We start from the raw sequence: 144,179 nt of genomic DNA, 5'->3' as shown, positions 1-144,179 counted from the left end.
GTAACACGATGGGCAGTGATTTAGAAACAATTTAAGAAGAACTGTTTTAAACATAAAATTGCAAAGAATTCTGGGTTTCTTTGGCACATGGAAATCATTAAACTATTCAGAAAGTGAGGCTGAAAACCAACACTGAATCACTGGGATATTTGCACCACTGCATTCAAAGCAACATGATTCTATGGAAATGTTCATGGATTTGCAAACTGCACCCAAAAAGACAAAAAGCAAGCAAGCAACAAACAAAAAAAAAAACAGCCAAAACGCTGCCATGTAATGAAAAAATATGAAAATCTAAGACTTCTCTGGGCGAAGTGGAAAATCATTATTTAGTCTAAAGAATTCAATCAGAAATTCCTTTTTGTAAATGTTAGATGCCATGTCCTCGAGGCTAAAGAGGAGAGGGACTGTCCAGCTTGTAATAACCCCCTGGTGGGGGTGAGGCTGACAGTGGGCACTAATGTACACAGCAGGACTGCTGAATAGTAATATTTATAATATGCAAAGGCTTTTTCACCAGAATGCGCTGCCATCCAGACATCTTTGCTTATTTCAGCAAGACAATACCAAACCACAGTATGCAGGCAGCTTCTCAGGAAACAAATAATACTAACCCATAAACACTGTTGGGACTCTTAAACTGCACAGTCAGCGGTGCTTGCATTAATGAATACACATTTAATGTTAAGTGTGAGCCGATGCTGCAGGTTTTAGCCTCAAAATCAAGCCACATATTAATCAGACTGACTGAAAGGCTTTTTTAGAACATCGCCCAACCCTGTTAAACAACGTTTTCTCATCTTTTGTTTACATTGATCAACACACTTTTATTTTCAGTCATGGCCAAATTGGACACAGCATTAACACATTTGTGCCCACGTCCACTTTGGTGTTATCTTCACTTGTCAGCATAAAGAGATCCTCGTGTTTTCTTGACAAATGCATCTCTTAAAATAACGTCCTGCTTAATGAACACACCAGCCTCCTTCATTTCGACTGCAAAACACGAGCTGGGGTCTTTAAGTGAGAGATGCGCTACAGTTTGGCAGCACTTAACACTTGAAGCTTACCCGCAGGTGAGAGCTTGTCAGTATGACTTACCTCTTCCTGAAAACTTCTACCTCCTCCGTGTGATCTCCTGTTCAACCCGAGAGCGCGTGAGATTTTTCTCTCTCTCTCTCTCCAACATCTCTTGTTTTCTCTCTTTTTTTCTCCCCCTCTCCCATTCTCTGCCACTCTCCAGTTTCTTCCTCTCTTTCTTTTCAACACATAGGTGGATTAAGGCAGAGGGGCTTTTGTTTAGATAAAGCAAAGGATTAGGGAGAGATTTGCCCCCATAAAGTTGTGGGCTTGATGGGCCTTTTATCCCTGCATGTCCCTAAAGCTGTGTTGCCTCTGGATTAGGACTATACAATGGGGCCCCTTGTGCAGAGGGATCCGAGCCAGAGAGAGACAGAGAGAGGGAGAGAGCAGAGAAGGCAAGGAAAATAAACGAGACAGAGGGATTGAGACAAGGGAGGAAAAGAGGGCAATAAGAAAGAGAGATGGGGATGGACAGAGGAAAAAAGAGGGGGAATTATCCAGCTTTTAGAGGAAACTGACAGGTTGAAAACTTTTAGAGGAGGGATTTGCCGAGGAGATCCTGAGATCTTGTCACAAATAAAAGGGATTTCAGGAGGATTCAGAGGTGTGGTGCTGACAATAAACCGCAAAATTGTTGCTGTCTCTTTAAATTCATATATCAATTTTTAAAAAAAGATTTATATATATATATATGGAAAGCAGCTCTTACTGTGGAAGTGCTCCTATAATATTGTGTGTAAGAGGTGGCTCCTCCTGGCAAATTGCTTTGTTATTCTTGTCAAAAAAAAGGTCTCCCGCAAGAAGTCGGTTTTAAACTACACATCAAAATGATTAATTGCTCTGGGATGAACAGATGCTGAAATACCCTTGAATGGTGCAGGAGAGGCTGAGGCTTGCTGGATTGCACACCTAATGTATTCATGAAGTTGCAGAAACATCATTAAGAGTATTAATTAGCTGGCAGAAGTGAGCGCATTAAAGATAGTTTTGTTCTTTGTCAAATAAAAAGCTTGATTTGTTAGTTATGCAAATAGGCTAAATATTATGTGATAAAGGTGGAGGGTAAAACCCGAAAAGAAAATCAATAACTCATCCTGAGCCCTCCTGAGTTTTCTTTCGTTTTTTTTCTCCATATAAAAGGAACATTTTCAAATTTGGCGTTGCTCATCGTGTGGAGGTCATTGTTCGCCCACCTCGCTTTCAGCGGTGCATGGCTGGATGCAGGGGTAAGGGGAGCTGTTTTATGGCGTTTAAGCCCCTCAGATGCGCTGGACAGCTCTAGCCGCTCTAAGGAGCTTTAGGTGGAGAGGCGCTGAGAAGAAACTCTTTCTCGCTTTAATTGCTTTAGAGACGGTCCTCACAAAGAGACAGTGGCCAGATTTACCTCCCGTTTAAGTTCTTATTTCCATTGGTTCACAAGTTAATCCTCTTTCTTTCTCAGACCTCGGAGAAAACCGGAGTGATAGGAGCCTACCAAGGAGACACAACCAGAGAGGCACACGAGTATTTATTTTTTATTTATTATTTTTTTCAGGCGAGGGGAAAGAAAAAAAAAAGACTTTGAAGAACACATGAAAAGGTTTTAGGTTGTTATAAAAAAGACTGAAAAAGAAAGATGACATAATAATAATAATAATAACAATAATAATAATAATAATAATAATATAATTTTATTATTTGACAGCCTTACAATTATTAATTTTATAACTTCTGAAACATACCACTATTTCTTTATTGTTAGGCTTTGTTTATACACATCTAACGCCATTTTTGCTTTCAAATAAATAAATAAAAATACGTGTGGACCCTCACCTTTACCCTCTCTCTCTCTCTCTCTCTCTCTCTCTCTCTCTCTCTCTCTCTCTCTCTCACACACACACACACACACACACACACACACACACACACACACACACACACACACACACACACACACACACACACACACGTTTAACTTTCAGATGACCCACGCAAACTTTTTCTGATACAGGCGCGCACACCGCTGGTTGCTCCTGTGAGTGACGCGCTCAGAGGCAGATGTGTTTTCTACGTGCCAGCACGCGTTAACATTAATATTCTTTATTCCGTGAAATCTTTTGTCTACCGTTCAGATTTGTTAGAGTGAAAAACATGGTCAGAGATTATTTTTTTTAAAAAGGAAGAAATAAAAGCGTTATAGGCCAAGCACTTTCCCAAAGAATCTCCCAACAAAATATGCAAGCTTTACATTAAAAGGATACTTTGCGCTGCCCTTAATTCGCTACCTAAACGGTTTTGCTCCGGGAGAAGAAATCTTCTCTGAAAACCCTTCAAGAAGAGAAGGGCATTATTGCCCTAATCCTCTTACCCGCAGTCATTTTAAGACAGGGGTTTTTGGAGGCTGAGATGGCGTCTTGTCTTTCCTATCCCATCCCAAATCCTTCCAGGCCGGGAGAGAGGCTAAAGGCAGCACCCTGGCATCTATTAGCCATCTCTCTAAAGTCTCTCTCTCCTCCACGGCATGGAGAAAAAGCCGAAAAGCAAACAAACTATGGGTCGGATGCTTGTGCTCTCTAAAACTAACGAAAGACAATCGGATTCGTGAACGAAGTGCAGACAATCTGTCTGAAGACAGATTTGAGGAAAAAAAAAAAAAAACTAAATATATTTCTTTTTTTCTCCATAGTTGTGTTTTCTGTATGCCTTATCGTGGGAGAATAGCTTTACTCACCGATTCAAGGTTTAAGCTTAATAAAATAAAAATAAAAAATAAAAAATAATTACTGTGTTAAATTACACCTCATATATTCGCATAGTAATGTAATTCATACCACTCCATCACGATAGTAAAACAACATAGCCTACATTCCCGTAAAGTATCCAATATAAACCTTCACTTGTCACGTTTCAGGTTTGTTTATCAACTCCAGAATAAGAAGGGAAAAAATGTGTCCACAGTCACGGGTGGATTTCAGCGGGCGTAATGTGCTTAAATTGATCATATTTGAAAAATAACTCCAGACGTCAGTGCACCGACACGCCACTAGACCCTCAGCTGTGTCGCTCCCTTAACTGGCAGCACCGAGAGCCAATAGAAAGCTCGTACGACCCCAGCGAGGCTCTACTTAAAATCCCAGCTCGGGGATCTCGCGCTCCAGCAGATGGCGGCTTCCCACTTGTGCGCGAGACGCAGAGAGAGAGAGAGAGATAGAGAGCAAGAGGAGCGCGAGCGGACGGGCTTTGAGCGAAGCAGCACTCGGAGAGGACTTTTTCCATTGAGCTGACTTGTCATCTCACTGGCGGACAAAAAGGACGGTAAAGAGGGCAAAAACACACCCGACAGAGCCGCTAAAAGATCCGAAAAGAAGAGGAAGAGGAAACGAAGGAGCTTGGGTTCTTTCTGTTTGTGGAGGAGGTGACAACGAAGAAAACTACCGGCGCAGGAGGTAAAAAACAAACAAACCTTAAAACAGAAAAAAGTCTTTAACTTTCTCTTATTTATCTAGTCGTGTCTGTCTGTTTAGCTGTGTGTATATATATGAAGAAAAACGGCAGACTCCTACAGAGCAGCAGCGAGTCATATGAAGTTTATAATGTTTGTAAAGTTTGTATGAAACGAACTGCAGGTTATTAGATGCTGTTGTGCTATTAGCTATTTGCAAATTGCATGTTTATTTTTGCACTTGATGAAAATGAAAGCAGAGCTTTGGGTGATTTTTTTAAATTTTGTTTTAGTTATTTATTTTTTGTAATCGTCTGAATGCGAACGAAAATACACCCCATACTATTCACATAAGAAAACAATTAACAGGATAACGTAGAAAAAAATATGCGTACATATTTATTTGTGCGCAAAATTAATATAACCTCAAAATTAAAGGCCTCCTGATTTTTTGACAGCGTCTCACTTATTGTCTTCTTTTACTTTTATGAACTCCACTGTAATTTTTCAAAAACAGTTTCTTAAAAAAACAAAATAACAAAAGTTTCATTTCAGTGTGATTAAAATGGCTTAAAATGTTAATTAAATGCTGACAATTAAATATATATAGACAGTGAAACACCTAAATTTAAATCTGGTCTGAACGTAACAAATATCATTCATAACAGCAGCTCCGGGAAAAATTACAGATGTTCCTCGCCCTCTGACAGTTTTACACTAGTGACACAGCAAAGAGCAGATTGTCAGGTCGACTCAGTCCCCGGAGGGCTGTTAGCAAATAACATTTTTCCTAATTTAGTCGGATCAAAGAGTTGCACTGTACATGCCAATTTACATAATGACGGTTTCATTATTGAAGCACTGAGCAGGGCAGCCAGGAGGGCCCAGCGCCTGGAGCAACGAGAGACTTATGAATGACAATAACACCGCGGACACGGCTCACAGCGACGGGCTATTGTGCAGAATCTGATAGGGACAGGAGATACAGGCTACAACTAGTATTTTAAAGCTGGAAACAACGGGAAGTCGGGTATAAAGTAAAAGTTTACCTGCCCACTAAACACGGGAAAAGCATGCAGACGAGCTCACGCTACGCTTATTTGCAGCTTTGGTGGATTAAAACCAATGACAGATGGGTTTTATTCTATCTCTGCAGGCATGCAGGTTAAAACAAATACAAACATGTACTTTCTGCTCTCACTCCGCTGGATGGTGATTCTTTTTTTATTTATTTATTTTCTTAAATCTTTTGCGACTAGAGGCTTAATTTAATTTAATTTCAGAAGATGTAATGCAGAAAAAGGTAGCTGAGGAGAACCGAAGTCTGCCTGAACGCGCTCGCATGCACGCACGCGCACACGAGGGAGCTCCGCCGCAGAGCTAAGCGCTGGGTCCCACTGTACGTCCGTCCATGTCAGCGGTGATGATAAATGGAGGGCCTCGCAGTCGAAACCTATTTGCACTTCCATTAGACGGGGAGCCAAATGGGGATCAACATGCATATTTTTACCCGCGGAGCAGCCATACATCTCAGCCAAAACGTTGCCCCGGGGCGATGGGATAAGAGGCCGCCAGAGAAGGGAAGGGGAGGTGTGTGTGTGTGTGTGTGAAGGGGAGGGAGGGGGTACCCATTCAACTCAAATACTTGGGGGAGTAAAGTAAATGTTTAGCGAAGCACCTTCTGTCCCCGCGAATTAAACTATTCCCCACTGCCCTCTGATCACATTCATCAGCCGCCGGAGCCACTTAATAGGCTGGGAACGGGCACTGCGGGCGTCGCGCGCACACGCCAGAGCACGCACGCACGCACACGGCACTAAAAAGCCAAGAGAGGAACAGAAAGAAACGCCTTTTACAACGACGGCAACCCGTGTGTGCTAAAACTGGCTCAACATCCTAAATGGTTTACATGTTATTATCAATAATAATAATAATAATAATGAGGAGACACAGAAGTTACCTAACTGAAATGAATCACATGTTTATCATAGTCGCAATCAAATTAACAACAAAGTCATAAATTACTGTTATCCATCACAGCATTGAACAATTTAAACTCTTCACACTAACATGTACTGAGTTACTGGCCCCTTAGTATTACTGCATATTCTGATTTGTTACACGAAGAAGTCAAATTCATCTAGTTAAACAAAGCAGTTAAGAAATTAAATCACGCCCTTAAAGTTTTAATTGATGATATTATTTGAGTTCTCCGTTTAAGCGCAAGAACTTACAGCCACTTACAAAGCTGTCATCCAGCAGGAAGATTTATATCTTCTCCCTGTGGTCCCTCTGTTATAGTTATAATAACTGTTTGGGCCTCGGAGATAGCCCCTTCTGTCAGCCTCCTTGGTGCTAATACATATCTAATCGTGTCCTCAAGCGGTCTCATCTATGAAAATCTCGGTCGTGAAGGAGAACTACAAAATAGAGTTTTTGGAAATTGCTGCCTGGTGGACGATTTCCCTTCGATGAGTTTCCTGCCTTTAAAGCTGCAAGTGTTCAGGCCTGTAAGACTTATTATTAATAGCAGAAGACTACCAGCAAATGACTACCTTTGCTGTTAAATATGGGGACAAAAAAGAAAAATATAGCCTTGAAAATTAACATCACTTGACCGGATTATTCATGACTTAATACTACTACTACTAATTATAATCCTGCTATCTGGCTGCACCTTTTACCACCGACACTCTTAACAATCAGCTTGTATCATGTCCTAACACATTTCATGAGCGCGTTGATCTGTCAAAGCAACGTTTTCAGTGGGGATTTAGGTTCTCTTGAACACACAAACGCCGGGAATAAATTCATGAATAAGGCATCCGTCACGGTTCATTATGGCGAAGAGTGATAATTACCCCAATTAAAAGTCTTTTGTATAATTAATGGATTGAATAGAGCGGTAATTGGATGTTAATGGATAACACTTTAGTCTGACTGAAAACATTAAAATCTATTGGCCCCTGAGTGCGTGGGCCTACTGTCACTTACTAATAAATACGCTGTGTGTGTGTGTCACAGTTCATCTGAACTGGATGTCTCCAAACCATTTGTTCTTCTAATAAAAAAAAGGTTTTAGATCACGTGTTCAACAATGTTGCCTGCCAATCAGCAGTCACGCGCCCTCCCCTAACGCCAGATGCCCATCCTTCTCTTCCCTTCCGCAGGTAGCGACCTCTCACCATGCAGCACTACGGGGTGAACGGCTACTCTCTGCACGCCATGAACTCCCTCAGCGCCATGTACAACCTGCACCAGCAGGCCGCACAACAGGCGCAGCACGCGCCCGACTACCGGCCGTCCGTGCACGCGCTTACGTTGGCTGAGAGACTAGCTGGTAATTGAATGCACGCTCACACACACAAGCAGGAGACAGTGTTTATAGAAACGAGCTTGAATTTGTTTGTTTGTTTTTTGTAAAAAGAAAAAAAAGTATACATAGAGCCAAAATTCGCGTCTGTGATTGTTCTAGAATATTTTTAATTAGGTGTTAATATTCGCTTTCACGATTAATCATCTTACACCGTGAAGGGATATAGCTGGGATCAGACTAAATAAACAAGTGAAATATGTGCTGTGGTAGGCCACAAAGACATTTAGTGACGTATTAGACTTTTTTTTATTATTATTTTTTACAATTAGCCATCACAAAAATCTTTTTTTCCTTTTTGGAAAAGCAAAAGAAGAGAGTGGATAATATTAAAACGTGTCTAAGCCCTCAAGCTTTTTTTTAAGCAATAAGTAAATTAATTAAATTAACAAATAAGCTGCCCCAAGTATGAAAGTGCCACACAAACCCACCCTGTTCAGTGAAATAAAACTTGCCGTGTGTTTTCTCTTCCAACGGCTGCACATTTCAAGACATCATCCTGGAGGCTCGCTACGGCTCTCAGCACCGCAAACAGCGCCGGAGCCGCACGGCCTTCACTGCGCAGCAGCTGGAAGCGCTGGAGAAGACTTTCCAGAAGACCCATTACCCGGATGTGGTGATGAGGGAGCGACTTGCCATGTGCACCAATTTGCCCGAGGCCCGCGTGCAGGTAGGCACGTCCGAAGAAGAAGAATAAAAATATAATATAAAAATATATTATTTTATATTAGTGTTGGGTTTATGACGTTAGAGATAGAGATTTTATAAAAGATGGGAGACAGTTTTAAGTAAAACAAACAAAACTTCTGTCTTCATTTCACAAAAACACAGCTTGAAACACTTCAATAAAAACGTGATTAGCAGTGATAAAAACAGTATCTAAACGATATTTATAAGCAGTGCTATGGCTTTTGTAGATTGTGAAGTTTTGCATTATCATCCACAAAAGATTGTTCATCTGAACAACCTAAAAAAAACAACCTAAAAAAAGTTGTAAAAAAACTGCCAGCTAATAAGTATAACATTTTTGAAGCTTGATTGTGAATTTAAAGCGTGGGCACTTGAGCATATTATATTTTATTTTTTGATTTAAACCCCCCCCCCCCCCCCCCCACCCCCCACCCCCCAACAAGATCAAAATTAAGAACACAACAAATTAATAAAAACAAAAAACTTCTGGAACATAGAGGATCACTTATCGCAATGCACTAAAGTCTCTACCCCAGTTTCCTATTAACGGTCTATAATAATCTTTATCCTCCAGGTTTGGTTCAAAAACCGCAGAGCAAAGTTTCGTAAGAAGCAGCGCAGCCTCCAGAAGGAGCAGCTTCAGAAGCAGAAGGAGGTGTCCGGGGAAGGAGGAAGCGAGAAGGAGGACATGCCTCCCTCCACCACTATCCTTTCTGATACCCAGCTTCCACCTTCATCCTCCTCCTCCTCCTCCTCCCCGGAGACAGAGGGTCCTGTGGTTCGTCCTGTTCCGCTGGACATGGAGCTGAACGTCACGTCAGCAGAACATTCAGGCAGCGAGTCGGCAACAGAGGATAATGCCACCGATAAGGAGGACGAGAGCAAATCCCAGAAAGAGGAAATGAAGTGTGAAAGGGCGGTGACACCTGGGGACGACTCTCCAGCTTGTAAAAGACTCAGCCCTAAACCAGGTAAGAATACTAAGTACAAGTCCTTTTATCCTTGGCAAACTTAATGCATTAAATCAGCTGATTACTAAAGCATATATATAAAACTTTCTTAACCCTCCTTGTCCCTGTACAGATTCCCCCCTGGTCTCTCCGTCAGTGACACCTTCGTCCTCCAGCAGCAGCCTGGCCAGCACCGGTCCTCTCTCTCAGAGCCACTCTTACTCTTCGTCCCCCCTCAGTCTGTTTCGTCTGCAGGAGCAGTTCCGCCAGCACATGGCCGCCACCAACAACCTGGTGCACTACCCCGCTTTTGACCTCGCTGCCCCGTCTTCACTTCCCTACCTGGGAATGAATGTTAACATGCCCCCTGCGCCACTGGGCTCTCTGCCCTGCCAGTCCTACTATCAGTCCCTGTCCCATCACGCACAGCAGGTGTGGAACAGCCCGCTGCTGCAGGCATCAACTGCAGGCGGCCTCACCAGCCACAACAGCAAGACCACCAGCATTGAGAACCTGCGTCTGAGGGCCAAGCAGCACGCCGCCTCGCTGGGACTGGACACAATGTCTAACTGAGAATCAGAAGGGGTGAAAGATGGCGTAAACTAGGCCAGAGCCTGCACATTACCATACCCTACTGCGTGTCCGTGTGGCTGTGATAGCTCTTTAGGAAGCATACAAGGACTCCTCCAGCAGATGGGCACAGAACATACAGAGATGTTCGTAAATAAAACACGCCAAAATGCTTTGGACCTACAGATCTCCATTTAACATCTCTTCAAAACGCACCACATGTCGACCACCTGCTCGACTTCTCATAGCTTCTGTTGCAGCTCAGCGTATCGTTGGAAAAGAGAAAACCCCCAAGATAATGGACAGCACTGCTGTAAGATGCAACACTCCATAAAATGAAAATACTTCCAACAGTCATGCAATGCTGGACCTTCCTAAATAAATGAAAAAGAATCATGAAAAATGGTGTGAACGGCTGGACGCGCTCACTTAAACAAAGCAAAACAAGAAAAATAACAATGCAAATAATGTTTACAAGAACAATGTGAATAAATGAGGCACTTTGGAAGGAATCACTCGTGCAGCAAAGAGACATTTCAGTGAAGCCGTGTGGTTATGTACATACCACGTAAAACACAACAGCACATAAATAAAAATAAACCCGAGTCATGTTGTCCTCAACACCATAATTATAAGTGACTAATTCACTAGTTTAATAGCCACTAATATGCCACTTTGTACAGAGGCTGGCTTGATAATGAGCAAATGATTTCAGTGACTAAATTCTCAGAGGTTTTAATTACATTTTGCCCTGGGCTGAGGGAGCTGGGGCGAGCGCAATTACAAACACGCGTAACACTTAATGCAGCATTTTTAGATTCAAAGAGTCCGTATGCCAAAACTGTTGACTGAGGCAGACGCACGACTTTGCAATGACTTGTTCATCTTCTGTGAATACAGAACGATGGTAAACATATTAGGACTCGGTTAAAGATCGTCTTGACTTGTATTATTCCCGCCTTAATAGTCTCTCGAGGAAACATGCAGCTTTTCATTGAAAGCCACACCGTCAGCACTTGATGAGAATCACACACGTCTCTGATGTTTTCCGTTAATGTGTTTTGGAAGATAATGTCTTCAAATAAAAAAAAAAGCACATTATTTTAATATGTAAAATACAAAAAAAGTCTATCTATTAATGTTTACTGGTAAAGTAATTGTAAAGTTCCTATTATGTTGTATAATTAATAATAATGGACTCTGTCTCAGATAAAATTCCTTGTCAGATTGTAAGATTGTATTTACTGAGCTCACCGACAGCCCTGTCCACCCCCTCCTGTCTTGGTTGTCATTTTAACACTCCTGGATTGAACTGATATTTAAAATTTTAAGTTTTTTTTCCTTCTTCGAGAATTAATTTAAAAGAAGAACCTGAGCACATTTAAATTTTCTGGAGAACTACCACCCTCCGTGTTTTTCAATCAATCCAGGTGTAAAAGCAAAAGAAGGAGAAGACATCTCAGTGAATAATTGACCTGAGTCCTCTGTGTTCTGCTGTCTCAACTCTATTTGAGTTCTGTTGTTGTTTCTAATGCTGTTCCCCGACTGTTTCTGTCAAACTACTTGGTCCGGTGCTAAATAGATATGTAAAGGTGGAGGAGAGCGACCGGACCATCAGCAGTGTTGTTTTCTTTGCTCCTCTCAATAATGTAGACTTGAACTTGTGTTGTTGTAAAATAACTTCAAATAAAAACATTGCCTGAAGATCTTTACAATGAAGACTTCTTGATTTTTGCTGAAGATTTAGACGGGACGGGTGTTCACGGACAAACCTTGAAAAAAAGTCATTAAACAGCATGAAGTTAAAGATATGACGAGCATATGATCAAGCTTTATATTTGTAATATTGTTACACCATTTTTCAGGTAAGCAAAACATAAAACCAACTGACTGAGTGAAGGACCTCAAAGTCCTGCAATTAATATAAGCAAGTACATATTTAATATATCAGTTTAGTCTGAAGACATGGATGATGAGAAGAGAGAACGAGCAAAGCAAAGAAAAGGCACGGGGACGATGAAAGAGCGGAGGGAAGGTCAAATTTAAAGAACACTAAAAATACAAACACAAATACATGAGAATTTGTAACAAGACAAAGGGTACAGGAGCAACGAAAGAAACACGTAATCTGAAATATCTGGGAAATAAAAAAAAAAAAAGCAGCGTGGGGACATACGGCATCCCCAATGAATAAGCAGGCCATTATCCTGAAGAATGACAGCCTGGGGCGGTGATTATGCTGCTATTATATCTTTAACAGCATGGTTTGTCAAAATGCAGACCCCCACCCAACCGTACTCTCTCTCTCTCACACACACACACACACACACACACACACACACACACACACACACACACACACACACACACACACACACACACACACACACACACACACACTCAGGGCAACTGGGCATCTCTGCCACATCCTCTAAAGCACGCCCTTGCTCCTCTCACAGTAAACTTTACATGTATTGTATGTGACATTGTTCTGCTCTTAAATGAATTAGCCTTGAATATACATATGTCCCTCTCAGTGTGTGTGTGTATACGTGTGTGTAAATAACTAATGCACCTCGGCTGCAGTTATGAACGACCGCTTCCCAAAATTTGGACAGACGGGGATAATGATCTCACCAGATTAGCAGCGTTAATGTGGGTGTAACACCTCACCCTAAACCTTGTTGTGTTTTATTACACCACATACACGCGCGTGTCCTCGGCCAAGGGCACGCTGATGTGTGACTGATATGTCTGCATCCAAAGTGAATGTCCTTGTTATCCAGAGGAGGAATCTGTCCAGGTACATGGCAGGATTTCCTCCCATGGGGCTTTGGACCAGAGAACATAACAATAGTCTTGTTCCAAATGTTCACTCCCCCCCCCTTAACACCCATTCCTCCCCCAACACACACACACCCTGGGGGCTGAACAGGGATTGCTTGATTGTACTGCTTCAGGGTCAAGTGTGTTGAGCCCTTGATGCTGGATCAGGCGCTTCCATCTCTAACACTCAGGGCTTCACTGAGGCCATAGCCACTTATTTGTAGGCAGTTAGAGATGCTCATTTACTTTCCTTAAAGCAAGTGATGGCGATGTGTGTCCTGTGTGTGTATCTGTAAAAAAATCCATCCAGTCTTGCAAACTTTTAGTTTGTAAAAAGCATGAAAATATGCTTCTGCTTCTCACACACACACACACACACACACACACACACACACACACACACACACACACACACACACACACACAGCCCCTCGGAGCAAGACCCCCACACAAAAATCACAGTGTACCATTCAATCAGTGCTTTTTCTCCCTCCTCTCCATGGTTCTCTCAAAGGTTTAAACCATGGCGAGAATGAAAACTGCCAGTGTTGGAAATCTCGGCCCATTGAGTAGGTGACAGGGTCTGCCAGAATATGATCCTAATCCTGTTTCCAGCATTCTTTTAGCCCAGTGGCATTGCCATTTCGCAGCATATTCTCTGAGCTGTCAGACCCGGGGAAATCCCTCTAATAGTGCATTGCCCAGATACACATCAAAGCTCTCCTGGAAACCACCAGCACGAACTTAAGGGAGAGGGAAGCACAAGTACAATCAGACTCACAGCTGCCCAGGAAAAAAAAAAGGCTTCGTCATTTAACTCACATTTTCTGCCGAAAAGTGGAAACAATCGTTGCCACTTTCCCTAACACCTTTCACAGACATAAACAGAGGGAAATGGGTTACGTGGACAGAGAAACAAAGAAGAGAGTGATATCAAGAGGCCGACAACAGGTGGCTAAACTGTGTATCCAGGGCCACCCTCCTTTAGTTCCACTTCATCTTCCATTTTCTTCTTGCCCTTTTTCTCTTAAACACTCTGACTGCCATCTCGCCCCTTCCTGGGTAATCTTCTTAAAGAGAAGAAAACCCCAATTCTCTCTCTTCTTAATATGGCTGCAGTCTAAACCTTGGGGTGCATTTCCAATGTGGGCGTCACTAAACCAAACGGGAGCTCTCCCAGCCACTTCACGGAGCATCGAGTCTGTCGACGGATGCTTAGATTACACAGTGAAAACACGTCTAGTATATGAACCTCATTTTATGAAAACCGTTAAATGGTACGGTGTTGGTATGGGCCTGTTGGATCAAACTGTAAGGTCCATGTGAAATATTTAAGTCACAGATTAGTGGCTTGTGATATGGATAAAACCTTTGCATGATAAACTCAACAGGTAACACAGTAGTTATAGTCACTGAAAACAGACCCCTGTACGTGTGTAGAAAATCCACCACAAATTCTTTTTATTATTTATTTTAAAAAGTATCTTTATTTACCACATTGAAAACAAATAAAACAAGTACATTCAGTGTGTATAAAACCTTGTGTCTATTGGTGAGGTTTGCTTCACTGCTGTGGCTGTAGATCTACTGTTCCAGTGTAACCGTTGAGTAATTATAAATTATTCAAAGTGGAAAAGTCTGAAAATTAAAGAAAAAGGCAGGTCAACTGCTCTCAGTCCGTCTCCACCTCTCTCAAGTTTCTAACATTTCCACACAAGCATCAAAAAAACACAACGTGCAAATGATCTTTTGATAAAATGTAAATAGACGACTGGATGCCTGTAAATATGAGCGAGCTGTGGAGCTGAACAGTAAAGAGACGAACAGCTGCACTCTGAAAATGAAGAAGGAAAAACGCACACACACACACACACACACACACACACTCTATAGCATTTCTGTGCACTCTGTGGTTGAGAACAGCAGAGAGCACATCCTGCTGGGCTCAAGTCTACATTAATGTATCTGCAACAAAGACCCCCACTGCTGAGATCTTCTGCCCCGCTGCTAGCTGGGACACGAGTCTGAACTTCACCTCTGGGCTGGAATCTCCACAGCAGGAAGAGCAGCTTAACTACTACAACCTGCAACATTCCTCCATGTGTGTCTTTACCAAACAGACACCTTAAAGTTTACTTTGAACCACTGACGGCACAAACACCGATTTAACTATTAAAACAACCTGCTGTAGATGCTCAGTTTTAACATTCATTCCGAGCTCGTGAGGCACAAGGTGAAAACATCAAACCATTAGTGTTTTTGCAGGTTTATTAACAAAAATTGTACTAGAAAACACAGCGGAAGCATGTGGGTGTGTAGTTAAATCCATAATATTCATCTTTCTAATACACAGCATGTCTCCCTAACACAGGCTTACACATAGGGACACAAACGCACAGCGCTTCATTGGCTAATTCAATAATGAAGCAGGCAGCCAGTCGAGTCTATAGACAGGCAGAATAGAGAGTAACTCATCTCTAACAGTCTGCCGTCTCCTGAGTGTTAAAACATGTAAATTTATGTAGGAGCCCATAGGAAACACATATTTACAATACGTTTAGGTAATCACAAGATATGCGAGGAGGCATTCGAGGCCCTGGGGACGAACGCAGTCAATACAAAAATAGTTTTTATGTGTCATTAATTCCCCCTGCATTCCCCGATACATCCCCCTTTTACCGCAGTAATACAGTAATCACTCACAATCGCACAGAAAATTATCTGCACTCATCTGTGGAATAAAAAAAAGCGGAGGGGCAAAACGGGGCGAGTCGTCCCATTTTAGCTCTCTGCTGCCTCTTTAATGTTCATCTGGGAGCCGCATGGCTGACGTCCATCCCGGCACGGGGATGGGAGTCAGCTCCGGAGCAGCTTAATGACAGTGGGATGTGGATGGTGGACTCGTTAAGAAACACGCACACACAGAGACACACACCTTTTTTCATGCTACATTGCCTGGGCCAGGACAACATAAAGGGTCATCGGCGGTGTGATGGAAAAAAAAGAAAAAGAGACACCTCTGCGCTCACATTAGGCTGTGATAAGAGGAACCATTTCACCTCTGAGTGATGCCGATGCAAAAACGGACTCAATCCAGCTATAGTAATGAAAGCTGCGCAGATTCAGATGTGAGAAGCCAAATGGTCAAAGAAGTCATTACCTGCCTTTTCATTACGCCCTCCTCTCACACAGCCATATATCGCATTATTAGGCAAAGCCATCAAACCTGATGAATAAGCAAAGAACAAGACAAGCCCATTTTCATTGCCGAGCTAAAGAGAGCAGGTAATTCTGATGGAAATTTGTGTTTTTTTCCCCAAACCACAAACATCATCCCTGTGCAGCTGACAAAGTACAGCAAGACAAACACACATAGTGGAATTACAGTAGCATTTCCACATATAAACGCTCAGTGTCCTCTAGTGGACAAGGAAGATACAGGACACTTGTAATCTTGATCTACTGTTGACACCTAGAGGGCAAAAATTAAACAGCAACTCATAAATAGCTATATATGAGTGGAGGAGACCTTTAAAGAAAATGACACATCCTTCCTAATTGTAATCTTAATCCTCTGTCCATTGTTTTCTTGTAGCTATCGCCTGTAACTTACGAGCACCACTTAAATATTAACATTTAATCACACTCAAAATGTGATAAGAACGTAAAGTGCTGACTAACAACTTATTGAATGACTATTTGACTTCTTCTCACACGGCCATATGCATATCCTGGTTGTGTGTCACATCTCTTTAATATGTCACAGTAGAAAAGATCTGTGCAAAGAACACTCTGGTGCACAGTGTGCCCTCGGGTGATTTCTAGTGATAATGTAAATTTAACTTACATTAATTTGAATGGTTTACTGATAAAAACCTAAACATCCACATCGTCAATAAGTTCAGTTTAATTATTCGTTTAACAGCAGTTTAGTGCATCAATCATGATGACCAGCATGAATGATGAGGACACTGAAGGGACGGGTGTCAGTGCAGGCCAGACTTTAGGAAGTACTCCTCACATCCCTTTGAAACTAAAAAGAGGTCATTCATCAGCTCGTGCAGCTAGTTTTAAAGCATAAGGACCCTACTAGAAAGCTGCAAAAAAAAAAAAGTGTTAGGATTTGGATGGGATATTGTGCGCTCAGAGTCACCTGTCCTCGTGTCTGGTGAATTGACTGATCCAATTCTGCACTGAGGAAAAATCTCTTTCCTGTTTGTCTCATGCTTTACCTGCACAATCTAAAACTGATATTATTTACATGTGCTGTGTAGCCTGCAAAGGTGACCCAGTGTTAAGGCTTAGTAATCATATAGGACTGAGAAAACAGAGGAAAAAGGAGAAACGTCTCTGAGAGTCATGGTTGGCTTAGAAGGCTTCAAAAAGCTCCGGAAAACAGTTATGATGAAAGCCCGGGTCCACCAGAAGCAGTTTGCAAATCCAGCTGACTCCAAATCTGGCAGCAGAGTTGCTCAGTATTTGAAAGTCTCAGGCGAACTTGTGCAAGAGTCCACGTCCTACGTCAGCCTCTTTAGCTTGCACATGTAAATGGGTCCAAAGTTAGCTGCTAGGTGCGGGATGACCATCTCGCCCAGGTGGAGGTCCGGAGCGAAGTGAAAGGTGTTCCCGAACATGCGCATCAGGGGCCTCAGATCCACAACCTGAATGTGATCGAGATATGAGGAAATAAAAGAAAAATGGGCAGTTATTCGAGGTCTGATTTCAGTTTCTGTGCGTTTTATATCTCCCACAACTTTGACGTGTTTCTTATTGATACAAAAAAAGTCTCTCACTAACCTGTAGATGGATGCCATCTTTCTCTCGAGCTTGGTAGATAGCCTGTTCAACCACACTGAGGTTCTGGTTCTGTGAGAGCGTGCAGGTGGAGTAGAGGATCTCCCCACCAGGACAAGCAGCCTGGATTCCCGCTCTGCAGGAAACACAGAGGGTTCGATTTACATAACATCTAAATAAAAGTTCTCACTACCAGCTGTTATTTTGCTTAATTGTGCGCATATTTATATGAAACCATGCAAACTTTAACAGCCTCAAAGCCCATTTTGTTCACATTTCCTCCAAACTTACAGCAGCAGCTCCAGCTGTAGCTGCGGGAGCCTGCGTCTCTCCCCAGTCCGATTCTTACTGAATATGTTGTTGTCGTCCTCCATGAGTGAATGTCTGTCTGTGGTGCAGGGAACGTCAACAAGGACCTGAATTTAGAGGGAAAAAAAAAGGAAAGGCTGAACAAAACAAAGTTTTTGAATAAAAACATAACGACAAAGAGCAAAACGTGAAAAGGATGACTGTGACAATGTGGCACTGGCTTACTCTGTCAAAAGTGTTGCTTTCAATTTCCCCCCATTTGGTGCCATCGAAAGAGGTGATGCGCAGGTTCTCATTTGTCAAAAAATGCTTAGGAACATAGCTGTGGAGGACCTTCCTCAGTCGTAGTGTTCGAGACACTGAGCTGTCATTTATGCACAAAAACCCTTTGACGTAAACACAAACAGGTGGACGGTTAACAGCAGAACAGCAAATAGAGCATAGGTGATAAAGACTTTTGGCCCGGCGATTCAAAAAACAAACTGAAAAAGGGTAAAAGTACTTTGACTTACTGATGGCCTGGGTCTGAAGCAAAGCCAGGGTCTTGCCTCCTGGAGCAGCACAGAGGTCAAGCACGCTGTGACCTTCTTGAACATCCAGTGCAAGACAGGGCAGCAGAGATGCTGCGTCCATCAGGTAGTAACCCAACAGGCCGTTCTTGTCTGGCCTGAAGAGGAGAAAAGAGAACTGAGGATCAGACTGCACGCTGCTAGAAGATGCTGTTGTTAGTAGCAGGATAGGAAATATTGCTCACCTTGCAGGCTTGAATCGTGTCACGTCGCCTCTCGGAAACACTAAACACTTGATGTTTGGGCTTAGAGATAGCTGCTCGCCATCAGCGTCAGAGCTCTTCATGGAAACATCACTAGGTTCCTCTGATTTTTCCTCCAAGCAAGAAGGAACTGCAAATTACATGCCAGTCAATAGATGATATACAGTGGGGAAAAAAAGTATTTAGTCAGCCACCGATTGTGCAAGTTCCCCCACTTAAAATGATGGCAGAGGTCAGTAATTTGCACCAGAGGTACACTTCAACTGTGAGAGACAGAATGTGAAAAAAAAAAATCCATGAATTCACATGGTAGGATTTGTAAAGAATTTATTCGTAAATTAGGGTGGAAAATAAGTATTTGGTCACCTCAAACAAGGAAAATCTCTGGCTCTCACAGACCTGTAACGTCTTCTGTAAGAAGCTTTTCTGTCCCCCACTCGTTACCTGTATGAATGGCACCTGTTTGAACTCATCATCTGTATAAAAGACACCTGTCCACAGCCTCAAACAGTCAGACTCCAAACTTCGCCATGGCCAAGACCAAAGAGCTTTCGAAGGACACCAGGAAAAGTATTGTAGACCTGCACCAGACTGGGAAGAGTGAATCTACAATAGGCAAGCAGCTTGGTGTGAAAAAATCAACTGTGGGAGCAATCATCAGAAAATGGAAGACATACAAGACCACTGATAATCTCCCTCGATCTGGGGCTCCACGCAAGATCTCATCCTGTGGGGTCAAAATGATCATGAGAACGGTGAGCAAAGATCCCAGAACCACACGGGGGGACCTGGTGAATGACCTGCAGAGAGCTGGGACCAAAGTAACAAAGGTCACCATCAGTAACACACTACAACGGCAGGGAATCAAATCCCGCAGTGCCAGACGTGTTCCGCTGCTGAAGCCAGTGCATGTCCAGGCCCGTCTGAAGTTTGCCAGAGAGCACATGGATGATACAGCAGAGGATTGGGAGAATGTCATGTGGTCAGATGAAACCAAAGTAGAACTTTTTGGTATAAACTCAACTCGTCGTGTTTGGAGGAAGAAGAATACTGAGTTGCATCCCAAGAACACCATACCTACTGTGAAGCATGGGGGTGGAAACATCATGCTATGGGGCTGTTTTTCTGCCAAGGGGACAGGACGACTGATCCGTGTTAAGGACAGAATGAATGGGGCCATGTATCGTGAGATTTTGAGCCAAAACCTCCTTCCATCAGTGAGAACTTTGAAGATGAAACGAGGCTGGGTCTTCCAACATGACAATGATCCAAAACACACCGCCCGGGCAACAAAGGAGTGGCTCCGTAAGAAGCATTTGAAAGTCCTGGAGTGGCCTAGCCAGTCTCCAGACCTCAACCCCATAGAAAATCTGTGGCGGGAGTTGAAAGTCCGTGTTGCTCGGCGACAGCCCCAAAACATCACTGCTCTCGAGAAGATCTGCATGGAGGAATGGGCCAAAATACCAGCTACTGTGTGTGCAAACCTGGTAAAGACCTATAGTAAACGTTTGACCTCTGTTATTGCCAACAAAGGTTATGTTACAAAGTAATGAGTTGTATTTTTGTTATTGACCAAATACTTATTTTCCACCCTGATTTACAAATAAATTCTTTACAAATCCTACCATGTGGATTCATGGATTTTTTTTTCACATTCTGTCTCTCACAGTTGAAGTGTACCTCTGGTGCAAATTACTGACCTCTGTCATCATTTTAGGTGGGGGAACTTGCACAATCGGTGGCTGACTAAATACTTTTTTGCCCCACTGTAAGTGAGTTTTTAATAGTGTTAATTACTAAGATATTGACTTTTCCCAGTGAAATGTTTTAGTAAATAGTCTATTGAATGAATTTAAATCAAATCATTCACACTCCAGCGCTAGCTTCATAAAATTTTCTGAACTCTTCAGAGCATCAGAGATTGCCACAGCACAGCATTTCCTGCATCAGTAATAAGCAATAACCATAACTGTGACTGAGGCTAGCGCACTTACCGTCTTTCTCTCTTTCACTGATGAAATCTACGCATCCCTGAGCTTTGAGCTCTGTCAGAGCAGCGTTATGGGAGAAATTATTGAGCAGGGCTCCATATTTTCTCTCTGACAGCATGGCGAGTCGCACTGAGGGCCACAGCTGCCCCAGCTGAGTGCTATAGGTGGCGTCAAAGTGATGCACGGCCAATCTGGTGGGTGGGAGCTTGGGACGTGTAGCAGCCTGTCAGAGAGCAAAGGAGGAGGACATTTAATATAAATGTTAATTCATTTTTATCAATGCTCTCTTTGTGCCAATTTCAATATAAAATTTAAATGCCCAGGAGAGTGGAAAGCTGGCTTTAATACGTGTAAAATTAGAGTAGACCTATAATGTACATCTGTGTACAAATATATGTACCTGACCATTTTCAGAGGCAAGTTTTCTTTTTGTAAAGCCACACAACACTGACCTATGAATCATTTCAGAACAAATGATGATGAACCAGGGTTGTGTCTTAACAAACAACTTAACAACTTAACAAAGAACCAGTTTTAAATTGTATCTTTAGGCACTTTGTTACTACCAGGCTGTCACAAAACACATCATCTCTTCCAATTTCTTTAATTGAATGTAAAATGAATGTAAAAAAATGCCAAAGATAAAACAGTTTGATAGACAAAAAACATCATTTTTGGACTGATTTGACCAAAGAAACCAGACGAATCGAGAAAAAAAGGGGCTAAAACCCCCAAACTATCTACAATATGAACAGCATCTGAAAGTCATGTTGGGTGTTGGGGATCTCGTCAAAATGGATGAAACTATAAACACAGAAATGTATGGTCAAATTTCAATCCACTTTGCAACACATCTAGGAAGTGTCTGACTGGCAACAGGATAATACAAGTAAATCTGGATACAAAAACACAAAGTGAAACACTATCAGTCATGGATTGGACCTCCCCAGAGCCCGGATTTCGACGTTCCTGAAACAGTGTGGGGTCATCTTGACAGATAACAAAACAAAAGGCAGCCAACATCCAAAGATGAGCTCTGAATGTCCTTCAAGAAGCCCGAATAACTATTTCTGAAGATTACTTAAAGAAATGACAATAAGCTTGAATAAAGATTAGGATCTCAATCTCACTAATAAGAGAGTTCCTGCTGTGCTGAAGAATAAATGTGGTCAAGGCAAATATTAACTTTCAAGGTATTTAGACCTGTACAACCTCTGTCTTTACCTTATATCAGAATCAGAGTGAGAATACTTCATTAATCCCTAAGGAAATGATGTGGGTTACAGTTGCTCCAAGACAGTAACAGTAACAGACGAAACGATTTAACTAATACAATATGTTACAGAGTTTACCATTTTTTCTCTTTTTCACTGTGTTTAGCAGCCACACGAGATCTAAATGCAAATACTGTCTGGCATTATTAATGTTGAGCACGTACCCATTTCTCTTTCACTCGGTGTCGTCTGGGTGTCAAACATCTTAAATCTTTAACTTTTCTTAACAGCAGGCTGGTGTCCCAGAGCAGCGCCATCTTGCCGTGCCCCTGCTTTTTTTTCGTCCGACTTTGCGCTGACAGTTAAACAATGGTTCCGCACGCATTGAATATTTGAATGGGGTAGGGCCTTATACAAAATGGAGATCTGTTATTGGTTCACATGGACATCAATAATTTCAGTCAACCAATAGGAAACGTTATCCGGTTATCCTTCTAGTAGTTTCCGGCGTGTGACCGACCTCGCGTCCTCGAACAGAAGTAGTGAAACCGAGGAGTTTCAGCTTTCTGAGTTTTATTTTGTAAAATTGTCAGACATAACCATGGTTTTCGAGAAAAAAATGCTCACACACGGGGACCCCGACGATGAGGTACCGAAAAATATCGTATTGTGTCTTTATAGACTGGTCTGTGTATGTGTTTGACGAAGTTACCCAAATCTGCTGCTCAGTTTAGCGGTGTAACCTGCGAGTTTACTGTCAGCTCTTTTAAGACCCTTTAATATAATTATCGCCATTAAACGAGGCTGGCAGCTGACGGTGTTACCCTGAGAGACTGCTTATTTTAACTGTGACTGATTCAGTGCGTTTCATACGGCACAGTTTTATTAGGTGATTACAATATCTGGACATTCTTTAACGTAATTAATAAAAATGTACACAAAACTTAAAAAAAGCCCTATAAATCTGTAAGCTGTGCTGGGTTGTAACTGGATTTTAAAACATTGATATAAATGTCTCTGAATAGGAGGAAGATGCCCCTGCTGAGGAGGAGGAGGAGGAAGAAGAGGAGGAAGAGTTGGTGGTAATTGTTTATTTATTAATACTTATTATAACAACATGTATTCTGGTCACAAACAGCTTTTTATGTAGGACGAAAGGTTGAAAAAACCCTCATACCGGATGGGTTAAAGTCTGACTGATTTATCGGCGGGCCAGTATTATCAGCCGATATTACCTATGTGTCTGTGTATTGGTATCAGCATTTCTATATAACGAATTATATATTTAAAAAAGACAAACAAAAGAAACACCCTTCTTCTATGGTATAAGTGTTGATGAATATTTTGTCCGCCAGAGGGCACTCTGCAGCTTCCCTGCTTGCAAAACTTGTTTGATGCACAACAAACCCAATAACCAGCTGATCTGAACAGTGTAAATAAGTTGATTAAAGAAAACAAAATGCCAGTAATGGATATTGGAGAAATCAGTTTGTTTTCTGTGTTTGAAAGGAAAAGAAATGTATCAAAATACCAGATTTTTACATCACTAGATATAGTATAGGTCTTAAAATATTTACTGGAAGAGCTAGGAATGAGCATAGTGGTGCACAACAAGGTAAGTTTAGTGGCTTAGTGACGGATCTCAAGCTTAACATCAGAGTTTTATATTTTAGGAAATCAGCTCTCTGTGTACCTGGTAACTTACGCTGAAAACATATAACCTAGTCTGGAGGTGATCTTCAGAGTTGTGAGTTAAAATCAGTTGGAAGTATTTTCACTGACTCATGTGCGTGTATTCATTTGGTGATGAAAAACATGTATAAATGTTTTATATTTTGTTTTAATCTGCTATTAAGTCTCTTTTGTACTGCTAGTATTGCACCTACTAGAAAACAGAACGGACAGCAGAATACCTGTTCAATCATTCAAATTAATTTCACTTTGATCTGCTAAAATAATAATGCAGTTTCCACATTAGGCTGTGGGACAGTAACCTTCAATGTTTAAATGGATCCAGTTTAAAATTTCTGAGCGCAGCCATGATGTTAGAGATAAACGGCAGCACTGAGAGCACCCAAGTGTTAAAATAATTAGCTTAAAAGGTTTGTTTTATTGCTCGGTAGAGTAAATCACTTGATTAACATTTTTCTACAGAAATAATAAACAGCACTCCAAAGGGCACTCGTAGGGATCATTTTGAGTAATATGATGCTTCCACAGCATGTCTTTATCCTGTCTTCCTTCTCTCACCCCAACCGGTCGCAGCAGATGGCCGCCCCTCCCTGACCCTGGTTCTGCCGGAGGTTTCTTCCTGTTAAAAGGGAGTTTTTCCTTCCCACTGTTGCTAAAGTGCTTGCTCATAGGGGGTCATATGATTGTTGGGTTTTTCTCTGTATGTATTTATTGTAGGTCTACCTTACAATATGAAGCGCCTTGAAGCAACTGTTGTTGTGATTTGGCGCTATATAAATAAAATTGAATTGAATAAAACGCCCCATTTTGAGCACACAGAAAGCCTGGCTTATTAAACCTCTAACTTCATTATAAAATCACCTTCATGGTTTGAGAGTTGTTTTCCTACCAGAGTTTTTGCCATCATTTTCCTGATGATTAGCATGGCTTCCTTTCTTTTTAGGATCCTCTAGAAGCGATAAGAGCCAAGTGTGAGGAGACTGAACACTGTGTGCACTACAAGGAGCGTCTGGAGCTCTGTGAAACCCGGGTCAGTTCAAGGTCCAACACTGATGAGGAGTGTACAGAAGAACTCTTTGACTTCCTGCATGCGCGGGACCATTGTGTAAGTGTGCGCTAGACAAAGGAAAGATTATTCTCCTAGTGAAGATGCTCATTGTGCCACTTTCTGTCTCTACAGGTCGCACACAAGCTGTTCCACAATGTGAAATGACAACCCGTCCAGTAGACCCGATATAATTTCTGATAATGTAAAATAATCTACAAATGAAGCCTGTTGTTGTTCTCCTGAATTCCCTTTGACTACGTTCCTGACACCTGTTTGTATGCAGTGCATACTAATATAGCTGATAGCAGTATCGACATCAAGAGTCACTAATAACATATTGGAGCATACACTTTAAAAATTTGTGTCAAGAAGGGATTGGCTGTAATGAAAATGTGATGAGGTGGAATGTTGGAGCAAGTATGCTGCTACAGTAATGGAAACCGGCTCAGGTTTGGTCATGACTTCACTCTGCTGACCAGAAAATAAAGGTTGTCTTTGGATTCCACTTAGTCTGAGCTGCTTCTTTTCAGAGCATCTGCGTTCTCGGGAGGACTCCATGACTGATGGTTTAGTTTTATCCAGCCACTAACGCTAAATGGTCTCACTGATGTTTACGATGACACAAAATTGGTCTCTGGCATTTCTATTTAATGGCGCATGCACTGGAACACTTGTCCCACGTTTGCAATTTTTGAAAAGCAGTTGAGGTAAAGTTAATTAGATCAGAGCATTTTTTCTCTCCCCACAGCTTTAACACAGACACGGTTAATTCCCTTACATCATCCCAAACGGGTGGGAGAATGTTAGGAGTGGATGCTGCCACTCGGTGACTAAAGGCAGCTATAGATTTTATTTTCTCCCCGAGACCTCTAAAGCCAAGGAGCGTCATTGTTTGAGTGTTTTTCCTCCCTTAAATATTAAGGACTGATAAAAAACGTCACACAAATAATTTGGCTAAAATTTTATTTGAATACATGTAAAAAAATAATTTAAAAAAATAACCTCTGGGAAAAAAAAAAAAGTATAGTGATGAGCAGATGGTGGCAGTGTGACTCCAAGTAGAGATTGAAGTCTCAAGAAAATAAGGTTAAATGGTGAAATAGCTCAATAGCTCATGCACATAGTGCATATCATTAGAGTGGATTTAGAGCCAGCCTCACCATGCATTTTCTTTATTGTTGCTAACAAAATCATCCATGGAGGCCTGCAGAGAAAAATGAGGACAAAGAAGATCATAAGTACAGCTGGTGAATGAAGTTTTTCATCCACAGCACTCCAGTGTAGTTTGATCCATCTCACCAACTCTAGGGAAAAAGGAGCTTTCCAAAATATTACCTGAGAGATTTGGTCTCATTTTGTTCTGCTTAACATAAACTTAACATTGAACTATATAAAAATGAAAATGAGAAACTGAAAAAAAAAAAAAATGAAAATGTGAGATACGAATAAACATTTTCTACAGGCTGAGGTAATATTTGCCCTCACCTGCATGAGCAACCTTTCCTTCCTCAGTTTTCTGTAGAAGAGGAGGACTTCTGGGTCTGCCCGGACCACGCGGGGGTCAAAGTCCATGACCCTTAGACCCTCGAGGCTCCGAGCCCGAGACAGGGCCACGTAAGCCTGGCCACTCTCAAACACACGAGCCAAAGATATTTCCACACAGTCCAGCGTCATTCCCTTCAAAACAAAAGCATAAAACCATAACATGATAACCATCATTGTTACATAAAAACAACATGTACTGATGGAAGTCCAGTGTTTGAAAAACCCAAAAAGCTGACTACTCGATTCTAGGATTCAACTACAAACCCCAATTAGAAAATTGTTATGTTGCTGCTTAAATTGCAAATAAAAACACAATGTACCATTTAAAGAAAACATTCGCTCATTTTGAATCTAATGGCAGCAACAGCTCTTAAAACAAAAAAGTTGGGACAGGGTGTAGCGTCCACTCTTCTTTTAGCAACAGTCCATAAACATCTAAACACTGAGAAAACCAGCTGCTGGACTTTGGAGAAAATTATTATTATTATTATTGTTCTTTTAAAACCCAATAATGTTTCTGACCTGATGTTCATCCAGCTGTTTCTTTTTAATACCACTTTTCCAGCCTTTGTCGCCCCCATTTTTTGAGACATTTGCCGCCCCCATCAAATTCATCACGAGCTAATATTTTTCAGGACATGGTAAAATGTCTCAGTTTAAACATCTGATGTGTATTTTTGTTTTGTTGTGAATAAAATCATTGCATTTTTAAATTTTACAAGATCCCAGCTTTTTGTTAGCTGGAGGGAAACAAACAAAGGGTAATTGTTTAGTCTACAGTATAAGATTTGTGACAGGCCAGGAGCATCAACTTTCAGATTCACCTGACCAGCGTATACACCTCCAACCTGAAATTATAATTTATTCAGGTCACACTATGAGGACATTGGTATGGAATCTAATTTTTACATCCTTGTGCCCTGACATGTCTGCTGTAGATCACCCCTTTGCACTCATTGGTCATTACCAATTAACCCAATTATCCAGAGATGACCCTTTTACCTTTAGCTAGATTCTCAGATGGAGGTTAGGATATTGAGTGTGTTGGTGCAGCAGAGCGGAAGATTGCCAATTGTTGAGTTACAGCTTGTGGTTAGATTGGGCCTCTATAGCAATTTTCCTTCAAATTGAATTGTTGCACTTAGTTTTCCCTGCCTGTTATACGATCATTATAAGATTTAAAATGGCCAGTGGGACTTTCTATGTGATATTGTTGTTTTTGTGCTTTCTAGGTGGCATTAGAACAGTGAGGAAGGGAGAAAACAAGAGAGAGGAAGAGGACAGACCCTGGTCTGGCCAACTCTTTAACAGAGAGCCAGTCAAGTAAATTTGTGTTAAAATCTCAGAAAATGAAGAGATAATTAAAAATAAATAAATTTAAAAAAAATCAAAAAAATCTTACATTTATAAAGATATTATTCTGGTATATTTTAAGATGTGAAAAGAAAACTAAATTAGTGGTGTGTCCAACAAGCCAAAACAACTTGTTACTTTTACAATATGTTTGCTAATGTCAGCTATAGACAATAAAAAGCCTTTGAAATCAAGCTGAACATTCAGAACATGTTAAACAGAGGAACTCTGTACTTCGCTCATAGTGACAAACAGGAATCTGCGATTAACTGATTTTTAAATTGATCACAATGTGAATTATTTTATTTTATTTTATTTTTTTAAATAAAGTCAGCAATTGTAGCGATTAGGTTATGTAGTTTTTACTGCATAGCCACCACTGTTCCATTTTTGTAACTGGTCCAAACTAATAAAGATAAAAGCAATAAATATATTGGATGGCAAATATTTCCATGTAGTGGAACATAGAGTAAATTAAATATTCATTATATTCCATATATTCCTTTTTCTAATTTTTTATCCCACATTTTTAATTTATTACACTGAACACTGACAAAGTGCAGCTTTTCAAAGTTGGTGACAGAGAGAAAAAGATGTTTAGCAGGTATAATGTTCACCATCTGCAAACCATGTGACTAGATCAAGTTTAAAACAATATTTTTATAGTTACAAAAGGAGAGAAATATGTTTCCAGTAACAAGTGCAAACATGTCCAAAGAGTTTAAGGCAACTAACAGGCTCTGCTTGTACAACATTTCAATACAATCCATTTTATAGCTGTTGCAAGGCGGTGGACCATTGAACATAATTTGGCATGCAAGACAATCCAAATATAAACATACTCAAGCTTTCTTTTTAAAAAGAAAAATACAAAAATGAGCACCATCTGCACCTCTGAAATTGCCTTCTGTCTTCCTCTCACTCTCATGTTAACCAGGAGGCAAAGTGAATAATATGATGCTGGAATTAGACCTAATCATGCCATTTTTTTGTTGTTTGTTTTGTTGCTGTGAGGCAACAGTGCACCACCGTGCTTCACAGTTTTGAACTAATTTTTCATTTTTTAATTTTAACTTTTTAAATAATCATGTAAACAGTTTATCAAAGACAAACGCACATAAAACACTGGTGTCCCATGGCAACACCAAACAACGTGCTCTACAAAGAAAATATAAGGTCATCATCGGGAAGTGAGCACCGAATGTTTACTGACCTGGCTCTTGTGGATGGAGATGGCCCAGGCCAATTTGAGTGGCAGCTGCTGTCGGCTCAGGTGGATCCCACCACCGGACTTAAACACCCAGCGCTCTGGCTTCAGCACCTCTGTGACGCCGCACAGGAAACGCACACGTGGGAGTCCTGTGGAAACAAACAGCATTGGACAAGATGCCAAGGATGTAGACAAGTGTGTTTCCTAAAAAAGTCAAACTAATATGCAATCCTGTCTTGCCATTGCTTCCGTAGGATTTTTAACAAATATATTTTCACAGCTAGGTACGGACCATGTTTTCCAGACTCAAAATCAACCACGACACCTCGTGCTCCATTCACCAGACCTCGAGCAACATCCAAGTTCTTTGTTAGCATGACCTTAAAAATAAAAGCAAGCAGTAAAGCAGGTGTTAAAAAGGGTTTGTGTAAAATAAAATGGTTTCTCTGGGAACACACACACACACACACACACACACACGTACGTGCACACACACCTGAGCTCCCACTTTGAGTTGGATCAGCCTGCCGACAGGACTGTGAGCATCTATAGTGTTGACCAGCACTGGGTCGCTGTCTAGTGCCTCAAACAGACGCGCTGACCCTAAGGAGCAGTGAGAGATTAATTCAACTGAAAACTAGTGGTACTTCTTAAAGGAATGTGTAAACAGACAGTAAATGTGATGGGGGAAATGAAAGGGAAGACCTTAAACATACATATAAAAATCTGTTGCTACTGTCGGCCAAATACACTCCAAAGTTTCCTGAATAGTTGTGTCCATGAAAATACTGGTACACCACTACAGGAAATGACAAAATCAGCACCTTGTTGAGACTGAAAGCACCTGTTTGGGGTTCATCTTGGGTGAAACTGGGCATTTGGGGAGGCAGAAACATGTAAACACAACTTGAATGTATAGAAACAGCAGGAAAAAGAGTCAGAGTTGAGCTTTTCACAAAGTTATGGTTTTTTGTTCAGACGATCACAAATGTCTATGCCAGTTAATGAAACAGTTTGGAAAATAAATAAATAAAACATTTCTCAAATTGCCAGGCAGGACAGACCACACTCTTGAGAGGAAATGGATTATAACAAGGTTGTCCATTTTCAATTGGATCCAAACCAAACAAAGTAACACGTGTTTCTTTTTTTTGTGGGCGGGGCAATCAGAAGAATTCAGACCTGGTAATTGCTGGAGTTTGTTCTCGTTGGTGAGATCCACATCATCTTTGTGTGTGCACAGCCTGGTCGCTAGGATACCGTCCCTTTCAATCTGATGGTTGGCACTTTTGATCAGCTTGGCTGTGACTTCCTCCGTCACCCTGAATTGTGTTAATTGACAAAAAAAAACAAACAAACAAACCACAACCTTCCTTTAAAACTTTTCCTGCCCAATCAGACCAATTCAAAAACCTTAACAGCCTCGAGGACATTTATAACATACGTACATAAGTGGAAACAACATGGTGTAATACAATTTCAGGTGAGATTGCATTAGTTGAACAAAACAAAATGTGATAATGAAACAGGGTTACCTCCCCACCCTCACTGCCTGCAGGAGGGAGATGAAGCTCTGGTCTGTTTGCCTCCGCACTTCCGTTAACTCCATATTGATCTGGATCACCTTACGCCAACTCCTGGCCTGAAGGGTCAGAAAGTGGAAAAGTTCATCTTCCCCAAAAATGCATTAATGCTCTCGAGGAAATACGCAGAACAGAATAGACGTGTTGAAAAATGCAACGACTCAGTGCAGTCTCTCAGCACCAGAAAAGTAAATGCTTAACAATGCATAGAAATCACAGCCTTAACATCTAGTTTACACAAATAAATGCATTAAATATGATATTGTCATCTTTTAAAAATTGCTCTTCTAAGTAAGCCAGTTTCTTTCCAAACTTCTTTTACTTTAAATAATAGGCCTGGAACTAAGGGCCTAATCACTCTGTAATTAAATGGATTTTCACTATTTTATTTGAAATTACAATGCAAGTTTATTTACATACAAATACTAGAATAAGCGCGTAAGGGGGTTAGACTTTTACAGCAACCTGTACTCTAAGAAAATTTAAGTTATGGCAATTTTATGATAATTTTGCAGAAAAAAAACCAACAATATTTCCTTATAGTGCATCACAAATACGCTGTACTTTTCAGGACACGGGCGTAGCATGGAGTGGATCAGTCTCACCTTTTTACATCACATATGTGGACGTGCATAATGGATGTTCTATTATTGAAATGTCCTTTTATTTTAGCAAATTAAATGCAATATGGGCCATTTTCCATTAGCAACTTACAAGAAAAAAAAGTAAATACCATCAAAATTTGCAAGCGTATGTTTCCTTTCACAGTCACTGTTCAAACATAACTTTCAAATCGAGTGTACAGGAAAAGACCGTCTCTTATCCTGTAAAATACCTGGAAGTTGGGCACCATTTAAAATTACTTAAAATGAATAACAGAGTAATATGGGTTTCCTTTTCTATAAAACACCCAAAGTTATGCAACACTTCAAAAGTACTTGCACATTACGTCCAATTATTTAAGCACACTTAAATTTACTTGCATGATAATTAATAATGCTTTTTCCTGACTTGTTACCGCCGTATTCTAGTGTACCTACGTCTTTGTTTTATTTGTAGGTAAATATTTTTACATTGTCATTTAAAATTTTAAAAAGTGGGAAGTTAGACCCTTAGTTACAAGCTGTATTATAAAGCGTTACCTCAACTTCTAAGAGGCTCCACTATGATCTGACCTGAAAACAGAAGCTGGCTTTTTCTTTTCCCTTAGAAACTGGAGGCAGCTGAAGAAAGTCACCACAAACGATCAGCTGGATCCCTCCAAATGGCTCGGTAGACCTCCTCACTGACCTGCAAGATTTCAAAGAGTTTTAGCCAAGCATTTGTCTGTCAGACAAATTTGACTCTAGAATACTTCGACTCAGAGAGGAGTTTGTGGTAGAATCAGTGACACCAGAGTGTCCACGTCCTGTGGCTCCAAACCAAGCTCAAATCAGCACACCACCAGTTTTTATGATGTGTTTGTGCTGACATGCTGTGTTTGTGTGGTGCTGTGTGTTATGAGCAAACATCTCCACTTTAGTCTCATCTGTCCAAAGAACATTGTTTCACAAGCCTTGTGGTTTGTTTAGATAGAACTGCTTTAAATTTCTCTTTTCAGAGATTTTCTTAGTGTATTTAATTCTTGGTCCACATGTGTGCGTTGTTTTAAGGCAATTTTTACAATACTGCAGATCTAATTTAAACTGACTTGTTACTGCCATCAAAATAAAGAAGTAAAATAATATTTAACAAAATAAAAGATCTTCTTGACTTCAGCTCTAACAAAACCAAACTTTAAGCAAACACTTGCTATGGACTATGCTAGTATGTACATTTACATTTTGGAATAAATTAACATTACAAAGTCATTTTCGATCTCAGTCCAGGAGCCCATCTTTGAATCACCATCCTCACCTAGCTACTGCCTCGAGCTTGTCAAAGAACTGAGCCTCCACCATGGAAATCTCATCAATGATAAGGTGTCGACAGCTAGTCCAGTGCTGGAGCACCCCGGGCCTCTGAGCCAGCTCGATGCACTGCTCCACTGGGGCAGAGCCTGAGCCAATACCTGGAAAGAGCAACGATTCAGAGAATGGAAAGAAGATAGCCAGGAAGAACAAAAATGATTAACACCCTTGCAAATACTCAGCTCACATCCTACTGTATATTAAGATTTAATTAAAAAGGTCTGTTAAAAAGTGAAAAGATATCCGAGGAGCCCGCCTCAAAGATTTAAAGATTCATAAAGTGAAACGGGGCATCAAGCAGACATTGAAATGAGTCCAAGGATGTGGTTTTAATTAACTGAGTAAAGAAACAAAGAAGGGGCCAATTATAAGGACAGCTAAAACGATTATCCATATTTATCAGCTATATCCACTAAAACCTGTAATTTTAAGCAGTCTGTACTTATATAAAGTTTTTCTACATTTTCTATCCAATTTGAGCATTCAAAGTGTGTTCTTGCCACACGCACATTAATCTGAGTGCTTTTTTGTTTGCTTAAGGCTAAGCACTTAACCTCACACTCCAATGGAAGCAAATCAAGGTTCAGCATCTTGATGTATTCACAATTTAATACATGCAGGCTGGGGAGCCAAGGATCTTCAGACCTTCTGATTAGAAAAGGAGCTGCTCTAACAGTTGACTCCAAGAAAAGGATCAGCAGAATAATTATGTTTGTGCTTATAACCAATTTTCCCATTTCAGTTTTAGAACAAGCTTTAAAAAAATGATACCTGTAAATTGACCAATTATTTGTGTCATCTTGTTGATGCTGTGGGAAATAAATTGAGCTCCAGATAGTCACAGTGATTATATTAACACACTTCAGATAATTGACTGACCAGCAAAGTTGTGTAACGTTGTTCCTCCGATGTGACACGCAGCCACTCCCGTGCTGGCTGTGGCAAAAGTGCTCTTTGGTGGAAGAGATCCCATGATTCTCTTGAGCAAGAAGGACTTCCCTGTACCTGAAAACACAACCGAGCAATATTTACACCAAGCTGTGTTGATGAAAATGTCACAAGAGGGATTTTATAAGCAAGATGCAGCCTGTAATTTAGCAGAACAGTCAGACAAAACAAGTGTCATCACTGTGAAGCTTTATCTTTGTGCACTTTTTACCTGCACTTCCGGTGAAAAAGACATTCTTGCCACTCAGCACTGCACTGAGAACAGCAGCCTGCTCTTTGTTAAGCTTGCGTGATGGTAAGGAGAGGATTGGCTTCTTACTCGGGTTGGCCTTTACCTGGAACAATGACAATATCTGCTGTCATCTTTGTTTAAGTGTAACCCACAGTGTGAACAGAGAGAATGTGTTCAGGACACCAGTGTCTCCTGTGGGAAACAGTCCTGCAGTTTGCTGTGACGCAACCTGAATGCAAATGGGAGAGAGTGCTGTGTGTACAACTCACTGGGCTGAAGTTACAGTCACTCCTGGAGCGTTTGACCTGCTGTCCTGTACCTGCAGCGGTCATCCTATTACTGCGGTCCGTCAGTCCGTTAGGAGCCACTTTGCTTCTCAGCTCCTTGACTTTCTGGATGTCTTTTTGCTGCAGGGGGCTGATGGCCTCGAAGCTGCGGGGCAGGCCGGCCTTGAGCTTCTCTCGGTTGCTCAGAGGCTTGCTGCCCTGCCAGGCCTGGTGTTTGATGCTCAGGGTTTTGAGAAAGAGGCTAAGCTGGTCAGTTGGACAGTTTGACATGAGGACCTGGATGTTTTCAGGGACCAGTTTCACAGTGCACTTCCCATCTCTGGCAAACTTGGTGAAAAGTTTGAACTCTTTCAGATGGTAGCTTTGGGGCACTTTGCCGTCGTGGACTCGCAGGATGATCTCCTGGTACTCATTCCGGCCCAGAATTACTGAGGCTTTGCGGATGACCTTCCTCCGGGTGGCCTGTCCCGAGCTGTTGAGCTGCTCCACCGTCACAGTGCACTGAAGCTGTGCGCCGTCCTCTCCCGATAACATCACAGCGACTCTGAGCACAAAAACATACTTAACATGAATTAACAGTAAAACTAATAACACTGTAGCTGCCAGAGTGCATGAATCTTACAAAGAGGAAACGCTACTATGGTTTAAGAAAGTCTGAATTCAAAAGCAGCCGTGCTTGTACTACTCAACCTAAACAAACAACAAAGCTAAATATGCGATCCGGGTTTAAAATCAACCTCTTAACACTGTTTTAAAATACATTTGTGCTAACCTTTGTGTGTCAGCTGCTCCTGCACTTCTGAACGCCGATTTTCAAATTGTCGGTGCGTGAGATCAGCCAATAGCAAAGCGATGCTCCCGGCCAATCAGAGAGAGGAGATTTAACATTACAACCAATGGGAGATGACAAATGACGCCCCCTTGCTTCCTGCGACCAATCAGTGAGCCCGTTGTCGTGACGTTGACTTTTGAGTGAAATACACATGGCTATCCGGAAATTACAATGAAGGCAGACAAATCAGTCCGGTGAGATCTCAACAAAGCAGCTATTCTCACTTCAAATTTAACAGAAAACACATTTAACAGATTGTTTGTGAGTCCTTCGGAAGCATTTGTAGTCTACCTTAAGTGCGCATGCGTCAACCAGTTGTTCCTCCTTTTTTTCTTCAACTTTTTTCTTACTTATTTCTTTGTCTTTTACTTTGACAAAGTAAGTCATGGGGTGTTTGTCACATAATGCCCTTAGGAATTATTAATGTATTCTGATCAATTCTGATTGAATATTATCTTCAATGTATAAATTCGTAAATATTTTTGTGATAAGACACGCTACAGTTAGCAAGAAACCACAAAGACAAAGTACTGTGCAAAAGTCCTGAATCACACGTCGTTTCTTAATATTTTTATATTTTATATGTTACTAGGAAATGGGAACTAGGTGCAGAGATTAATGACTGAGTGAAATACACGTGGAAATACAGTATGTGGATATTGGCTGCCTTTTGTTCTGCTCTGTTAATCCTGTATTGCTTCAGTAATGTTGAGGTCTGGGGATGCCATGACTGATAGTGTCAAAGGTGTGTTTTTCTTTTCATGGATGAATCGTTGGCAGTGTGTTTAGGATCACGGTCGTGCTGAAAGATGTAACTCTTGCTAATCACACACTTTCCAGATGATATTACACAGTGGATTAAAATATGGCCATACTTTTTGCGTTTACTATTCCATTGATTTTGACAAGATCATTAACACTGCTGGCTGACATGCAGCCCCAAACGATGACAAAGCCTCCAGTGTCTTTTAAAGATGGATGTAGACACTCTCCTGACCTCCTCTGTCCATACTGACGGTGATTTGTTTCCTCAGTTCTCCTCAACACACTGCACAAGCAACAAAGTGTTTAAAGAAACAATTTAAAACTGTGTTGTTGGTTTTTTTTTTTTTAACTCAGTTGTCTGTAATGTGTAGAGGCAACACTGTTTCTACAAAGCCAGTTGGTAAATCATTACATTAAATTCTTTTAATAATCAGACTTCTTTTTTTTTTTTGGTAAAATAATTCTAAAAAAAGGAAAATAAATGAAACAAACCAGTACTTGAATCTGGAAAAAGAAATGTCCTTCTCTTCTTTTGATTTCTTTTAGTCATTAATAGTATTTCTCTTGACATTATGACTATTGTGGAGGCAGATTTCTTTTCTCATGTATTAATCACATATTTAATCATATCACATTAGTTATAGTAATATCACTTTCTCACTTTACTATAGTAAGAGCACCAGTTTGCAGTGTGCATATAGAATAAATGTGGAGTAATGAGTCCTTGGCAGAGAATGAAGATATTCCCTTTGTGTGTTTAAATCTCAGTTTTACTCTTCAATCTTTTTGCTGCCAGTCTCGTTCTCTGTGCATCTGAGTCGCTTCCTTTGGAAACGGCCTTTTAAGAAATGTGAGTGAAAATGAAAAGTCAAAGCGGGATAGCAGGATGAAGTCCACTTGTGATTCATAAAATGACCTGTCTCCCCAGAGCCAGGACCTCAATGTTAATGAAGCAGTGTGGGATCATCTTGACGGTAAATGGAACAAAGGCAGCCAACATCCAAAGATGAGCATTGAATGTCCTTTGAGAACCCTGCAGAACTATTCCTAAAGACTACTCAGAGAAATTACAATAAAGCTGCCCAAGCAAGTTCAGGCTGTGTTGAAGAATCGTAAAACCCAATCTTTGCCGCTACTACTGTGTTTCCATGTGTGTTTGCACGTCTTTCAATAAATCACTGCACATTTTTCCCATTTTCCTTTGCTTCTGACTTTTAAAGGCTTACTTAAGTGAATAAAAAATGTCTTGCTAAACATTTCACTTACACTTAGCTGTGATCATCCACATTGATGTGATTATGGTGCAAATTTTCTTTTTCTTTTTTTTTTACATTGCTTTATGTGACATCTAACTTTCATTGTCATGTCTTCAATGTTAGTTAACATATCAAAGATTTTATGAAGTATCTCAGTGTCATATTTGCATGAATAAATGGACTCAAACTCAAAACCCTGAAGACCAATGCAAGTTTATTAAAAGAGCTCAAACACAATTAGAGAATGAAATTACAGTGCAGAGGCTGAGCATCGGGACACCAGCGAGAAAGTCTGATTGAGATTTTATTGCTCTTATTTACTCGTGCTTACCTTGTTTACTCTCAGGTGGGTGAGGCAGGGAGCAGTGACAGTGGACGGTAGACATGCAGGGAATTTCCAGGTAAGCGAGACAAACAGCAGCCATCGTAGTTTTTCAGGAAAGTCTTTACTTATTACATGAAACAGCCAAACCTTGAGAACGAGAAGGCAAAGTCAAATTATGGGAAATAGTGGAAGTTTCACCTGGCCCTTTGAATCTCAGTGTAATGAACAGATGTTAAGCAGCGGTGCTAGCTGGAGCTAGAGACAGCAGTAACCTCACATAAGTCCAGGACAAAACCAGAACCCTACCCAAACTCCACCTGAGAGCAAAGAGAGAGAGAGTGGCAAAGAAGGACGAGAAGGGCTTAGCCGAATGATGATATTCAAGACTTGATTTAAAGATGCAGTGTGTCTGCACACTCCCATAAAACTCTGATAACTCAGTTCAGACTCAATGAATTTCAAACAGAATGCCCTGATCTTTCTGTCAGGGAACACTGTGTGCTTTTAAGGCAATATCAGGGCGTCTGATCGCTTTAAGAAGTCAGACACTCAACCTTGACATGTATTTAAATATATGATTAATGTATTATTTAATTACTCGGCAGACAGGTACCATATATTCATCTTACATTGAATCCCTGTCTGTCTGGAACATCTTTAATGTTGTTTTTTAAATATATAAATACTCATTCATTTCACAAAAAAACTAATAATGCAGCCTTTTTTCTGGGGTCACTATTTGCCCTTAACATTTAATCTGTCCGTCAGTTCCATTTCACCCATTTTGTTTCAAACTTTTTGTGGCGTAATAATAAAAATCCAAATTTAATGTTGTGGAGAAAAAAAAGTAAAGCTTCTGGTCCCGACCAGAACACGTTCTTTTGATTTTAGCACTGCTGGGATTATGTCCATTGAAATTGCAACTGTGCTAACCTTGCTGCAGGCAAAATGATAGTCAGCTAGAGTTTCGACCTTAAGCTGTATAACGTCAGAGGAACTTTAGATGCTCTGCAAGCAAAAGCAAACCACATTTAAAGCTCTGAACGTGTTTTACTGTAGAGCTCATTCTTTTGGGTGAGAGTGTTCCTGTTATGAAAAACAGCACGTTGTACATCAGGCTGCGCTCTCTTACAGTTCAGCTGCTTAACATTTAAAATGTAATCAGAGGTGTTGCATTCCCTTCGGACAATGGACTTCACCATCTGCACCGGTGGTACATTTATAGTAAACACTGGCTTCTGATGTTTCTGCAGATACTATGGTGACCATAACACATCACATGGCCCTGTTGAAAAAACAAGTTTTAAGACTTTGTATTCTAGACAAACAGAAAGCCGGCAGCATCAATACTGGTTTCCCAGCATTATGAGGAGATGGAAATATGCATTTCAGAAGAGGCTGTTTAAAAGCTTAAGTGCAGATGCGATCATTTAAATGCATTTTGACCCATTTTCCCTCAGCAGTTGATGCATTAGAACACATTTTCATTAAAGGTGACGGTCTGGGATCGGTCTGCTTTTATATAAAGAGATGGAACCCCAGGACAGTATATGCAATTTTCATCTGACCTTTAACTTTGGCCATTAGGTGGGCAAATGGTAACTGTAGGTGGCTTACATCTCCCACAATCCCATAATTAATTTACTGGTGGCGACCTGTGGGAAATGTGTTTGTATCAGATTATAAACCAAATAAAAGTGATTGATAAGATACATGTGAGATTTTGCACTGACTTGTGGATGCCTGCATTACACTTGACATAATTTTTACATAATATTTAGGCTATTTCTTTCTAGGTTTCTTCTCTTCTTCCTTTTTGCCTTTGTGGCATTTCACCACAGTAGTAGAGAGCAGGCAGAAATAAATCTTACTTGTACGCTGTTAAAATAAAGAGCCCATCCACCCAAACATATGCCTGATGACACTTGATTGCGCCTTTTCACAATCCCACACTAATCACATATAAATAATGTGTAGTTTCTCACCATTGTTGTATGTATTTTTTATGTGGCTCTTTTGTTATGAGACAGAATATTAAAAACAACCTGTACACCAACTGTGACACACAGTGAGCGAAGCTCTCCACGTTATCCGTTTGTTTTCACTTCCACAGACAGAGAATGTCAAAAGGCTCCAGTGAGAGAAAATAACCAATTACTAAAAGCATTTAGGCAAGTTTGTTTAGTGCTTTATTAGGTACACCTTCATCATTAACACAAATATATAATCAGCCAATCACATGAAAGCAACTCATTGTATTTAGGCGTGGTCTAGATCGCCTTCTGAAGTTTACACTGAGCATCAGAATGGGGGAAGAAAGGTAACTTAGGTGACTGTGATATGGTTGTTGGTGCCAGACTGGCTGTGTCAGTCTGACATGGCGGACCGTGTGGAGAGAAGAGAGAGCAGACCCAAGTGCAGGTAGTGAGTAGCTGTGAGTGAGTTTTATTTATAGTGAAAGACAAAATGCAAACAAAAGCGGATCATGGTAGGGACTTAAACTAACAAAACAACATGAGGAATGTAGAAAACATTACCCAAAAAACCCCTGAGCAGCAGGCGTGAGGAGCTTGAGACATAAACACCAAGGAGGCAACAATGAACAGACAATCTGACGGGGGGTAAAGGAGAGCACACACTATATATACACAGAGGATAATGAGGAAACAGCCAACAGGCGGGGAACACAGCTGTAACTGACCAGACAAGACGAGACCAAAGGGAAGCAAAACTGAAAACTTTAACAAAGGACACGGAACTATCAAAGTGAAACAGGAAACACACGAACGCAGAGACAGCGAACATTACGCACAGAGACAAGAGTAACTTAACATGAAACGTGGAACACTGGAAAGGTAAGGTAACAAAACCTAAGGACTAGAACTAAGAATATAACATAAACAGAAAACAATAATGAGAATCAAAACCATGAATAACAATAATCAAGGAATATCAATTAATCCACAACCACAAAACACTGGGTCACAGATCCAGTGCTGTGACAGGCTGGTCTTTGGATTTTGGAGATTGCTCATCTGCTGGGATTTTACCGCAGATGATGGTCTGCGCTAAAATGTCAGAGTTTAAAGGAGAATGACCACCAAATAACCACTTGTTACAACTAAGTTGCGCAGACGAGCATCTCTGAATGTGCATATCAAACCTCGAAGCAGACAGGCTGCAGAGGCAGAGGACCACAATAGGTCCCACTCCTGTCAGCTGAAGAACAGGAAACTATAATTTCACACAGACTCACCAAAATAGAAGACTAGATAAATATAGTCTGGTTTGATGAGTCTCAGTTTTTTCTACAACTTTCAGGTGGTGTGGGGTCAGAATTTGGTGTAAACAACATAAAAGCATTGATCCATCCTGCCTTGTATCAGCGCTTCAGGCTGGTGGTGGTGGAGTAATGACACGGGCAATACTTTCTTGGCACACGTTGGGTCCCTTAGCACCAACTGAACATCGTTTTATTTACCACAGCCTTCCTGAGTATTGCCGCTGATCATGTCCATGCCTTTGTGACCGTGGTGTACCTGATGGCTGCTTCCAGCAGGATAACGCACCATGTCACAAAGCTCAGATCATCTCAAACTGGTTTCTTGAACATGACCATAAGTTCACTGCACTCAAATGGCCTTCACAGTCTCCTAATCTCAATCAAATTTGCTTTGTAAATATCTGAGGAATGTTTCCAGCATCTTGTTGAATTTTAAGGCAGTTCTGAAGGCAAATGAGGGTCTCACAGAAGGGATTTTAGTGGTCCCTGTGAAAGTGTCCGAGGAGAGTATACTGAAAGAAAAACAGATTATCTCTGTATCTTTTGTACACACAGTTTACTGCTTTTTGAAAGTGCATAAAGCTAATGGAGAAAATTCAGTTCAATTGAGTTGTATTTACAGTGGGGCAAAAAAGTATTTAGTCAGCCACCGATTGTGCAAGTTCCCCCACCTAAAATGATGACAGAGGTCAGTAATTTGCACCAGAGGTACACTTCAACTGTGAGAGACAGAATGTGAAAAAAAAATCCATGAATCCACATGGTAGGATTTGTAAAGAATTTATTGGTAAGCCAGGGTGGAAAATAAGTATTTGGTCACCTCAAACAAGGAAAATCTCTGGCTCTCACAGACCTGTAACGTCTTCTGTAAGAAGCTTTTCTGTCCCCCACTCGTTACCTGTATGAATGGCACCTGTTTGAACTCATCATCTGTATAAAAGACACCTGTCCACAGCCACAGTCCACAATCATCAGAAAATGGAAGACATACAAGACCACTGATAATCTCCCTCGATCTGGGGCTCCACGCAAGATCTCATCCCGTGGGGTCAAAATGATCATGAGAACAGTGAGCAAAGATCCCAGAACCACACGGGGGGACCTGGTGAATGACCTGCAGAGAGCTGGGACCAAAGTAACAAAGGTCACCATCAGTAACACACTACAACGGCAGGGAATCAAATCCCGCAGTGCCAGACGTGTTCCGCTGCTGAAGCCAGTGCATGTCCAGGCCCATCTGAAGTTTGCCAGAGAGCACATGGATGATACAGCAGAGGATTGGGAGAATGTCATGTGGTCAGATGAAACCAAAGTAGAACTTTTTGGTATAAACTCAACTCGTCGTGTTTGGAGGAAGAAGAATACTGAGTTGCATCCCAAGAACACCATACCTACTGTGAAGCATGGGGGTGGAAACATCATGCTATGGGGCTGTTTTTCTGCCAAGGGGACAGGACGACTGATCCGTGTTAAGGACAGAATGAATGGGGCCATGTATCGTGAGATTTTGAGCCAAAACCTCCTTCCATCAGTGAGAACTTTGAAGATGAAACGAGGCTGGGTCTTCCAACATGACAATGATCCAAAACACACCGCCCGGGCAACAAAGGAGTGGCTCCGTAAGAAGCATTTGAAAGTCCTGGAGTGGCCTAGCCAGTCTCCAGACCTCAACCCCATAGAAAATCTGTGGCGGGAGTTGAAAGTCCGTGTTGCTCGGCGACAGCCCCAAAACATCACTGCTCTCGAGAAGATCTGCATGGAGGACTGGGCCAAAGTACCAGCTACTGTGTGTGCAAACCTGGTAAAGACCTATAGTAAACGTTTGACCTCTGTTATTGCCAACAAAGGTTATGTTACAAAGTATTGAGTTGTATTTTTGTTATTGACCAAATACTTATTTTCCACCCTGATTTACGAATAAATTCTTTACAAATCCTACCATGTGGATTCATGGATTTTTTTTCACATTCTGTCTCTCACAGTTGAAGTGTACCTCTGGTGCAAATTACTGACCTCTGTCATCATTTTAGGTGGGGGAACTTGCACAATCGGTGGCTGACTAAATACTTTTTTACCTCACTGTATGTAGCGCTGTTTTATTTAACAATGGAGGTTCCTTGACGTGCTTTATATTGTACAATAATACAAAGGAATGAACGTTTGGTGTGTAGCCTGCTTGGTGTTTAAATGGTGCAGATATTTCCTTAAATTAAAGATGAATCCAAACCCCACAGTTGGTTATGGTATTTAATGTCGCTGCATACACTGTAAAAAGAATAACCCTATTCAAATAAAAAAAGATGTCCAGTTGTCACATCCAAAATATTTGGCTTTATAGAATCCAAATTGAGTCACTTGATATGACCTGATACTTTTATGTTGATATAAACAATATTACTAGACTTGACTGAAACTTTAAATTTTGCATTGATCCAAATTGATTTTTTTTACATAGAACCATATTTTAATTATTGAACCAAGCTAATATATTGAAATTTAACCAACCTAATGTATTCACATCGAACCAAATTAACATGAACTAATATGTTTGTGTTGAAGCCAGGTAATTGATTTACATATATTCAAACTATATTTTTTACATTTAATTTTATTTCAGTTCAAACATGCTCTGCATTTCCTATAAAAAACAAGACAGTTGGCCAACCAATTATTTCAAAATTATTTATTGTTCCAAACCATTTGAACTATAATCACAGAATATGATGAGCGTATGTTGAGGCGTATATTACTAATATTATTATATTAGTAATATACAGATTTAGTGCTACAGCAGAAATGATTAGAGAAATGTTTGTTTTATAAAACCTGCAATCTTTTGAAAACCAGTATAAAACCTGCAATCTTTTGAAAACCAGTATAAAATCTGCAACCTGTCTAAAACTGGCATAAAACCATTATAAAAACTCTTTTTAAACCAATTTGCAAGTACTCAAAAATGTTTATATGTGCACTGAGCGTGTACAATGTAAAAAAAAAAAAAATCTACACATGTATCAATGAAATCAACTTAAATCTCCCTTTCAAATGGGTGTTCTTATAAATTTTGAATGTAGAATACCACTGCAGGCCAACCAAGCACACATGCACATGCATGTGCACATACACATGCACACATGCATGCAAACACACTACTGTGCAGTGTTAAGTTCACAATTAAGTTTGCGAATCTTAGAGGTCATCTTGTTAAAGTCAAGCTCCATCATAATCTTTTGAAGAGCCTCAAAGGTGAACCTGAATCCTCGTGGATATTCCATATTAAGAGCATAACAGAGTCCAAAGACCATTGCCACTCCAGCTGCCACAGAAGGCAACTCATTCAGGACTTCCACACCATCAATGATTATCCCGATGTCTCGAGGCTGATGTAGGAGGCTTGAGTTGTCCCTGAAGACGAAGAGTAGCATGGTGGTACTCTGCAGCTCTTCCTCAGCTTCATCTTTCTGGGATATCTTGATGTAAAATATGGAACAAAATGTACAAGTGAAGAACTGAAGTCTGGCACACCTGATAAATCTTTGACCATAATAAACTACTATTTTGATAGTTGTTTGGTCACAGACTATTAGAACAATTATTTGACTAATCAGATTTGTGAATTGCATAATCATTAAATTAAATCAATGGTGGAACATTTTCATAAATGTTCCACAAAGCCCAAGAAAAAAAAAAGAAAACAATACAGAACCCTAAGATATTAACTTGATGAGTTGATTAATCGTTGCTGTCCTACATTAATCACTGCATTTAATAGCAGAGTTGTCAAATTTACATCAAGAGACTGCATCTCATGTAGAGACAGAACAGATATGGACATACCATGTATTCTTTTATCAAGTCCTCAACACATCAGCAAGGTGAATGAGAGGATAATGAGGGAGAGTCTAGATTATTATGAAATGTTTAAAAAGGATGTGCAGTGTAAATGCAAAATGATACCTGTTCAGATTAAATGAAAATGTATGCTTCAGCCATGGAATGGATGGAGCGATCTGTGGTTCTGAAAGCATACAGAAAAAAAAGAATAATGTTACTTCTCTATAAAACACATTACATAGAAAAACCAAGAAATACGTAACATGACATACCAAACAGTCTACAGACCAGCCATTAGCGACTAAGTTTGGCATAGGGTCAATTTTTTGCTGTTAAAATTACAATTTCTTCAGAAAATGCACATTTTTCCGAGCCGCGCCTGAAAGTCAATTGAAGGAATTAGTCTTATGTCATTGATCTTATATGCTGGCGTGTTATTTCTGTCTCTAAATCATGCACATTAATAATTATCTTTTGCGCTCGGTGTACACACACATAACACACAGATATTTATATGAAGAGAGACAAACGTGCGCGCACAAACACAAGCTTGTGTCTAGAAACCGCGAGCTCACCAGAAAAATTCAAACGAAGCGGAGCACGGAGTTATACTATGAATGTTATGAACTATGAACTTATGCTAGCTAGCTGTATCCACCACCGATGCATCGTGGTAACGCTAGCTAGTTAGTATACTGGTAAAAAACGGCTTTTTGCCTAACTTGCATTCCCGACTGTGATGGTCGGTTTCTGGTAACCAGTTCTAACGTTGCGCAGGATAGCTAGCTAGCTTATAGCTAGCAGCTACAATCATGCAAAAATTAGGGGTGGCTGTCGACCCAGCTTAAATGGGGTTATTTTCTGCAATTTTGGCAATACAAATTATAAAAGCTTTTGTAACACACTTGGCTTTACTTACGTTTATTTTCAGATGAAATTAATCAAAGATGTGACACGATGTTTCCAGCAGCCATGCAGAATAAAAATGGGTCCCGGTCTATTTCTGGTGGGCGTGTTCAAGTGCAAATCACTTTGACTCAAATTAAAGATATTATCTGTTCAACATGAAAAGAAATATATGTTTTGAGAGAAATCAAAAACTTTGCGTTGTGTCCTTTGTACAGATATTTAGTTTCATCCAAATCAAAAGTGGTATTTTAAAATGCAAAAAGAAAGGGTTTCACAACAGGGGCGGAGCGTGGGGGTGGCTTACTGGGCTTAAGCCCGGGTTGTTTTGTCAGAAGCCCGGGGTCTTTTGGAGTGTAATTTTTTCATAGTTAGATGCCTGGCTGACAACTGTATAAAACAAAAAGTACACATAATATTCGAAGCACATAGTGCACACTGTGGGAATTTACGACTGTGCGTGAATCCCCCCTGATATTGGTATGATCCGAGCTCAGGCACTAAGCGACTGAGCGAGGGGGCAGGGCAGCTGCTACCTGTCAGTGCGCTGTTGGAGAAACAGAGCCAGCCATACTAAGGAGAGCTTAAGTTTGACCAGGTACCAAAGAAAATCATTCGTACCGTACAAATAATGTAAATATGACGGTGCATCACGAAAGATTGATATCAAACTGATCACTTGACCAATATTACGTTACTTGCTCTTCAAGTGAATCAACAAATGGCGAAATGAAAAGCCGAACAAATGCTATTTTTTTTTAGAGAGTCTTAGCTTACGTGTGTTTATTTCATATTTTCAGTTCTTACCCTCCCCGACTAAATCGGTTTCAGTTATGTACTGAAATATAAGAATGGATGTCAGAAGTAAACAGTTATCAAACACTCAGGTGAAGAAATGACACTCAGACACTTAGAGCAGTTTTAACGTGCACGGGTGAGAGCTCAAGAGAGACTCACACCCCCTGCAGCAGTTCTCTGCTTTGTGTTCCCATACAAGGTCGTTTCTTGGGTGGCGATTTCCTGTAGCTTGACAGATAATATGAAGGCAAACAGTTTCCGTTGTAGAGCAGAGAGCCAGCAATTAAAAAGTGCAGCTGGTTGAGTACAAGTTGAGTACAAACAGAAATATAAACACTCTTAGCTGATTATTATATAAAAGTAAAAGTAAAAATCCTCTGACAATGGACATTAGAGTGTTCTTTCAAAGAGAAAACTCAGGTAAATGTTATTTTATATATTATGCTTTGTATGTTGTTCAGTATATTTCTATGCAAAACAAGAGGGATTTCAGTACACAGCAGGATATTCACATTTGTAACCAGATATTTACACTTTAGGGAGAAAACATAAAACATTTTTACTGTACAACAACAATTTAGAGTAAACTGTTTGTTTTAGATAAATATTGAAATATATTTTGAATTAGTTAAATGTCAGAATAAAGAGAGACAGAGCTTCTATTTTTTATCACTTTCATCAAATTTAGGAGTACATATACACTAAGTTTGTTAATTAATAAGAAAACTCCAGACGATTCCATTCTGAGCTGCAGAAGCTTCTGATAGGTTAGTAGAGTCCATGTGAGTAAATTGGTGGCACAGCTGTGGATGCATATAAGGCAAAACACAGAGCCTGTTTCTGTGACATGGGAAAATCAAGAGATGTCAACCAAAACACCAGGAAAAGAATTGTGGAGCTCCATAAGTGTGGCTCAATTTTGAATACAATTTGGTGCCATTTGCAATTAAGAAATACAGACAGTTTCTCTCTTTACTCTTAAAGTTAACAAATATGTTTTTTATATTTATCAATCTAAAAAAAATAAACATTTAGTCTGATTTGATGTTACAATTAAAAAAGTGTTTGTGTTTTGATCTGAAGAGTTTGTAAATATCTGGTTTCAACTGTCTATTTGATGATTGTCAGCACAAAGAGGGAGAGAGAGGAACAGAGAGGGAGAGAGAGGAGACAGGACAGAACAGAGATGGAACAAGAGCAGGTGAGACACACATGTTAGTCAAATGGTTGTTTACCAAAAGCATCACCGTATCACAGGTCCTCGTGTATCTCGTACCTAGTGTTTCTTTTTAGGTTTGTTATTTTTCAAATTCTATATTTATTAAGTTATGCAGGCTTGTTTGCACAACAAGGCTAAATAATTATATAAACCTTTCTCAATCTAAATAGTGGACTTTGGTAGATTTAAAAAAATAAGTGTAGTGCAGGTCTATGATGATTTTTAGTGCTACTATCATCTAGTTCTGATTCTGTCTTGGTTAAATCCTAAGTAGTGCTGATTTTGAACTGTTGCAGTCCTGTTTTAATTCTGGATCAGTTCTGCGTCTGGTTGAATCGGGGTTTAGTCCTCGTGTCTTGATACAGCCCCGACTTCGTCCTGCCTTGCTGCTTAATTAAAAAACTAGTTTAAGGTGTCCTGCATGTGTGATATATATTTTTCCCTATATGAAGTCATTCTTTTTTGAACAAAACTCAAAACAGAGCCAATTAATCTTTCAGTCATTTCTAAGCCCCCCCCCCCAAAAAAAAAATCCCACATGCATACTACCCTTTAGGGCTAAGCCCCGGGTGTTTCAAATGTCTGGCTCCGCCTCTGTTTCACAATCAAATCAATGGTTTTATTCTGTTTTGAATGGCACTTATTAGATTGAATGAATGACTGCATGTTAGACTTTTTTCAGTGTACATCTCTCCTATTAGCTTTTATTAGGCTTGCACTCATGCCTTTGCCTTTCACCACTTCAAAAGTGCGCCTACTTGAATATTACCTTGATAGGCTCTCTTTGTTTTTGGCCTTCCTCACTACACCGTGAAGAGATGTTGAATAAAAAAAAGCAAAGAAAAGATGGTTTTGTTTTGTGTTTTATTGAAAGCACTTTCCAGAAAGTGTAATTGTTTAGAATGAAGACAGAAGTAGGTAGGTAGGTTTCCATGTGTAATTGATGTGTAAGAATATTGCAGAATCTGCTGTGCTGTGTACTTTGTAAAAACCATGAGGACTGGCTGGCTGGCTGGCTGGAGAAGAAATGATAAATGTCCTTTTTTTTAATCATTCTCTCGGCCGGCCGTTTGGCGTATGATGTGTGGCAGAGCACTCTGGTACAGAGCGCCGCCAGTTCGAACCCCCACGATCTCGCTGCCACGGCCCTAGCTTGGGGGGCGGGGATGCGCATTCGCGTTTCCCCTTTTCCTGCTCCAGCCAAGTCCTCCGCCTGCTCGACATCTCTCCTATTACCTTTTATTACGCTTGCACTCATGCCTTTGCCTTTCACCACTTCAAAACTGCGCCTACTTCAATATTACCTTCATATGCTCTCTTTGCTTTTCGCCTTCCTCACTACACTAAGTACCATTTTTTAACGCTGTGTACTCACTCTTGCTAAGTACATGTGAACAGATCTTGAAGAAAAAAAACAAAACAAAACATACTTTTCTTTTCTCTTTAATTCAAACCACTTTACAGAAAGTACAATTGTTTACAATGAACAAAGAAGTAGGTAGGTTTCCAATGCTTAATTAGTGTGTAAGAATATTGCAGAATCTGCTGTGCTGTGTACTTTGTAAAAACCATGAGGACTGGCTGGCTGGCTGGCTGGAGAAGAAATGATAAATGTCTGTTTTTTTTTAACCATTCTCTCGGCCGGCCGTTTGGCGTATGATGTGTGGCAGAGCACTCTGGTACAGAGCGCCGCCAGTTCGAACCCCCACGATCTCGCTGCCACGGCCCTAGCTTGGGGGGCGGGGATGCGCATTCGCGTTTCCCCTTTTCCTGCTCCAGCCAAGTCCTCCGCCTGCTCGACATCTCTCCTATTACCTTTTATTACGCTTGCACTCATGCCTTTGCCTTTCACCACTTCAAAACTGCGCCTACTTCAATATTACCTTCATATGCTCTCTTTGCTTTTCGCCTTCCTCACTACACTAAGTACCATTTTTTAACGCTGTGTACTCACTCTTGCTAAGTACATGTGAACAGATCTTGAAGAAAAAAAACAAAACAAAACATACTTTTCTTTTCTCTTTAATTCAAACCACTTTACAGAAAGTACAATTGTTTACAATGAACAAAGAAGTAGGTAGGTTTCCAATGCTTAATTAGTGTGTAAGAATATTGCAGAATCTGCTGTGCTGTGTACTTTGTAAAAACCATGAGGACTGGCTGGCTGGCTGGCTGGAGAAGAAATGATAAATGTCCTTTTTTTTTTATCATTCTCTCGGCTGGCCGTTTGGCGTATGATGTGTGGCAGAGCACTCTGGTACAGAGCGCCGCCAGTTCGAACCCCCACGATCTCGCTGCCACGGCCCTAGCTTGGGGGGCGGGGATGCACATTCGCGTTTCCCCTTTTGCCTTTTCCTGCTCCAGCCAAGTCCTCCGCCTGCTCGACATCTCTCCTATTACCTTTTATTACGCTTGCACTCATGCCTTTGCCTTTCACCACTTCAAAACTGCGCCTACTTCAATATTACCTTCATATGCTCTCTTTGCTTTTCGCCTTCCTCACTACACTAAGTACCATTTTTTAACGCTGTGTACTCACTCTTGCTAAGTACATGTGAACAGATCTTGAAGAAAAAAAACAAAACAAAACATACTTTTCTTTTCTCTTTAATTCAAACCACTTTACAGAAAGTACAATTGTTTACAATGAACAAAGAAGTAGGTAGGTTTCCAATGCTTAATTAGTGTGTAAGAATATTGCAGAATCTGCTGTGCTGTGTACTTTGTAAAAACCATGAGAAGGGCTGGCTGGCTGGCTGGCTGGCTGGAGAAGAAATGATAAATGTCCTTTTTTTTTAACCATTCTCTCGGCCTGGCTTGGGGGGCGGGGAGACGTGCACTCGCCTTTCCTTTTTGCTTTTTCCTGCTCTTGCCAAGTCCTCTGCCGGCTCTGACTGTGCAATTTATCCCGGGAGAAGTGTAATGAGAGCAATAAAGTCCTACATCCCATTAATGCCTATCAGAGGATAAGGTCTTCTCATAGTGGTTCATTATTTCAGAGCTGGAAAGGATAGGTTATTATGCAGCCTGGTATACGTGAGTATATAAATGCAGACTGTGACACTGAATCTGGTATAATAATAATGGGTGCCTTGATAACTTGGGTTGTATAGACGTGGTCGCGGTACCGATTTCCTCTGGTTTATTTAAGAAAAGAAAAGTAGCAGGTTTTATGCTGCATTTATTTGAATTTGGCAAAAGGGGGGTTGGTACAAACTAAACTAAAGTGATAACAAATTATTGTTAAATGTAAATATGATAAATGGAGACCATTGTGAGTTATGCCAGTAATGGAATTAATATTTCTCACGAACACTAGGGCACCAAAAATTGGAAAACAATTCAAAAATAATTTTTTGTGTGAAAGAGATAAACAGAGAAAGTTAGTTGAAAAGCAACTGAAGCAGAAATATTAAAATATCCTACTGCTGTCAGTCAGTGTTGAAATCAGAAAGTAAAGTCTTGTTGCACCACTTTTCTAAAAAGTCTGTCATGATATCTGTGCTTGAGCCAGCTGGCCTTTCATCCTAACATCTCACTTATTATATAAGAGTCACACTTCTTCTAATTTCCTTGTTGGAAAGTTAGTTGATATGCAGCATAGATGGTGTACGCATAAACTTGGTTTCTGGGGAGTGGTCCTCATTCCAGTCAAAAAGGATGATAAAGAAGGGTATGCTTCAGGGATGGCCTACCTTGTGAGTGACATGTTGATACCCTTTGAGTTTGCAGTTGGACGAGGCTTCAACTCAAGGGTCACATCACAGCTATGTCAATCTTTTAAGAACCAGGCAAACGTAAAAGCAGCTGTTGAACAGGCGCTTTTACTCAGCTTTTCTTAGCTTAACTACAAACATGATTATGTAAATTATTGCTCAAGGTGGTCATGAACAAATGACCACAAATGTTGGTCCCAAACAACACCATTCACGTTCGTATCATATGATTTGATTTGATATCTGTGGCCAATTTGGATTCACCAATTAACCTAACCCCACCAACTGAATGTGGCAGGAAAAGGGGGGAACACACAGACTCAACACAGAAAGGCTCTGGCCAGCTGGTGGAGTTGAACTCAAGACCTTCTTGCTGTGAGGCAACACTGCTAATCACCCCAAGTTAGAAACCACTGGGAAAAAATTAATCTAATGCAAGGAAGCTCCACCCTCCCCTATATGGTCTGAGTAGATGCTTAAGTCCATTTAAAGCAATTCCAGCCTCTTTTGTTTAAAGCAAACAAATAGCAGACAGGTAACTCAAGAAAAGAGAAAAAAAAAGTAAGGCGAGTTATAAATCATTGACAGAACAATGCAAACTAAATGTGCGCACCAACATTTACAACACAGTGTAATGTCATATTCTATACTAAAACAAACTAATCACCTTAATTAGTTTGTGAAGTTTGCGGACGACACTACAGTGGTGGGTCTTATCACCAACGGTGATGAGACGGCTTACAGGGAGGAGGTCAGCGCCCTGACCCACTGGTGTCAAGACAACCATCTCACCCTCAACGTCGCAAAGACAAAGGAGTTGATAGTGGACTTCCGGAGGTGCAGAGAAGTACACACCCCCATCACCATCAACGGCGCTGCTGTGGAGAGAGTGAGCAGCTTCCGGTTCCTTGGCGTACACCTGGCTGAGGATCTTACGTGGTCAGTACACACAAACAAAACAGTGAAGAAGGCGCAGCAGCGCCTCTTCTTTCTCAGGAGACTGAAAAGATTCGGCATGAGCCCCCGCATCCTCAGGACCTTCTATCGCTGTGCCATTGAGAGCATCCTCACTGGATGCATCACCACCTGGTATGGCAACAGCACCGCCTACAACTGCAAAGCTCTCCAGCGAGTAGTGCGGTGCTCTGAACGGATAATTGGAGGTGAGCTTCCCTCCCTCCAAGACATCTACAGGAAGCGGTGCCTGAGGAAAGCGGGGAGGATCATCAAGGACTCCAGTCACCCCAGCCATAAACTGTTCAGACTGCTTCCATCAGGAAGGAGGTTCTGCAGCATCCGGTCCCGTACCAGCAGACTGAGAGACAGCTTCTTCCATCAGGCCATCAGACTGCTGAACACGTCATAGACACCTCAGCTTCACTACTGGAACTTCAACATTATGCACTCCACACTGTATATAAATGCCACTTGTTTTGCACATATTCAACTCTGTATATTTTATATATTTTATTATTATTATTATTATTATTATTTTATTTTATTTTTTTACTATTTAATTTGTAAAAATGTGTATACACACACACACACACACACACACACACACACACACACACACACACACACACACACACACACACACACACACACACACACACACACGTAGGAAAATATTTAGTATACACATCCAGAAATGCATACACTATTATATATTGTACATATATTTATTAGTTTCAGGTTGGCCATTCTTGTATTTTGCTCGTTTGTGTTGTTGTGTTTGCACATCTCTGTTGCTTGTGGGGCTCGCACACAAGAATTTCACTCGCATGTGCTGTGCCAGTGTGCCTGCACATGTGATGTGACAATAAAAAGTGATTTGATTTGATTTGAATTAAAGTAACGGTTTACGCTGTAACTTTGGCAAATGCAAAACCTAAATATGAAAAATTAGGTGGGACAGTAAAACCTAAACTCTGGATCCGTCACATACTGAATGCTGTGCCTTCATAAACTGATAAGGTCATCAGACTTTCGCCTGCAGACCTCACTGTGTGTGCGGCGACTTTAAATGTTCAGACAGAGATACAGTCAGGAGGGAGGGAGCGAGAAAGAGATCTCGCAGACTTAATTAAGTTAAAGAAATAATCTCCATGACTCCATCTTCAAACATGTTTGAAAAAAACAGAAAAAAACATGCACTGCAGCAAAATTGATGTTTTAACACAGTTTTTAAAAAAATATATTGATCACCTATTTGATAAAGTGTTTAAAAACCGCTCTGAGCTAACCATCACCATGGAAACATAACACATAGGAGATAATGGCTGTTCATTAAATCTGGCCATTTGGGTTTACTGAGCTGAACAAAGATTTGTGGGGCCCCGAGTTTATAGAAGGTTAAAAAAATCAATTTTAATCGCCATATTAAAAAGGCAGACCTACATATTTTTCCACTGTTCATGCATAATGTTATGAATAAATTGCAGAAACAACTCACTTGTCTTGTTCTGTACATTTGAGACTGATGGTGGTGACATCACATGTTCAGCAGTCAGTGAAGTGCCACAGGTGCTGGCAGAGATTTGACAGTCTGTCAGGGTTAATGAGACCCCCACGTTTGCAGGCTTTTATCTACAAGAGAGGCAGAAAACTAAATGATGAACAATTGTGAGACGTCTGAAAGCAATGTGGGAAAAACATTACCAAGCTGTTGTCTCTGCTTTCACTCTCTGTGGTTTGTGTGGTTTTCACAGTTAACGTATTCTAATTAGTGGAGTTTGGCAGCTTTTGTGGTAAAGATCATGACACTGCATGGCGGTGATGACAATTAAGCTAGTCATTTCTATCAATTAATCAGTTCGCCTCTGGCACCACATCTTTGCCTCTCTGTGGTTACTGACTCACTTGTTTCAACAGATGGATTAAACAGCTGTTAATTGCCTGTGAAAGTTCATGTTCACTCTTTGCTGTTGGGAAGATTTCATGATGTGGCCATAACTGAAACAATAACGCTAAACTGTTCTGCTAAATATTTTTACAGGAGCAAAGATGTTTAGGTTGCCTGAATCAAGTCAGATTGAATTTACATGATTTCCTATGGTGATATTAAAAGCAAGTTATATTTGGGATGAAAAATTAAATGTCAGTCTGCTGAATATGATCAAAATTGACTGTGATGATGCTTATATCCATCCATCCATCCATTTTCTGCCAATTATTCTTGGTCGCAGTACATCCACCCGTTCCCAGCTCCTTTCACCATGGGCATTTCCAGATTGGATCAGAGTCCAGTCCCTCTCCGGGAGGATGGTTCCAGAACTCAAGCCATGTATTGAAATTAACCTGACGATATCTGGCTCGTTTCTGTCACCTCACACACTAACTCAGGCTCCTTCCCCACCATAGAAGTGGTGTTCCTTATTCCATGAGCTCCTTTACACCTGCCTGACAAACATTGCACCAGACCCATACGGCGTCTCCTGCAGGTGGTGAACCCACAAGAGGCCCATGTTGCCCCTTCAGGCTGATCACGACCAGGCCCCATGAGCTAAGCCCTGGTATTTGTAACTCATTCTTTGTCTGGCCCCTCACCCAGCACAAGTTTGCCTTTGGACCCTACAAGGATCAAAAGACCCTGAAAGAAGAAGCTGATGTTGTCTCCCAGCAGTCACAGTGGAATCATTAAAAATAAAATTTAATGTGACGCTCATAAAATAAATAAAGGCATTTATTCAGAAATGTGGTGGGTGTGAGTGATCAGCTGTTCTACCAGTTGATTTTCACCAAAGTTGTTCTCAAACTGTGGAGAAAAAGAACTACCAGCACATACTGCAGAATTTGAATTACTGGCATCTGCACTCCAAGGTTCAAAGCAGTTGCCATAAAACATTTTTAAAATTACCTTGGATTGAAAACTGTTGGCTTGTAATATGAATTACATGACTTAAATGTTCCCATTTCGTTTGTTTTGCTGCACACCTGCAAACGTCAAAACTACTTCCCCTCATTGCATCTGTTTTTGGTGATCTAATCCTAAAGAGATGATCCTTGCAACATTACCAATGCCAGTAGACATCTGACACAAACCCAAGCCTGCATTGCACATCCAGTAATCCAGAATACATCTATAACACAAGACTGCAGGTCTACCTCGACACAGATGGTCTCTGATGCAGCTTTGGCAGTACACACATGCTTATTTTGAAGAAACCCTTAAAGTAGCTTAAACCAATCACCCTGCTGGATGCACCCAGTTCCCAGGGCGTTATGTCTATTAACAATAATAATTCTCTGTGACAGCTGACTTCCTCCTGCAGTGCCATGCTTCTTTTCTTAACACCTTATCACTTTCTCTAGATCCACAAAGACACAGTGAAGCGACTTCTGATCTTCTCCAAGCTTCTCCATCAACACTCTCAAAGCAAACACCACATCTGTAGTGCTCTTTCTCAGCATGGAAGCCATATTGCTGCTCACTGTTCATCACCGCTCTCCTTGACACAGCTTCAACAATTCTTTCTCATATCTTCCTGGTATGACTCATCAGCTTTATCCTTCTGTAGTTGCTACAGGTGGCAACATCAACCCTGTTCTTGAAAATCTGTATCAGTGCACTTCTTCTCCATTCCTCAGGTATCCTCACACTCTCCAGAATTGTGTTAAACAATATAAACAATCGTTCACTGCCTTATCTCCTAAACATTTTTGTACCTCCACAGGTATGTCATCAGGACTAACTGCTTTTCTACTCTTCATCCTCTTCTTAGTTGCCCTCACCTTCTCCTCACTAATCCTCTGCACTTCCTGATTAAATAACTGTCCTTCCCACATCCATCCGCCTCCCTCTCTCAGTCTCTCTTATTTTTCTTCATTCATCTTCATGTCATCTGTTTTTAGAATTAGTAATTCAGGTACTTCCTTAGTGTTTACTCTCTTATCCACTTAATGGAAACTGGAATTATTGTGCTGTGTTATGTACATTTTGGGAAATACACTTATTTGTTTTCATAGATAAGAAGATCAATACAACTCTGTCTGCAAATGAAATTAAGCTGAAGGCAGTCAGGTTGAAGTCATGGAAGCCATGAATCTCTTAGCTCATGAGACTGATTTCTTTTATGATGTTTCTGTGGCTTGGAATGCCATTTAAATGATATAAAAATAAAGTAATGGAGGCTATAGCGAATCTAGGCTGAGATGACGGTGTCGGTGCTCAAACTCAGGAAGCTAGACCACCTTAATTCTTTTAGAACCCTCTTCTGCATTCATATTGATCGTTCCTTCTGGAAACTCAAAGATGAAAGAAGACGTGGCAGGCCTAGAAACTATCAAAACTATCTACACTCGTTGGAAGTCATGTCCTTAAGAAATAGTAAGCAGTACATCAAACCCTGACACAGGACACAGGCACCACAGACCCTTCAGTTTATCAATCTAGTATTCACTGAAGCCTAATCAGAAATGGTCTCATTGGAAAGGTAGCTGTCAATCAGGAAACCATTCTTAAGTAAGGGAAACAGAGAGAAAAGGCTGAAGTGTACTAAATTACACAAGAACTGGACTAAAAATCAGTGGCAACAGGTCTGATGGAGTGATAAATTCAAATTTGAAAATTCTGGTTAAAATTCTGGACAGAGGAGGTCAACAGAGAGGCACAGCAGTGAGCTGTACCTCTCTGTCTGGACTCTACACGTGCCCCAGTGGGTGTTTTTATTAAAATTATGCAAAGTAATGCTTGCTCAGTTGCTAACATGTCTCATATAAGTCTCATACCCTGGTTACATAATCAACCTCTGAATTTCCTGTAAAAAGTAAAGCGTCTTTGGAAGTCCACTGGTTTTGTTGACCATTGTGAATTCTTCAAAGAGCTCCTTTGCTCTTAAAATGAGGCAGTCAAAAAGGCTAGATCCTTATATTTCTATAATCTTATGAACTGTCATAAGATTAATCCCAGGGTATTATTTGATACTATAAACCACATTGTTTCTCTTCAACATCAGCATGCCGCGCTACTTTCTGATGACGACTGTGACACATTTCTCAATCACTGTGTAAATAAGGCGATGAACCTGAGATCGAAAATCTCCTCAAGTCGCTCACCTTATTAAGATGGTCCTCAGTGCACTGAGTCATTTATTTCTTCTTCACCAATTTCACTTAATGACTTAACTTCAGTAATATTGAAGTGCTCCTTAGACAAATTACCTTCTTCTATCCTATCTGGGAGTTTCGTCAGCATTGGTCCTTTATTGCTGTCTATCATTAACATCTCACTGAGGCAATGTTGTTTTCCATCCTATTTTAAACATGCTGAGGTAACTCCCCTACTAAAGAAAACTAATCTTAAACCCAGCGCAAGTAATAATTATCACCCTATTTAAAAATTGCTAGTAAATTATTAGAAAAAAAATGGTAGAAAATCACTTCAGATCTTTATTATGGAAATGACTGATTTTTTACCCCTTTCAGTCTGACTTTCAAAAGCAGCACTCCACTGAGACCACTCTTGAAGGTCTATAATGATCTGTTAATGGCTTTTCATGCAGGAGATTGTTCTGTAATTATTTTACTTGATCTTAGTGCAGCTTTTGATACCACTGACCATAAAACCTTACTTAATAGGCATAAGGTTTTGACTGTTTTTTTCTGTCTCTGCGTCAGACTAGTTTTCTTTTTACTTATCTGATAGGATCTTCTCACTAACCTATGGGGTTCCACAAGGTTCAATCTTGGGGCCATTATTACTTTCTTTCTACATGCTTCCTTTAGCTGACATTATTTTTTTTTTTAAAAAACATTTCTTATATTTTTTAGGCTGATGACTTTCAGCTGTATATGTCTTTTCAACCCAGTATCACAGAAAAATGTGTAATAGACACGCCAATCTACCATGTACATTTCACGCTTTTTGCCTCTCCATAAGTCTTCGATAAAGTTTCCCAGCATTATCAATTGCCTTGGTTCTCTGTCACTGAATGTAAAGCCTTATGCAATAAATATTGGTGTCATTGTCACGGGTTGCTCTGAGGATCCACTCGCAGGACTCCGGAGTGTGTTGTAACAGAGACAGTTTATTCACAAATATCTTCACCAAGTGTATTTACAGGCAGTGCGAGGACAGTGCTATATACAAGATGTGCGAGGACGGGTTCCAGGGTTCCAGGGAAAACAAGGGGATCACACACACGCTCACGCCAACCTCTCTCCGCTAGTGACCAGCCACCTCATACACGCTCCACACGGGGAAACACGGGGACGGGTCCGGGGAATCTAGAACAGAGAGACAAGTGTTACTTTCTGAGTCGGAAGTGTGGGAAACTAGGGCTCGACGTGTACTGACAGGAGTCTTCACAACAATCCAGCGTTGAACAGCTGATCTCCTCCTTCTGATATACCAGCTGGTCTGATGAGGCCCAGGTGTGCATGATCCGGGAGGGCGTGGGCCGAGGGCGTGAACCCGCCATGAGTTCCGCCCCGGCAAAACAGGGGAGGGGGAGAGAGATTGCTGATCAGTGCCTTGCCGACCCCGCAGGTCGTGACAGTCATTCTTGACTCTGAAATCAAATTAGTTAGTTATGCCCTATTAAATGTGTCTATTAAACATTAAAGACTTTTAACTTTCTTTAATTTTTAATTTTCTGTTGCCTTGACAACTGTAATTTTCTTTATGTATGAAGCTGCCACTCAGCCTTGTACCAATACGAGATGCCACATCTTCCCTGTAGATTCTTTTTTTTTTTTATTTTAAGTAAAGAATTATTTAAACATTCTTTCATTTGTTTTATAAGTAATATAGGTGCAGAAACCCTCTCATATAACCTGGTGCCTGTCCGTGAAAAGCTCTCCAAGTCAGTAAAAGAATCATGCGCTCTGAAATAAACCAGAAGCCAATGTAGCTGCATCAAGATTGGAGTTACATGTCAAAACTGGGAGGATTTTGCAGGAGCATTTTAAACAACCTGCAACCGTTCTAGGGAGGTTTTGCTAAGATGTATATAGTGCATTGCAGTAATTCAATTGTGACGAAACAAAAGCATGAATAATAATTTCCAGTTCAGAATGTGACAAAATGGAGTTTAATGGAGCAATATTTCTTAGATGATGAAAACAGGAATGAACAACAGACATTGACATGTGCATCCAAAGTAAAACCAGAATCAAAGGTTATACCATGGTGTCTAACAGAGGTTTGTGCCAAAAACAAGATGTCCAAGTGTCTTCTTTATCCCAGACATGCATTTTTCTGGTGTAATGACAATTATTTCAGTCCTTCATTGCTGGCACCAGATTATTTTTCTCAAAATCTGACCTCAAAACTAATTCCAGACCCCTTACATCTGACTACTCACTGCTCTCCACTGCTTTGAGAGATAGGGATCAGAGGACAGGCACAACGGCAGGCTATAAGAGAATTAGCTAACACTGCTGAGAGGACCAGTCACTGGCTATGGTTAAAAAGGGCTGACATCCCTTGGGCAGCTAAGGCAGTCAGCTAACCAGGAGAGAAAATAAAATATTCTGCTCTTCTCCCCTCTGCTCTTCTCCCCTTCTCTGGGAGGCAGTTGGGAGGTGGAGCGTACAGCCCGATCCGGCGGGAAGGTGTGGGAAGCCAGAGCTGGCCCCTTCCGGCTCTGTTTTCTGCTCTCTCCTATCTTGTCCCGTTTGTCTTACTTCTCTTTATCACCTTTTCTATCCCTCTGAAGAAGTGAGGTTCCATAAATGCTAAAGACGTTGCAGTTGCAGTGAATAGATAGGAGAAAATAAACTGTAGAAAACTAAACAGAAGAAAGAATAAGAGAAATACGAATTTAACATAAACCAGTGACACACTCCAGGGCCTGATCAACCCCGGCAGGGCCTCCTTGGATGAGGGTGTCTAGTGATAATGGCTGAAACACCCGATGAATCCAAGGTCCACCACTGACGATGTGTCCCAAATCTTAATATGATAATCTAGATGAGATCTAGATTGAGGCAATGGTACCACTGCGCCACCCAATATCAAGATATGTTATCTAGATGAATAATGGCATGTTCCTGTTACGAAATGTTCCTCTCACATCTTTCCAGTGGAGTGTTTTGTATGGCCACAAACACACACACACATTCACCTTAACACAGACACACAATTCAAAGTTCAAATTTTATAGCCTGCAACTGTTGACTGTGTGGTTTCAGTTCTGACATCCCACACACTGTCCACGCAACTTCACTAAATGTAACATGTTTGTGTATTTCTGTGTGTGTGTGTGTGGGTGCGCGTGTGTGTGTCAGCATTGTCTTTGCATTACATAGCTCTCCTATTTCAGGAATTAATGTTGGTATCCCGGATCATCAGATCATCTTTTTTCTTTCCACACAGTGAGAGCTGACGTGACTGTTTCATGTTGTTATCACTGCTATCACAGTGATATGAAATTAATACTGGGCCATCATGAGGCAAGTTTTATTAAGTTTTCTCCTTCAGCTCATCAAAATTTTGTCTATAATAAGATATGCATTGTGTGAAAGTGATACTTATAATGACATTGACACTAAATGGTTCAGCGCTGTAGATCGCAGGGATAATATTTAATATTATTTGAATACTTTTACTGAAGATAAGACAAGGAGATTTATTTCCTAATAACCTTAATGATTACTGCTCTAACGAGGCCTCAGTGCTCAGTGGATGGTCTTCACTGTGAATAGAAATATGAACTGATTTAAACTTCATTGTCCTGAGCAATTTGCTTGGTTCCTATTCAAAATCCTCATTTATTAATCTTGTTTTGCAATAATTCAGAAAAAGGAACAAGGATGCCAAACAATATTTTTACTGGAGAATTTTATGAGAGACAAAAAAAAAAAAAGAAAAAAAAAAAAGAGGACATTCTTCCGTAGCTCATAAACTGAAGAGCAAGGTTTGGTAATTTACATGAAAAATGTAATCGATACACACTGAATTTCACGAGATAGCACTACATCTTCAAGAGGAATTAAAAATACACTTAACACATTATAGCAATACATTTTGTGGCAAAATCTTATAGAGCAGGTGATATTGCTTTTTTCTACCTGCAAATGTGACAGTGAAGGTTTAGATAATTTACAAAGTCATAAACAGACAGTTACCCTATAACAATTACGTGACAAGTTACTGGAATCGTTTAGCATACAGATGAAGAACAAAACTAGTGGGAGAACTTTGTTGATGATGGATGGAGTGCAGCAGAGGGAGCTGTTCCAGAGCTGAGCCCACTGGAGAATATTAAAGAGGAGACCAGACGCAAAGACGCTAAGCTGGGCTGGAAGCTGTTAGCACTACTGAAGCAGTATAACCTGATGTTGAGTGAACGACTCTTAAATATGCAGCTGGCTGATAAGCCGAGGGAGAGCAGGTGTGCTAGCCAGAGATCCAGTCGAAGCCGGTTGCATGACCTCATAGCTGTAGTAAGATTTACCTGCTCACACACCAGACCTCAGGGAAGAGAGACAAAGGAACTGTTGGAGGATAAGTGAGGAAAAGTCAAAGAAAAGGGGAGAAAAACAAAGGAAAGGCAGAAGTATCAGGGCACGAGGGACCATGATGGCTATGTTTTGGGTATGATGGTACATGCACACACTGAAAACAATAGTAGTAACACCCCTGAAGCTGTTAAAGAACTGCAGTGGATGAACATTTCAGTGTGGCTTTGCTCACAGTGAAGCTGCACAAACACGAGCTGAACAAAACCAGGATATTAATAAGACTAAAGGCCATCTGACGCATTGTGTAAATTAGAGAACTTTGGAGTTACCAGGCGGTGTGGTTTATAACCCGGGAGACAAAATTATGCAGCCTTTCATCGTGCTCTTGGCAGCAGTCCCTTTCTCCTGGATAGAGCTCTGCACACACAGATGACATGTTGGCAGTCAAAACGTATCGAAAAATCGTTAATGGGTACTGCGTAGGTGTAGGTTTGTGCTATTCTTGGTTTCACATTGGTCATAAGTATTTAAAAAAAACAAAAAAAACAAAAAACTTTCACTGCAGCCATTTTTTCTTTCACAATTATTCCTCTTTGCGGTGAACTCACTGCAGTTTCCTTCGGCAGTCACACAAACTTTGTCACTCAGTCAACATTTGACCCCTGAAAAGCATAATTTCCACTGCTCTTTGGTGGACTTAATGCAAGTGAATCTTCCCACAATCGTTTGCTTTTAACAGCCAGAGAGTTACAGAAAGGGTGGTGTTTGCTTATTCTGAATACAGTACGACATTGTGAAAGCAAGTATGTCACAAAACGGCTGTGTGCAAGCAGGAGAACGCAAACTCACCAAAATGGGAACTTGACTCAAAAATGCAGCTTTATTTGCTGAGCAGAAGTAAAGGTGATACAAAACAATGCAAATTCAACTGGGGGAAACTAATACACCAGGAGACACGGGAGAACCACACACAGCTATGAGGGAGGACACGACACTGACAGAAAGAAACACAGGGCTTAAATACACTGAGGGATAACAAGGGTAATGAGACACAGAAGGAGAGCACAGCTGGGAGTAATTAGACTGAACGAGACAAGGGAAGCAAGACTAGAAACACTGACATGGGACAAAGATCTTCAAAGTAAAACAGGAAACACACTGACTGAACTCAAGACATGTAAACCTAACAGACTGCGGAGACAGAACATAAGGACCTGAAACATGGGACAGAAAGGCACACTAGACACAACACGGAACAAAGGGAAGCCATCACACAAAACCTAAGAACTAAACCCTTGACAACCATAACTAAAACCTAGGGAAATGACAATAATCAAAACAGTACAACCAAGGAACATAAACCATAATATAAAAATACAAGAACTCAAAATACTGGTTCATAAAGACCCAGAACCGTGACAAAGTACATGAATGCAGCATCCTCTGTTTCTGAGTAAGATCAACTCCTTGCGTGTTCAGTCTATTTACAACACACTTAAAGGTGTTTTCACATCTTTCAGCTGGTAAAATTAGCTTTAGTCATCGTTTTCATAAGGCAAAGCTAGCATCCCTTTAAAAGTCAAAGTCAATAACAGATGCAAACTTGGTAACCTACCTAGTTAGCATTTACTGTTCAGCTACTTTTATAAATTATAGTCCAAAAATAGTTTTATTGTAACAACTGTTACAACTGACTTAACCTCAACTCAATGACACCTTGCAGTCATTGAGTTGATAATGAACTCCTCTGTATCCCAGAGTATTCTAGAGTCAAATGTGAGGCCACCTGTCTGACAGCTAGAGCTTGACCCAGACTAGGTTATGCAAAAGGACACTGATCCCAAGCACACCTATAAATCTACAACAAAATGTCTGAAAAAGAAAAGAATCAAGATGTTCCAGTGTCAACATCAGACGTAAGACCTTAAGAGAGCCTCAGTGAACTGCAGCAATGCTGTAAAGTAGCAGTATGCTTCGTCAATATGCTAGCGGAGGAGATTATCCCCACTGCGAGAGTCACCACATTCCCAAACCAGAAACCGTGGATGGACAGATCGATCCGCACTGCAGTAAACGCCAGGACCGCCTCCTACAACGCGGGTCTCGCCACTGGCAATATGAGCGCCTACAAAGCGGCCTCATACGGCGCGCGGTGAGAGATGCCAAACGCCGGTACCGGGAACGTGTGGAGTCCCGCTTCCACCAGGGCGACACACGGAGTATGTGGCACGGACTACGCACCATTACGGACTACAAAGCCAGGGACACTGCGCCGATCAACGCCGACTCTGCATTCACCAACGAGCTGAATCGGTTCTACGCCCGTTTCGAGGTTAGCCAGGCGGCTAATGCTATCTACTGCCTGACTACCGAGGACAGTGACGTCATCAGCTAGAGACCGGTGACCAGCATCGCGGAGCATGACGTCCGAGCGGCACTGAGGAGAGTGAACACAAGGAAAGCGGCGGGGCCAGACGGCATCACCGGCCGTCTGCTGCGCTGCTGTGCTGACCAGCTAGCAGGTGTGTTCACTTACATCTTCAACGAGTCCCTGGCGAAGTCTGTGGTCCCCACATGCTTCAAAAGATCCACCATCATCCCTGTGCCCAAGAACAGCAAACCCTCATCCCTGAACGATTACCGGCCAGTTGCACTGGCCTCGGTAGTAATGAAGGTGTTTGAGAGGCTGCTGAAGAACATCATCTCCTCCTCCATCCCAGACACCACAGATCCGCTGCAGTTCGCCTACAGATCCAACAGATCCACAGAGGATGCCATCGCCCACGTCCTACACACCACTCTCAGCCACGTGGACAAGAAACAGGGTAACTATGTGCGAATGCTGTTTGTTGATTACAGTTCAGCGTTTAACACAATAGTGCCCTGCAGACTGTTCACAAAGCTCAGGGATCTGGGACTTAACAGCCGTCTGTGTGCATGGGTGTTGGACTTCCTCACTGGCAGAACTCAGGTGGTGAGGGTGGGCAGGTGCTTCTCCAACAGCATCACCATCAACACAGGAGCACCTCAGGGATGTGTCCTCTCGCCACTGCTCTACTCCCTCTACACTTCAGACTGTGTGGCCACCCATGGCTCCAACACCATTGTGAAGTTTGCTGACGACACAGTGGTGTTGGGTGCTATCTCCAACAACGATGAGACGGCCTACATGGATGAAGTGAAGAATCTGGCATCGTGGTGCCAGGACAACCACCTCCAGCTGAACGTCAGCAAGACCAAGGAGCTGGTGGTGGACTTCAGAAGGGGTCAGCACAGAGACTACAAGCCCATTATCATCAATGGAGCTCCAGTGGAGAGGGTGCAGTCCTTCAAGTATCTTGGTGTCCACATCTCCTCAGACCTGACATGGGCTGCCCACATTCAGGTCCACACCAAAAAGGCTAGGCAGCGCCTGTATCACCTACGACAACTGAGGAAGTTCAGGGTCTCTCCAAAGATCCTCAGGATTTTCTATACAGGCGCTGTGGAGAGCATCCTCACACAGAACATGACATCGTGGTTTGGGAACAGCTGTGTGAAGGACCAAAAAGCTCTCCAGAGAGTGATCCATACAGCAGAACGCTGCTGCAGGATTGCTCTCCCCCCGCTTCAGGACACCTACACCAGGAGATGCCGGACTAGAGCAGCGCAGATACTGAAGGACCCGTCCCATCCTGGCAACAAACTGTTCCAACTTCTTCAAATGTGGTAGAAGGTTCCGCATCTTCCGGGCAAGGACAGAGAGACTCAAGAGGAGCTTCTATCCCCAAGCCATCCGTGCCCTAAACACACACACCCGCCCTCTCACATCATCTATAATTGACTGAGACAGGACTCTCTTCCAGACACTCTAAACCAAGGCACAATGTACATTTCAATTCCTTTAATTTTAAATATGTTTATATTGTCTATCCTGTAAAATAGTCAGATGTCTATTCATATTAATGTACAGAATTCACCTGCTTGCTGCCACTACTGCACATTCACCCAGTGTATATGTATATATATATATATATATATGTGTGTGTGTGTATATATATGTGTGTGTATATATATGTGTGTGTGTGTATATATATATATATGTATATGTTCTTCCTCTACACCCCCCCAACTTTTGCACATGTCGAGGAGCGTGTCAGGCTACATTTCACTGTGTGTTATACTTGTATAACTATGCATGTGACAAATAAAGAACCTTGAACCTTGAACCTTGAAGAAGACTGGGCAGCAAGGTGAGAAAATTATTACCTCAAGTTATTGATGAGGAACATGGAATACATTGTTTTTCCACTGAGTCCTGTGAAAACTTTCCTTTTAACATGACTGTATGTGGTCATCTTTTCTCATTTTATAGTCCATTACTATAGTTTTCCTTTGGTGATACATAGTTCCCTGAAATCTTGCATGCCAGTGACGAGGTCTACTGAGCCATTTGAAGGTATCCAGCTTCCTTCAGCTGGCTCCAGTTTCCAAGGGAAAGGAAAAAGCCAGCTTCTGCTTTCTGGTCAGACCATCATGGAACTGCTTAGTAGTTTATGGAACCGGCTTACAATTTCAATATTAAATGCATTTCGTTATGTAAGTGAAATTAAAACTGGATGGAAAATCTGTTATTTCTATGTGCTTTAAACTGGTTACTTTTTCCGATGTACTATATGCTGAGAGTCTGGTCCACATATTAGTCATTACTACACCTTGCTTTTTTTCAAAACTGTCTATTCGGTTCACAAGTCAGGTTCTGTTCTGCGTATTTCCTTGAGAGCATTAATGGATGTTTGGCCAATTTATCCACTTTCTGACCCTTCAGGCCAGGAGTTGGCGTAAGGTGATCCAGATCAATATGGAGTTAACGGAAGTGCGGAGGCAAACAGACCAGAGCTTCATCTCCCTCCTGCAGGCAGTAAGGGTGGGGAGGTAACCCTGTTTCATTATCACATTTTGTTTTGTTCAAATAATGTAATTGCACCTGAAATGGTATTACATTACGTATACTAAGTGGTTTCTACTTATGTACATATGTTATAAATGTCCTTGTAGCTGTTAGGAGCACTGCAGGTCTGTTTTCTTCCAAACAGCTTTGGGATTGCTCTGATTGGCCAGGAAACCTGTTAAAGGAAGTCAGTTAACACAATTCAGGGTGACACTCTGTGTCATGGTCCACTCAGGGTTCAGACCTCAACCTGATTTAAATTCTGTGGTGGGACATTAAGAGAACAACCTAATCATAGTGCAAGGTCCAAGTCTTGATTACATATGGGGAAGGTTGCATCAGGAAGGCCATCTGAAATTCTGCGGTAAGTGGATGAAGTGGTAGGGAGTGTTCCCACGGAGGAGGAGAATAATATTAGGCAGTATCAAATGTCTGTTTTCATGAACTGGCAGATCAAGAAGAAGAAGCAAGAGAAAACACATGCAAGGTTATGCAGAGTTCAGGGAGCAGTTGAGACAGACTCTGGGTGGTAGGGAAGAGTTACCAGATGACTGGGAAAGTACCAAAAGGTGTTTGGTATGTCTACTGGACAGAGGAAAGAGGGCAAGGAGACTTTAGGTCGGAATGAGCAAGTACAGGAAACGAAGAGGTTAGCAAAGAAAAAGTGGGATAGTCAGAATGATGAAGAAAGTAGACAGGAGTGCTGGGAAGCTAGGTCTACATCAAAGAGAGAGGTGGCAAGACTAAAGGAAAAGTCTTACAGTAAATTGTGAGGTTGGACTGTAAGGAAGGAGTAAAGGGTTGATTATATCAATTGGCTAGAGAGAGACTGGAAAGGATGTGCAGCAGATTAGGGTGATTAAGGATGGAGATGGAAATGTGCTAATGAGTGGAGGGAGTGTGTTGAAGATGGAAGGACGACTTCGAGGTGGGATTAAATCAGAGATCTGCTTTCAGTCCCTTCTTGTTTCCAAAGTTGATAGATAGCCAGACGGATGAGGTCAGGCAGGAGTCTTTGTGGACAATGATGTTGCAGATGACTTTGTGATCTGTAGTGAGAGTAGCAGGTGGAAGCGAGCCTGGAGAGATGGAGGTGTGCTCTAAAGAGAAGAGGAATGAAAGTCAGTAAAAGCAAAATAGAATATACGAGTGTGAATGAGAGGGAGACGGGTGAAAAGGTGACTAAGTAAGTACCAAAAGGTGTCAACCGTTCAAAGCAACAGACAAGGCACAAGAGAGGTGAAAAAAGATAACAGCAAAGTTAACATTTACAAGATGGTAGTGAGACTTGCTGTGATTATAAGGTTATATTGCTTTAATAGTCTAACAGCCTCCAGCTTCAGTTTATCTTCTTTGGAGCTCCTCTCCTAATATTCTCCTTGCTGGTCTCCAGTGCCCTCTAACAGTCCCCTCTGGTGCACTCCATCCATCATCAGCACAGTTCTCTGTTACACATTCCCACTAGTTCTGTTTTCCCTCTCTATGCTAAACAATTCCAATAATTTGTCACTTAAATGTGTAATATGTATAGTGTATTTTTATTTCCTCTTGAATAACAGTAAATAGTGTTATGTTATGAAATTCATTGTGTATCAGTGAATTTTCATGTCACTAATCAAACCCTGCTCCTCAGTTTACAAGCTAGGGAACTTCACCTGTGAAAATAATGACTGCAATCCTTTTTCTTTTTTCTGAACTACTGCAAAACAAGATTCACAGACGAGGATTTTGAAGAGAAACCAAACAAAACGCAGAGCCGGAAGCCAGAACAGAGACTTCTTTTGTGTTCACAGTGAAGACTATTCACTGAGCACTGAGGCATCGTTAGTGTAGTAATAATCAGTTTTTATGATTTTGTATTTTCCTTTTCTTTTAAATTTTAGTTTGAGGTTTTTATTGCTCATATTTCAGTGTAGTTTCAGTTTTTCATCTTTTGAAACCAGTTGATTCCCAGTCTTGACATTTAAAGTGTGCGTGTGTGTGTGTTTGTGTGTGTGTGTACTATGTTTACATATCTTTGTGGGGACCAACTGCCCTTGTGGGGACAAAATGCCCGTCCCAATGAGTTTGAAGGCATTTTTGAGACTCAAAATGCAGTTTTAGCGTCAGGGTTACAATTAGGTTATGGTTAGGTTTAGGCTAAGGGTTAGGGTTGGGCATTCATTTTTGATAGTTAGGGTAAGGGTAAGTGGTTAGGGAAAGTATTATGCCAATTAGACGTCCCGACTAAGATATGAAAACATGACTGTGTGTGTGTGTCCTCGCAGTGATGAGAGAATTTGTTTTTCCCGTGTTGTAAGTTTTAAATCATAAGCTACACAGAGGACAGTAAACTGAACGGAAAGGACAAAGAGGACAGATTCTTAACGGGAACATTATTCATTTAGATTCATTTAGATAATTTTTGAAATTTTGTGGAGGATTAGAAATAGGTGCATCAGAAGGAGCTCAGGTTGAGTGGTTTGGAGACAAAGTTAGAAAGACATCACTGAGATGGTTTGGACGTGTGCAGAGGATGGACAGTGGATGGACCAAAAATGTTAAATATGGAGCTGCCAGGCATGAGTAAAAGAGGAAGACATCATGGCTGTAGTGAAGAAGGACACTTAGAGGGTAACAGAGTAGAATGCTGTATGAATAAAGATGGTCTGCTGTTGCGACCCCCAAAGGAAGCAGTGAAAAGAAGAAAAACAAGAAGATCTATCCTGTGTGCAAATCAGAACATCTAATTTCACAGCAGTGTTTCAAACTCAGCAGGTGCAGGCGACATCAGAAATAACAATAAGCTGAAGTTAAACACTCCCATTGCTGTACATGCACATTCACACAAACACATACCCACAAGGGTGTGTTGATTCCACACAACTGCAATCCCACACAAAAATGAAAATGCAAATCACACCTACCTGCAACCATACACCATAAACATTACACGCTCTGTTATTTAGACGCTTGGCACACGTCTTGTTATTAGTGAGCAGTATGCTCATGTTGGTGGTAGTATTAGTGCTAGCTCACATGATGAAAATGTGTAATATTCTGCTGCCACCTGACGCATGAGACCAAGACACAGTATGGAAGACCATTAATGCTGACAGCTGCATTGTCATCATCTCCACTGAGAGGGGTGTAAAAAGAGAGAGGGGGTCTTCTACATTAGGACCATAATAATGAATTTTCTTCAGGCGCAAACAGTGCAAACACACAAGGGGGACAACCACTAGAATTTATAGGGAAATGTTAATCTTGTTATTCATTATATATTTTAGTTTTTAGTGTAAAAAGCTACCTAACTCTTAAACCCTTTTAAAATATCAGCCCTCCTACACACACACACACACACACACACACACACACACACACACACACACATATCATATTATAATATATATATATATATATCTCGCCACCAACACCTCTAACAGATCTCAGGATCTCAAGCAGATTTGGAGCATATTCAGATGAATTTCCCACTTGACTGTGCTATGATCTCCAGGCTCCTCAAATATGAAAACAGCTCACAGATGGAAATGTGTCGGACACACAAACACTGTATACACATAAACAAACTTGACTGAGGCACATATGTAGCAGGGCATGTGTGGGATGTTAGTGCTGAAAAATATGAAACACTGACATTGAGCTTTGGTTTGTTCGTACGTGTGTGTGTGAGTGTGCATTTGCAAATGCTCGAAGGACAGATGTGTATGGCCTTCGGAGTTTACCACAACAGCAGTGTACAAGAAAACAACACTGTAGCTTTATAAGACGCATATTATTTTTGGCCATTAATTAGAATCCACTGGTAATGCAGAAATGAAAAAGACAGTTTTAAGACAGTTTTAAAAATAGTTTGCTCCAGAGGTTAAAGGCATTGCCAGAAAAACAAATAAGACTTAATTGGCGTACAGGGACAAAGAAAGAGCTCCAAATAGGGGAAGCTTAGGTTTACAGACATTAAATGAGCCTTAGCCTCCCTGGTGGAAGCATCGTGGCAGGCTGCAGCAGAGCAATGTAAAGAGTTTTGATTGAATATCAGTTGTGGGAAAAGAAAAATAAGATGAAGGCACATGATGACATAACGGCAGCACAATACCACTGGCAGCGCTGAACTGGGAGACATCACCATCCAGTTATAGCAGTGGAGTGCACGTCACGAACGCGGTGACATCACCACTTTAATTCTATCACTTTTCCCAGAAAGGAGACATGTCGTCAGAGTGGGGTTAAGTTAAGGGGGCGTCTTTATTTCTTTTTCTGTGCACACTTTGTTCTTTGGGGGTTTCTACACAAATAAAGCACTTTTTGCTTTTGCCACATTAAGTTTTTCTTGTTCATTCGAGGCAAATTTCACCTGAGGGGGAAAGAAAATAGAGAACCTAATAGGAACTATTAAACCTCCAGGGCATCCACGTACATCACGGTGAAAAGTCTGTCCTACATTTCTTTTAAAGGGAATACTGAAATAACGTATAAACAAGATTAAATCTCATCTATGACTAACTGCAGGTCTGCCTTATAAAAGCAACAATGATGAGAAGCGCTGGCATTCTGTGGGTGGGTTTGTCTTAGTCCTTTTACACAAAGATAAAGCAACAAAGGAGACAGAATGTAGAGACTTGATAACTCTTTTGTGTCTTGCATGCACATACGTTGACAAATAAACTGAATCGCTGTGGCTTCCATAACTTGTGTGCAAGGTGCAACTCTTTGTCCTACCACCTGTACATGATGGGAAGTTTGTAGGAATTTTGCCAAATGACCTTTGCTGAAGCACCCCCAAAATGAATCAAAGTATCCCCAAATATTTCTTACTTTTTTTGACAACATTTGCTGTTTGTGTGACACACTACTAAAAATATAAAAACCATACAGTACTTTGTTGAGACGCAATATTTTAAGAACAAAAGTATAGATACCATAGATGTTCCAGCTCGCCTCCCCCCTGCTCTGGCTCTAGCTCCCTTTCTGCCAGAGCGATGGTGCCTGAGACGCAGCGGAGCGGAGGGGTGAGTGCCTGGCTTAAAACAGGACATGTTAGCTTACCCTTCAGTTACTGTTAGTTAGGTAGGAGTCACACCATGTTTCTTTTTAGCTGAAAAACATTACACCCAGGTAACCTGCAGTGTTGAAAACGTGTTTTCCGACGATGTTTGCTACCCTACAATCCGTCCTAGTCTGTAGTAAAATTTGCGACATCACACCGTCCTGTTGCTCCCATTGAAATACATACAGCCTATTTAAAATCTAAAACTTAAAATTGCCCATAGCCTGCTGTTGTTACCACTGTCCTGTTTGAAATGGAATGAGAGAAACTATTTATTTTGTCATATGTGCATGTGCCGATATTAAACCCAAGTATAAACCAGCGTTTCCTGGTTTTAGTCAGGAATTGCTAATTGGGATTCAGGCGTGTGAGGAAGAGAGCCAGAGATTAATAATAACTAATGATTAAATACAGAACGGTCTATAAACACACAGTGAATGAACAAAAGGAGAGTCGAGAAGAAACACTCAATGCATCATGGGAAACCCCCAGCAGCCTTGACCTACTGCAGGATCCTAAGAGAAGATTAAGGGTCACCTGATCCAGTCCTAGCCAAATGCTTTATCAAAAAGGAAAGTTTAAAGCCTAATATTAAAAGTAGGGAGGGTGTCTCGGCACACTCTGAATGGTGTTAATTTGAAACTGTCTAATAATTAGACTAATTTTAGTGATATTGCACAAATGCAAGAAAGCATTCCTATATAATTGTTTAAAATGCACATTGAAGGAAAGATCCTGGTCAAAATTAATGACTCCAAGATTTCTCACAGTGTAATTGGAGGCCAAGGAAATGCCATCCAGAGGAGGGATCTGGTTAGACACCATCTAATGCTTTGCATTGCACTTGGTGAAGCAATCTGCATGCCTGGGTGCTTGATATCATACATCTGTGGCCATGAAAGTGATTAGAAAATGTGAATTCAATAATTTGGATGAGCGAGTGGTTACTTTTGCTAATATAGTGTAACGTTAGAACTGAAAACAGGACACAACAGCTAGTCCACCAATTTGTAAAAGCTTACCAGATGAACTCATGTGCTCAGCTGAAGTTGCTTTACACGTTCCCCTGTGAACAGGTGATATCACATTATCTTGCCAGCAGTTAAGCCAGTATGACAACGTTCATTTTGTTTGCAAAGGCATCACATGCTGATCAATAGCCAGCTTCTATATTGATCCTGTGTTGAAGACAGAAACAACTCCTGGGATTTTTTTAAAAATGTAACAACCATTGAGAATCTTCTAAAGCTGCTCTGTGTTATTTCACAGTGAGAACTGAAGTGCCCTCTAAAAGTCATTAACACCATTTAACCAACTGTTGTTTGCCACACCTGTAATGGCCAACCTTCCTTTACAGCCAGCGTAATGAATTTGCTCAACAGGATCTCAGCATCCTTCAGTACTGCTTATGACCTCCAAGGACAATTGATTAGTGGGTCTGAGAAGTGATCAGTGTTGGTCAAGTTACTTGAAAAAAGTAATCAGTAACTAATTACTGATTACTTCCCCCAAAAAATAATCCCGTTACTTTACTGATTACTTATTTTCAAAAGTAATTAATTACTTAGTTACTTAGTTACTTTTTAAAAACACGATTTACAACCTGAAGAGGTGATAAAGCGATAGATCTTTCAGCCCAATTCTACTTTTTCTGCATAATCCATCATACAAAATGTAATCAAATGGAAAAGTCTCTTTTTTTTACTTGTTTTATCAGTTTTAATCTTTTAACTTTATGCATCAAGCAAAAATTTAATTATATGCAACATTCTCTGACTTGAATAAATTAGTTTAACATTTAAACCTATTTTCTGCACATTCCAGCACATAAAATAAAATATTTTTTGTGTTTACACTCAGTCTTTCAAATAGATGCAAGTAAAACACAGCAGAAAATAAATAAAGTCAAAGACTCAGCGGTCCTTTTGCTCTATTTTCACCTGTAAAGCAGGACTGCGGTAGGCGGAGGTTTACCCTGGTGCAGGTGTGCCGCAGCGGTCAGTGGAAGAATCCGCAGTTTCTCTGTGAGTTTCCCATTATGTCATTGCACTTGGTGCTTGTTTAGGGGTTTTTTTTCGCTGTAAAAAGAAGTTTTCTTCCCACGCACAACGGAGGCTAATGTTTTTGTCACTTTTTATGGAATCAAACTCAAAGTAAGGTCAGTACTTCCATGCTCATACTCTCTCCCACAATCGATATGTGATCCATTGTTGATCTGCACACAGCTGTTGTCACGAACGTCGCACTCGCTTACGTCACTGTCGTGAGACATTCTGGCAAAAAAATCACGGTTGCAGTAACGCAGCGTTCCTACGGGAAAGTAACGGTAATCTAATTACCGTTTTTGCAATAGTAATCCCTTACTTTACTCGTTACTTGAAAAAAGTAATGAGATTACTGCCCATCTCTGGAAGTGATTAAAGCCCTGTAGTTTGAATAGGGATCGTCCGTCATGTATTGGGTGAGAATAAGACACACAGACAAAAGCGTTAAACCCATGTGTGCTCAGTCGAAGGGAGAAAGAGTATACTATTGTGTGAGCATCAGAGCTGCTGATCTCTGAAGGCGTTTGGTTATTACAACAGAAAGGGACGCTTCAAACCCACAATCGAACACACACCCAGGAGGCATCTGTCCCTGACGGCGGGACAGGAATCCACTTACACCGACAGAGACGGAGAGACTCTGCAACAGCGCACCGTCAGACAAATCTTACTCCTATTGTGTATGATGAATTCTTTCATTTCCACCGATTAGATTATCCTGCTGTTTCCGCTCTGTGTGTTTATGTATGTTTGTACGTGTGTATAAAGCTGCATTGTGTGGAAAATCAAACATTAAAATCGATTTTAATATTGAGATATATGTATCTGAGTACTTCCGTTGTTTTCAGGGATAACATTGTGCTTTCCATTTCACATTAGTAAATAATTCTACTTCAGACTTTATATAAAAATGTCAGAAATGATTAGCAGCATATAAGTTTGACAATCAGCAGGGAAACATCAACAACGCTCTCCACCGTTATCAGTGTTTACCATTAGAACTAAAGCAAAGACTTCAGCAGAACGACTTGTCACTGTGTGGTTAGTTTGTGAATCACCACCTCGATAAGACGATAAGAGATTCGTTCTTGACAATTGCAGCAAACGTCCACTGTTTTTTGAGCTCCATTTAGTTTGCTCTAACAGTCTGTGCGTAATTAACTCCCAATTAGCAAGGGAGCGGCTCCTCATCACTGAGCCTGTGGGCTTACGTCGTGCAGTCTGACTCCTAGACTGCTCTGGTTCAATCCAAACGCTTTGAAAAAAAATATGAACGGATTAAAGACTAAACAACATTTAGAGAAGTAGTAAATTATTCATTATGATGACTTCTGAAATTATAATTTCACCCACAGGCTAATTCCTCTCGACATTTAGTCGATCTTAGTGGAATGACTAATCCGATGTATGGAGGTATGTATGAACGTATAGGAGAGAGAAAGGAGGCGATCGAGCTTGCGACGAGGCTGATAGCAGTCTCACAGCTCACTGAACGTCAACTTCAAATTCAGTTTTAATACACACTCCCCCATCTTTGTTTGCCGCAAGTCAGATATTTATCTGAATAAGTAAATAGATTCATAAATAAATGAATTTAGTTAACCAAGTGCAACTTCCTGTAAATGAAACTGGGTGAGGTTTGATAAATTGGTGGGCAACCGTGTACTGTGTTGACTCGTGGATGATCTGATATCCTCGTGTTGGTGTTGTTCCCAGACCATCATGAAAATGTTGTTCCAGGTTCAACATTGCAAGTGACCAATCACATTGTTGTGACGTTATTCTTGATGTTTAGACTGTGCATCTTGGGGTGCCGGTATGGTGCCAAAAAAAGTGATTGTAAACTGTTATAAATGACCTTTTGGCCTCTAATGTGTCAAATATGTGCCAAACATATCTCTCATGAATGGCATCCAATCATTTTCAGCCCGAAAGAACGTTCCACTTTTTGTGGCTTTTATATATCCATTATTTGTGCAGGTAAAAAGTCTCATTGCCATTAAAAGTGTCTTTTTTCAAAAGCCGCACCAAACACAACATCACTTTTATATAAAGATATTTTAAGTAGCCAGAAAGGACTGGATTGATCATTATAGAATACAGAGTAGGCAAAATGACGCAGAGTCATGAAGATTTTTGCAAAACAGTCTTGACTTACAAACAAAAGCAAAAGTGTAAGACATAAAAATCACAGACAATCATTTCTTGGAACAACACCTGAAACGTCTCGTGCATTGGATGATTTTTTTTAAACTGAATGAAGCGTGTGCTACAAAAGACCCAAGGACTCTAAACAAGGAATTCAAAAAGAACCCCTCATTATGCAAACTCTTAACACGGTTCGCTTATCTGTTAGGGCTGATTCACTTGACAAGCATCACCGTCATCACAAGAATATCTCTATTTTTGTTTCTGATTTCCCATTATGTCATATTTCGGTGTTGAGCTCAACCTCACTCAGACTGTTTTGCCTCGGATAGGGCCACATTCATGCGACAATACACCACAGATTAACATTAGTGGCTGTAGAGCCATCAATTTAGCTAACAGCAACATGGACAGCTTGTTCCCTCGAGTCCTCTTCAACAGAGACATGTGCACCTCCATGCTCGTTTGATTGATTGCCCTTTTCGCTGGAATGTGTGGATTTCATTTGATAGCACCGTGCTCGATTTTGACATCAGATTACACAAAAAAAAAAAAAAGATATGAAAGAGGTGGGTGTATTTTTATAGTTTGTGAAGGAATGGTAGCTGTCTTCAAACTACAAAAAACAAAACAAAATAGCAACAAGCAAACAAAATCCGTTTCTCTTTGGAAGGTCATCGATTGCATCTCAATCGGACAGCCACCAATAACCAATAGCCTGCTGAAGGTTGACTTTGGTGGGGAGTGGTGCCAGTTGCTGGGGAGGCGCTGACCTTGGTGCTGAAGTTTAGTTTTTGCTGATCTCCACCTTTATATGTGGACCATATAAAGAGGATACTGTTGCAAACTGCACGTCAGTGAGCCGTAATCCAGAGCATTCTCACATGATGTGAATCTCAGAAAGCCTCCTTATGAAATCGGTGAGAATCAGTGAGAGCTTGTATTTTTATTATGAAAATTTGTGATCATTATTTAAAAATTTCAGGTAAAATAAGTTATTAAAAACAGATTAACCTTTTGCTCTACGTGGCTGTAGAGATATATAAATGTAGCCTATTTAATGCGGTTATTATGGCGTACACTTTGTAAGTCCGTCCAAAAATTAGACAAAAGGAGTTTAATCACTAAACGATACCAGCTATTGTCATTTGCCTGGCGGCTTTAGTGAGCTGAGACTAATGGAGTTTTACTTGCGGGGTTAATAAGGCCATCGGGGAAAAGACGCATGATTGTACTTTGAGACATGAGATCCTCGGAAACCTGCGCGCTTCCAGCCCGCACGTCACTGTCCTGACATCAGCACAGAGCTTAAATACCAGCAAATCCGAGTGGTGTAAAACAAAAACAGGCACACCTGTTGTGGTTATGCGGGGATCCGAACACAGTGCTGGAACACAACATACGTTTCACTGCTGTGTGCTTTATGCGTTTATGAGCACAAGATTCCACGCAATGTGATTTTTTTTTCCTCTTCATTTTTTTGGAGAAGCATTTTGTTTTTTTCAGAGCGACTTTTCTGAAGGTCACTGAAAGTCCTTCGTGCTTTAATCTTCGTGCATTGTTACTGCTTTTTTGTTTTGTTTAATAATGATCAACCACACTGCCGCGTTTGAAGAACTGGACACAAACGTTTCTGAGCCGTCACAGCTTCTCTCGCTTAACCAGAGCGCTTTCCCTGCGCTTCGGCTCGAGTACAAGTCTCTGATCACTTCAGCCACCATGTTCGCCGTGGGCGTCCTAGGAAACCTCATCGCCATAGTGGTGCTGTGTGTCTCCAAAAAAGAACAGAAGGAAACCACTTTCTACACGCTGGTCTGCGGTATGGCCATCACGGACCTGTTGGGGACGTGCTTCACGAGCCCGGTGGTAATCGCCACGTACGTGTCTAGCCGGTGGCCAGGGGGAGCGCTGCTCTGCCACTTCTTTTCCTTTTCCATGCTTTTCTTCGGCTCCGCCGGCATGTCTATATTGTGCGCTATGGCTGTGGAGCGATACTTGGCCATAAATCACGCGTACTTTTACTCCCAGCACATAGACCGAACCATGGCGCGGTTTGCGCTCCTGGTCACCTACCTGGCGAACATCGTGCTGTGTATTATGCCCAGTTTTGGATTCGGACAGCACGTAAGCCAAATCCCCGGGACTTGGTGCTTTCTCGACTGGAGAGCAATGGATCCGCTGGGAGCTTGCTACTCGTTTCTGTACGGCGGCGTGATGATTATGTTGATCGCAGTGACTGTTTTGTGTAACTTGGCGGTGTGCAGGACGTTGGTGGGCATGAACCAGAGGACAGGAATAGTCAGGACTGAGCTGTGTGAGCAGGGGTGCTCCCGTCGACGCTTCCCTCGGCTGCCTTCGGTCACTTCTGCGGCAGAGATCCAAATGTTCTGGCTTATGATCTTGATGACCATCGTATTCCTGGTCTGCTCTATCCCATTAGTGGTAAGGGCAACAGACTATTTGTTTCTATTTGTTCTCTTATGTCTGCACCCAGTGCACATTCAGTTACTGGTCTTAGCTTTATTTGATATCATAACTCAGATATCTTCTGTCATGCTTTTGTCTCACAGGTGCGAATCTTTGTTAACCAACTATATGGCCCATCTTACATTTCTGCTGGGATGAAGCCCGACTATCGCAGCGACCTGTTGGCAGTCCGCTTCGCCTCGTTCAATCCCATATTAGACCCCTGGGTGTACATATTGTGTCGCAAAAACCTGCTATTGAAGGGCTGCGAGAAGCTAAAGAGAACAGTTAACAGGGTCAGGGATGGAGGCGGCGACAACATCGGCTGGGCAGAGGGTCAAAACTCTCCACAGTCTTTAAACAGCAACGATACCAGTTACGCTTCCATACGCACATCCAGCTACAGAAACGACCGGGACCATCACGGACTCATCCAGAATAAATCTTTTACAGACTTTGCCCTGAGACAAGCGTGGGAGTACGACACGGCCCGTGTCAGCTTTCACCCGTTCAGCGTCGAATCGACCGCGACCCTTGGCTGTGATGACGAGGTGGAGGGTAACTCCAAACAGGAGGCAGCCAAGGCATCTCCAGGGCGCAGCGTAACGCCGCTGCTTCCTGCGCACATAAGGAGAATGGACATCGTTACCTGCACGTTCAGCACACCGAGCTCCTGTGAGTCTGCGAAGTGTCTCTGAGTGAAGTTCACGAACTCCCGACAGCAGTTTTCAAGCACCTCGGCCAAACCGGGGAAGATCTCCGAACTGTGACTTAATCACGTTTGATCGGTTTAAACCGCCAAGTGTCACATCGTGTAAAATAATATCCAGTAACAACTGCAGCAGTAATCAGCACGTCACCATTAACAGCAGGTAACAGTTTTCATATGATTTAACGTGAGCTGAAAACTAGCAAAGTGCTTCAGGTTTGATCCACGTGATCCAGCGCAGCAGTTCAACAGTAGATTGTGAACTGAAGAACCACGTCAGTTCCAAAGAATCACAGAGACCAAACATTTACTTCTTCATGCTGCTTAACCTTAGAAAAAAAGTTTAGCCAGAACAGTATGTGGTAGATTTTTTTTACCGTAATAAAAGAAATTTCCAAACTTGGAAATTTAAATATTCATACCCCGTGGGTACAAATAAAGTGCGTGTCATTGTCATTTCATGGGTTTAAAACTCTTTAAATATGCGACGCCCTTACATGTGTTGTTGCACTACATTTCTTTTACGGGGGGCGGTGTAATTTATTTAGTTATTTATTTTTTCTACATGCTGCCAACTCGCTCAGTGCCATGTAACAGTGCTTCATGATGCAGGTATGGAGGACCACGAATGTCTTTCGTGTTTTAATAACTGCTGTTGTAAAAAGCAAATGTGATCAAATCTTATTTTAAAATAAAGAAGAAGAAAAAAACACTGTTCCCCTCACCTGTGTGAGCTCAGGTGCTTACTGGATGTGTTATTTGGTCTGTGCAGATAAATAAAGGCAGCGAAATCACCGGTTTTGCCTGTTCTGCTCAATAAAGAACAATAAGTTTTTAAAGCAGACATCACCAGCTGGCAGCAGACAGGTGGCAGGACAGCAAGTTCCTCTCGCGTCAAAACGAGCATTGCAGTTCGCTTTAGATTCTAGTCCAGCAGGTGGCGCTACAGGATAATTCATCGGCAAATTAAGTTGTGGTGTTAGTTCACACCAGTAACTGTTGCACAGATAACTGGACAGAATAGTCTGAATAATAGGTGTACTAACATGATGTATATTATAAAAAAAACTTTATTCCCTTAGAGGATAATAACATACAAAAATAAAGGAAGCTTTATAATCATCATAATAATAATAATAATAATAATAAGGACAGAGCGACATAGTGAGAGTATGAATGAGAACTAAAAATCACCTTCAAGGTCTTGTCGTCTAGATTAGGGATGCACGAGTTCTAAAATTCTGGGTCGGTAACAATTTAACTGATAGCTGGTAAAAAAAAAAAATCAAACAAAGTTATTGCATTGTAAAACATAACTTTCAGTTCATATCTTAGAGCATTTAGTCAGCACAAAATTGCTGGGACTGATAGGACACAAAACATGGCCACTGGTAAGTATGTTACTTGGTCAAAGGCTGATGTCAGTCATCAAGGCTGGGGTTATTCTGAAGACACATCGAGAAACTGTCTGAAGTTGAGTGTTTGGCTCACTGGGATTAGTTGTTCATACAATAACCTCAGTATTTAGTGTTTAAAACAGAGCATCCACCAATGTAACAGCAAAGGAAAACCATAATTGATCCTCTTCACTACACACTGTACATACAATGCAGTATGTATTAAAGTTTAAATGACTATTTCCAGCACAAAGGTGACCACAAACACAGATATCTCACCAGACTCAATTATGTTAGATGCTCTCAAAGTAAACAAAATTCAATATTTATCAGTTCTTCCACATTGTTTCAATGTTGGTCCATTTTTGCCCAATATCCGTTAGTCTGGGATGAAAAGTAAATAAGAATTTGACCTCTTGGATATTGTTTTGCTCAATAGAAAAAAATATCAATAACCAGATTTTAGAAATCCAATCTACTTCTGCCTAGAAGAAACTGTTTAGCCAAAGTTTGACTTTCTGTGCTGGGTAAGTGTGAAAATCAGCATCTGGAAAAGAAAAAAAATGTACTGTATGCGAGCACAAGTAACTGTCGACATGAAAAGTGAATCTTGGCAATAAATAGATATTATCTACAATAGAGTTCATAAAAACAGCTCTCATATGAAGCCATAATAAATAAATAATAATTTATCCAAAATAAATATACTTTACTTTTATACAGTAATACATGAAGATGCATGGCATCCATCTGGCTGAGTTCACCTGAACATAGAGAAGACACAATGTAATGTCCCTGTCTGTGTGCGGGAAGAGAACGAATCTTGTGGAAACACCTGTTCTCACCGAGCATGAATGGTCTGAATGGAAACAAAGCGTCCTTTAACTGTAAATTTTCTTTACATCGCTTGAGCTTCAGCCTTCAGGTCTCGCCCAAATGAAATCAAACACATGAAGAAGGTCTCTGTGTATAATAACCAGGCTTTAGTATCCTGCATTAATTACCGGTTATTCAGTTAAAAAGAATTCACCCTTTAATGAGGGAACAGTATCCAGACTGGGCTTCCCTAATGACCTCCCCCTCAGTCTCTTGATTTTGACCTTGGCCCTTAATGTCCAGCTGCGGCCAGCCCACTTCCTTCTCAGCAGGAAATGTATCAGGGAGGCAAACAAGTGGCCTCTTTTTCTTCTTCTTTTCTGTTTCTGTGTGAGACAGTGCCCCCATATGGCCAAATCCTAAACACGGGGCCTCACACACACACAGACACACACACACTATCCAGCCAGAGGCTCTTCAGCTTTATCCATCCTGGGCACTTATCTGTTTGTACTCATCATTCAGCCCATGCACATGCAGCTGGCGGCAGAGAGCGATTGGATGGTTCTCCACGTGGTCTTGGCATCCATGAACGATACTGGCTCGTAGCGGTCGGGGCGGCAGCAGGGGTGGCTGCTGACCTTGCGGGCGGTGCGTCGAGGCAGCGAGCCATTCTCCAGCAGTGCTTTCAGTGCTAGGTCATAGTTTGTTCTTTCGGCCTGGCAGGAGCCTACACAGAACTTAAAAAGGACGATTTCATCCGAATCAAATCCCAGTCCTAGATCCCGAACCCTCATCTCTTTCTTCTCCACACGGCAGTGCCTGCTGCTCTGCTTCGGGTGTCCGTTTCTCCCCTTACCCTTTCTGTTCCTTGTTTCTGTCTCTTCTTGCTTTTCTTTCTTCTTCTTCTTTTTCTTCGATGATCCCTTGGGCTGAGGTTCTGTGGGATCAGAGGAGCGTGGTGATCGTCCTACCCAGCGACTGCTGGGATGGTCATCCACCTCATCCATTACAAAAGGGTCTGAAAGAGAAGGAAAGAAAGGAAATGGTAGGCTGGGAGTGAACACCAGTTTACAGAATTATGAGCAGTGGGGTATATTTCTTAAGTAATCTACAATCTCACGTCTGCATTTTAATATAAAATGACTTCACGTGTAAGTGTATTGTAAGGCCTGAGACACAAAGCAGGCTCAGACTTCTCTCAACCATCTTTCCATTCTAGTACTGCTCAGTAAAGCTTATGTGCTATGACTTATATAGTAAATGGACTGCACATGTATATATAGAGAGAGCTTTTTAGCGTTATCAGTCACTCAAAAACACTTTCCAAAGAGCTTCAGTACCATAAAGAGGGTGCCAAGTAGAGTAAGGGTCACTGTCTTCTTTCTGTTCCTTATCCTCCACCATTTCAGGCAGCGTCACAGGAAGCTGTCTCTCCTCCTGGTTTCCCAGCAGGCCCACAGTGTGGCCTGAGTCTGATCCCACACCAGCACCACCTTTCATATGAGCTCCTTCCACCAGAGGCAGCAAAGCAATGAGCACCCACAGCAGCACCTAAGAAGACAGAGTATGTCAGCTGGTTCTTATTTGATATATATTCTCTTTCAAACACATAAAAAGATTTCCCTAAAATGTGTTATGTATAGTTAATAAAGTCCTCCGCTCTGGTCAGCTGGTTGTTGTGTTTGCAGGGAAAATGTGCCCTCTGGTGGACAAACTATGCAAGGTGAACCCTCATAACATGGTTGAAGGTTCTTCTTCCAGCTGTTATTTACAGTTTAATTTTCATTTGTCAGTCAATATAAATACCGATACCAATAGATTGATAATAATATCAACTTACAGACAATTCGGCTCTAATTGTCAGTACCCTCAGTACCTCTGAAAGTAAACGTCCCACACATTCTCCATAGGGATTTTGAGCCAGAATGTTGAGACTATCCAAAGCAGACCGAAACAATGACTGTGCTCCTGTAAACCACGAATCTGTTTTATCAACCTTATTTCAACAAAAAACATTTTTAATGGTGATGGCGTGGAAAAGAACTACTCCATCCACAATCATAAAAGTGACATCTCTGCTTGTGGAAGCCGCTGTTACCGTGGAAATGTTTAAACCAGGTGTGGAGAACTCCTGCGGGTTTTAGATCTCACCCTGGGTCAACACACCTGAATCAAACGACTAGTTCATTACCAGGCCTCTGGAGAACTTCAAGAAATGTTGAAGAGGTAATGAAGCCATTTAAATCAGCTGTGTTGGATCAAGGACACATCTAAAACCTGCAGGACACTGGCCATTGAGAGCTGGAGTTTCCCCACCCCTGGTTTAAACCGTGTCAACATCAGGTCACGCAAAACTTCAGAAACAGCGTGAGTGGTGATTTTTTTTTAAAAAGGATCAAAACACTGTATAATTTAGATGTGTAGGCTGTACACCATCTATCTTAACCAAATCCCACAGCTTTTCCATTAACATTGAAAATTCTCCTACCCTTCCCTCCCCTCAGGTTAAGAGTTTGGGTGTCATACTTGATAATACGCTTTCATTCCAGTCTCACATTAATTACATAACCCGGTCTGCTTACTTCCACTTACATAATATTAACCGACTCCGTCCCTTCCTCACTTCCCATGCTGCTACCATCCTTTTCCATAGTCTTATTACGTCCCGTATTGATTACTGTAATTTCCGTCCTATTTGGTCTCCCTAAAAGGTCCCTTCATAAACTCCAACTTCTTCAAAATTCTGCAGCTCGGGTCATAACTAGCTCATATTACTCCAGTTCTTCAGCAGCTTCACTGGTTGCCTGTAGAAGCCAGGATAAATTTTAAAATCTTACTTCTTACATACAAGTGTATCCATAAATCTGCTCCTTCATATTTGTGTGACCTGCTCCATATCACCACTGCTTCCCGCCTTCTCAGATCATCATCTGCTATTCATCTTACTGTTCCACCCTCACACCTTATCACTATGGGGAACAGAGCCTTCAGTCGCTCTGCTCCTCGGCTCTGGAGCTCTCTTCCTCCTGCACTAAGAAATATTGAGCTGGTTGGCATGCATCCATCCATCCATCCATCCATCCATCCATCCATCCATCCATCCATCCATCTATCTATCTATCTATCTATCTATCTATCTATCTATCTATCTATCTATCTATCTATCTATCTATCTATCTATCTATCTATCTATCTATCTATCTATCTATCTATCTATCTATCTATCTATCTATCTATCTATAACAGTTCTTTAATGTAGATTGTATAAGACATATTAAGACATATTAAGGTAAGTAGAGTAGTTCTAAGGTTTCTAAGGCAGCGAGTTTTCAGAGAAGTGTAATTACAAACAAATATCAGTTAACACCAGAGGAATAATTTGCCTAACCACAAAACTCAGCTGACGGGGAGCTTTACAGATATAAAACTGATAAAGATAATAAGATTCTACTCAGAAGAGCTTCTAAAACACACAGGTTTTTAATAAGCCCCTCAAAAGAGCTGCAGCGGCAGCTTTGTCTCAAGCCTGTTTCATCTTCAGTGATATTTAAGTCAAATAACTGTGCTTTATTTCCGCCTTGGATCAAGCTCCGTCCGCCGGCTTATCATTTAGCACCGAAAGCTTCGGTGCTGACAGGGCTTCATGAAAAGCTCATTTCTGAGTCTGGTGGGGATGGATTTCATTAACAATTTATACACACACATAACTCTTCCTCTGGTTTATAGTGGTCTGCACAGTCAAACTGAAAACTTATAAGGTGAGCTTATATGTACAGAGGAGGATTTCATTTAAGTGAGTTTGAAAAAGATGGAGAACAGAAAGGAGGTGAAGAGAAAAACAGGCAGAAGTTGGAGGAGAGGTAAGTATGAGTGTGCTTGCTGCAGACAAACCTTGCCCTTTGCAGAAGTAACGTCTTGTCTATCCGCCCTCCGAATCCTCCATCTGGTCCCACCTGGAAAGAAAGAGAGGGACAGAGGAATTTAAGAACAAGAACAAGGCTTCAACTTTCCTCCTCCTAGAACTCCTTTGAAAAGGATAACATAAACTAAAGGGACAACATGCGGGCGATATGGTGTGTATACATTCACAATTGTCCAGATACTGTAAAAGAAAACAGGCCCATGGGCCCCTGAGCAAGCCGACATGTCACATAAATCACGTCCTCAGTACATGAGGACAATGTTTTGGTTGCTGCTTCAGTAAGAGACTAGTGTATGCTGCCAGTTACTGTGGCTAGTGTTGGCTTGTCTGTTCATACATCCATGCAAACAACCCCAGTCCGGCAACAAAAGCCAGTATCTGCAATTTACTTGTCAAAGGCATTCTTTAGGGTTATTCCTGTGGCAGAGGTACAAGCAGGGGGAACCAGGCATGGCAAGAGCACTTCACGGAGGTCCCAGACAAAAACCACAGAGATGCAGGACAGGTGATAAGAAGTGTCACGGATGCAGATGTTTATATATAGTACGTGCTGTGTGGAGGATTGTGCTGGCTGCGGAGCGCCTGCAACATGAGGTCATCAGGTTAAACTGTGGCCTCCCAAAAGGGGAACTCAAAGAAGATCAGACTATCACAAAGTTGTAGGTGTTTCTTCTTTATATTGCTTTAGTACTTAAGAAAAACATCTTTAAAATGCTCAACAAAGGCAGCCGGACACCAAAACAGTGGCTCACACTGCTTGGAAGCTTTAAAGGTAACCAGTTCACAGGTTAAGTGAATAATTTGATTAGCTGGTGTTTGGACTGGGAACATGCATGTATGAACTATAATATATATATATATATATATATATATATATATATATATATATATATATATATATATATATATATATATATATACACACACCTCAGCTGCCACTCTGAAAGTCCAGTGGAGCATCTTGGAATCAATTTCTTTGTCCAAATATTAGACCAGAACCCAAATATATCGTGAGCGTTGATTGAGATTGAGTGTTCATCCTTGATCTCAGAAACAGCCATCAACAACACTGTGTAATCACAAGGTCCATTAGTAGCCATTCTGGAGCGTTTGATCATATTACAGGATCTTCGTCAGCAGGTGCCCATTTATCAAGGAATTGTTTATGTTCAAATTTCAGGAACATTTTGTCCACATTAGATAAATGATGATGAATGGAAAAACAAGGAACTATATTAACCTCCTAAGACCCGAACTCTTCCACGACATGAATTTTTAATTTCTCTTTGATATTTGGGCTTATTGGGACCTGATGAATGTAAAAACAAAGAATTACCAGATTTTTTTTAACCTTATTTTTGTTTTTAAGAAAAATAAGCGCCACATATGAGGATATTTGTTTAAAATTTTGATAGAACAGTAGCAGTATAATGTCCTCGTGAGTGGATATCAGGCCCATGTAGAGACAAATTGAGTATTTTAGTCTAAATAACCCAAAATGTGATGTCCACAGGTCCTAGGAGGTTAATTAGCATAAAAAAATGCAGGTATGATTGATTTTTGATTACATTTCAATTAATATTGAGGTTGGATCGAGATTTCTGTATATTCCAAGGCTAGTGTTAAAAACATGAGGTAATTGGGGTTAGAAATGTGATGTAATCTGGGTTAAAAACATGAGGTAATCAATGTTAAAAAATATGATGTAATCAAGGTTAAAACATGAGGTAATTAAGGTTAAAAGCATGAGATAATCAGGTGATGCTTAGTCTACAAGATGCCAAATCAGGGATTTTTATTTAAAAGCCTAAAGACCAAACTTTCACTTTTCACTTTCATTTAGTCTTTGCCTTCTTTGTCTCTTTTGTATTTCTGCTTAAATTCATTTTTTCGCTTTGTGACTATTTGTAAATGAAATTTCCCCGCTTGCCTGCTAATAAATGAATTACTTCAGCGATGTATGCTTGACTTGTTTAAATGTGACACGAACATGTTTTTTTCTGAAACAGCACTCTGCCCACAATTACCTCCAACATCTTTGAAACCACATCTATCATCTCTGAGAGGCTTTGTGTAACTTTGGCACTGAACTACATACAGCAACACTGCACGCCCACTGTAGCGTATTCCAGCGTGTACCGTTCACGTCTCTATAGATCTCGCCGATATGCAGCGCACCATGTTTATTTAACAGTCACAAAGAAGTTCTGTCTGTGCAGTGAGATGGAAGACTGACAAAAGGTTATGGATCACAGGTCCTGATAAGACCTGTTGGTGCATTTATGCAATCCTGCTTGTTCCAGCTGTGGTGATCCAGTCCAGGCAAAGTGAGGTTACACACACTGAGGGTTGGGCGAGGGAACAAGAGGACATTGAGAGACAAACTGATCGTAACTCAGCCAGAAAAACAGACGCCGCCGCTGCGACATAAAGCCAAAGCGTTCCAACTCCTGGGCTCTGTATCTCCGACTGTCTCTGAGCTGATTTAGAAACTAACAGCAGTGTGAAGTGGGACACGGGGCTGCAGATCCTCACCGAGTCTCTGGAGAGGTGCCATTCTCAACCCCTAATGCCACAGCTGGGAGTGTTTAGCCCTTTTTAGATCAATGAGCTGGGAGTCTACATGGGCCTGTCTGCTGGTTCATTTCACGCCGGCTCTGTGGAGCTGTTTACAGCCCGACGCCTCCAGGCTTTTCAGAGATGGGTGGAGGAGTTGAGGGGTGGAGAGAGGGGGAAATAAAAAAGAGCACACCACTGAAGGTCCTGAAGAGCTGCAGACTGACACAAGCTTGCTGATATATACAGTATATGTGTGTGTGTGTTTAGACAGCTAAGCTGTTTCTTCCTTGTTTGGCTGATTAAAGGCTTTGGTTTGTCCATCAGCCTGCATGTCTGCAGCAAAGAGTTCTTGTCACCTTCCATTTACGTTGTTGCTCCTCGGCGGTGCGGTTGTTGTTCACAGTTAGTTAAGTGGGCAACCTCTCCAAAAGCGAGAGCAACCCATGAAGACAGAGCCAGTTAATACTCGCGGAGCTTACAGGACTGGAGTGCATAGCTACTCCAAATGGTGTTTAAGTGCTTGCACAGGGTGGATGCGGACTGTGTTCTGGGAATATTTATTTAAGATATAAGAAAAGACACCAGCTTCTAGAAAAGAGGACCCAAGTGTAAAACTAACATCAGTTAACTGGACAGAATGCATGCTGAACTGAAGCGGGGAATAATTTGGGATAATTTGGGCCTTCATCTTACGAGCATCAAAACATACAAACCACAAAAGTGATGCAACACAGAAACATGCTTTTCTATTATATAAGAGTGCAATATGGGATTCATTTAGGGGAACACAGCATCTAAATTTTGTTTTTAAAAAAAGCAACTGTATAAGCTTAGTCAGTAAAATGTCTCTCTTTAGATTTCACTTTTCTGTCTGAAAGATAAAAGTTAATATAATATATATTATAAGATAATAAAACCCAAAGAATCATTTAGGCCCTCCTTCATCCTCATTTAAACATATTGTGCAGAATCTGCTGTTCTACTTGCTGAGTCATAATCGGCCTCATTAGTGACATACCTCACACATCTGTCACACATTTGTCTCAAACACTCTTTTTTCCCTGAACTTTTCTGCAGCTATACTGTACATTTGTAAGGCCGTATAAATATTACATTGATTTCCCGTCTATTACTCACCAAGATGTTTTTCTGATCAGTGATCTGTGGGTTCACTGTATACTATTACAGACCTGAGCGTTACTCACAGAGCCTCCATAAACCTCTCACTATTGTGAAGAAAGAAAAAAGCTCCAAGCTCTCTGGTGTTTAGTCTCCCCACAAAACCCAAACGCCGATAATAACTTCCTATTAGAGTCGCTCTCTCTTCTGCTGTGTGAACGCCGGTAAAATGTTCTGACCTCCAGCTTTAACCTGTCACTACCACGGTGCCTGATTGCAGGAGCGAGGAGAAAAACAAGAGTACAGTAAATCACCGCTGGCTCAATAAAAGACACCTGTAAGAGGAGAAAGAGGCTGAACACCAGGAGAGCCGCCTGATCACTACCAGACACCAAGAAATCTGGGGAGGTCCCCTCGAAAAGGTAGCATAATATCAGCTTGTGCCCCAAAGCTCCACAGATATATGCATCTAACCAGCGTGAACTTTACTTTAATCTTGCTTGTAACATGCTGTTGACAGGATTTTCAGGGTTTTTTTTTTCATTAATCTGCACAAAACAAAACACTCCAGGGCGTTAAACAGTAAAAACTTGTGTCTTCTGGGACAAATTTGTAATTTGGGGCTACGGCTTAAACTCAGACATTAACGTGCCATTCTCCTGACTCTCACCCTCTACCCTTTGTTTCTCATTTTCACCCTTCTTATTAAAAGTTCACGCACATTAAATGTATTTTGCTCTTGATAAGTGTCCTTTCTTCCCCTTTACGACTAAACCAATTTCACTCTTCAGCGGTTAACGACAGCATGTTTAAACTATGTGAGGGGGCCATGAAGTCAAAAGGAGAAAAGGCTAGGAGGAGGAGGAAGAGGAGGAGGAGCGATAAGGAGAATAAGATAATAATGAACAAACGAGTAAGGAGAATTAAAAATAGACAATGGGTTACTTTCCAGGGGAAAGAAAAATGAGAAAAAGATAATTGAACCACTGAATGGGAGAGGTCTGAAAGCAAAGATAAGCGCGAACACAAGGAAGGCAAGGGAATGACAAAATGAGAGTGCAGAAAGGGAGCGCAGACTGAAGCCCGGTCAGCCTGTAATCCCATAATCCCTGGCAGGCAGGCAGGATGTAATTGCTCGTTAGTGCCAGTTTCCACTCCTTGGCCTGTCACTGCTGGAAAACCACAGAACGGCGCTAAAATGAGAAACAGATAGCAGGTCCCATGCCTCGGTTCAGATAGGTCCCCCCGAAACACACACATGTGTGCACGTACAGTCTCTCCGCCTGTTGGTCTTTTCTTGTAATCCTTTCCCTGCCACAGAAACACGAACTATTTTTGTTAAATTTTCACAGTTCCCACACACGCACACATACTTGAGGCCACACAGAGGAGGCCGGGATAATCAGAGGTGTGGACACCGCAGTGCCTGGAAGAGGATGGTGAGGAGTGAATCCGTATGACCTCACCACATGTCTTCATCTTTATAACTGAGCGACAACATCTGAGCCCGTAGGTGTCTGACAGTCTTTCACACAGGTAACAGCTTTCAGATATGGGCGGCACAGTGGTTTAGCACCGCCACTTCACAGCTAGAAGATCCTGGGTTTGAATCTGCAGGTTGGAGTTTGTATGTTCTCCCTGTGCCTGCTTCCTCCAGCATCTTTTGGGTTAATTTATGATTCTAAATTGGCTGCATGTGTGACTGCGAGTGTGAATGTTTGTCTCTCCGTGGTAGCCCTTCAGCAGACGGGCAACCTGTACCAGGGTGTACTCTGCATTACATAGGTTCCAGCTCTCTGCAACCCTGAGCTGGACAAACAGAAGAAAATGGACGGTTTAGAGTCTATTGTTATTTAATGAAATGATTTGATATACTTAAAAAGAGTAGCCTTTGGTGTATGTATGATTTCTGCAGCCCCAGCGACCAATCGGCTGCTATAGACAGTTTCTAATTTCAGTCCACCAGTAATTTTCTTTGATAGTTGATAGGCCTGCTTCCTACATTCATCACGTGGACAGAAGTCTTATCACATTATGTGTAAACAGGCAGCTGTTTGCTTACATATTTGCCACATGAACTTAAGAGATACTGCTAGAATGAGCTTTAATCTGGATCGAAAAGTAAAGAACGGAAAAGAAAATGCTTTACTCGAGCAGTTAAACACCACAACCTGGACCTCATTAGACATACCTATTGGAGTTAAACTTATTGGCTGCCTAATAGTAAACCTGAGTGATAAGTGATTTACTTCACTGACCCTGCAGCTTTCTCTGAGGCGAGGAAACTCCAGAGGAAAAAAAAGTGTTTAATGGTTTCTTGGTGGGATAAGTGGGATGAAGCACTTTTCATGGGGAGCAATGTGTTTGAAGTGGAACAGTTCTAGATTAACGCCCTCACACATTTAGGGTCAGGTTGCCAGAAAGAGTTATGGCAGACTGTCAAAGTGCTGGGATCATTGGGTCACAACAAGCACGGTAAAATGCATTTTTCTGCGGGTCATAAAAGTGTCATCCATGACCAGCGCGCTCACCTTGAGCGGCAGCCCTGATGGCTTTATTGCAACTGAGTTAGAGAGAGAGAGAGAGAACGCTGTCGTCGTTTGAATGGCCAAAGCCACCTGACTCCACGAATGGAAACATGTTCTCAATGAAGCAGAAAGCTGAGGCTGTAACAGAGCCAACGGAGAGGAAATTATCAGACGTATTGTATGACTAAGCAAGTAAAAATGTAAAGTGACCACATTGCAGCGGTGTGAAATTTCAGAAATGCAAATCAGACTCTTCCATTTGTTTTTACATGTCTTGCATGCCTTATATGGACCTTACTAATTACACCTTCTTTGAGAAATTCGTCATACAATGGGCGTTTGATGTTTCTGTTGATTGTATGTTTGCATAAATCTGTCAGTTACATTTCATTATGAGGGAAAAAAGCACATTGATTTTTTAAACTGGTTTAAAGCCTCCAAGAGCCAGAAGTATAGTAATACCTACTGAGGTGTTAGGAAAAAAAACAACAACAAAAAAAAAACCCCAATAATTTTATTATGTATCATCAGTGTTTGCAGATATCTGTATGTGCTGCAAAAAGGCTCTGAGATATGAGGTTTTGATCCATTATCATCTGCTGCTGCACATGTCCCAGTCTATGAATTATGGCGAATGTTGTCACATCCTACACTACTCAATATTTTTGTAGTGAAAAGGGATCAGACGTCAGCATGTGATGTGTAAAGGGTTCATTCGCAGTGACAAACCTTCAGAAAATGATCTGAAGGCTCGATAGTTCAGCTAAGCAACAGAGAGGTTATTTTAGCTTTTTTAAGCTAACTGCACTCAATAAAGCTTTTCATTTGCAAGTGGCGGGAACATGTCCAGCATTCACTCTTACTTTAGTTCAGTTTTGTTCTCATCATCTGAAGGAAATGTCTGCTACTTTAGAAGAAACTGTTTCAATGAATTCACCCTCTAGTTGCTAACTTTGCAGGACACAAACACAACTGAATCAATGCTAATGTTTCTCCAAATCTGTTGAGTATCGGGGCAACTGCTTTGTCGTTCACACAACTGGTTTCCCAGTCAGCCCAAAATAATCAATAATAGAGTAATTCAAAATCTATGTGATTTTTTCTGATAGCTTGTGTTTGACACTGCTTGTATCTGTTGCTAAATTTTAGATGTTAAAGTGGCGAATACCTTGCTAAAATTAGCAGGAGAGCTAGAAAAACACAAGCTTTCAGTAGGTTTCCGGTATAATGAGCATATAAACCTTCTAGATTTTTCCACATCAGCTGGAATTTAGTACCACCGCCTCTAGACAAGATTAAGTGTGCAGGGTCACTGGAAAGTTTAGCTATAGTGTAGTTATCGCTAATTATCCACACAGAATCCCACAATGCATCAGACCTGTAAGCGTCTCGTGACCCGATCAGGTAAATTAGACGGGACACCACCTTTCTCTGCGCACCGCCTGCTTTCCCATGAGTTAAAGACAGCAACAGCTGATGCGACACATCTGTGTCCTCACCGTCTCGCTTCCCTTCACTTTGCTTCTCACTAAAGCTGCTTCCCAGTGTCCCTGACCCTAATAACCCAAATTCCTGCCTGATTAAGTTGGTTTTAAAAGGAAGCCACACAGAGAGCCGTTGGTTGAGCCTCACCTTAAATGGGAACACATTTTAGCTATGCTGGAGTGATGATCGGAGGATAGGATTTCACTTTCCGGTGTTTGTGAGGACGGCAGCGCTTAAAAGGCCGCAGAAAGGACAGCGGGGGAGAACACAGAGGGATGGACAGGAATAGATAGAAAACACACATGCACACGCACACATGCATTTGTCATAAACTCCCCCCCCCCCGCCAAAACACTGTAAAGCTTATATTTCCAGGAAAAACTGGCAGTGCAAATCACACACAAATGCACACACCCACACTGAAATTTCTTCTCCCATAATCCCCCCCCCCCCCCCCTCCTGCACCCTTGCAACCTTTTCTTGTTCCAATCTCATGTTGTTATTTCTTCAAATTAAGCCCACACTGTGCCTGAGAATAGCTCTCAGAGAAGTGGTTATAAGTGACACACACTCCCTCTCTTTCTCTCTCTCTCTCTCTCTCTCTCTCACACATACACACGCATGTGCGCGCGCACACACACACGCACACACACACACGCAGGTCATTATTAGTGTGACTTGGGTCTGGTTGAACCAGCGCTCTCCAAAGTGTTTCCGTGTCACCCTCTCCCACCCCAGACAGGCTGGCTCTAATGACCTGGCCTGATAGTTCAAAGCGGCCCTCAGACGCTATGATTAATGAATCTGACCTGCTAATTTCAGAAGAATACAGCTTATTGTATCAAAAAGCGCTCTCAGAGACACAAACATGGCGCTGGGCTAGTTAACATTCTTCAGTATTCAGAGAAAAAGTTGTTTTAAGAGGAAGATTTTACGATAAGCACAAAGGTTAAGCTTTATGTTTCATCAGCGGCTCCAAACATATTAACTTTTGCTTTGTTCTAAATAATTTAAAGTGTTTGAACTTAAAAAAAAAGCCAAAGTGCTCGACAACAAGAAAACAATCCAAGATCACAGAAAGGAGTAATTCCCCCTGTGTAGTTACACGAGATTGTCCAGCGCTACAAAAGCAGGGACACAGAAAACAGAAGTAGCATGGGAAGCATTTGTCTGAAGGAATACATCTAACAAATTGAAATTCCTTTATGTCAGATCATGCCTCCTTCAATTTGCCCTGAAGGAATCACTGTGGTTCGCTGCGTACTCTAAGCACTTCCAGATTGAAGTTGCCCTGTGGCACCTCACGTTGCATAATCAATCTCTCTCCCTGCGCTCTCTCCATTAGTGCTGGGACAAAACAGCCAGAGTAACGTTACACACACCGAAGCAGAGGCGCAGACGAAGACAAGCCTCCCTGCGCAGAGCACGCATCCATCTTTTACTGACGGGTGTCCATTAATCTGGAAAGATTGTGGTCTGGTGTATTGCTTGAATGTTGCACTGCATCAGTATTGCTGTGAAATGAATCATATGCTTTAATCTGAAGTCAGTCAGATTAATGTGCTCAGTGAACAATGAGTAGGTTTCACTGTTTGTGATGGAAATCAGCTTTTCTATTCTTAAAAGCACAAGGCTTTATCTGCTTTTTAATCTCTCGTGTTGTCAATATGACTAATCCAGGAAATATACAGCCACACATTATCAGACGATTAGGCATAAAAGGTATTTGGTCACACTTTAATTACTTTGCGATCACGTTTCTTTTTAAATTCCCACGACAGACGTACAACGTGAGTTCTTATTTGGAGACACTTTTTAACCTTCGACTTGAAGGCATACAAAAAATTCGGATCATCTGATAGGTCAGTGGCTTGGTGAGTAAACTTTACTGATTAATTATTAATATTATCATTCTGTTAATTTTCACCAATTCGATCATTAATTTGATAACAAACAGTGTTACGTCATCCTCATGATGCCATTCTGAAGGTTAAACAAGAGTTCAGTTTTCTATCAGTCGTTCTAATCTGAGCAGCTCGATTTAAAGCACACATGCTGTAATGAAAGATTTATTTTCAAACAAAATGAACCTATGAGAAGCAGGATGTTCAGAATAACCTCTGTGCTCTGATGGATGCTGTTCTAATGATCAATATTTAGTAAATATTATTTATTTGTACTGAATTGTCGAGTTCTCATCTGCTTTAAAGTTAACAGGTTTTGCCTGGTGAGACAGATGTGTGATGTTAAAATTGTCAATATGATCAGTTTATAAGATTTATGGTTACTTTGTTTAAAGTCCCCCCGTAAAACAACTCTGCTCCAAACTTTGTGGGACTTTTTGTTTTTGTTTTAAACCTCCAGAAGTGACTGAATGTTCCCCCTACCTTCTGCTGTTTTCCTCACTTCATTCCACTTGATTGTCAGCAGAAGCAGAGGTTATGTTTTTTTTGGCAAATCTGAGAGATGCAATCTTGCTTTAAAGGAAAAAAAAAGATATGAGTGTTTTTATCCTCAATATGTCCCAGAATATTAAATTAAACACACCGCGTAATAACTGAGGTATCAGGCCCTGCGGATGAAGGCTTAGTGAGTAATAAAACCAGAGGGGAAGACAAATAGTGTCACAGCGGATCCAAGTCTATCAACGAGGATGCTCCTCTGCGACCCCGGCTGGCGTCAGATTAAGAAAGAGTTAACACCGTAACACCAACAAACGGCACGCTAACTCTTGCAAAGCCACATGCCAGTTAAAACAAGCCAGACCACACATCAGCAGGCTGCTGGAAAAGAGAGCATGCCGGCCGGCTGTACCTGACCCTCAGCGGGGCCACTGACCCCCATGACCTTTGACTGGAGGAAGTGAAAGCTGTGGCAGCGTGACGGGCGAGTGTGAGATGCCTGAAGCCGAGGCCATACCCTCAGGTTCCTCCTGAGAACAAACTGGAGATTTTGAAACAATCCAGAGTAAAGTAAAAACAAGGCCGCTTCAATGGCATGACAAGTTTTCACAGCCTTTACAGAAATTCAGCGGGCGACGCCTGCTGGGGACGTGCGACAAGTCTCAGGTGATGCCAAAGCGCCTGGACACACAGAGATTCATTGAGAATAATCGAGAAAACACTGCTGACTCTCTCAGTGGCTCTGAACATCAGAGGCCTGCCTCCCTCCAAATGGGCCTCATGTGTGAGTGTGTGTGAGAGAGACATTGTATGTATATGACTGTGTGAGTCACAGGGTCATTGAGTCAGAGTGTAAGCATGAAAGTTCATGTACAAATGTGTGAGTCAGTTAGCCATAATCACGTTTTTGAGCAGACAAATCTTGACATTTCAGGAGGGAAATCACCGGATGCTGAAAGTCTGAATGCAAGGAACGAGAAGAATACAGATTAAAGTTGAAATAGATCCCGAAACAGTAACAGAGCGGTAAAGCCAGAGTGATCAACACAAAATACCCTGAATGTCACAACACCTGAAGCTTAAAGACTTCATCTGGCCATGATCCCCTCAAAGCCTCTGGAAAGGAGGAGAACACACGCAGCTGTAAGTCTCTCTCTCTCTGTTTCTCTCTCTGTATGTGTGTAATCGGCACTTTGATATTTAGATTTGCAGCCCACCACAGAAGGGATCACACTGGAGGACTTCTGACTGCCACTGTCCTCTCTTTGAGAATACACACACACCTATAAAACCACAGTACCTTTGATTTATATTTTTCCGCAGTTCCGAGGCCCCCCTTCCCCTTCTGGCACCTTGTAAACACTTCTGACTATAACTCATATAACTTAACTTTATAAACACCACAGGAACAAACACATCCACTACCCTCCTACGAGACTGCGTTTCATTAATGCCCTCCCAATAAACAGTGAATGAAGCCCAGCTCTGAATCCAGGTCACAGTGATCCTAAGAGTCAGAGGAGTCCAAAGCAGCTGGCAGGTGCGTGCGGGGAGGTTTGAGAGCGGCTGAAGTGAAAGCAAATCAAACATCAAACGATCATTTCAGTGTTGTCACAGCAAACACGAAGACAAGAGGCCCCGGTCTGCTTTTACAGCAAGCATAAAGATATTAGCACCATCACTCTAAACCGCTGTGACAAAGTCTTAAATCACTTCTCGAGCAACTTTGCACGGACCCTGAATGGCGCCTTACCAGCTGTCCTGCGCGCGTCCTGCTCCGCACCGCAGAGGACAGGGAAGCCGCTTCTTCTTCTTCTCCTTCTTCCGCGCTGGGTGCAGCAGCTCATGTTTTTGGCAATCCATACGCTACGATGCGTCATGTTTTGTAACGTGCTGTCACGGCTTGCAAATGTTCAGAGCAGACCGTCTGCTCCGGTGCTGAAGCAGACATAAAGAATCCATCTAAAAACGTCTCAGCTTCAAGGCAAGAAGCGCCTCCTCCTCCTTTATGTGGGGCCAAAAATGCTTTTTTTTCTATGGCCGGAGTCCTTCTTGTAGAGCCTCAGCACCCTGAACAAGAACAGAGACAGTGGATGGTAAATACACAGTAATAACCAGTGAGTTAAGTTAGTTCATTGTGTTTTATATGGCTCTCAAGTCTGACTGAACTATGAATTAAATATAACCAAAGGATGGGGCAGTTTCCCATCTTTTTGTTACCATTATTTTGTTACTCTGTATTATTTGTGATGAAAAAAAATCAACATTTTTTAAACTTCAAGATATTTGTTTCTACAAGCCCTCTCAAAAATATCTGAAGCTGTCTAAAGGAAACGATATTCTGGTCTGAAATACGAGACCGAATGACTTGTCAAGAAAGACATTTTGCAGGCGGTTACATCTACCCAGGACGAAGAAAATAAAACTCTACAGCTAACTGGTGTTGGCAGGTTACTGCCTATATAAAATCTAATTAGCGGGGAGTTTGTTTGCGGTGACACAAACAATTCAACACGGAGAAAGAGAAAGCGAGGAGAGTCGGTCAAACAGTCAGAAGTGCAAGAAATGTTTGCCCTCAATCTGCTTCTTGTACTACGTCTCCGCTGACACGTCAAACCAGCGTTTAATGAAAAGAAGCCAGTTTTTCCAGGCATGACTCTCCGCTTCTTACCTCTAGTAACCTGTTCGGTCTTGTCTCCAAACAGCTCTTATGGTTAATGACTAAATAAGTTTTCAAAGCACGATTTGCGTCTCTTTTACGACAAAACGTCCGGGAATAGACTGTGCGGTCACGGTTTGGTTAAAAAAAATCACATGGAAAGCCCTTTTGTCTTCTTTTTGTGGATCTGTTGGCTTGATTGATTTGATTTGATTTGAAATTTGAAGTTAAAACGGAGAAAACCTCTCCTCTGTCGGTCAAAATAAAAAGAAAAAAGTCCATGCGTCACGCATTTACGCAGCGTCTCCAAAAAGCGCATATCTTGTTTTTTCTCTTGGTAAAAGCTATTCTACTCTGGACTCAGGTATCCATTTATCAGAGCTGTGTCCTCTCCACAAATGTACTACGCGGCTACTTTACAATGTCTACAATAGGCTGCTGGACTGGAGGCTATGCGTAAAAACAGCGCGCCGCTCCCCCTGTCAGAGACTTTGTGAAACTGGAGCGCAGTGGCGGCTGCACAAAGTGCTCTGAGTTTTGTTCCTCATCTGCATGGCTCAGATGTCTTTTTGTTCCTGCGCTGGGAGCAGGGAGGGAGGGAGGGAGAGTGGGGGAGACTGTCATATGGGATGGACACGGAGCGTTTCTAGAAAACTGTTCCAGTGGAAGATTCTTGGCCTTCATTGTTTACACACCGGGACTGATAAATGTCGAGAATTTCAGTATATCCCACGTGAATGCGCACACTGAGACATGCATAGGTGAGTTGTGATCCATTTGGGACCCCAAATGACGGTCGGCCCGAAAGACTTTGGCCCTGCACTATTTCTGCATCCCTTGTTGGGTCCTTTCCCTGACCCTTTGTGCCTCTGTAGTCTTCTGTCATCTTTCCATGCACACATGCACCCACGGGACGTCATTATGTACACACACTCACTCATGCCCTCAGATGTTAAATGTCCTACCCTGGCCTGGGCTTGTTATTTGAAGGATGGGCATGTGACAGTCCCCAGACCCCTGATCACTGCAATCCAAATCAAGCACCTTTCCCACTCCTTCTCCATCCTATAGGGTTTATCCCATTCTTCTCTGTTACCCCACTCCACCCACCCACCCACATTCACACGAAAAGGCCCTCAAGCAGAGGCACTCCCTGCAGGGCAAACACTGAGGCCCGCTGAGCACAAAGACTGGGTAAATAGCTGTCCTCTGCAGGCCCACTCTGCTGAGGCAGAGACAAATGCAGGGAGGTTCCCTGGTCTATGCCAAAGTACTATTAATAGTAGCAACCAACAAGGCAACAAAGCGCACAGCTGAGGTGCCTGACATGCAGGAATGTACCATCAGATAAGAAAGATGAGCTCAGCAACAACAGGAGAAAAGGTAGACCCGCCAGGATCATAAAATTCTGGAATATTTGGGACTTACTGATGAATCAAAGATGTCAAAACAAGCGTTTAGAGATGTCAAAACTGAACTTTGTTTGATTCCTTCAATATGCCTGAAGCAGTTTTCACACATATCATCTCTATCTGCCAAATTATGTAAGTTTCCCTCCTTGGTAGAGCCAGGCACCACTTCAAATGAGGCCGCAAGCAGGTGGCAGTTTGAGCAGAGGGCACGACAAATCCAAGTGTGTCTAACGAGTGTGTCCACATCATCCATCATTGTGAGCTATGGCGATGAACTTGTTCAGTATTGTTAAAGGGAATTACAGCATGACACTGTTTGTACACCTACAGTTAAACCCCATGCAAGCAAAACACACACATTTCCAGGCCATACAAACACAAACACACACGCAGGCACTGAATTACTGCAAAAAGTGATTGCATGTATTTGAACTACCGCAAATGGCTTGTTGACCTATAATTTCAAGCCATTTTGAGCAAGAAAGATCATTCCGATTACAAGGTAACAGCTGGAATAAATATTTGGCGACATCAATTTCATATACCCTTTATTTATGCAGGTAAAATAAGTGTCATTGACATTAAAATGTCTTTTTTTAAGAGAGATCTGGCCGAGAGGGAAGCAGAAATTGCAACTAACAGTTCTATCGAGGTATTGGACTGGATTGATTGTAATGTAGGTTATAGAGATACTTGCAAAACAGGTCATTTCTTTATTTTATATATAATCCCTTCTTAATTCCTGTTGACTGCAGTCTACTTAGCAATATAAGCAAAGGTATTACACATAGAAAACACAGAGAAGCATTGGAAATCACTTTTTGGGAGACAGAGGGGAGAGAGAAGAGTGCTGTCATGTGAAGGAGACTCGGAGTATATTTTTGTATTCTCTCCAACGTTTCTCTGGTCTCTTCTGGAGGCACAGGTCACTGCCCCTGTCGCCCATTTGTCCTTTCTTTATCCAAAAGGTGACTCTCTTTTCTTGGGCTTCTTCCCACATTTAAATTTGTTTTCACTTTTCAAGTGGGAACTCCTCTCTTCCAATACTCTGATTTTAAAGCCCCCAGGCCACACCTGTGAGAGAGAGAGAGAGCACAATGAAGCTGGGAGAGCAGCAAAACAGCAGATTGCACAGCACCCCGTTTCCACATTAGCTCAACAAGTGTACACACGGCGCTGATAAATCTCCAGTAATTACCGCCTCATCCCAGCATTTCAAAGCTGCATTCCTGCAGGCGTCCACCAGATTTGTTGTATCATTGTTCATACAAACAAATCATAAAGCAAAGCGTCGGCATGTGGCTTGATTGGGGCTGCTATCAAATCAATCAATAGTCAAACGTCTATGCACACAAGGTCTTGTTTATTGCTTTGGATAATCAAGAATCGGGCCAGGAAATACTACTAATAATATATATTTATTTTCCTCTGAGAATAAAATATCCATTAAAATATATACATATACATCTTTCCATCCATAATCCAATACGTATCAACTTTCAGCTGATCTAGAATGAGCCACAGCAGAGGACAAGTTCAGATGCCGACGGGAAAGGAAGACACATCCATCTGCATTACAGGAGCATGACAGGCCCTGTAGGTGTGTCCGATCCACAGACAAAGGTAAACGACACTGTGTGGGAATGTTCATCTCAGCTGACCCGGCATTAGCTAAACAGAGCAGGGGAAGAGAGAAACGGGTGTCTGAATGGGTGTTTTCACCCTCTCCAACTTTCTTTTTACGAGGAGTTTGAATTTCAGGCTCAGAGGTCGTGGCCTCTCTGTTCCAAGCCTTCAGAGAGGAGGTGGGGCCAGGGGGAACCTGTCGCTCAGAATAAAAAGTCCGTCGGCTGAAGAGGTGCAGGCCTGCTCATACCCTGTCTACCGGACCAGCGAAAGCAGCCGCCTCCAGCCAGCCGGGCCGGCCAGCTGCCTCGGGGAGATCCCAGGTGGCAAATATTCCCCTTGCTGCAGGGAGGGAGAGAGCACTCGACCCCACCCTTGTGGACGTCTGGAAATTTGTCGAGTCAGGGTAGCTCGAGTTCTGCGGTTGCGGTGACCAGTGAGACGTGACTTGTGTGTGTGTGTGTGTGTGTGTGTAAGGGGGGGCAAGTTTCTGGCACCCCATTAACAGCAGGATGGGATGGGACGCTGTGGAGGCGCTTTAAGGGCCCTCGGCGTCTTGTCTTCCTTCACCTCACAGCTGTGGTTTATGATCACGTTTGTAGGGAAGTGAAAGTTTGTGTGCGGCAGCTGAATAGTACCGTGTATTCATTGTGTGTCTCAAATGAGTCCCTCGTGACTTCCAGTGAAATTTGATCCCTGTTAGCAACGAGCAGGTGAAGAGGGAGAAGTGAACAGTGCAGCAGAGCACAACATGGGAAACGAGTAACAGAGGGAGCGAGATAAACACACAAGAGAAAAAGGAGTGAATTAGAGAGGAAGCCTGGTCGCTGGAGGATTGAAAAATGATTTCCCCTGGCTCTGCAGGTTGGAGATACAGAGCACAGATCAGCGGAGGAAATCCCCTTCTCCGCACTGCTCCATCCCATCCCTCCTTCATCTCCACTGGGTTTCCTGCACTCTGTATCCCCTGAAACGGGAGGAGGCAGACGGTGTTCCAACCTGCTGCACATTTCATGAGGACTGCTCCACTATCAGCATGCCAGACTAAGACACCGAGGGCCACGCCGCAGACATATTTGAGCCCAGAGCTGGCACTTTGTGATAAAAGCTAGATTAAAAGCAGAAGGTGGACCAACCACATCAAATTAATTTCCTGCACAAACAATCAGTTTGGACACTCATGCATGTCTCCAATAAGGTCATTTACAATAAAATGAAAAGACCACACGCACAAAGTTCCATTACAAACCTTTTTATTAGGTAACAGAAAGCCTTTTGTAACTGTGTGTGTGTGTGTGCGCGCGCGCGCGCGCGTGTGTAAAAAAAAGAATTAACACGTTCAATCACTTTGACCTCCTGTTAATGCTTCAAAATTAAAGATTTATAAATACCACGAACAACAAAAGCAAATACATTCTGCTTTATTTTGAACAGATTAGAAGAAAAGAAAAAAGGCAATTTGGACGTAACACATGTGAACTTATCCAGCATTCGTTTAAAAATTAAAATTAAAAACCTAAAAAGTAAGACAGAAATGGGCTCCTTTCCAATTAAGGATCTGCTTAGACTCGTAGCTTTGAAGACTATACTAGTAGTTTTCTGTGTTTTAGGGTTCAAACAGCAAATATTTGATTTTTTTTTTTTAAATCATAGTTTTCAAATGATTTAATGTAAGTAGCCATCTTGTTTATTAAAGTACAATATATACATCATTTCCCCCTAAAACACAAAACACAAAACAGTATAGGGCTTCAACTTGACCTTGGATTGTATACAATGTACATACAGTACATACATGAAGTGGACCGGTCCCAAACCCCAGGAATGAGACCTGTCCTGACCCGGAGCTGGAGCTGCGCCTACATACCGGAATCAGCTGCCTTTGTTCTCTTTCACAGCAGTCACACTCCTCGCTACAGCTTCCAGGTGATGAGGTGTAAGGCACTGACAGTGCCTCATGATAGTGCAATGCTCAGATGTTCCCTGTACCTTTTGCTCTCAGACAAAGGCCCAAACGGGGCCCAGTTTTCCAAAAAAGAAAAAAGTATCCATTTTCAAACCCAGGAGAACCATTCCGAAAGGAACTGTGCATGGCGTGACGATGCACGACCCTGGCAGCGTGTGGAAACTAATGAGCATGAAGGAAACAAAAATAGCAATGCATCACGCGCGTGTGTGTATGTGTATACAATCTACACTTCCAATAGAAGAGTTAAAAAGACAGAAAACTGGAGAAAACCCTATTCACAAAAAAAGTAAAATAAACCCTGCTTTGGTAAAGCAGTTTTTAAAATGCACCATCACTATATAAAGCTGATTATCGCATTCATATAATATGATGAACATATGCATCTTCTCGCTCTCCCTCACTGTTTGAAGGAGATTGCGCGCGCGTGTGTGTGTGTGTGTGTGTGTGTGTGTGTGAGAGAGATCACGAATATGTTCAATGTTAAAATACAGAGAAGCCTGCAACAGGATCTCCATGTGAGAAGTGCAAAGGCCTCAGCAGCACATTAATTTCAAACTGAAGGTGGCATTTATCACCTGTGGAACTTTTTTTCCTTTCTTTCTTAACGCCCGCTGTCACAGAAGGTCACATGTGTTGTGTTAACAAACGCTGCATAAAACAAAGAAAATGAAGAGGTGCAGACATTTAACACCCATCCAGTTTAAAGCAGATTCAGTCGCACGGTTACTTCTGCCACAAGCCTAGATGATGCTGCAGTCTCTGGGGAAGCACATGGTGCTGAAGTTTAAAGCACAAATGCAAACTTTTGTTTAGAACAGAAAGCAGGCCTGCCTGTGACCAAAACACTGGGACTTTGGAACAAAATAAATAAACAAAAAACAATAATATATATTCCACAATCTAAGAGTTCACCATTTAGTGAAGAACAAAACCTCTGCAGCAACAGGAGAATGGAAAAGGGATGCCATAAAACACCCTGGATCACTTTATGTCTCATGAACAAAGATAGGATTAAGTAAGAGGAGACTGCAGTGTCTTACTTTCTCGCTTACAGGTGGTCAACTTTAAAAACTACAAAAGATAGCATCTTTATTGAAAAAAAGAAGATGTAGAGTTTTGAAATACCTCACATAAACTTCAATTTTAAATACCTCAAAGAGCTTCAGTCTTCATTAATATTTAGCTTTTTGGTGGCTTCTTACCTGATGCAAACAGCATGAGGAGCCGCAAGCTTATATTAGTGTGTCAAAGCAACACCAGTCTTTGTGACAGGTGGGGGGTGTCAGGGATCATCTGGTGGAGCACGTGTTAGTTTTTAAGTCAGGACAGAATGGGGGGAAAAAAATGAATGAATGAAGTAGTGACAGACGAGGATCAGGGCAGCTGCTGCAGCGCTTTAAAAAGCACAGTAAAAATTATTTTTGATATTTACAATGAGGAACAAGAATACATTCAGGCAGCAGAAGGAGAGGGGGGTGGCCTCTTCTCTCTACGAGGTACATTTGGCACTGCTAATATTCAACCATCCCCACACATTCTAATAGTCCTTCTCCATCCCTTTGTCTTCTGTCTCTTCACCAGACTGACCGGAACATCAAGCTAAACTCTGACTTCTGTGGGTCATAAAGTGTCACCTCTGCTCTTACTGTTCATTCATGTAATACTCGGGGCTTTGAAGTGGTAAACACTGCAGTGTGGGGCCGGCGGAGCGTTCCTGCGAATGTCTTTTGAAAAGACGCAAAACTATGCAGATCCAGTGCTCCCCCCATGCTCGTTTCCCCCCGCTTCAATCAGCAAGAGTCTTTGGTTCAGAAGGCACGTGTGTGCGCGCGTCTCTCCACAGAATCCCTCCTGTATTTTATTCTTTTTTAAATATCCTTTGATATAAAAACCCCGGCAGTGTGCAGGCCACCCGGACTCGAGGTTTTTTTTTTTCCTTCTTCAAAAAGTCAATCCATTTCCCAGCTTCCTGCTAGTAGTCTTTTGGGAATGGCGGAGGGAGACTGTGGGCGGGTGTAAACTTAGATACCATTGGTCAGATCTTTGATGACGTTTGCCTTCACCAGCTTACGAAGGAACTCCTTTTCCTTGGATATGTTGTGTGTCCATGACTGCAGGATAATCAAAGGAAAGGACATGTTCAGAAAGATACAACATCACAGATGAAACACGAGGATAAGTGGTGGGAGGAGGCATATTAAACAGCACATTTTCCAACAGTGCCAGACAAAACTGTATGTTAAGTTTAGGGTTACTATATCCCCAGTGTCTATACATGTGGGTGTTCAAGTGTACAACAATGGAGCATGTGTTAAGCCATGGTGGTCAGTCTTCTGTCCTGCTGTGCTATAAGAATTCAGTCCAGTGGGATAGTTAGGGATAAAAGGAGAGGGAATATATAGAGAAAGGAGGCACAGGGTGGAGGAAGAGACCTATGAGAGAGAATGAAAAAAAAGTGGAGAGCTTCAAGACTCTCTTATAAGGTCTGGCTGTGTGTCTGTCTGGGTCAAGCCTCCTACAATTACATGATGGGAAACGCCACAGCCTGAAAGAACAATAACCTGCAGTTTTCGCAGAAGTCAACAGCAAAATTACAATGACATTTAAAATACAATAACAACAATAACAACCTGCTGGCAACCACTGGTTGGGAGAGAAAAGCGTGTATTCCGCGACCAGTTGGCAAATATTTACTTAAGGTTACGTGCAATCGCTATCATTAAAAAGGTCCACCATGAAAAGCTCCTTCCAGCTGCTTTGGTCGCTAGCAGATTTGGTTGCCAGTAATTTGTGAATATTTGCACACAAGTTGGCGTTTTTCATGTAAACTACTCAGAGGTAGCGAAACTGAAAAGTGCACCTTGTGGGGTCGTCATCTAATATGGAATCCAGCATGTAAGCACTCGAGACAGTTTGCTCTATTTGCTTTTAGCTTCCACTCTGGCTGGTTTTATGGTGTTTCATTAGCTTTAATGACGATCCGCTGTGGTGACCCCTATAGGAAGCAGCTAAAAGACGAGGAGGAGCAGGGTAGAAAAAAACCCCAATGCCTTCCCAGCTTCACTAAAAGTCTGTCCGTATCCACTTTGCACACATGACACGGGACAGACAGGGCAACATATGCATTGGTTGCAATCATGTCTTTGGGTAACTTCCAAATAATAACTGTAAGACTTTATTCCTCTTCGACTTCTTTCTTTAGTGAAACTCCACATGACAAAAATGTTAAAGTTGCGACCATAAAATCAAAACTGGAAGATGAGCAGAAAGATGCCAATGGCTCCACAGCCTCAGGTCATCATTCTCTGTGGGTTTTCACAGTCATTTCATCAACTATTGATCCGATCAGTTTAAATTAGATCATTTCCAAGCACAGCTTTGAGATGACAAAAATGAGGATGCATAGATAGACATGTATTGTGGATTTTAATCCTCCACCCAGACAGTTAAAGAACAGGCCTAAGTTCTAAAGTTCCAGAAAAATCAAAACCTCAGGCGCTGGTTAAGCTTTCCAAACAACAGAGATAAAAAAAAATGAAAGGCTAAAAACATTAACATTAATTAGCCATGTATGGCTGATGATGACAATGCTGATGAAGATGATGACAATAAATGCCAAAGGTTTACTGGGAGTTTAGACAAAGGTTATCATCATACTGAGCTCATGGTTTACACATGTCAGCGCAGGGGTGACATCTCTGATTCAGCTCGGTTTCAGTGTAAACACAGAGATCCAGACGTGATGGAGCAGAGAGAGCTCCGTCATGAGGACGTTTAGAAAACGATCGTTTAAGTGACTGATGAAAAACCGTTCCCACTTCAATCTAAAAATTTAGTTCGACGATTTTCATTTTTCATCTTTCATGAATTTATGTTTTAATTTATCAGGAAGTTTCACCAATCTTTCATTTTGTTTATGGTTTAATATACGTACGGGTTTGTTTCCCTTTTTTTTCCCCCAGACATTTTCTCTGGTTTCCACTAATCTGTGCTCTTAATCTTTCATGAAAGCAGCTCTGACTTAATTTTCCAAGTCAAATGGGACGTAAAGTTACAGACAGGTGACAAATTAAGAGAATTGCCTGAGCTCTTAAACCTCAGTATCGAGGTGGCCGTTACTCTCTTGTGGCCATGTGGCTGGCATGCTTTTCCTCTTTGAAGCATCACTCCACAACAAGCTGTTTAGTGATTGCTTTCATCTTACAATGTAGCATTTCCTGATTCTGATGGGCGTAGTCTACATCCATCTGAAGGGCACGAGGGGTCACTGAATGGTTTAAAAAGTATTGAAATACTGTGTATTGCATACTATGGCATTTACACATCTTAACTATAGAAGATATTGGATCAGTGAAGGGATATTTTTTGGAAAGTTAATCCTTTCACAAAACATCCAGAGACTTTGAGCTGATGGCGCAGTTATCAGACAAAATGTTCCTGACACCTCTGCAGCTTTAACAGTCCCTTGTAATCTTAAATATTTGTAGAACAACCATTAGCTAACTGCAAAGAGCTGTTTAGCACTCCGGAGCACCTCCAAGCATTTTTTCTTCCCATAAGCTCATAACGGTTATAATTTTGGCTTTAAAGAAGAAAAAAAATGGGAGAAGTTGAACCCCAAAAGAATTCTTGGACTAATATTACCATAAGTCCAAACAGTGACTGCTTTGTAGTGAATGTATTTTGGCTGTAGGCCAGTTCACGTCCCCCTCGCACTCCTTCACAGGAGTGGTGGTCCCTCCTAATCAAAGTCTACAGTTGTTACTTTGGTTATTCTACTGTGGCCAAAGGGTAAGGAGCAGCTAGAATATATTGTTCTCATTAGGAATGAGCCCACGTCGTTCCGCATTTCATTTAAAGAAATCTTAAAGAGTGCCTCCAATGCTGGATTACCCTGTAGTGAAATAAGTGCTGATGTGCGAACGCTCACCTCTTTAATGGCGGACATCTTGACAGACTCGTAGTAGTGCAGAGGTGCGTAGGGCTTGTTCATGTCGTAACCAAAACCAGCCACCGCCACCTCGTCGCAGTTGTGCAGTGCCATTGTTATAGCAACAGTCCCCAAAGTTGGAATGTTCTGTGGCAGAAACACAGGTGTGGGCAACACACACACACACACACACACACACACACACACACACACACACACAGGTATGACAAAAGAAAATCTACCCAATTATTATTATAATTTTCTCATTGCATCTGACACAGATGTATTCTACCACTCTCGATCTGCTTCCCTCCCTCCGTCTTCGGTACTTCTGTCTTTGTTCTACTTCACTGCTGCTAACTGACTCTGAACACTTGGTGATTAACTATTACCTTTGAGATGTGATGCCTGTAAACCCCTGCTACGACACGCTGAGCTACAGGGTTGAAGCTGTGCTTCCTAACCGCCCTGGGGTGCCAGAGATCTGGGATTTGGGGGGGTAGGTAAAAGGGCCTCTGTGTGTTTGATTGTGTGTGAGGATGTTGCAGAACAACAGAGGGTGTGTGTGTGTGTGTGTGTGTGTGTGGGGGGGGGGGGGGGGGGGGGGGAATGCAGGGTGCAGAAGAAAGCAGAGGGAGGGAGGCCCTATTTAAATCATTACCCTGATTTGCAGCCCTCAGGGTAGGTGGAGCTGAACCAGCAGCTGGCCAACCCCCCACTGCATGTTCTAATAAGAGATTATTTTACACACATGCAGCCACACACACTCAACATAAACACCAGTATAACAAATAGTCCTCCTCATTAATTTCCATGTACATAAACATACACTGTGATGGTCAGAGGAGAAACGGTAAAGTGTTTCTAGGGAAAGAATGTGCCAAATCATACAACTCTGCAGCCAGACAGCCCTGCAAACACCCAGACACAAACACAAACGTGCACACAGATCATCATGCACTCGCTCTCTTACGCACAAACACACACATATATAATGTGATGCCCACATGTTCAACACATGTTGCAGAGCTGAGTTCATGCAGGGGTGTTCTTGGTGGCCCCCAGAGGGTGGTGTTAGGGTGATACACTCCTCATGTCCCCTCCAATTCCCCCTATCCCCCCTTTACTTGCCAAGTGTACACAGACACATACACACACACACTATATACACTTGCACACCAGTATTTAATTTCAAACAGTCTGATGTTTAGTTTGTAATTTTTCTGCTCTGCAATCGATTTGATAGCCACCAATTTAAATTTCATCACTTTACTTCTTAAACAAAATATTCTCTGGTTAAAGGGATGACACGGCAGAGGGATCCACCCTGGCGCCGGGTTACAGCGAGTATTCACTAGTTTTTAATGTACCGAAGTAAAATGCAGTGAAAGATCGGAACGCTTTAGATCCGTGGCTCCCTAATCGCAGCTCCTGTTCCAAGAATGAACTCTGCTCATAACTTACAGCAAAATAAGCCCCTAAATGGCTCCAGAATCAGCAGATTATATAACATGTGTATATTTTCTTCAATTAGTTACTTAAAAAAGAAAAAGGAAAAAGACTCTTGTGTAAGCAGGGCGCAGACGAGTGGGACTGTAATTATTCTGCATTTCATTTGGAAACACAGTCCAATCCCCTCCCCATTCTTTCTGGATATCGAGCTCTCATTCTCTTACAAAAACAGATGAACGTCTCATCTATGCATACAAAGTCGATATCTGATGTAGCCTACGTAACTGGCCGACGCCGTTGCCAGCATTTATCCTTGTCTGGACTGCACAGTTACATTTCAAGGGGGGTGCACATCAGGTTACACCACTGGACACAGTGCAGGTTTTTTTTTGTTTGTTTGTTTGTTTGTTTTTTAAGAAGGGTGTGCAGTTACAACATACCTACAGTGAAGGTTTAAAACAAAAGTAAAGTTCCACTGTTACTTACTCCTTTGCCCATTAGGCCATTGTTGAATGGCAGGCCAATGAACTGGAAGGCAGCCTCCTGGATGAAGTAGGGGTTGAGGATTCTCATCTCTGTCGGCTCCCGAGGCACAGACTGAGCCACAGACTTCCAAAAGCCATCTGTGCCCCTCTGAAAAGTAAAAAGATGGAGGACAGCAGAAAAAGGTCAGTTTGTGTATGGTAAAGAATTTATTTTACACTGTCAGATTAGAGACATGTCACAGAGGCACAAATGGGGAAAAAACAAAAACTAAAGGTTTCAATTGATGGCATTGGTGATAGGCAACTAAAATTTACCAACCAAACATCAACAAAAGATTATCCTCCTTAAACAAAGAAGCAAACCAGAAGCCAGGCTCCGTCTACCACTGATTGGGGAAATTACTTCTGGACCTTTAATGAATGAAGGGGAGGTTGGGGGTTGCTGTTTGCAGGACACCAGCAATTTTGACCCATCAGAAGGAAAGTCTAGCAGTTTGTGAGAGATGCAGTTGCCCTAGAGTGGTAACGAGAGGCTGCACTAAAGTCCTCATCAAAGTTTTAGAAGATTTAGATAAGACAATAGTGCGACACACAGTTGAACCTTTAAGGCTTTAGTGCCATTTTCCTTCTGAGAAAGAATACTTCATAATCTAAGTGAACACCAAATAAGGAGAATGATTATAGGTGCTGATAATAGTGCTGCCGTGTTAATATGCACCGACTCTGGAGCAAAACTGCTCCATTACCGTGCGGAGACTTTCTGTTTCCTACAATTTTCTCAGGCTTCTGGAAATATCAATATTAGTGAAATAATTGATTTTGACAAAAAATCTTTTGTAGACCCACTTTTGTCTGAAGTCAGACACCCTGCTGGGAACCTATCCATACTCAACATCTCTGGGTAAATATTGCATTAGAAAGAAAATCACAAAATCACACCTTGACCCGAGGGTGTTCCGAGAGACCTCGGGTCTTTTTACACAAGGCAATCTTCATCAGTCGCAAGCACAACCCGTCAGACATGCTAGTAACACCACCTGAATAAAATTATGCAACTCTAATGAAAGGCACTTGCCCAACTTGGTCCTTCCAGAACAGCCGACTGATATTAATAAACTGAGACAGACAAAAAGCTCCCCCTTGGAGAAGTTTATACATAATGCAAGTGAATCCTGAGTCCTAGCTTCCTTTACTGCATTCAATTCAAATGTTACACTAAATTAACAAGTAACAAATTAACAGTGTGTGATTGACTTGTCTCCTCAGATCCATGAAGCCAATGTGAATCACCTGTTCAAACAGTCAAACACTCGCCTGGCTGCCTTTGATACAGCAATGTGTGTGTGTGTGTGTGTTGGCAGAGGCAGTAGCAACAAGTCTGATGGCTTTGTGGGTTCAACAGTGGCGGCTCTTTTTGAACGCAGGCCCAGCTCTGTGCCCTCGGCAAGCCGCGACAGGAACAGCAGCTCATCTCTCCTGTCAACACAGCTTGTGTTTGCCAGAAATCTATTTAGCCGAGCTGTTTGGATGTGTGCAGGTCTGTGTATGCTGAATAAAGAGTGATGCATTTTTTTCTTTATTCTAGGAAGGAGAGCAGCTAATAACACACACACACACACACACACACACACACACGTCACAGGGTGGGGATCTCTTTGAAGATCAGACAAGTACAGGTGGTTTTGAGAAATGTATGAGCAATTAGTATGTAAGGATTTGGGATTGTTAGGAAGGATGGGAACGGTGGGTATGTTTATGAGTTCAGGAATGTGGGAAGCTGCTCACAACCCTGTTTTCCAAAACGCTGTAACACTTTGTAACATGTAAACAAAAAACAGACAGCAATGATTTACTTGATCCCAAACTTTGAGAAGGAAAGATATGGTGGATTTCAAAATGCTGTGAAAACTTGGTGAGCAAATGGTTTAGAAAAAAAAAAAAACAACAAAACAAAACATAAAACTACAAATGTTTTAGTGATCATAAAAAATATTCAGAGAATTCAGTGGCATTCCTGTGCACAAGAACAAGACTGAAAACAAGTCATGAATGGCTGTGATGTTCAGCCTCGGGCTGCACTGCATTAAAACCAGACAGTTCTGTACAGAGTCAACGCACAGGCTCAGGAACACATCACAGGAGCAGGAAATAAATGTTAAAATACCAAAAGAAAATTATTAATTCCACAGACTTCCTTGTACCTGAGAGATAATTTAAGGTGAATTAAGGGGAAGTGGAAAACTGATCTATTTTTATGGCCAACTTGCGCTTCTACAGAGGCACATTTAGGGCTTGAACATTATATACAGTTTACCAAACCACATCCTGCATGTACTACATTAATATGGCTTTGTAGCAAAATAATCTTGGTGCTTAACTAGCTAGCGTGCAGTAAACACCTGCCACCCACTGGAAACATTTGGTACATTACAAATGAAACATATGCGAGAAGGACGACAAACCGCTGAGCAGAATGAGAAAGAACTTCACTTTCAAACAATAAGCCCTGTTTTGGATGTGTCATTGAAGGTTAAACACACAGCAAAGAACAATGAACATCAAAATGACATAAGATAGGTATCCAGTAAATAAAGAGTAAAAGAAACTGCTTTAAAGCAGCACTGAAAAGGCTGCACTTCCAGCGATGAGTAGCGTACAATCTGTACTTAAAGCTCCTACAAATAGCCTTAAGGGAACAGGATGTGACTCCCACTGTGGACTAACTGCTAACCTCTGTGTGAGCACGCATTTGTTTCTCAAAACAAAGCGCTGTAACTTTGCCCTAGACACGATAGGAAGCTACGGAAAGAGTCTTTCACACCACTTGCTAATGACGGACGCACACATGCTCAAAGGTGAACACACGTGTACTGCATTGGCTGGCTGGGCTGTCACTGAGCTGTGTTCAAAGAGGAAATGACTGTTTCCGTTCTCCTGTGACAGCTTTATGGTTAAATTGGTTTAGATTATTAGATTTAAGTGTGTGCACAAGGCAGTGCGCTCCAATAAAGCACCTGTTAAAACAAACCTGAACTGGGTGAGTTAATTATTTGCAATGCAAGGAGATAGATCCTAGAGGGGGTCAACATTACTTAGTTACAAAAACTTAAAAATCAGCTTAGTGCCAGTCAACCGTGTTGAGGAAAAGATGATACAACTCCTTGCCGTCTTGTCAGAAGGTGGATCTCAAAGCATAACGAGCCTGAACTGAGCGCAGATGAGCAGAAATGATGAGTTCACAGATTCAACAATTCTCCAAATAACAGGAACAGCAAGCTTATACTTGCTTATACAGCTACATCAAAGCACAGCATACAGCTCGGGCTGGCTTAACCTCAAACTCTGAATTACACACATTTGTCCACTACAGCCAACATTCATGGCATTTCTTGAGAGCTAATTATAAACATTGTTTACCACACAGTGCAGAGAGCTGGAAATGCAGTTCTAAATGTATGCACTGTGTGAGACAATCCCCAGCACTATATCAATGCAGTGATGTTGCGATAATATCTGTGCAATACTGATTTTTCTGTGCTGAGGATGAAGAGGATGTACCAACAGAGCAGTAAGGCTGTTGAGATTAGAAAAGGACTATTATTGATTCCTCGGAAACCACAAACAAAAGCATGTACGATTAAAGTAGATGGCAGAGTACAGGTAACTTGTCAGCTTGAGCTGAAGCCTTACAAAGGCTAAGTGTATTTGTTTTGTGATTTCAAAGCTGCTGGAAAAAATCACAATTACATAAACCATTAAAGAAGAAGAAAAAAAAAAAAAAGGGATCTTGAATCAGAGGATTAAAGCGTGCCACAGGATGAGGAGAAGTCCTACTGTAAGCCTAAAGATGGAAAGGATCAAACAAATGGAAAAAGTGAAGCAAAAAGGAATGGTACAAGGAAAAAGGTCGTTAACAACAGAGCTAAAAATCTCGAAAAAGGTAACTAAGATCATGTGCTGGTGAGATACCTAAATTAGACTGTCCATAAACATAATGGTATGTATCCTGTGTCCTTGCATAAAAAGGCTCAAATAAGCAACAGCTTTGGTTTAGAGCCTTGCATTGAGAGTTTTTAGCGTGCTTTGGTTTCATTGTGGTTTCCAGCCCAAACCAAAACTGAACTCACCTTAAAACTAAAGTGGTCCGCTGTGTTAAGTGAAACAGCCAGCTCAGTCTATAGCTTCTGGGGGTCCGAGCAAAAAGTGCAGACACACGGAACAACAATGAAATATGGGGGATAAAGGGAAAAAGGTTTCACATTTGCAGGATTACTACAAGTGGCTTTAAATGCCTTCAGCGTAAACCATCTGCCACAAGCAGTGAAACCAAACAATCTCGTCACCAGAAGCGGTTTTCAGTTTTAGCTTACATGTGACTACTCTTCAGATTGATCTCAGAGTATTGCTTCAATAGCAACGAATGGCCTTACTTCCCTGATTGACAACCGTAACACTTTTTGGAGTTTTTCAATCCTGTAAACTTACCGAGCGAGAATGTGGTTGCGTTTGATGTTTGTGCCGTGGAGCTGCACGGCTCAGACGAGGTGGACCGAATTTCCGGAGGGCCGACTTAAAGCAATTTTGAAAACGAAACGGCAGCCCCAAACTGCGAACAATCACAATTACAGCTGCCTGGAGGTCATTAGCACTGTGTACATGTCAGGTCTCTGAGTTTACAAGTGGTAGTGTCTTACCACTTAAGTGCTCCTCTGAAGAGGAGCCATTTGTGCAAGAATGTCTGAATGGAGGGAGGTAGCAGTAAAACTTGGAGGTGCGCAGCAGGGGATTACAGTTACTAAAGGTCCACTTATAATATTCCCCCTCTTTGTTTTTAGGAGGGAATCTGAAGCGGTCCCCGATTTGTGTTTTTTGTTTTCTTGACACATACCACAACCTCTCCTCCCATTGAGGTCACAGTGATTGATCGATTCCTGGTCTCTCTGAGGTTATTCGGTATGGGAAGCACAAATCTTCAAACTTCCACGATTGCAAAGATGAAAATCGTGCCAATGCTTCACCGCTTCACAACACTACAACCTTTAAAACCAGCAGGTGCAGCAAAGTCTCTGGGAAATAACAGGTGACGTGTTGAAAGATCACAAGCAGTGTCACAAGGATCTGCTTGTATCTCATTATATATATAAAAAAAACAACAACAACAACAACAACAACAAATGAATAAAAAAACTAAACAAAAACACAACAACACAAACATTGGTTCTTTTGGTGACCTTTTGACAATTAATAGGTCGCCTTAAACTCTCATAAATACATCATTAATCAACATCCACTCTATTGGAACACAGCACCAAAGGAACCCAGTGTACAGGTCCCAGTGTAAATCACAGCAGGCTATGTAGGTGAAGCACTTCTGAAACACAACACTCGTGGCAATCAGTGACATCCGGACACCACGTTAGTCACTTGGTTCACGTTCAGAATCCATGTTTACAAGTATGTAAATGTTTATGAATGCATGTATGCATGCAACTGGGGGATTCTCCACAGATGTTTGGGCTTAAAAGAAGAGCCATATACCTTCCTGCAGTTCATCCACAGTGAAAGGGTTGCAATAAACTTTTTTGGGATAAAATGACAAGTATGTAAACCCAAAAATCTGGGCACCACACGGGGTGACACAGCTCACTGGCTCACACCAGTATTCCAGCCATCGGGAATTTACATTTAAATTTCTCAATAATGTGGAGACCCTTGCCATTCTAGAGACTCGATATTTTAGCTACACTCGATTTTTTTGGCATTACCAAAAGACAGAAATATTGGCTACACTATAGTATTTTGTTACTTTGGAATAAGAACCCCTGGCGGCATTTCTATTAAAGGAGAAGTACTTTCTTCGACAAATTGTCTGCATCCATCATTTATCTCTCTGCCCTGCAGCCAGCAGCGAAAGCTCCTGTAAACAAACAGGAGAGATAGAACACCGACACTCCACCTTCAAACCCCGTGTTTACCACCGGCTGTATATCTTTCACTGGATCTGTTTAAAAATATCCCCACATATACAAACACATGCAGGCTGTGTGTGCATGAACTGTGAGTGCACACTGTGCATGAAGGAGAAAAAAAAAATTTGCAAATTAGACCCAGGAGAGAAAAAAAAACTATATCAGCAATCGTGGAAATCGCGTTTGAGCACATGTGTAAACAGCATGTAATGTGGCAATCAACCAGCCTGTTGCCGTTGTGGGGTCCAATTTTAAGGCAGAGTGAGAAAGTTAGCTTGTAATCAGGTAGACAATGAGGGATAAGGGAAATTGGAAGCTTTGTGATGCTTTGGGACTGTGTATGTATTAAAAAGGACAGGCACAATTAGGAAGAAGGATTAGATGTGATCACGACTGGATTTCTTTGCGTGAGTCTGCGTGTTTGTGGAAGTGTCCGAAACTCTAAATAACAGATTGGGAAACTGTCTTGCTAATTTGTATTCTGGCCAGCTTTCCAAGACTGCACTCTAGGCTCATGAAAATCTGCAATAAATGAAGGATAGTCCGGCACATTTACCACCGGCTAGATGAGTCATTCGGAACTGCGCAAGTGTGTACCACCCACTAACCTTTCAGGGAAAAAAAAAAAAATTACACTTGCTTTCATAACCACAGAAGGCAAGTAAAAAAGGTTTTTCATCCCTTCCAGCTCCAAGTATGCAGGTTACACAAAGAAATTCCCGGCTGTGAAAGTTCCCGAAGGACAACTGTCCAGAGTTACATTATGTTACCCTCTAGCACGAACAAAATGGATCGAGTAAAGGGGTGCAGGGGGGGGGGGGGCTTGCTGCTACATGATGAGGATTTCCTGCAAATAGTTCTTTACCAAAAGTATGATTGTTTTATTCCATTAAATACCTGTTTGTGTGGTAAGAAGTAAAGGAAAATAGTTTTAAAATAATGAGCACGCATATATTTAAAAAAAATTCATTATTACAATTATTTTTTTTAGGAACGTTTTTCCTGAGATCACGGGAGGTGAAATCAAACGTGCAGATAAAAACATCTTGGTGTTTACTCTGCATTTTTCCTGCTGCTAGTGAATGAGATACAATGAAGACAGGATATCAGTCTTTTGACGGGTTTCTTTCATGTTGCTGCCAAGGCAGAAAATCCAACAGCAAACAGATATTGCTCTCCTAGTAACACAAGCAGCTTCATGCTTCACTAAAGGTATATGCTGCATCTTCTTACCAAATAGTTTAATGTGAGCAAACAAATTAAATGCCTGTGTGATGCATTTTTAAATAAGCACATAAAAGCTCGCTGCAGACAGTTCATTTATCATTTAAACCAACGTGACGTGCTACTTATTATACACAACTTTCGAAACTAGTGTCAAATTAAAGCATTCCCTAAACACATCGGCTTACAGTCATAACAACACCTACCACCACTGAGACTTTACCGGGGAGCAACGGTCAGCACTAATGAGGAAGGCAGCCCATTTAACATCTGGACCAAAGCAGTTTAAACCGACAGATTGCACAACTGACCGACTCTGCTATTCTAGGACTGTAGACTCTTAGCAACAAGCCTGAACAGTTAGAGGGGCTTTTTTTTTGGATTGTAATTCTATAAACCACCTCACTACACTGATATCCATTAATGGATTACTTTTACACTGAAAGAGTTTCAAGGGCACAAGCTGCCAAAATAAAAATGGAGCAAACTGTTTAGAATAGCAGTACAGATGAATTGCATTCGATTTCCTGCCATATAAATAGCGTGTCCCATTATGTTCCTGTTTTCTGGAGGTCAAACATGGGTGTCTGCACATGTGTCAGTTTTATTCTGCCATGCTGTCATCGAGCCTCAAAACAGAAGACACTGATGATATTTCTGTTTCCTGATAATTAACGCATGAGTTGCATTCCTCCTTCCTCAGCAGATCAAAGAGGACTGAGTCAGACGCCGGGGGCCAGATCAATTATCCAGGCAGCCATTTTCACTGTCCTCTCCATCTGACACGCCACAAAAATCTGGGCACTATCAAAGGCTGACGACGCCATAAGTCAGCCAAGAAAGCAGTTTTATTTTATTTTACCGTCAACTTCCACTACTCACTCTTTCCTCAGCTGTTAACCCTTTACTCCATTTGACATTATCCTTTCCACCTATCCATTTTCTTTTGTCCTTTAACCAAAATTCACACTACTACTTTGTTTCAGTTTGTTATGCCATACCCTAACTGTATTGTCCATTCCCACCCACCCACCCACCCTTATTCTGTTTTTTCCCCACTTGTGACTTTCTATTTTGACAAAAGCCACCTTGTAAAAATTCCAGCTGGGATACGGTCTCTGAAATTCACTCGGCTGTGTCAGAAAATAAAGCAGGTTTCCCAAATCCTGTGTTTTCTGATGAGACTTTTTTTCCAAAACAAAACAAAACAACAAAAATAAATGATTATTCTGCCTGCTTAAAAATACACTCCCTACTCTGATTTTTAATAAAATTACAAATGTGAGTTTTACAACACCAACATTAACAACAACAAAAAACCAAAACCCACACAAACAAACATCTGCTTTAAATTCAACACACCTCCCCACGCAGGAGACCTCTGTGTGCACCTTTGCACCACTTCCTGTGTTCACAGTTTGATTGCTCACTGGAAATCCAAATATGACCACCTGCATGTGCTCTTTTTAGATTTCACCACAGACAAACATCAACTTCTGTGTCAAACTGATGCAGCTTTCATGTCGAGGATGATCACTGGAGCCAGACACTAAAGCTACGACCTGAACACCAAACTGTAGTTTAGAGAAAGCACACAGAGTCCAAACCCAAAGGTCAGTAGTGTGACCAGAAGCATGCTAACCACTCACACCTCTGTATGTCTGTCCTTTCTCACAAATCCATTTAAATTTTACTTATTCAGCGCCAAAATCTCAACAACAGTTGCCTCAAGACGCTTTGTATTGTAAGGTAAAGACCCTACAATAAAAGAGAATAGAACCCCCAAAGTGAGACCAGGCAGGGAGACACGATAAAAGGCACACTGTGGAAGAAAGCCATGGATTAATAATAACTAATGACTATTTTCAAAGTGGTGTATAAGCACCACTTTGGAAATTCCAAGTGGAAGTGTTGCTGTTTTGGCAACTGAAATTTCAGTGTGCATGCAAGTGGCCAGGGAGCGATTCAAACCTAGGAAGAGTGCTCGAAGTGATGCAACGGTGCACAGAATGGCCTTAAAGGGGAAATCGTCCAAATTTAAAATCAAGTCAAGTTATTGCCCTTTATGGGTGAATTTGTGACCTCCACTCACAGAAGGAGGGAGGACTGGTTTTGCTTAACACTGCATATGTTGAGCTTTATAGAAGCACTCAGCAATAATGTAAATCCATAAAGATATAAAACATGCTACAACTTAAAAAAAAAAAAAAAAAAAAAAGGGGGGGGGGGGGGAAGGGGGAAAAAAAAAAAAAGGAAAAGAAAGGGAGGCTCTAGTATGTTCCCTTAAATACTTTGAGGCAGGCCCTTTGACCTTAAGCTAAGTGGATTCAAAATAATCCCAGTCAAAGATATATTATAGACTGCTCAACAAGAACAGAATGAAAGTGCCAAGAGAGCTTTTTTCTAACAAAAGGACAAAACGAGAAGAGGAGGTATTAAAAGACTGCCATGTTCGGTAATACTTTCATAGATAACGTAGACACAATTGGGCCATTCAGTCTGACCCTGTGAGATTAATAGGGCAACTCATAACCTGTCAATTAACTGTGCCAATACTAATATTCCATGGGACATGTGATAGGCTTGTTACATGGCAAAGCAAAGGGAAAAAATAAGGTCATTTTTCCTTGAATGTCCTTTCCACATTAAGCATTTAAATCAAATTCAAATTTTATTTGTCACGTACACAGTCATACACAGTACGATATGTAGTGAAATGCTTGGACAACTGCTCGTGACCTAAAGAAAACAAAAAAGGAAAGGCTATGAATAAGATAGGAAATAAATATGAAAAATTAAAAAGGGTAAATTTAACTAGGAAGGAATAAAATATAAATTAAGGTTAAAAATGAAATAACTGTACAACACAAATTAGAATGAAGGGTAAATTTAACTGGGAAGAATAAGATAAAATATATAAATTAAAGTTGAAAATAAAATAACTGTACAACAAAATACACAATACACAATATAGAACTATATAAGAATGTATGAAGAAATCTAAATCTAAATAAATATATACACAATAACAGCAGCTGTACAAGTATTAACCGACAATGAAGAATATATCATTCATCTAAAACATTCCTAATATTAATTTAGTATATGGCATAGTTCTGTGTATTCTTATTTATTCTTTTACAAAGTGGTTTAGATTTCCACAGAAGGTAATCAGGAGGATGTGATTATAGATTATACTGCTCTGATATAGATGTTCAAAGGAGGACAAAATTGTTGCGCAATAATTCAGCTGAGTGCTGATCAAACCAACAAATACAGAGTGAGGAATGTAAGTTCATACATTCTTATATAGTTCTATATTGTGTATTTGGTTGTACAGTTATTTTATTTTCAACTTTAATTTATATATTTTATCTTATTCTTTCCCAGTTAAATTTACCCTTCATTCTAATTTTTGTTGTACAGTTATTTCATTTTTAACCTTAATTTATATTTTATTCCTTCCTAGTTAAATTTACCCTTTTTAATTTTTCATATTTATTTCCTATCTTATTCATAGCCTTTTCCTTTTTTGTTTTCTTTAGGTCACGAGCAGTTGTCCAAGCATTTCACTACATATCGTACTGTGTATGACTGTGTACGTGACAAATAAAAATTTGAATTTGAATGTAAGTGAATGCAAGCATAAGCAGGAATCTTGTTCTATGAAAACTGCTTGCATTTTGGATCCATTTATATTTTAATACTCAAGTAGTTCAAATATCTTCCAGGTTTTGTGTTTGTAAGTTCAAGATTTCAACCTTCATTCATTGGAAGAAAAAACAAAAACAAACAAACAAAAAAAAAAAAACACCAAAAAACAAAACAACCCACCCCCCTTCAAATATGTCCTTACCATTTTCTCCTTGTAGACCATTTGTCTGAGCCACTTGAAATCAAGTGGTTTGAAAGCAGATAGAACAAAAAGTGAGTCTTGTTCGTAGTTTTCTGGGTTCTGGATCGCACCCTCTGGATATGTAATCCTTATGGTGGTTTTGGTTCCTACATCTTTTCCATAACCTTTTACTAGAGCTTCATTCAACCTGTCAACGCAAGAAAGACAACAAAGGGTGGAATCAGGAATTTAAGAAAAGCATAGTGAAAAGCACAGGATTATTATTTTCGATATTTAGATAAAACAGCACGTCTGCAAACAGAAAGACAAAGCAAAACCTCCACATGAAGGTTCAGCTGAAGCATAAGCTGGGTCTATGCATAAAGACTGGCCAGAGGAAAACCCAGCTTGCAACCTCATCACAAGAGCTAACATCTGACAACATCTGGGTAAGCCACAGTCATTCTGGAAATGAGTGGAATGTTAAGTGAGCTCTCAGACACAGTCACTAAAGGTAACAGTACATCCAGTTTTATTTTGGAGTTTCCCGTTTTCATCTTTAGCTCGTTTAGTTGAATAGTGGGCTGCTGTGCTCGCCTGTGGGCTGATGAGAGTTCACAGTCCGCTCCACTCCAGGGAATGCCCGTCTGCCTGCAGTGAGCTCTGATGTCAGGTGGAGGCAGTGTATAAAGTATGCATAACAAAAGGTCATAACAAAGTATGTTACTGAGTCCCCCCCAAATAACAAAAAACAGAGCAGAGACTTCTCGATATTCCACAATACCGATTCCCAGCTCACTGAAGCAACCATGCATTCCTATTTGGTCACGTGTTGATGATGCAGAAGACATTTTCTTCCCCTCAACTAAAAATTCAAGCTGTCCAAGCCCCCCCCCCCCAAAAAAAACTTCACACTATTTAACTTATACAGAACACTGCTGTTATACAGAATCCCTTTTATTTTGGTATCTTACCTGACCACCACATCGTATTCGTCTATTCGGGACCCCAGAGACTTGTTGGATAAGATCCCACCATTACCCACGACGATGCATCGTTTACAGCTGAGACTGGAAGGCAGGACAGCCAGACATTAGTCATATTAAGAAGAAACAAGGAAGCAAAAAGAGACTTCATGTTGACGCTGACGAGTAGGGTGCAGGTACCTGTCAAGCTCCTCTCCCAGCCCGTAATTTTTTGTTATAGTCAAAATGCTGTCTATTATTCTCTCTGCAGAGAAAGAAGAAAACAAAACAGGATTTTAAAGACAGGACAGAACCTCCATACTACAATAAATCCCCATTAAAAATTCATCCACAAGTACATTAAATGCAAAATGTGGGTGAAATTCATTGCCAAGCTTAGAATTTTTACCTCGGCAGTGAATGATGCTCCAAGTATCAAACATTAAAATACTCCATCTACTAATCTGGCACTAGAAATGGAGCTCTGTCATCAGAGTCAGTCACTTTAAGCGCTCAGAACGTCCCTTTAGCTCCAAAGACGAGTTGATGTTCTCAAATAATGAAAATGACATATTTGAAAAGCTCAAACTGGGGGAAATCACACTTTTAAAGGCCAAACAGACTGCCAAAGATTTCAACATACCACCCGAGATATAACAATCTAGGTGGTCTTCAAACAGGAAGAGAGAACACCACCCTCCGTTTATTCACTCATAGATAAGGAGTGACCAGTGAACCTCAGGAATAGTGGTGATGGGGATTACAGGAGGGGAAGCTGTTGTATTCTGGAGAGGAGTGAATCTGAGAGAAACACCCATACGGAGTTAAGGATGGTATGCGTGTGTATGTAAAAACTCTGCCATAAAAGCACTCAGAGTGGAATGCTGTTTTCAAACAATCACATTCTCCTGGTTAAGTGGCCGGTGTTGTACTAGTCTCCTTGCATGGCTAGCACCCCTCTGATCACAGGTTGAGAAACGGCGATGTTTAGCCATAGCGTGCATTCCTGCCATGTTCTACGGACTATTGTGCTGGAGCTATGACTCCAGCATTAGATCTTGCATGCATTTCTTCCTCCTGACCATTTTTAGACCTCTTATATTTATAACTCATCTTCTTCAACATCCCAAATGTGCAGATTCCATTAGAGTTGCACCTATTTTTGTTCCATCTTACATTTGCAGGAATTTGTAACTACGTGGATTTAACAGCTGTGATTTAAAAAAAATAAATAAATAAAATCCTCAATTTGCATCTTCATCATTTAAATTTTTTTTAAAAGACACACAAAAAGTCTGGCATTATTTTATAGCATTCTATTTCATTTATTATATTCATAATGCAGCACACAGTCTGCCTTTACTCTCACTCTTGTTGTTTCTCTTGGCCTCTTTTTGCAGACTGAGCGTTTAGACTGGGGCCTCAAACCAGGTTGTAAGACATATTATAGTCCATCCACCCTGTCTAACAATCCTAATGATTAACCTAGTGAAGAGAGGCGAGCAGAGCCACAGCTTATTGTTTGGATGTGGTGTCAATGTCTGGCGTCAAGTATCACCCTGAGCAGCATAAACACAAGGCCGAGGACCACACCTGGATCCGAGCGGGTGAAAAGTGAAAAATCACAATGGGTAGTGTGCTCTTTCAGAGGACAACATGGAAGCTAATTGCTCTAAGTACCTGCGGTAAACCCTTTCAGCAAAGCATGTCTTGTGGTAGTGCCAAAAGACAAATTGCTGCAAGTGCAGACATTAGTCCAATGTGGAACTCTTGAAATGTTAAAAATCTTTACTGGCAACACCGGCGAATAGCAGAAGCATCACATAACACATAAACACAGACACTTTGCTGGAAAGAGTGGAGACTAAACACTACAACAAATCCTGTGATGAAAGAAAGATGATTGCAAAAAACAAAAAGGCCAAAAATTTATCTGCAGTACAAAGATAAAGTATCACTATCCTTGATAAATTAGTTAACAACTGTGAAAAAAAAGAAGAAAAAAAAAAAAAACTGCTAATGACTGCAAATGTGAGATGTGTTCAAGTCTTTGGCAGCAGCTCACAGTCTGGCTGCCTTAATTGTGCTTCCTCCTAACTAAGTGTAAAGTTGCATAACGGTCGGTGTGATTTCATTTGGTGGACATGCTGAGAATGAAAACAGCATCAATAGTGCAGGGACATCACTCCTTTACTTGTAAAACTGTGGAGCTGCCTGATGAGGACACAGTTTTCAAATAGTCTGCTGTAGCTTTCTAACCCTGGATCAGTATTTGCAAAGATAGATTAGCTTCTCTGATCAAAAAGTTCATCCCTACACACATACACAAAAAAAAAAGTTAATGCCCCAAACTAAATATAACAGCTGGAAACAAGCATGGATACGTACAGAAGCAACTAACAACAAATCACATCCTTTCCTCCCAACAGGTTCTCCAAAAATAGCACTGCAAAGAATTTATAAACTTATGGTTCAACACCCTCACACCACAAAATTCCTCCAGTCTGTTAACAGTTTAAAAAGAAGTCCACTTTAGACTGCAGGAATAAGATATTTAAAAAGATTTTCATTTAAAATTTAAATTAATCCTGAATTTTGAGCGATCACTGGCAGTGTAGCTTTATTCCCCCCGGAAACCAAATCAGGGCAGCTTAACGTTTACTTTTCCTTCTTCAGGCTATAGCTGATGTGTCCCAAAGATACTTCTTGGCAGAATAAAAAGTAAAAATAAAACTCCCACCCACCAGCGCTACTCCGTGGTCTCAATTTGGAATCCTTTGTGGAGTTCTATTCAAGATCCACACGTATCATCTCTCCACATGAATACCACTAAAAGGGAAACCCCACTGCCATCACAGTCCGTGGAGAAAACAGAAACCAGGTGTAACACTCACACAGGGAGCGCTCTATTGATAGCCGTGGCTGTGTGTGTACATGAGTACACGTTTAATTGACGGTGGAGAACTTGCCAGAGCACAAAGGTAACATTCCCTTTACCTTCTGCTTGTAAGTATTGGAAAATGTGACAGAGCATGCCAGTGAAGACAGATTAATGTTATCTCTTAGGTTCCCATGGTACTGTGTACTTGTTCGATATCTGAAGTGCTGGAGTGTGTTAAGGTCAGTTAACAAGTGCAAACACTGTGTGCGGACATGCTAACGTTGGAGTGTTAGAAGACATCAAATTTTCTGGTCCCAAGATAGAGTTCATCCAGCAAATAAATGTAAATCACTTGAAAGGTTACGACAAACACAGAAGTCTGCGGAGGTTGGACTGACTGCCTGAGAATACTTAAAAAAGTTAATTAATTAAAAAAAATCTATCCTATACTTATGAATGTTATACCGTGAGAGCATTACCAGTATTACCATGTTGTGCTTCGCTGGCTGTGAAGGCAGTAAAGCAAGTATTCTTTAATTTCAGGGTATAGGTACTAGACTTTCCCAGCTGTCAGGGGGCAAAAAGTGGGGTACATCCTGGACAGGTTGCCAGTCCATTTCAGGGCAAAAACCTAGGGATAGCAACCATTCAGTCACATTTACACCTACAGACAATTTAGAATCACCAGGTAAATAACCAAGTCTGTGGACTGTTAGCTAGAGTGCTGGGAGAGAACCCATGTAGGTAGAGTCAAATTTTGGATTTGATTGGCAATTCCATAACTACAGCTTGGTGAGTGCAGTTTTGACACACTCTCCACCTCCGGCAATGGCTCAGAAGGTAGAGTTGGCCATCTGTCAGTCGGAAGGTTGTTGGTTTCCTTCACTCCAGTCTGCATGTCAAAGTATCCTTGGGCATTATGTTAAAGTTGTCCTGATGCATCCATCAGAGAGACAGGTCGGCATAGAAAAAAAAAAAACTGCCTGTGATTGGGTGAAAGAGGCTTGTAGTAAAAGACTTTCGAGTGCTTCGAATAGAAAAGCACTTTATACGTGCCAGTCTATTTATAGGGGCTTGGTCTCAAATTAACTGTCCATCTACATCTGCAAGTTAGAAGACTTGCTTCCAAAAAGACTTTAATCACTCAAAGTGATTAAAGTGACCAGTTACATATTTTTTCACCTTCAAGAGAAAGAAGACTGTTGTTGGAGATTAGCTTTAACTAAACAAAGGTTGATATGAGACCAATTAGCATCAGAGCTAAAAGCATGACCTGGGAGCCCCAAATAATTTCTGTCAGTTTCTTGTGTCTATTGTAAATGAACTTCTGCAACCCTTTTGGGAATTTGTAAACACTCTGTGCTTGCATTATTATTTGGAGACTATAATTATTAATAATTATCCATTTTTCAAAAATAATATGCAACAAACAAACATGCAAAGGAAAAATACATTATTTCCATATTATATATATTATGTCCAAAATACAAACTTTGCAACAAATGGCAAAAAGAAATTCTTTAAGTCACAGAGGAAATAATGAGCCTTATTTTTCTTAGATCTCAGATTTTCTCAACAACTCATACAAAACAAACCAAGTGGAAATTCAGTCTGAACTGTTAAAATAACTTCTAAGGATACATTTTGAAATTGTTGGTTGGTATGTACTGACTGTAGCCAAGTACAAACAGTATGAGGAGCCAAGTGATAAAACCCCGATAAATAAAGAATGCCATTGCTTCTACTGAACAAAATAAAATATTGGCAAGCTAGAATATGATGTTGATTAATACTGAAAACACGCAAAGCTTGTTGGCTCATATCTGAGATACCAGGCACTACAGGCACAAAACTGCACTACATCAGGCATCAATCTCCCACACAACCTCTAAACGTAACAGTGGCAAACGAACACATGCTCAGTCTTACTTTAAATGAGCACTCCACCAATCTTTATGGCTTAAGCTTGGTGTCTAATTTAAAGAGGGGGGGGGAAACATGTGAAAATAGCTGTCCTGTGTGGCTTTGCCCCCCCACACACACACACACACACAAAACAAAGAAATAGAAAATTACACCAAAACTTGTAGAGCTAGAAATGAAGATATTTAGAAGACAATGGTCTAATGAAGGACTGACATGCATCAGGGAAAACATGAGAGAAGCATGAACCACACACACAAAAAAAAAGTCGGGATCTCGAAGCTTCTTTCTGTTTTTATGGGCAACTCCTTCTAAAACCCCAGAACATATAATTACTATAATCCACAATAAACATACAAACTAGTGGAGGGTGAACTGTGATGAATGGCTTTACCTTGCGTTTTAAAGCCGAATGGAGGTAAGTAGTTGTTGACTTTTGATAGCCGTTTGAAGTTTCGATCAAGAAACATTGGCGCCAATTTCGTAAACCTGTAAGAGAGATGAAACAAAAGTGGAGATGGTTCTCATTAGCCGAGATACAGAAGATAAAAACACCAATGCTGTAATATCCAGTATTCTTAGTATAACAGCTCCTGTTACAAACTTTCAACAATTACTTATTGTGTGCTGAATCTATCCCGGCAGGTTCTCGTAATCCTCACTACACTTGGGATAATAAAGTTTATGTTACCAAGGAGGTGATAACTGAATTTTTATGTCCCATCATCATTAAACCTAGCATCCCCACACCCTGTAAAAGCTTCCTAAAATGAGCAAAGCCTCCACACACCTTAGCACAACAGCTCAAATCTAAGCAGGTGATAGAAATTAAGAGGTTGCAGTGCATAACCCGTCAACATAACCTCTCCTCCAGGGCCTAAATCACATCTGACACATGAGGTTGTCTGAAACAACACTCATGTCACAATGTTTTTTTCCTCTAACGATCTGAAGCAAGACTGAATTAGAGTGGAGGATGTTGTTCTCAATGAAGAGACACGATAAAACTTCAGGGGTTGATAAAAAAGTTTTTTACCCACGACAGAATACACAGTTGAAATGGCTAGAACAAAATGTCAGTCCCATTAGAAAACAAATTAGGCCTGATAGTCAAAAACACCCCAGTGGCCAATGTTTTTAATGGCCCACGACCCGCTACTTCCGCCATCGCCTCTTCCTTATCCTGTGTGGCTATAGAAGTGTGCGTGTGTGTCTCTCTTTGATTAACTGCAGCTCCGATATCAAAAAGGAGTCATTTCCTCTTAGTAACGCCTGTGACCCTAGCGCTGGGTTATGAGCCACTTCTGCAAGTGTAGCTTCGGGATGGATGTGTGTTTTTATAACCCTCTGTCAAGCTCGAGGGATGCGAGGCAAGAGGGAAAAAGGAGCAAGGAGCCGTTCGTGTCGTTTCTCCTCTGATGTTTACATGGATGGAGCTCTATGGATGTGCTGTTCTTTAACAAGCTGCCTAACATTTTGTGTCTAACTTAAAAGCATCGTGACACCCCTACAGAAAAGACAAAGTTAAGGAGATTTATCAAACTGGTGTACATCTTTAGTTAATTTCTAAAGAAATACAGAGATTACATTACAGAGTGCTTATTGCACCCCTTCCCTAGAACTAGACCACCAGCAATATAAGTGTTGCATTTTGCTGATGCACCTGTCCAATAAACACACAGAGCTGTAAATTATTCCTCCTGCAGCCGACAAACAGCATTCAAACTATGGAAGCACGAAAAGACTCACAAGCTCGATTACACCTCTGTTTCTCAGCAGGACCCTTGAATACTTGTTCCCATAACATAACACTGCCACTGGTTGACAAGAAATATGTGAGACACAATGACCAAACATGGCTGACATTATTGGGAGACCTTCCGGTTAAGCTTCAGCCTCTTCCAAGCACGGTAATCATTCTTTGAAATCCTCATTATTCTCCAGCGAGCGACTAGAGGTAGTTATGTATGGCTCTCTCTCCACCTTGACTCACCTCGCCTGACAGGGGCATGCACACTCAGAGACTTGTGTCCAGGCAAAACAAATGGAGATTCATTAAACCTGGGCCTTCTGAGGCCACATGGGGCTATAAATAACACGGGACCATTACAAGTCAGTGAGCCCTGACCAACAGTCAGTCACTGACATCCTGACCAAGCAGAGAGACAGGGGGCTGCTTGTTGTTAAATAAGTAGTGAGGGCTCCCAAAAACAGCCAACAGGCAGGGATGCATTGTGCTCATTTCCTTTGCTGGGTCCATCTCTCACAGGCAATATTTTCATAACCGTGCCACTTCGAGTTCACTGCCAACACTTGATTTAGGGCTCTAATACAAACAGTTTTGGGGGAAAGGAGAGGGTGAGGGGAGGGGCGTAAAATAAATTGGAGACTGCAGGGCAAGGAGCTTCAGAAGAAGACAAACATGGAGGAAGCAGATGATGATTAGATGGAGAGCCATAGGACCTCACTGCTAGAGGTTAAGTAGGTTTTCTTTAACTGTCGAACTGTCGTCCACACCAATTCACACAAACTGTTAACGAGAATATTTTAATGGTAAATGTACAAAGCAGGCAGAAATAAAGAACGCTAACAGATAAGATGTTAAACAGCCGACTTCCCTTCCACACAGGAGACAAATCACGACCAAACACACACACACACAGCACAACTGTGTACATTTGGCTGTACACTTACACTTATTTATACAAATGAGCATACAGACAAACTTATACTAAGTGCAGCATTAATTGTGCTTATTGACCTGTGAGAGACTGGGTTGAAGGTGGTAGTAATCAGTGGGCTCCCAGGGGTTTTCTGTGTTGAACAGAACTTTGATCCGACACGTGCGGCTGATGAGAGGAAGTCATTACCAGGGAGGACATTGCTAAATCATAGCCTCTCATATAGGTAGAGGGCAGTGGCACAAAGTGCTTTGTCCATCTTATTTTTTTTTAAAAAGTTGCACTTTATAGTCCACAGGGCAGCTGATAGTGTTATTTAGAGCATTTGGAGCCACTGTAGGTCATATACCTTTAATAGACTCCATTAAATACTACTACTTTTAATTTAAAGTTTAAAACTTGGTGCTTCAGGCGATACATAAAGGAGGTTCAATATATTCCTTTGCCCAATAGCTAGGTCAAGTAGTTACTTTAGTGTCACAGCCTATTATTTAGCAACATGAAAACTACCCTTGCGCAAGAACGCTAAAAGGACAATGTCCAATAGACTGAGCTGAAACGGACGACAAAGTGGAGACAGTGAAAAATCAAAAGAACCAATGACATCAGGAGGACTGTTGGGGATTGTATAGACTGTGTAGGCTGGGTATTAGAGACCCCTTGATGAGTCAAGGCAGGAAGCTGGTTGGTGGCGTTCGCAGAACGCCTCTAAGGCTCTTTAACACGATAGGGAAGTGATGTGAGACCTTCTACTCAGGCGACAAAAGTTCTTTTGTGTAATGGGGGATCACAAGGACACAGTTGAGGTTTTGTGGTGGGGAGAAGATGATAGAAACATGATTGAAACTGGGGGAGACTGGATAGGAATGTAGGGGCTTCTCTGTTACTGACTCAAAACCCTTAAGGCCTAGTTGGTTTGAGGAGTGACATCATGCAAGTTTGCATGCTTGAGTAAAAGCTTTTCTCTTGCTGACATCCAGTTAACATTATCTATGCGTAAAGATCTTGATTTTGCATTAAAAGTTAGTTCTTCACATGCAAAAAAAAAGTCCAAAAGAAATGTCTCACTTAGGATAGATGGTGGCCATCTTAGCTGCTGCATATCCTGGCTTGCACACTCCTTCGCTGAGGTTGCCATACTTGTATTCTAACTCCTGCGATCTGTACATTAAAAAGAAGAAAGCGAGAGCTTAATTAGACACATCGTGATAACTGATTGCCAATTAAAATGACAAATTCAAAGCTTCAAAAACTTTGTTTGACAAACAATCTGCAGGAGAGATGGGGCTGTGGAATTAGCTGGGAACTCAGCAACAAGTCAGCATATCACCTGTGTGTGTGGCAAGACGAAGCAGAGAAGCCTTGTTTAAATAATCATGCTGGCAGTGGTAAAGCTTGAACCTCCCGATTACTACCAGGATCATTAATAATGTGATGTATGCCATGATTCTACTTCAAATAAACAACGGGAAAAGAGAGGGGGGCCCGTGTCTTTGCACTATGTGAGGTCCAAAAATCAAAGTTGGCTGGAGAAACTGTTTGACTGGGGCCTTCTTGCACATAATCTGAAGCTCATCTATGCTAACAGACTTTATTTCAATCCTCTTCAATCACTTGCAGTAGAGTGGAATTAAAATCTCTGGGGTATTTCCATCAGTTTGCCTACCCCGCATTAAGATATGACCCGAGTCACAAAACTAATTCTGAGCTACAAGATGAATTGCAATAAAATAAAGAAAGCGGCTGCATTACATGAAGTGATCCCGTGTGAATTCCACTTTAAAGCATGTGCTGACATTATGGTTGCAGTGGATGTGGACTGTGATGGCAGCATCTCATTCATTCCTGTGCGGTAACGTAGGGCCAGAGAAAAGGACCTTGCCATGGTGGTTTAGAGCCAATGTGTCAAACCAATTCAGGGAATTATACACACATCAACAAACACAGTGACACAATGACAGCTGCATAATGATCTATTGTAACATGTTCTTACTCTGACAAACCACAGCCAGTCTAAACACAAAACACTAACTGACCTACATCTCAAGTCACACTTGTTTCAAAAGTTATTACTCAGACCACCTATCGTATCTGTGCTCGTGTCACCATCTGTGTTTCCTACACTGTGTGTTTATTTAAAAAGAGGAGGGGGGAGGGGGAAAGAAATAAGGCTAGATTAATTAGCCAAACGTTTACATTTTCATGTTTCGTGTTTTCCCATTGATCAAGCCTGACTGCAGTATTCTGTGATAACAGATGTAAAACACGGCTGAATTAATGGAGTCAAAGTCTAAAAGGGAATTCGGTTTTGGGAATCCATCATGTGTAATGTGGCAAACGATGATGGAGAATAGCTAAATGTGTTATAATAGATGACATAAGTGTTTACTAGAAAGAGATGTACTCACAATTTTGTGTCCAGCTGTAGCAGAAAGCCCTGCTTATCATACACTGGGGACAGAGATGGAAAAAGAAATGGAAATTATCCATCACCACAAGAGCCCACAAACCACTTTGATTTAAGAAAAAAAAAAACAAAAAACAAAAACAGAACAACAACAAAGGTATGGCATCTTAATGCAGTCATCCAGCTATTCAACTAACAGCTCAGCAGCTGTAGTTGTAAACAACCTGTGTGGCTTTCACGGGGGAAACAATATGGCAGATGTAAACATAAGCATTAGGATCAAGGACTTGTGACAAACAAGCAAGGTTAGGGAGAAGCCAGCCAAAACAATCTGTTGAGTTTAAAATAAAAGTTAGAAAAACAAGTCAGAGATCACCTATGGACAACCAAAGGGACAGCCAGTAGGTGCCTAGTGAAGCGTTGAGGTAGAAAAGAGAGAGAGAGCACAGAAAACCAGGAGGAACATATTTAAGGTGAAATGGGAGCTTTGTTTCCATTGCAGGCCGACTCTTTGCAATAAAGCTGATTGGGTCTGCAAAATACTTGCTATGATCATTTCTGGCCAAAAACATAAATAAATAAAAATCTGTAACTACATTAGCATGGAGGAAATTAGGAATAGTGCAGCATTACACCTGCAGTTGTGGATCTTGTCAAAGAGAAGCTGGAGAATAAAAGAAAATAAAGATAAAGAAAAAGGGTAATGGGAATGTCTGACAGTTTGAAAGGGAAGGATCCAAGCACTGCCTAGGAGGAAGGGAACTTAGCCTTAGCAGCCAAGATGGGTGACACATCTGTAGAATAGCAGCCAGAGGGCAGAGTCAAAGCAACTTAGTGGTTTATCTTAACCTGCAGTAAGTAAATCTTACGTCTTCTAACCCTTTACACCAAAATTCCTTTACACCACCAAAATTCATGCAGACCGTTTCACTGCTGTTTGTTACCAAACTGAGACAACAGAGGGCAGTGTTGTATTGTCCTTCATAAGAGAATGATGGCTGAGCACATGTTCATTTCCCCTGCAGTTGTTATGAGTGTTTCATCAATTTAGCAAAGATACTTCTAAAATCAAAGTACTTTTTTTGTCAGGAATAGATCAGACTGGAAAAAGCAAACAAAGCTCTCTGACTTCTTTGAAAATGCCACGTGTTTCCCAACCTAACAGGGCTGTTGGTTCCCAGGGTTTTCTTTAAAATGGTGTCTGGGACAACAATGATGGGTAAAAGTTTGGGCTGGGGGGGCTGCAGCTGTACCTGAGCCTACTATTTGTCCCACGTTGTTGTCCATTTCCAACTCTGAAACAGAAAAGGGTCAGTTAGCACCTTTTGAAGTCATTCTGTCATGGCAGCATTGGACTTGAAAATAAAGCCAAGTAGAAATGTCAGAAGTTACGGAGTAAGAAAGAGGAGGGGTTAGTGGCTTTAATCCCAGTGGGCTGAATTATGACTGTGAATTCCAATCTTTATTCAAAAGACAGAAAGCCCAGTGAAGTAGAAAATTAAAAGCAAGACTCCATTGTGGTTATATGACCGTTTGGACACTGGAACATTGAGAGTATGATGAATGAATAAGCACAAACGGTTTAAAACCGTTTTGAGACATAAAAAAGGGTTATGGAAAGCGATGTGAAGTTAGCAGATATTTATATTTAAACCCCTCAACAACTCAACCATTAAGAACAAAAAAAAAGAGAAATAGAAAAAAAATGCTTCATAACTGTAACCCAGTATATGTGGGCAGAGTCCCAGTGCCTCTACCTGTAATTCTTTTCACTTCAGCACCTTTAGTCTGGGCTCTACTGTGGGCTCTAGTCTGGGCTAGAGTCGGCTCTTCTGCATCTTTGTCTGTAAACAAAAGGGGTTAAACTGAAATAAGATCATGAGGATAAAGCTGTGAAGGCAACTATTAACCAAACAACCAATATACAAGGTCCTAAATATATATTAATAAATGCTTTTACTTCAGCAGAAAAGACAACAGTGGCCACAAACAAGAACAGATGCGCACAAACAAGAGGCAGCGACAGAAATGAAAGGAAACGGAAATATAACCCGGTCCTTCAGTAGTGGCTTACACGGAATATAGATAAGAATATAAATAGGTTTTAAGGAAGTTTACTTTAAAGACGGGGCTTGCAATATTGATAAGCCTGCAGTGAAGATCACTTTGACTTTAATATACTTTCACATTTCTTCCTCTTACAGAAAAGTGATTTCAATCTGTTTGGCAGATCAGATAAAGTCTGAGGACCTTTAACAAGGTTTTCAACCAAACAGAAGTAAACTGCTGCGCAGAAATGTTTTCTTTTACGAAACAGGCTGTATGCAAAACCGAGCTGCTGCCTTTCACGACTGTTCAGACTCGCCAATTAGTGAATTTCAGGCTCTGTTCCGGCTGAAACTGTATAGGTGTATCACTATAGCGCTGAGACAAGAGAAGTTGATCTCTGAGGCTGAAAATCAAGCTGGGGATATTTAGAGCATGCTCTTTGAGCTGCTGTTGAGCTCAATGTTAATGAAGCACTGAGAGTGACAGAGAGAATCCCATTTTAAAATAAATATACTGGACTGCCTTTTGCCATCTGAACTGCCACGTTCACCTCTCTTCTCCATTCTGATGCTCAGTTTGAATTCTTCTTGACCACATCTACTACATGTGTAGTGATTAATTTTATATTGAACAGGTGAGTGCATGGGTTTACAGATTTGTGAGCAAAGTTTAAAGAAATTCTTATGAATGCCTCGGACAAACAGGGTTAAATTCAAGACAACATTTTCAATTCATCTAATGGAGTTTAGGCTTTAAGTAATCTGGATTAAAAGCTGTGGCATGTTGGCTACCGCAATTACAGAGAAACTGTTAGCAGCTCAGTTGGTGCTGTACACATTCTTTTCTCACCCTACAGACGTTAATTTCAAGTGTGATTTAGCACCCTAAAGTAGTGTTTTTGTTACTAGCAAGGAACCCAATAATAAGTGACCCTGCTGTTGGTAAGCTTGAAAACAAAGTTGGCTGTAAGTAGATTATCCATAAAATTGAGATAAGTTTAGCATGAACACTCTTAGAGGGACAGTCTCTTTTGAATTCCTGTTAGAAAACAGGTGGACAACTGAGTGTAAAATGTCATGCTGACCCTCTGCAGTCTGCATACTGACTACGTTGGGGAATGGATGGGCGCTTACTCCCATCTATATAGTAACAGCTTCTTTGTTTTCTCAAGTGCATTTAAGACTACTCAGCCACTGCTATTGAGAAATAAATGTTAGGAAATGTCAGTGAACGTGTCCACCATCTCATTCATTACAGACTACATGACAGGTGGCGATGTGCGAGACTGGTTTGGTGGTGTGCAGTATAGGATTTCCACAGGGGACTGATGTCTCTGTTCAGACGGTCAGTACAATGCCTGCCGATGGTATCCACAGAAATGCACTGTGGAGTGGTTGGAACTTGGATGTGTTAGTGATAGCCGTGCTCTTCCTTCTGAAGTCTACAGACCTGTGTCTATCCCGGGACAGGATGGGTAAAAAAAATACCTGAGCAAATGAACATTTTCTAGCACTCAGCTGTGGTGAGTGCAGTGTACTTTGCGGTAGTCTGTAAGGGGAGCGGCATCAGAGCTGATGGCTTAAGCAGACTACACAAAGTGATTAGCACAGCTGGCTCTGTGATTGGCTGCAAACTGGACACTTTGGAGGCTGTGGTGAAGAAGGGGTATTTGAATAACCCGTTATCCATCAGGGATAATCTGGGTACCCTCTGTGCCATTTTCTGGACAGGCAGCAATGTACCTCCTCTAAGAGACTAAATCAACCCCACTGCTGCAAGAACAGATACAAGAATTCAAACAGAGGACACAAACTTTTGGATTTCCACAGAGCGCCACAATTACAAGCATAACAAGGTGATAAAGCTATGGTTACTGGCTCTGCTGCAGACCTAACCTGCTCTGATGAAGGTGACGCTCAAGTAAACAGATCCACGTGTACAAAACTACCACCTAATGAACTATTTTGTGAACATAAGTATTACTTGCAAGCCATCATTAACCTTTGTGCAGTTATTGAGTATTACAAATTTATGGGAGCAGCTTTATTATTTTACTTTGTAATCGCTAGATGTGCTATCAAATGCCATTTTACTGTTTTATAACCTTTAATACAAATTCCCAAGATAGAACACGCAAGCCTTGCGCTTCTCTGACATATGCAAAACAAAGAGTTTAGAAATAGGCCTGCTGTTTGATATGGGGTTTTTTTTTAAGTTCTTTACCTTGTCTGGAATTGGAACTGAAAAAAAAAAAAATACAGCTAAAATGCTTGCAAATTATTATGTAACAGAACACATAGGTATAAATAGCAGTTAGACCTCACTATCTCTTGCCATTAGGGCTGTGACACTGACAGTCTTAACAGAAAACCTTTTCATTTCCTTCCTGGTTTCAGATAGACCTCAGCGCTTTTCCAGTCTTACTGATCACACAAAGCACACAACATATATTCATACAGTCCTTTTTAATATGTTTATTAAGCCTTTAATGTTTCTGTATTCTTCTAATATACGAATAACATTTCTAATATTTCTCAGATTGTATTTGTGTCCTGGTTTGTCAAATATGCTGCTCTCTTTGCCAATCCACCCTTCTGCTTGTGGTTGCCTATATGCTTTTTTTTATATTTTTGCATGCATAACTAGGTAGAACAGCTCTGTGCTGACTTACTAAGTTAAATACACCATTATGTGACCACTTAGGGATCGTGCATGCTTGGATAAGTGAAACCAGACAAGGAAAATCTTTCCCTGCTTTATGAACCTCAATTACCAGTACAGGCTCCACCTCAGCTGAAGAAGCGTGTTAAAATACCGACTAGAAACCATCTCACAATAGAAGCACATGAGCTGACATAAAAAGAAATTGAATACAATGATCATACACCCATGTTCAAAACCAGCCTTCACTTTGATTTCAAATTCCCACGGTCAAAACACCAGAGGCAAACTGGTAAACGAACAGATTCTTAATAAATGTAAACAAATGTAACCAATAAAAATTTCCCAGTATTTCCCAGCTGAAATCCCAAAAAGAGTGCACAGCAATGCCACAAATCAGTGAATGCATGACACTGTACAATAAACAAACAAAATAAATGATGGTATTAATGATGTTTATAATCAAGTCTACATATAACACTTGCCCCTGGAGCACTAAGCCCTGCACTGTAAGACAATAATGGTGAAGAGAGAGATCACTCTTGCGACAGCACAGCTTAGCTGACCAGGCCAGAGGGCGGGAGGGACAAGCCACATGTTCTTCTTTCCCCTTTGACCTTCTTTAAGCCAAACATCTGGTATCACAGCACTACGGAAAGCCAATATTTCCCCCTGCAATCTTCTTTTGGTGTGCTGCTGAAGTGTGTTCACTCTCTTCACATCATGCACCCTTATATGTAACCTATTAGAGGACACTGCTGCTGTACAATTTCAAACCTACAAAGGTAACTGTACAAAGCTGAACGCCTTTGTATTTCACACTTTAAGATGATGAATGTTGAATTTCAAGAAAATGTGAGATGTTGCAACAGAACACAAGAGCCTGGTTAAAAAAGAGGGAGCAAAAAGCACTGTGACAACCAGGACCATTGACTGATCACGTGATCTGTCAGTAATGCAACATAAGAGAGATGAGTTTTTTACTTTTATTTAAAGTTATTACTTTTAAGTCATATTTGGACTCAGGGAGTTAGCCACCGTCACATGGCAACTAGACAAACTTAAAAAAAGAAAAGCAGAGGTACCAAACAAGGTTCAGACCATTAAAAAAACAAAACAAAAAAAAGGTTGTATCATCAATGATTCACGGACAAGACATTGATAGTGAGAGTGCTGAGTGATCCAAGAACAAACAAGGCCAAGTTAAAACAATGAGGGCAAGGCAAGAAATTAGGTCATAATGTATGAAAAATGTGAACAGAATCTATGCGTGGCTTCCTACTGAAACACTTTCCTTTTGGAATCAGTACAAAAACAAATTTAGCTGCATGGCTAAAAACATGGCACAAATGTCAGGGGAAAACCTGATGCCCTTTTTGTTACTCACCATTTCTTTAGGAGGGCAATTCTGGGGAATGGTGATAAGTTAAAAAAAAAAAAAAAAAAAAGACGAAGGAAGTAAAAAGATTATTCTCTCACTTCTGCTACAGGGTTTTTAAGCAGTTTGCTGCACTGTAGTTAGTTAATGGGATCAATTATTGAGGTAAACAGTTTTATCTTGATGGGAATAAAAGCAGAGTGCATCAGTTAATAGCTTGTAATGATAAAGAGCTGCAAACTAACTGGAAAAAACTTACACTTGTGGTTTCTGTGTCAAAACACTGCTCCCTGAGAAACCCTTCTTCAGAAAACTTCCAACTTTCTACCAGAAATCTTCTAGCCCCCTCTGCTGGACACAAACAGCTGTGTTTTGGAGAGGCCAGGGGCTTTAACAAGTTGGTTGTTAAGCACTTAGCCAAACAGAAATTGGTTTTCATCATTACTTCTCTAAATAAATACAATTCAATTTACAAATGCCTACTCATGACCAACACCCAGCAGGTGTGCTCTCTGTCTACATTATTATGTGCTAATTTTAACTAACTAATTTTCAGTTTCAGTGGCCGGTGCAGTCGTACTGTGAAACTAACTGCCAGCCTCATGTCAAAAGCATAAAGGAAAAGGGGTGAGGTCACTTGATCAGTTGTACACAAAGTTTGTTTTGTTTTTTAAAACTGTAGTCTAGGTGGAGGCAGTTAAATATCCATTTCTGAGACAATCCACATGGGTGTGTCCACTGCTTTTATACTTGATGTACAAGCAGATCCAATTAAAATGTCCCCTCCACATTCAGTGCTCCTCTGAAGTAAATGAAAAACTAACTTTCACATCACAAACACACAAGTTTTGAGACATAAACACAAAGCTTGGCCTTCTGGCCTATCAAATAAATAAGAAAAACAAAAAAATGAGCGTGCAACTAGCTGACAGTGAGCGCAGAGAAGCAGACAGAAAAACAGATTTAAAAAAAATAAAAAATAAAAAAGACTTGCTCTCTCTAAAAACAGATAAAACATGCAATGTTTCGAACAGCTATGACAGATGGACGATGAGGTGATGGAATAAATGTTAGTCATACTGGAGATGTCACTTACGAGACTTCTGTCCCCACATGGGTAGATGCAGCTTCCCGGAGGAGTAGTAAATAAAGCCCAGGACCAGCATGGGGCACAGGATGAACAGCAGCTTGTGTGCAGGCTTCATTGTCTTCAGTCATTCACATGGCACTATTCAGGTCATCACCTGGAATCACAGGAGGAGAGTGGGATATTTTATTTACACATCTGTAAAGACTAAAGAAATCTGTCAGCAGCACAAGAAAAAAAAAAAAAAACTGATACAATCAAAACACAGTGATTAGAGGAGGGGGAAAATGAGGCATAGCAAAAGATCGGCTGGCAAGAAAGATAAGAAGAAAAAAGAGGGTAAAAATGTTTTTTTTAGGTCAAATGTGTGGGATGAAAGGTAGTTTTATCAAGACAGATCTTAAATTTCTCATTTAACTCTACAGAGTTGTGATTGTTGATCTCTTCTGTTGGTTACAACAGGAAAATAAAAGTCACTAAAAATAAGAAGAAGAAAAACACATTGATTTGATTCATGCAGGGAACCTTGACAAGAATTCCAAATGCAAGAAGTTACAATAACTGAGAGGCAGAAGAAGTCATTTTGTTTTTTAGCACGTCTTTAAGACATGAGTACAGCAATACTGAAATGTATCAGCATGTGCTGCTAAAGCCCTCACTCCAGCAAACTTTTTCTACAGTTTAACAGGAAACCCCACGCCCTGTGTTCATGGTTTGACACCTGCAGAGCGCTCATAATCTGGGCTCCCTGTTTAAAACGAACAAAAACTAAGTTACTGCTGTATTTAGTCACCGTTATAGCTCAGTTAACCTCGATCTACTTGCCTCAGGCAAACAAACGTGAATCAACATGCCATAATGCAGTGAATTATGCAGTCTAGAGGTTACCTGGCAGAAGACAAAACAACCCAGTCAGTGATCTGTGTGACCTTGTCCCTGATTGGAACAAACTGCTAAATACAGGTCTGTTGTCTACAGACTCTTTCAACCCCTGACACCATTGGAGATTTTAGTTCGGTCTTTGGGTGCCTAGAAAAGCGCTATATAAATGCAATCCATTATTTAAAAAATATATAAATAAAAAAAATTAAAATATGAGGAGACCCTGCTGAAAAAGCATGCTGCAGAAATTCTCAGATCTGACATGCTTCAAAATATTGATATCAAATATCAAGTGGACTGTCTCTGATCCTGGAAATTGAAGGCAAACTGCCGAGAAGGACTCAGCAGCTTTAGCACAGGGAGGTGGCGAAGCACAGCTGAGCACAGAAAAGAGTAATCCCTCTGCCTGACACTTTAACAAAAAAAAAAGAAAAAAGTTAATAATATGCATGAGCCAACAGATGTTGTCCTCTATATTTAAAACGCAAGCACCAACCTGCGCAGTTGTTGACACTGCGCTGACCATCTCGCGTAAAAATGAACTTATTCATCCAGTTTTGTTGTTGCCTGCAATCTGTGAAAAGTTTGCCCAATAGACAGTTAGGCAGACACACTCCTCGGTCGGTGCCTTTGACTACAGACTCGCAAACAAAACGCAGACACCTAATTTTAAAAGAAAAAAGATTTAAACATAATAAAAATAAAGAGTAGGTAGGTAGGCCGAAAAGGGTAACCGCTGCAGCAGAAACGAACCCGAGGCGGTTGGAAGGTATCACAGGGTACAAGTCTAGAAGCAACAGTCGCTCACCTCACCTCACCCCACTGCTCATTTCATACACACGGTTCCTAAAGTGTTGTATCAGAGGCCACATTTAAGGTCAGGTCTCTATATTCAGGTGTAAGTCACGTTATTCGCCTACCTTCAGCTGAGACCGCAGGGAGGTCCTTGGCTAGCAAGAACAAACATAACGGAACTTTGAGTGGTCAAAAGTTGTGTCCCAGTCTTTCATAAAACGGCCGTTTTAACAAGGGTTTGCCTTAGTCAAGTCCGCTTACCCTGACGTCGTCGTAGCAAATGATTACCCAGATATTTACTGAGAGAGAGTGAGAGAGAGCTGTGGAAAAGACGACGGATGACATGAACGGCTAGCTATTGTAGCCTCGGCTAGCCACTCGTTATGCTAACAACGCTGCGTTGGCACAGGGGGAGTTTTGCCTTCATCCTGTCGGCAGGCCTACAGTTTAGCGCGGCGCTGCTCCAGACATTTTTGAGGTACAACAGCGAGCTTGGTGAAACGGTCCACGGAGGCAGTACGGATAAAAAGGCTCATAACAACAGCGAGTATGCCAGAGCCCGCAGTACAATACTGCGATAATACAGCTGTTGGTGGTAGAATGAGAGACTACCAGTTTGGCTGAATTACCCACCGCGATCACAGCCGAATAAAGAAAACACGGTTTAGCCACGTCTCATTGCCATTCCCAGCGGACTGTTATAAATTTAGTCTTTACCTTTTCTGTTTCCTTCCGAGTCCCCCCGTGAGAAACAGTACCTCTCTTAGAATAAACAGAGGTTTGGCCGATAAAATGACAGTGTTCTCCCTCCTCTCCAAGCCATCTTGATAAAATCTGCGAAAGTCAGTGGATCAGTAAGCAGAAGACGAACGGCTCGAGTCTGTGTGTGTGTGTGGCTGCTGAGACAGGAGAGCTCCCTGCCTCCCCGGGCTCTAGTGTGCATCAAGAGTGACTAAAGAAAAACGCACTCCCTCCATCAACATGATGGTGATCAACAGCGGCTTGCTTGTCCACAGCAACACAGTTTGCCTGCAACGGTCACATGAGGCTTTCAGTGAATTACGATGCCCCCGCTTCCTGTTTTAGTAGGGCCAGGATGAATGCACCTTTTCATGTGGATCTTCACGTGGTGCTTCTCTTTGCTTTTCTGCTGTTGTATTACTGTTGTAGCTGGGTTTCCATCAATAGCTCACATATACACGAACCGTCCTTGTTCTGCAGCAATAATAGAGATCCTGTAACGTACAGAGCATGTTGTCCTGCCTGTCCTGTTAGTGTAATGCTATGTGCTTGGCCAGCACAGCTTTAATTGGGGAGTATGTTTTGATCCCACAGTTGGGAGGATTAGTATTAGTTGACTTGAAGCCATTTTTGTTTTCCCTTTAGGAGGATTTTGTAGGAAGCCTTTGAGGAGAACATTCTCCTTCAGTCAATCCTGTCTTACTCGATTAGACACAGATAATGAGACGATCAGTTGTATGGGCAGAAATCTGTGCCATCAGAAACTGAATTTGAATAAGTTAAATTCGAATCTGAATTGTAACTTAAATAAATGCTTTTAAAAACTGAATATGAATTATCCTAATTTGAAATTCAATTTATTGGTTTGAAAATGATCATCACTAAATAGAAATTGAATTTTATATTTTGAAAATGAATTAATTTTCTTTGAAACCGTATTTTATCCTTTAAAAGTTTAGCTCTCGAATAATTTCAGATTCACTTCTCACCATTCAATTTCAGTTCTACAATTCAGTTTTTGGGGACTTACGTCCAGTTCAAGAGTAATCGAGCGCAGATTAATAGAACTACGTTTTACTAGCGGACCGAAAGTGTTACTGACTGGAATCTACAGCATCTTGAGCTGAATTAAGACTTCAGAAGTCATTCGTCATGTCGAATCACCAGCGGATAAACTCTCAGGTTGGTAATAAATGTATAACATGTATAAGAACAAGTCAAAGGAGCTTGCAAAGAAAAGCGTCTGGACTTCTTTAAGTTGCTTGAAGACGTTTCACCTCTCTTCCGAGAAGCTTCTTCAGTTCTAAGGTCAAATGGTGGGGAGTCCCAGATTTAAACCTAGTGGGAGAATATCCCCCCACAGAGGGACAAAAGGACCCCCTGATGATCCTCTAATCACATGAGCCAAGGTATGAAAATGGGTGTGGGTCCCAATCAGCCAGGGTTTCGGGTGAGCTCATTGTGAAACCTGGCCCCACCTTATCACGCGAATTCCTGAGGTCAGATGGCCCAGGATGTGAGTGGGCGTTCAGGGGTCCTTTTGTCCCTCTGTGAGGGGATATTCTCCCACTAGGTTTAAATCTGGGACTCCCCACCATTTGACCTTAGAACTGAAGAAGCTTCTCGGATGAGAGGTGAAATGTCTTCAAGCAACTTAAAGAAGTCCAGACGCTTTTCTTTGCAAGCTCCTTTGACTACGATGACCTGGATGACTGAGAACCTTCACAGACAAAAATAGGAAATACTTCCTTTTAAAACTACACATATTACATTCATCACTTCAGTATTCGTAAAGAGGAGGTAATAATATGCAAAGGTAACCCAACCATTGTGTCAACTTCAACCAGTTTTTAAAAAAGAAGAAGATTGCACTGTATTGTGCAAGTCTTGGACCACCCTAGATTTCTTCATATTTTCCTTACAAGAAGCGAGACTATCTAGTAACTGTTTGATCTTGAGCGTTAACATTTAGATTTCTGAATTTGTGATTTGTGTTAAGCTACTTAACACTGACCAAACTGCATGCATTAAAAAAGGCACCTAACCCAGGGGATGAACATGTGTTGTGTCTACACATAAAGGACTACTTAGCACAAAGCTAATTTTAAACTGTATCTTCAGGCCCTTTGTTACTAGCTACAGGCATAAATTAGTATTTTTGCAACAACAACAATGCAATTCCCAAGGCTATTAAAAAATTACTAACAAAAAAACAAAACAAATAAGCAAAATCTTAAGTCAAGTCCTTGAAATAGAAAAGAAAAATCAGCAAAGACCTGATGCAGGACCAGAGAGATATATCTGCATTTGCATTTGAAATGCAAACTATCATCAGTATGTATGGGAGAGGTCAGTTGAGAGGTACAACTTGGTGTCTTTTTTTTGTTTTAGATTACATTTTTACACTCCGACCCTTAAACCGCACAGAGTATGGAGCTGAGAATTAAAAGTAAAACTATCGGGAGCAGGTTGTACTCCAACTTTGGGCGGTACATTACCAGAACCACAGAATGAAGATCACAGTGTGCACTGCATTACCGCAGATATGTGTGTTTTCATTTGGTTATTTAGAAAATCCATAAATTTTTGTTACACTTCATTCTAATCTGCTGCCAAATCTTTTTTTACTAACTGCAATTACACAGAACACACCAAGAATACCTGTTAAATTAATTTCACTTGTATCTGCTGGCATACCAAAGCTATTTCCACACCTCCTTTATTAGGCTGTGAGACTGTAAGCTTTAATGTTTAAACAAAACCAGTTTACTGTCACCCTAAAAATAAACGGCAGCTCTGAGAGCGCACTCAGTGATTAAACTAAATTTGAATTAAACTGCATCTACAGTTCACCAAATTCATAGAATTTAAAAAAAAGTAGTATTAATTGCGTGTCCTTTTTGCAAAAGTTTGTTATTTATTTTAGATTTTTAATCATCATGTCTGATAAAGTCTCTGGAGTAGGGGGTGATGATGACAATAATTCTGTGGAAGAAGAGTCACATGACATGTGAAACTTCCTTTTCAGATTAGTCAAATGCTGCTAACACCATGCCTTATATGAAAAGGAAACTCTGGGTTAACTTGGACAGCTGATTCATGTAACTGCTTATACCAACTATATATGTTGGAATAAGTGAATCCAGATAGCAGAAAGGTATTCTGGTTGAACTTGCTTTGTAGTATAGGGATCGGATCTGAGCTCTATCCTTAACATAAAATGGTTTGTCTTTAAATGGTTGACTTACTCTACATGGTGTAAGTATGATTGATTATGAGATAACGACACACTTTAGATTTAGTTCTCCAGGCTTTCTGAAGGTTATTGACTGCTGTTCAATACTTTTCAGTCCAGTCCTTGTACCTGACACTTTTCAGAATTTTTTTTTTTTTAACTTTTATTTAACTTTT

The 144,179-nt window shown here is 41.2% G+C and overlaps 7 protein-coding genes across 12 annotated transcripts; 3 read left to right on the top strand and 4 right to left on the bottom strand.

The window, feature by feature from the left end:
• The first annotated feature begins 4,207 nt into the window (after window positions 1-4,207).
• dmbx1a (diencephalon/mesencephalon homeobox 1a) lies at window positions 4,208-11,791 on the top strand. Its single transcript, XM_085390088.1, has 5 exons — window positions 4,208-4,508; window positions 7,675-7,844; window positions 8,369-8,547; window positions 9,142-9,538; window positions 9,651-11,791. Exons 2-5 carry the CDS (start codon window positions 7,691-7,693, stop codon window positions 10,088-10,090), a joined length of 1,170 nt encoding a protein of 389 aa, XP_085246214.1. The 5' UTR covers window positions 4,208-4,508; window positions 7,675-7,690; the 3' UTR covers window positions 10,091-11,791.
• Window positions 11,792-14,401: 2,610 nt separating this feature from the next.
• nsun4 (NOP2/Sun RNA methyltransferase 4) lies at window positions 14,402-22,356 on the bottom strand. Its single transcript, XM_085389919.1, has 8 exons — window positions 22,218-22,356; window positions 20,783-21,002; window positions 18,771-18,918; window positions 18,529-18,683; window positions 18,242-18,402; window positions 17,999-18,123; window positions 17,711-17,843; window positions 14,402-17,574 (listed from the first exon to the last, which is right to left on the bottom strand). Exons 1-8 carry the CDS (start codon window positions 22,308-22,310, stop codon window positions 17,431-17,433), a joined length of 1,179 nt encoding a protein of 392 aa, XP_085246045.1. The 5' UTR covers window positions 22,311-22,356; the 3' UTR covers window positions 14,402-17,430.
• Window positions 22,357-22,495: 139 nt separating this feature from the next.
• Window positions 22,496-25,238, top strand: LOC146648362 (cytochrome b-c1 complex subunit 6, mitochondrial-like). The gene is made up of 4 exons (XM_085390101.1): window positions 22,496-22,642; window positions 23,019-23,075; window positions 24,629-24,790; window positions 24,866-25,238. Exons 1-4 carry the CDS (start codon window positions 22,595-22,597, stop codon window positions 24,896-24,898), a joined length of 300 nt encoding a protein of 99 aa, XP_085246227.1. The 5' UTR covers window positions 22,496-22,594; the 3' UTR covers window positions 24,899-25,238.
• Window positions 25,239-25,687: 449 nt separating this feature from the next.
• Window positions 25,688-34,702, bottom strand: pif1 (PIF1 5'-to-3' DNA helicase homolog (S. cerevisiae)). The gene is made up of 13 exons (XM_085390113.1): window positions 34,613-34,702; window positions 33,823-34,384; window positions 33,533-33,656; window positions 33,253-33,378; window positions 32,321-32,474; window positions 31,600-31,714; window positions 30,377-30,483; window positions 30,024-30,163; window positions 29,338-29,444; window positions 29,134-29,221; window positions 28,845-28,990; window positions 26,219-26,410; window positions 25,688-25,937 (listed from the first exon to the last, which is right to left on the bottom strand). The coding sequence occupies exons 2-13, from the start codon at window positions 34,372-34,374 to the stop codon at window positions 25,890-25,892; spliced, it is 1,899 nt and encodes a 632-aa protein (XP_085246239.1). The 5' UTR covers window positions 34,375-34,384; window positions 34,613-34,702; the 3' UTR covers window positions 25,688-25,889.
• Window positions 34,703-76,938: 42,236 nt separating this feature from the next.
• Window positions 76,939-78,515, top strand: ptger4c (prostaglandin E receptor 4 (subtype EP4) c). The gene is made up of 2 exons (XM_085388591.1): window positions 76,939-77,793; window positions 77,922-78,515. The coding sequence occupies exons 1-2, from the start codon at window positions 76,939-76,941 to the stop codon at window positions 78,513-78,515; spliced, it is 1,449 nt and encodes a 482-aa protein (XP_085244717.1).
• Window positions 78,516-79,610: 1,095 nt separating this feature from the next.
• LOC146648359 (uncharacterized) lies at window positions 79,611-97,931 on the bottom strand. Its single transcript, XM_085390226.1, has 5 exons — window positions 97,429-97,931; window positions 96,511-96,827; window positions 84,634-84,695; window positions 82,083-82,293; window positions 79,611-81,760 (listed from the first exon to the last, which is right to left on the bottom strand). The coding sequence occupies exons 2-5, from the start codon at window positions 96,635-96,637 to the stop codon at window positions 81,261-81,263; spliced, it is 900 nt and encodes a 299-aa protein (XP_085246352.1). The 5' UTR covers window positions 96,638-96,827; window positions 97,429-97,931; the 3' UTR covers window positions 79,611-81,260.
• A 4,127-nt stretch (window positions 97,932-102,058) lies between these two features.
• On the bottom strand, window positions 102,059-141,301 carry st3gal3b (ST3 beta-galactoside alpha-2,3-sialyltransferase 3b). 6 transcript variants are annotated; one of them, XM_085390419.1, is made up of 13 exons: window positions 141,134-141,301; window positions 138,360-138,507; window positions 132,933-133,019; window positions 132,429-132,470; window positions 131,177-131,219; window positions 129,837-129,929; window positions 126,482-126,576; window positions 121,485-121,548; window positions 121,293-121,388; window positions 120,340-120,526; window positions 109,292-109,438; window positions 107,354-107,500; window positions 102,059-104,534 (listed from the first exon to the last, which is right to left on the bottom strand). In XM_085390419.1, the coding sequence occupies exons 2-13, from the start codon at window positions 138,466-138,468 to the stop codon at window positions 104,445-104,447; spliced, it is 1,200 nt and encodes a 399-aa protein (XP_085246545.1). In that variant the 5' UTR covers window positions 138,469-138,507; window positions 141,134-141,301; the 3' UTR covers window positions 102,059-104,444. The 6 variants fall into 6 exon arrangements, with proteins under 6 accessions (XP_085246545.1, XP_085246543.1, XP_085246544.1 ...); XM_085390417.1 differs by lacking the exon at window positions 141,134-141,301 and adding an exon at window positions 140,745-141,090; XM_085390418.1 differs by lacking the exon at window positions 141,134-141,301 and adding an exon at window positions 140,153-140,657.
• Between the last annotated feature and the right edge of the window lie 2,878 nt (window positions 141,302-144,179).

The sequence above is a fragment of the Rhamphochromis longiceps genome, linkage group LG18, assembly GCF_057381845.1.
Source record: "Rhamphochromis longiceps isolate RC_006_pf linkage group LG18, R_longiceps_female_GT1.1, whole genome shotgun sequence".
Classification (NCBI taxonomy): domain Eukaryota; kingdom Metazoa; phylum Chordata; class Actinopteri; order Cichliformes; family Cichlidae; genus Rhamphochromis; species Rhamphochromis longiceps.
This window is presented reverse-complemented; position numbering and strand designations above follow the sequence as displayed.

Coding starts and splice junctions, on each gene's coding strand:
- st3gal3b (XM_085390419.1), bottom strand. CDS start 138,468: ATGAAGCCTGCACACAAGCTGCTGTTCATCCTGTGCCCCATGCTGGTC. Junction 121,549..126,481: donor ATTCGGCTTTAAAACGCAAG/GTAAAGCCATTC, acceptor CTTTCTCTGCAG/AGAGAATAATAGACAGCATT. Junction 120,527..121,292: donor GAATACGATGTGGTGGTCAG/GTAAGATACCAA, acceptor TTGCGTTGACAG/GTTGAATGAAGCTCTAGTAA.
- ptger4c (XM_085388591.1), top strand. CDS start 76,939: ATGATCAACCACACTGCCGCGTTTGAAGAACTGGACACAAACGTTTCT. Junction 77,794..77,921: donor TCTGCTCTATCCCATTAGTG/GTAAGGGCAACA, acceptor TTTGTCTCACAG/GTGCGAATCTTTGTTAACCA.
- dmbx1a (XM_085390088.1), top strand. CDS start 7,691: ATGCAGCACTACGGGGTGAACGGCTACTCTCTGCACGCCATGAACTCC. Junction 7,845..8,368: donor GTTGGCTGAGAGACTAGCTG/GTAATTGAATGC, acceptor GCACATTTCAAG/ACATCATCCTGGAGGCTCGC. Junction 8,548..9,141: donor TGCCCGAGGCCCGCGTGCAG/GTAGGCACGTCC, acceptor TTTATCCTCCAG/GTTTGGTTCAAAAACCGCAG.
- pif1 (XM_085390113.1), bottom strand. CDS start 34,374: ATGTTATCGGGAGAGGACGGCGCACAGCTTCAGTGCACTGTGACGGTG. Junction 31,715..32,320: donor AAGCTCGAGGCAGTAGCTAG/GTGAGGATGGTG, acceptor GAAATCTTGCAG/GTCAGTGAGGAGGTCTACCG. Junction 28,991..29,133: donor TTTTGAGTCTGGAAAACATG/GTCCGTACCTAG, acceptor TTGTTTCCACAG/GACTCCCACGTGTGCGTTTC.
- LOC146648359 (XM_085390226.1), bottom strand. CDS start 96,637: ATGACGCATCGTAGCGTATGGATTGCCAAAAACATGAGCTGCTGCACC. Junction 84,696..96,510: donor GGACGCGCGCAGGACAGCTG/GTAAGGCGCCAT, acceptor CTTTCTTTCCAG/GTGGGACCAGATGGAGGATT. Junction 82,294..84,633: donor TTACTTCTGCAAAGGGCAAG/GTTTGTCTGCAG, acceptor CTGTCTTCTTAG/GTGCTGCTGTGGGTGCTCAT.
- nsun4 (XM_085389919.1), bottom strand. CDS start 22,310: ATGGCGCTGCTCTGGGACACCAGCCTGCTGTTAAGAAAAGTTAAAGAT. Junction 18,684..18,770: donor ACACGATTCAAGCCTGCAAG/GTGAGCAATATT, acceptor TCTCCTCTTCAG/GCCAGACAAGAACGGCCTGT. Junction 17,844..17,998: donor CTACAGCTGGAGCTGCTGCT/GTAAGTTTGGAG, acceptor TGTTTCCTGCAG/AGCGGGAATCCAGGCTGCTT.
- LOC146648362 (XM_085390101.1), top strand. CDS start 22,595: ATGGTTTTCGAGAAAAAAATGCTCACACACGGGGACCCCGACGATGAG. Junction 22,643..23,018: donor ACGGGGACCCCGACGATGAG/GTACCGAAAAAT, acceptor GTCTCTGAATAG/GAGGAAGATGCCCCTGCTGA. Junction 23,076..24,628: donor AAGAGGAGGAAGAGTTGGTG/GTAATTGTTTAT, acceptor CTTTCTTTTTAG/GATCCTCTAGAAGCGATAAG.